Below are 121896 nucleotides of genomic sequence, written 5' to 3'. Positions count from 1 at the left end.
TTATAGGGGTGCCTGAAGAAGAGAGAGAGCAAGGTATTGAAAACCTATTTGAAGAAATAATGACAGAAAACTTCCCCTACCTGGTGAAAGAAATAGACTTACAAGTCCAGGAAGCGCATAGAACCCCAAACAAAAGGAATCCAAAGAGGACCACACCAAGACACATCATAATTAAAATGCCAAGAGCAAAAGACAAAGAGAGTATCCTAATAGCAGCAAGAGAAAGAAAGTCAGTTACCTACAATGGAGTACCCATACGACTGTCAGCTGATATCTCAACAGAAACTTTGCAGGCCAGAAGGGAGTGGCAAGAAATATTCAAAGTGATGAATACCAAGAACCTACAACCAAGACTACTTTATCCAGCAAAGCTATCATTCAGAATTGAAGGTCAGATAAAGAGCTTCACAGATAAGAAAAAGCTAAAGGAGTTCATCACCACCAAACCAGTATTATATGAAATGCTGAAAGGCATCCTTTAAGAAGAGGAAGAAGAAGAAAAAGGTAAAGATACAAATTATGAACAACAAATACACATCTATCAACAAGTGAATCTAAAAATCAAGTGAATAAATAATCTGATGAACAGTATGAACTAGTGATTATAATAGAATCAGGGGCATAGAAAGGGAATGGACTGACTATTCTTGGGGGGAAAGGGGTGTGGGGGTGCGGGAAGAGATTGGACAATAATCGTGCACCTATGGATGAGAACAGTGGGTGGGGAGTGAGGGCGGGGGGTGGGATGGGAACTGGGTGGAGGAGAGTTATGGTGGGAAAAAAGAGGAACCAACATAATAATCTGAACAATAATGATTTAATAAAAAAAATAACATCTCCTCATTGCCACAAATATTATAAATAAATCCATGAAATAAAAAATTTAAAAAAAAGAATTCTTAGGTAACTAAATGTCTTTGTGGAGCTGCCTCAGAAACACTTCCTTTAGGGTGTGAAGCAGCCCTAGAAGGATACTCACCGAATTGGCTCATCTGGATATATGGACATAGAGCTGGTTTTCCCTAGTTTTTTTCAGTCTCGACAGATCTCATAAATACCATGAGAAATTGTGCCTCTGAGGCCAATAAGCCTCATGACAGTCAGCCTTCCATTAGTACTAAGATGGCCAGATGAGGATCCTTTGATACTTCTAAATTAACCTTATGGTCCAGCTGGTATGGCTCTGTGGTTGAGCGTCGACCCATGTACCAAGAGGATGCTGGTTCAATTCCTGGTCAGCGCACTTGAACAGGTTGGGGGCTCGATCCCCAGCAGCGGGTATGCAGGAGGCAGCCTGTCAGTGTTTCTCTCTCATTGATGTTTTTATCTCTCTCTCTCCCTTCTCCCTCTTCCTTCCTCTCTCTCTAAAAATCAGTAACAATATTTTAAAACTGAATTAATCTTTTGCATGCATAGTTATAAAAGCTGTCTATAAATTAGGCAGAAAGAATGGAAAGCATATTAATTGGTCTCTCAAATCTTTAAAAAGAGGATTTAGATAAATGGAGCAACCTAATAATTTTTACTTGACTTATCAAGGATATATACAGATTGCAAATGCCTCCAAAACAAAATTTGGATCCAACTATTCTGTTTGTGTGTGTCTATGTATGCATGTATGATGTAAATGTTAGATAATTTTATGCCACTGGATGCTAGTATTAAAATCAATTTAAAGGCAAGTGCTTGCAAGGATTGAAAAAAATAAACTAACTCATGCTTTTCAAGTTCACATGATCTAAAGTTAATCCTTAGTAAATAAAACCTAGTTTAAGTTTGCTGGTTTAAGTAAAAGACATGTCTTTATTTTGTCTTTTATAAAAATAAGTCCATGTTAATAATTGGCTTTTATGTCTATGAAATATGTTTCTAGAGGTTGTAAAATGTCTTCATAGCTTAGCTGGTGTGGCTCAGTGGTTGAGTGTTGACTCAGGAACCAAGAGGTCACCAGTTTGATTCTTGGAGGGGACACTGCCTGGGTTGCTGGCTCGATCCCCAGTAGGGGGCGTGCAGGAGGCAGTTTATCAATGTTTCTCATAGATGTATCTATCTTTCTAACCTTCTCCCTTCCTCTCTTTCTAAAAATCAATAAAAATATATTTAAAAATAACTAAAACGTCTTCATAAAAGTTCTAAACTGAAGAATGCAAATTGCTTACTTCTCAGTTTTCATTAGAAATTGAGGTTTTAAGGGTTAAACATCTCATTATACGTAGGATCAACTTTGAGGTGCTTCTGAAGGGTGTTTTAACGGTTAAAAACATCTCTATATGTAGAGCCCCTGGAACACCTCAAAAGATTTGAAATTGCATAGGAAACATTGTAAAATAAGTGATAAGCCCTGGCCAGGTGGCTCAGTTGGTTGGAGCATCTTTCCATGCACCAAAAAGTTGCAGGTTCAATCCCCAGTCAAGGCACATACTTGGGTTTTGGGTCCCATGCCCAGTTGGGGTGAGAACAGGAGACACCAATTGATATTTCTCTTTCACATTGATGTCTCTCTCTCTCCCTAAAAATCAATGAACATGTCCTCAGGTGAGGATAAAAAAATAAGTAATAAAAAAAAAACTAAATTAAAGAGTAAGTCGGGGCTATGGAAAACCCAAGATGGCCTTTTGATTCTTCCTGGCTCCCTGACATCATCGCAGTGCATTTAAACTGGACTTTTATGAAGGAACTTATTAGCTGACATTATTGAAAAGAGGCATCTTACACTATTACCAAGGTTTGACAGAGTCACAACAAGAAAATGCCAAGTTGGTAACCACTTCCTTTCAGAGAGCTCCCAGAAGACAAAGACTTTAAAGATCATTTATGCTGCCCCCAAAGGGGACAGTGACACCATCTCTTCCCTGCCAACCTCTGTGAGGTTGTCTCAAGTAATTAGTATGGAGGGCTCAAAACTTAAACGTCCAGCACAAAACGAGAAAGAGAGAGAGAGAGAGAGAGAGAGAGAGAGAGAGAGAGAGAGAGAGAGAACAGACACAGGAGATCCTGGGAGGGCTGCCACCTGGAGATTTTATTTGTTGGAAAGGATATCAAATAAAAGACACTCTCCAACCTCATTAGGAGGGACCTTGTCAGGCTCATAACCTCAGATGGACATCTACCACTGTCCATGAACATCCAAGACTCCTTGAGGACAAGAAGCCTCAGATACCAGAGGTAGATAGCTATCCTAAGTCATCAACAAGGCCTGGGTACCGATGGATTGATACTGAACTCAGAATCCATTTTGTTTGCCTTTAAAGATATTAGTTGTAATAACAACTATACTTACTCTTTGGATTTTTCTATGATTACTGAACATGTATAAGATAACTATTAATATTCTTTTCATGGCTTATGTAAATGCTACACTAAATGCCAAATAGAGAAAAATGAGACAGAAGGCTAAACTTGGATCATGATAGTTGACAGGATAGAAATGATTCAATGTTTTTTGCAATGAAGGCCATAAGACCTGACTGCCTTTCATTTGCCTGCCTTTCCCTTTTGGGAAAAAGTCAGCCTTAACTCAGATTCCATGATTATAGTATTGCCCCATCCCCAATAGTCAACAACAGGATATCAACACTGACCTGTCCTAGGAATGAGCCTTCCTAGCTCTTTGAGAACACACTATCAGATCAAAATGTTGGTTCACCAAAGCATCCTTCAGATTGATTTATGAGCAAAATGGATAAATGTGGATGAAAATAATGGGTTCTATGGAAAGCAACCTCACAGGGTGATCTGATCATAAATTCCTAACAGGGAAAGTCATAGTAGGTAGTCATAACTTCTTTAGTGAAAGGGTTTAAGCCAGCCCTGTCTCTTGTTCTTGTGCATCTAGGTTAACACACCTTTGAAATACCAGAAGTAATACCTCTCAAAGGGGGTATTAACTCTCAAGAAAGCACATAATCTTGTTAATTATTCTGTAATCCAATCCCCAGCTCCAGGTACATTCCCTCCTTATTTTCAAAAGCATAAAACTGTTATTCTCTGGAGCATTTGAGATCTTACTCCCTGGCATATCATCAGTTTGGCTCAAATAAACTCTTATAAAAGTTTTTAAAATAAATAAATATAATACATATACCAACCACAACATAAAGGTTAGTTAGTGGAGCGGGGGTGGGGGGGGGGGGGAGGGAAATAGAGGAACCTATATGGTAGTAAGGTGTCTCTCTACATTTACTTGAAGTGATGTAATATTAACACTCAATACACTGTAAAAGTTTAGGTATGTATATTGTAAGCCATAGAGCAAATATAATTAAAAAAGAGAGAGAGCTAGCTATATCCAAAGGACAATATATACATTAAAATGTAATATTAAGAAATATTTAAACAATTCAAAAGAAGGAGGAAAGTAAGAATAGAAAAAAAGCAAGGGAAATGAGAAAACAAATAATAAAATAATAGGCCTAAATCCAACCATATCAATAATTACATTAAATGTAAATCATCTAAACACTGCAATTAAAAGAGATGATCAGATTGGATGTTTTTTTTAAAGCCCTAACTATGTGTTGCCCAGAAGTAAACCATTTTAAATACAACATAAAAAGATGAATAAAAAGGCAGGAAAAGATATATCACAGAAAAACTAATCAAAAAAAGCTGGAATGTCTATATTAATGTGAGACAAAATAGATTCAGAACAAAGACACCACAAGGGACAAGGAGAGATAGTACATAATGATAAAAGATCAATTCATCAAAAACATCATTCTAAATGTGTTCGTAACAGAGCTTCAAAACGTATAAAGTGAAAATACACAGACGTGAAAAAAGAGGCAAATCCACAATTATAATTGGAGCCTTCAATGCTCCTCTCCCAGAAACTATAGAATTAGTAGAGAAAACCAGTAAGAATATAGACCTAGCGATGTTATTAACCAACTTGACATAATTGACCAAAAATGCACATTAAATGTTTTTTGTTTTTTGTTTGAGTGTTTTGTTTTGTTTTAATTAGTGCACATACATTCTGGGGCAAAACAAATCTTAACAAACTGAAAAGAACTGAAACTTTAAAAGTATGTTTTCTGACCATAACTGAATTACAATGTGCTATAAAGTAGCTCACTCTGTTACCTTTTGGTATACTTTCACTGTTTAACTTGGCAACTTCATTCAGCCAGAGTATATTGCTACATAACCAAGCTGACTTTGTTTCCAAATTACTTCCGAGATTAGTAGTGACTTAAGTGCTATTAGAGAATGTTTTGGTGCACAATACACATTTGACTATCAGTCATCATTTTCAATGGAAATAAATCCGAAAGGCAAGAAACTGTTAACATATCTGCAATGTGTTAGAATGAAACAATAGTTTCATCTTGGACATTTAGAAAACTTAGGCGGCAATTCTTTAATTCTGAAGAATTCCATTTTTTTGCTTGATGTAAGATCTGAGAATTGCTATTTCAACTTTTCCTGTAAAACATTCTTCTTGTAGTCTTAGGACCTTGAGCAATGAGTTTTATCATAATAGTGCAAACACCTTTGAAAGCAAGATAAAGCACGTAATAAAGCAATGGTCAGCAAATAACCCAAATGCATCAACTGTGAATTGGGTAGTAAATGCTACTCCTGCACCAGTGACTAATCATATATTCAAGTAACAAGTATGGCATTGTCTGCTGACAAATGATTTCTTTTTTAATATATATTTTTATTGATTTCAGAGAGGAAGGGAGGAGAGATAGAAACATCAATGATGAGGGAGAATCACTGATCGGCTGCCTCCTACGTGCCTCCTACTGGGGATGGAGACACGACCCAATCCTGGCATACGCCCGATGGGATGTGAACTGGACCTCCTACTTCAAAAGTCCGATGGTCAACCACTGATCCACACCGGTGGGGCTAACAAGTGATTTCTTAAAGGCAGATTATCGTGTCCTAACATATGGTGACAGGAGAAGATTTGACTCTGGGTGGTGGGCACACGGTGGAATATACAGAAACCCACATAGAAACCTACCACTGAAGCCTGTATGTTCATGTTAACCAACGTCACCCCAATAAATTTAATAAAAACAATATTTAACAAAAAAGGCAGATTATCACATAAAAAATCATAATATAATTAGCATCTTCTTATTAAAAATTATATTTTAGGGAGAGGCTGAGGTCATCCTTGGATTTGAAATATTTAAAGTGGATATAAAACTGTTTCAGCAATGCAGACAATTAAGTGTGTTGTTGTGGGCGATGGTGCTGTTGGTAAAACATGTCTTCTGATATCCTAAAAAGCAAACACATTTCCATCTGAGTATGTACCCACTGTTTTTGACAACTATGCAGTCACAGTTATGATTGGTGGAGAGCCATATACTCGGACTTTTTGATACTGCAGGGCAAGAGGATTGTGACAGATTACGACCTCGGAGTTATCCACAAACAGATGTATTTCTAGTCTGTTTTTCAGTGGTCTCTCTATCCTCATTTGAAAATGTGAAAGAAAAGTGGGTGCCTGGGATAACTCACCATTGTCCAAGGACTCTTTTCTTTGCTTGTTGGGACCCAAATTGATCTCAGAGATGACCCCTCTCTGATTGAGAAACTTGCCAAGAACAAACAGAAACCTATCACTCCAGAGACTGCTGAAAAGCTGGCCCGTGACCTGAAGGCTGTCAAGTATGTGGCGTGTTCTGCACTCACACAAAAAGGCCTAAAGAATGTATTTGACGAAGCAGTATTGGCTGCCCTGGAGCCTCCAGAACCGAAGAAGAGCCGCAGGTGTGTGCTGCCACGAACATCTCTCCAGAGCCCTTTCTGCACAGCTGGTTTCGGCATCATACTAAAAGCAATGTTTAAATCAAACTAAAGATTAAAAATTAAAATTCGTTTTTGCAATAATGACAAATGCCCTGTACCTACCCACATGCACTCGTGTGAAACAAGGCCCATAGATATGGCCCCTTTCCCCCTCTCAATACTAGTTAATTTTGAGTAATTGTGTATTGTCAGAAAAGTGATCAGTACTAGTGTTTGTTTTGTTTTTTGTTTTGTTTAAAAGCAAGGCATGCTTGTGATGACCCTGTGACAGACTAATTGGGGTTGTTGAAGCTGTTCCCGGGTTCCACTCTGGAGAGTGAACTGAGACATCTAGTATTTTCTTTTCTTTCTTTTTTTTTTTTTTTGTGGTGGGAGGGGAGGAGTGTGTGTGTGGAGTTTGTTTTTATTTAGTCATTTTTTTAAAATTCATTAACCATTGGACAGCCCTTTAGTTAGGTGAGGAGGATGGAGTGATTCCACTTTCCACATTCCACTTCCTAAATCTAGTTTAGAAAACATGTTCCCCCCGGTGCTCTTAGGAAGGAGTATAGTCAATGCCTCATTTAGTAACATACCCCTTTTTGAAAGTTGCCTTTTCTCTCCACTCTTGAGTAGGTTCAGTATTTGATGAAACTCATGAAAGTGGGTGGCACCTGTCTTGCCCCTCCTCTTTTCTAGGATGCACTATATACGGTGACTGACTTTCAAGAAATTTGTTAGCTGTTTGCTGATTTTTTTTCTGAAGTTAATGTCTAACTTCCTTCACTGATAAATGAAGAAAAGTATTGCACCTTTTGAAATATACCAAATGGATTAAGTACATAATTTTTTAAAAAACCATTTTTTCCTTGTCAGTCATTGTCTTAAATGCTTAGCATAGATGTGCAGCTTAATAGTGTATGATATGGTGTTCCTAGAACACAGCCGAAGACCTGGTATATATGAGGGGTGCTAGAAGACAGGTGTCTGTGGGATGATTCACATCTTCTTCAAGTTATGAGGACGGAGACCTGCTTCATGAAGAAGCTAGGGGTGGGGTGGGGGTGGGGAGAACATTTAACAACATGGGGACCAGTCAGGGGAATCCCCTTCTTTCTGTTTTGCATAAGGAACCCTAGAACAGCCAGTTGAGGCTCTAGTTTAATAAAAACCATGGAGAGAGTCTTATGAAGACTCTTCGTAAGTGTTAATAGGGATTTGATCAGCTTATTTTGTTTGCAGTTTCCAACATTGTTAAACATGTTTAGGTAATATTCTCCATCCTCCCCAAATCCTAATTCTTGTAGTTTCAATGCTTTCTCATGTCTCAATTCTTTGTATATGCATTCTTTTTGGATGTATTAAATAAACAAAAAAACCTTCAAAAATTATATTTTAGATGGAAAAATATACCTAGAAGAATTTTCCCTCACCAAGGACTACCTAGTAATCTCTCATGAGACTCTGCTTGGAAACACAATTTGGGAAATGCTGCCTTAAGGTTTACTTGGACTAGGAATTCCATGTTATCTATATGAATGCTCTGGGGTAACATAGTGTTCTGAAACTGAGGAAAACACTGGTTCGAGAAAAATATTTAGAAATATAGACCCCTGGAATGTGAGATGAAAACCAGAGCTTAAGAAAACACGAGAAATACAGAAACACCGCCGAATGAAACTAGGACCACATAGAGGAATGGATCTCATTTACAACTGGGTTTGAATGTGTGGTGTCAGGGCGTAGCTCTGCTTGACAAGTTGGACCGTAACATTTCCGGGGTGGATCCCTCCCAAGTCCCCCTCTTAAAATTCAAGGGAGAGCCAACGTTTGAGGACTCGCAGCACTGCTCCTATGCCTTTTCAATACAATGAAAGACCGGTAGGGGGAGAAACTCGGAGAAAACTGGGCCCTAAGCGGTGGTGATCTCAAAAGGCAACAGATCCCATGACAGGGCTCTGGAGCAAAAAGAGGCTTGTGTGGTATGCAGCACCAAAGCACCACCCTGAATCTCTGATCTATTGCCAGGATGGCTTTCCTGATGTCTCCGCGGGCACGACGCGAAAAAACCGCACGCCTTCCGAATAGTCACAAGCACATCCTACAAGCTGACTCAAATTTGGAGGAAAAAAAAGGGGGGGGGGGGCACTGCAGAAAAAGGTCTCCCCTGAGTCAGTCTTGCGGAGAGCTGTGGCAGTGCATTCCTTCCGGGATGGGCTACAACTTAACCTTTCGTTGGCAGAAGGCAAGGCGTGCAGCAACGGTTTACAACAACAACAAAAAAAGGCTTTCTTTCTAAGATCGAGAGCCACTTCTGGTTAGCCGCCGACACGCGGCGGTTAGCCACCGCGCCCCCTTCTCTCGCCCCTGAAGGAGGAAACCTCACTTCCTCTACGGGCATAACGTGAATGAACTCACTCCCTGGCTCCCGGTACCCGCCTTTCTGTCTCCCTACCCCAGCCCGCCTGATGCTCGAGGAAAGCGATCTGCGACACGCGCGCCGGCCGAGGATGACACACCACCTCGCCCCTGCAAAAGGCGTCGCGCCCCACCCGCGCGCGCCAGCCAAGCAGCCCCAACGCCGCCCCAACTCCGGGCGGAAAAGCGCGGCGCAGCCGCACCCGCGCGCTGTCACCCGAGGTGCCCACTTCCCCCTCCCGGCCTCAGCACTTTCACTTCCTCCCCGCTGCGCATCTGCTTCCGGGGCACGGAGGCCCCGCCCCTCCTCGGCTCCAACCCTCCTCAGCCCGAGGAGGGGGGAGGCCAGGGGGTGGGGATGAGCTCGTTGTTTGTTTACACGATGTGAGCGGAAAAGGAGACCAATAAAGTTTATTCTGGAAACAAAAGGGGAAAAAAAACAGGGGTGACAGAGAAAGGAGACGGGGGCGGGGGCGTGTGGCGGGGGCTCGCCCGGAGAGGCAACGAGAAGGAGAAAGCGGCAGTTCCGGTGCCGCCGCCGCGGCCGCTGAGGTCTCGGGCTGCTGCCGCCGCGGCTGCTGGGGCTGGGGCGGCCGGCGAGGCAGGGCTCGGGCCCGGCCGGGCAGCTCCGGAGCGGCGGGGGAGAGGGGCCCGGAGGCGGGGGCCGCGCCGCCGGCTCTCCTCTCCCTCGGCGCCGCCGCCGCCGCCGCCGCCCGCGGGGCTGGGACCCGATGCGGCTGGAGCCGCGGAGGCTGGAGCAGCTCGGAGCGTGAGTAGAGCGCGGGCGCCGTGGGGATGGGGACCGGGTGGGAGCCGGGGACTCTCGGGCGCGCCCGCCGCGCTGGGCGGGGGCCGCCCCTGCTTGTCGGCCGCCGCGAGTTCGCCCGCGATCGCCGCTCCCCCTGCCTGGCCTGGCCTCACCCAGATGCAGACACCGGGGCTCCCTCTTCTCTCCCCGCCGCCGCTGCCTCGCTCCTTGTTTCCTTCCTCTCCCATTTTTGGTGATGGGGCGGCTGGGAGCTGAGGAAGTGCGCCCAGGGCCGCCGCCCCGGGCCCGGGAGCTCGGTCCCCCTCGCCCTTGCACGCCCACCCGGCCCGCGGGTGGCGGGGCTGCCGCGAGTCCCGGGGCGGGCGGGACCCCGGCGCGGAGCCGCGAGCTGGTCCGAAGGGGCTGTCAAACCTGCGGACTGACGGCCCCGCCAGCCCGCGACCCTGCGTTCGCCTAGTCCAGGTTTAAATCGCCCGGCTGGGGCTCGAGGGAAAACCGCACCCCCACCCCGCAGCTCCCCTCCCACCCTTCCTCCCGAGGTGGTTTCTTTCTTTCTTTTTTCCCCCCTTTTGACCGTGACAATCGAACGTGTGGATCTTTTCATTCATAGACCTGAGTGACACATTGTCTCGTGGTTGGTGTCTTCACCAAGTCTCTGCTGTGATGCTGGTTTCGTAACTCCGAAGTGGTTCGGGGCGACGGGGCAGCGCGGGTGACCGCGGCCCTGGAGGGTTCTTTTAGGGTTATTTTAGGATGCTGAAGGCACCGGGGTGGTGGCGGCTGGCTCCTAGACTTGGGAATCGAAAGCGACTTTCTTAGATGTCAATAACTGGAGAGCTGTTTACATAGCTCCCTGCAGGGAAAGGGGGCGCAATAAGGGGAAGCGTGTAGAAAACAGCCGGCACATTCTTTAATGAAATAGAGCTGTGATTTCGGGTTTTGGGGGGGGGGGGGGGGGAAGGGGTGAAGCTTCCTCATTTTAGCGCTGCGCCTTTGTGCACATGCAGAACATGGGCTGGTGTAATGTTTTGGGTCGTAGTTTGAGAAGCCTGGGAGAACCCCTAGAAAACTTGGGTAGGTGAACTCCTGGTAACTCAAGTCGGGTGTTTTCTCCGGCTGCATTGGAACCACTGCGGGCGGTACTGGTCGCCTGTTTCCCTGCTTAGAAAGTCGATTCTCTGGTTATCTGCTTACATGAGTGCACTGTACACAATTTATGGGCTGGGTTGCCTGTGAAGAAAAGACCTGGAAATACTTAGGATACCGTGTTGCCAACTGAATTTGGATGAATTAGAACACAAGCAACGATGGCATTAGAATCTGTTCATATGTCTGTGTGTTCAAGTTTTAAGTTTGTTGTTTTTGCTTTTTTTAACTGAACTATTGAATTCTGGTGGACAGCCTAGCTCTCTATCTGAACATCACATGTTCTGGAAAATTTTAAATATCAGATGAACTGTTCTGCAGTGTCATTTTTATCTGAAGATGATCCAGTGATGTGTGTGTGTATGTGTGTTGGGTTTTTTGTTTGTTTGTTTTTTCGTTTTCTCAGTTTGTGTTTTGAGATAAAATTAAATAAAATTTCATCAATAAGTTTTTTCTGAAGTTTATCATTGACTGAGTATACAGTTTGAAAGGCATTGCTATCAGTTTTAGTTGAAGAATTAAAAATGAACCACATGTACATGCAGAACAGTGTTTTTATATATCTAATTTTTTAAAATTACAAGTAAATTGGATATAGCATTAAAGAGATGTCGCTAAATATAAATACTGTACTTAAACTGAAAAATTACATGAAAGTGTATATTCTCGTGGGGCTAGGTATATGTAAAAAGGAGACTGTAAAAGAGCAGTGGCTTTGCCTGGTTCTGTATGTTGCACAGTCCTCTTGGAGGCAGAGCTTCCTTCCTGTCAGGATAAGATCCTCTCCATCCCAAATAAGTATCCCCTTTAAAAAAAAACAAAACACACACAAAAAACTTAAACTTATAAATAAAATACTTATATAATAATGTAGATCATAATAACTTTTTTCCTAAAACAGTTTACTTTGTGTGTGACTTTCCTTGTTAGTACCCTTTATTAAATAAAGATTTTTAAACATTCATAGTACCATTTAAAAAAGACTTTTGCTTTGTTGATTTGTTGATTTGAAGAGCTAACTTAATCCCATTTGATCTCTTTAGCAATTAGAGTAGCATTAAAGAATCAATTCTTTATTTTATTATTTAGCATCTTGATTGCCAACGTAAGGTTGCTTCTTTAAATGAAGCATCATAAATGATTTCATCTCTGGTGAAAATATTTATGATCTTAAAAATTGGGCAACTTTAGCAGCCTAAATCTAGTAATACCTTGGTTTATATTTTATTAGCACAGTTAACAAGCTGTTTTCTTAAGTATTATTTATCCTGAGCTATACAACAATCCCTTAAGTAAGGCAGTATTACTATCTCTGAGAAATGATATTTTAATCTAAGGCCAGACAGGTGTCAAAATGACAGACTCATTGATAAAAACCAATGTTTTCTGATTCCTTTTACTATATCATACCACTTCTAACCTGCTTTTTAATAGATAAAGAAACTAGGGACCCACAGAAGTTTAGGTGGTTAAGATACTCTTTTATTTGCAATATATTTCTAATTCCCTGTATAGCTTAAACAGGGGTTTTTAATCCTAGCTGGTTATTAGAATCATCTGGTTACCTTTTGAAAAATACCAGTGTCAGAGTCTCACTCCCAGAAATTCTGATTTAATTGGTTTAAGATGGAGCCCAGACATCTGTTTCGTTTGTTTGCTTTTAAAGTTCCCCAGATAATTCTAATAGACAGGATTGTAAAGTCCTTGCTTTCAGGGACCTGTATGATTTGGTCCTTCTCTCTCTAGGTACATTTCTTTTCCCTTCTACGGCTCCTCCTGAAGTATATGTACACTCCATACCCCATCCTTAACTAGCTGACTCCTACTCATCTTTCATTATCACCTCCTTTGAAAAGTCTAGTCTGGGTTAGGTGTCACTGCTTCCTGTTCCCATAGCATCTTGTACTCTCACCATCATAGCATTGACTCACTGCATTATAATTGCCTATTTGTCTGTACCCTCCACCAGGATGTGAATTCCATGAGGATAGGGATCCCTTTTATCTCACATACAGTTGTATTATTACTGCCATGCATAGTAGCCAGTATAAAATAGGCACGTTATTAACTGAATAAACAAGCGTATTGGCAGCTGACTTTACCATATGTAATAATTTATAAACACTAATTAAGTTTTTATTCTTGCCAAACACATTTAATAATTTCGGTCACTAAAAATGTACATCCTTGAACTTGTCACACATACAAATTTCATTTGGAGAAGCGATGTTATAAATTACATGCAAATTATATCAAGAATGACACTCACATTAGCTGATTTGACTCAGTGGATGATCTGGAGCATCAGCCTGCGGACTGACGGTCCCTGGTTCAATTCTGATCAAGGGCAAATGCCCGGGTTTCGGGCTCCATCCCCCGTAGGGGGTCCCGTGCAGGAGGCAGCCTATCATTGATTTTTTTCTCATCATTGATGTTTCTCTCTCTCTCTCCATTTCCCTTACTCTCCGAAATCAATAAAAATGTATATATGCTATATATATTTTTTGGGGGAGGGGAGAATCATACACACACACACACACACACACACACACACACATACACACTCGCACGCGCAGAAATAACGAGCAGTATCCACTAACCACGCTGGAAATCAGGATACTTGAATTCAAATCCTGGTTTCACCGTAAGTGTTATGTATTTAGGCAAGTCTCATGATCTTTGGACCTCAGTTTTCTCATCTGTAACACAAAAGAATTGTACTAATGTTTTATGTAGTACTAGTGTTTCAGCCTTAAAACCCTGTGAGTACTAAAAATATTGGCTTTGGAATCTGAAGCTCCTTGATTCAAAGTCTGGCTCTTACAGTTAGTGGCAGGATTACTTTGCACAGATGTCCTGTCTGCTTAATGGGAGTACTTGCTACTCGATAGAGCTGTTGTTTTTTGAATTAAATGAGATACATAGATCCAAGAGAGTTTTTATCCTGGATCAGGTGTTTAATAAAGGTTCATTTCCATTCCCCGTCAGAGGTATTAGAGCTAATGAATGAACTTAGCTGAGATAACATACTCGGTTTGTGTAATAAATCCTATTTTCCACTTTGCTGACTGCTAGTGTTACAGGTGTGACTAGGGAGAGGCCAAAAACCTCTCTGGCTTTTAGTTTCATTTTATTAGAATCCCATTCTGTTGTCAAACACCAAGGTGTTAGTCAACCTGCCTGGGAAATAATTATGCCTAGAAGTTACCTTACACACAATGCTGAAGTTTCTTGATATCTTGATAATTTTTGTATAAATTATATTGACTTGCCTCAGTTTGTTCTTAAGTTTATGTTTAAAGGACGTCTTTTTAACAATCCTTTTTTGGGAAAAATACTATAATAAAAATTAAAAACTGTGGGTAAGAGAAACTGAAGTATTAGGGTATAAATAAGAAATGTGAGGCAAAACTGCAGTCTGAGTATTCAACTTGAAGGCTTGAGAGTTCCATCATTCTAAAGATGACTCAAACTTAGATATACTGATATGTATCTTATTCACATTTAATCCTTTATTATATGAATCAACTGATCCTGATTGAGAAAGTTTTAGGTGTTCTTTCTCCTCTCCCTAATTATACAGTTTGGGGAGTTTAAAGTTAAAATGCTTCAGCCCTGGCCAGGTAGCTCAGTTGGTTAGAGAATCATTCCCATATGCTAAAGGTTGCAGGTTCAGTCCTTGCCAGGGCACATACAAGAAACAACCAATAAATGCATAAATAAGTGGAACAACAAATCGATGTTTCTCTCTCTCCCTTTCTCTCTCTCTCTCAAATCAGTCAATTAAGAAATTAAAATGCTTCAATAAAGATTTTGTAAGTTTGTAATAAAAGTAGTAGCTTAGAAGTTTTCCTTCAAGTTTAATATTTTTTAAAAATGAAGCTGTATAGAACTCTGATCTGGATGGCTGAGAAACTAAATTTCAATACCAAACTGCTACTTTGTATTTGTGTATGGGGGAGAGGAGGAAGATTGTATCACATCTTTGCCTCTTTTTCTGTATTGACACAATAGGAATTGTAATATGTTGTTTGTCAAGTAACTCATATAATTAATTAATGAGATAATCTAAATGATCCCAAAGTGCATAAAATTATTTAAGAAATAATATATATATGATCATCATTATTTTAAATTTATATCTAATATAAGAATAACATGTTTCGTATTTGGCCTGAAAATTACGTATTCATTTCTTCTGTATCATTTTAGTAGTTAGCTTGATAATTTATCTAAATTACACTCATTTATAAGAGGTTAAGTTTCAGGAACTTTTAGCATATAATTGCAATTGTTAACAAAGGAATCTGTATCAGGGGCAGCATTGCCATTTGAAATAAACGTGGGATTTAAAAAAGAGTAAGAATTCTTACAAACCAGGCTTACCTGGTACACTTATGAGTTTAAATATTTGTGTAATGGAAACCAAAGAAGTCAGTATTGCAATGTGAAAAAAGCTGCATTAGGACAAAATCATTCTCTGATCACTTCTCCCTTGCCTAACTCACCAGGAGTTAATGAGACTCAGTGGAGAGATATATCTTATGAGGCACTATAAAAATCTAAGGCAATATTATGAAGATAATTTTAAGCATAAATTTTTTTACAGGAGGAGGCCATGTTTGTATTCAATATTTTAAAATGTGTTTTTATTGATTTTAGAGGGAATAGAAGGAAGAGGGAGGAAGGGAGGGAGAGAAACATAAATCTGCTGCCTTCTGCATGGCCCTCCTGGGGATCAAGTCCAAAAACCAGGCATGTGCCCTAAGAATCAAACTAGCGACCTTTGGTGCATGGGACAACACTCAACCAACTGAGTCACACCAGCAGGGCTGTATTCATTCTTATTTCCCCAGCACCTAGCATGATGCCCAAAAGTAGGTGATCAGTAAGCATTGATGTTTTGGGAGTACAATCATAATTGAGTATCAAAATACGTTTCTATTATTTACTAGCTATACCTTTAAACTATCTGAAAAGCAGGTAAATTGCTATGTGCCAGCCTTAATTAATCATTTATTAAGTATAGATTTGAAGCCTATAAATACTTTTCTGAAAGTTGTTAACTAGTTATATCTTTTTATTGATATTTGGAGACATTTTTTACAAAGATTGATAGGCTTATGGTATGGTGAAAAGAACACTGGATCAGAAATCTGAAAATCTGGGTTCTGTATTGAACTATTAACTAGCTGTTTGGTCTTAGATCTTAACCTTTCAGCACTTGTTTCTTCACCTGCAAAATTTCTAAGGCTCTTTACAACTCCCAAACTCTATGAGATTATTAGTAGTATAAACTCTATTTCTAGCCCTGGCTGGGTAGCTCAGTTGGTTAGAGCTTCATCTGGATATGCCAAGGGTGCAGGTTCAATCCCCAATCAATCAGGGCACATACAAGAAGCAACCAATGAATGCATAAATAAATGAAACAACAAATCTCTCTCTCTTCCCTCTTTCTCTTTTCGCTCTGTCTCTCCCTCTCATCAATAAAAAATAAAATAAAAACATAAAGTCTATTTCTGATTTCATAGAAGATGAAAGCAAGCCACTTCTTAGAGGGAGGATAGTTTATCTCAGTTTGTGGTATTTTCAGAGGCTAAAATAGTTTTATCTGCTTGTTTACAAATTTGTATGCATTTAAAAAATGTTTTTATTGATTTTAGAGTGAGAGGAAGGGAGAGGGAGAGAAAGAAAGAAACATTAATGATGAGAGAGAATCATCAATTGGCTTTCTCCTGCACACCCTCCACTGGAGATCCAGCCCACAACCCAGGTACACAACCCAGGCATGTGCCCTGACTGGGAATTGAACCGTGACCTCCTGGTTCATGGGTCGACGCTCCACCGCTGAGCCACACCAGCTGGGCTAAATTTGCACATGTTTTAAAGGTCCTTATGTGAAATTCTGTGGTCAAGACAAGCTGCCATCAGAAAAAAATAGACTGGAATTTTTTTTTTTTTTTTCTGAAACCACCAGTGACTTTGGAGACTCAGATCTACTGCAGGTATGGCCATTTACTTACTAGCACTGAGAACAATTTTAATAACTGACAGGCATGGAGTGTAGGTCATCCATTGCACACCAGTTGCCAGGGTTGTAAAGGCCAGCAAACCTGTCACAGCACTCTTAATAGCCACTGGCCACTGTCCTTCTTAAAGACTTCTAGGAAACTATGTTCCATATTTTCCCTAGGTAACTCATCCCACTAGATGGTTATTAGAAAAAGTGTTGTAATGTTAGAAACGTAATTCCAGAAGCATAGTAAGCCTTTTTTTCTAGATGTATTCTCTGTTGTGCAAATACTTTCATAGTTGACAAAAATCATTGTCCTTGATTGGAAAACTAATGGTGTTTGTTATTGATTTGTTGTTTCTATAAATGTTCAAATTACTCACCTTCAACTTTTGAATAATTTTTAACCAGCAAAAAATTGTTGGGGTATATACTCACTTTCAACAAGCTAAGCATATTTCTGTGGCTTATTTTTACTTTCAGAGATTGTACTTTTCCAAGTAATTTTCTGATGGACTTACTGCAGGGGTAGAGCTGAAAGTAGTATTCCATCTTGAAGCAATTTACTGCCTTTACCTAAAAGCAGTGAATTATGTTTGTTTTTCCTTAGGAAGTTAATGTCTTTGCAAGTGCAAAAACCTTGGAGTTCTTTTTGCTAAATAGGTAACTATTCTGTGAATGTAGACTCTGGAGTGCATTATCAAATGTAAAGTCGCATTAATGGGAAAAATTGTAGGGAAAACGATTGAAATTAGGTACTGCTATAAAGCTCAAATCTGAAATCAAACCATACATGACAGCAGAGGAAGAAAAATTTATGTTTTCAAACTCATTTTTATAGTTATAAATATTAGCAGTAAAAATAATTTTATTTTATTTAAATCATTTTTTATTTTTCAGTTACAATTAACATACATTATTATATTAGTTTCAGGTGTACATCCCAGTGATCAGACATTATATAACTTACTAAGTGATAACTTCAATAAATCTCATACCTATCTGACACCATACATAGTTATTAGAATATTATTGACTCTGTTCCCTATGCTGTACTTTACATCCCCGTGATTTTCTGTAATAACCAATTTGTACTTCTCCATCTCTTTACCTTTTTCACCCATCCCCCAACAACCCTCCCATCTGGCAACCATCAAAATGTTCTCTGTATCTATGAGTCTGTTTTTATTCTGCTTGTTTGTTTATTTTGATTTTTAGATTCAATTGTTGATAGATATGTATTTATTTCTATTTTAATGTTTATACTTTTGATCTTTTTCCTTCTTCACTTTAAAGAAGACCCTCCAACATTTCTTGTAATATGGTTTGGTGGTGATGAACTCCTTTGGCTTTTTTTTCTGGGAGGCTCTTTATATGTTTTATGGTTGTTGTTTCTAAGTGATAGCTTTGCTGAGAAGAGTAATATTGGTTGTAGGTCCTTGCTTTTCATCACTTTGGATATTTCTTGCCACTCCTTTCTGATCTGCAAAGTTTCTGTTAAGAAATCAGCTGGGAGCTCCCTTGTATGTAACTAACTACTTTTCTCTTGCTGCTTTTAAGATTCTTTCTTTGTCTTTAACCTTTTTGCATTTTAATTATAATGCATCTTGGTGTGGGCCTCTTTGGGTTTATCTTGTTTGGGATTTTCTGTGTTTCCAAGACCTGTGGTCGGCAAACCGCGGCTCGCAAGCCACATGTGGCTCTTTGGCCCCTAGAGTGTGGCTCTTCCACAAAATACCACGTGCGGGTGCGCACGTACAGTGCGACTGAAACTTCGTGACCCATACACAGAAGTCGGTATTTTGTGGAAGAGCCAGTATTTTGTGGAAAAGTCACGCTCAAGGGGCCAAAGAGCCACATGTGGCTTGCGAGCCGCCGTTTGCCGAGCCGCAGTTTGCCGACCACTGTCCTAGACTTATATGTCTATTTCCTTCACCAGGTCAGGAACGTTTTCTGTCATTTTTTCAAATAGGTTTTCAATTTCTTGCTCACTCTTTTCTTCTTCCACCACCCCCATGATATGAATGTTGGTATGCTTGAAGTTGTCCCAGAGGCTCCTTACACTATCCCTTTTTTTTTTTTTTTTTTTGATTGTTTTCTCTTTTTGCTGTTCTGATTGGGTGTATTTGCTTTCTTATATTCCAAATCACTGATCGTTCTTGGCTTCATCTACTCTACTGTTGGTTCCCTATAAATTGTTCTTCATTTCAGTTGTATCATTCATCTCTGACTGGTTCTTTTTATGGTTTCCATGTCTCTTTCTATGCTATTGAAGTTCCTTGAGTATCCTTATTGCCATTGATTTGAACTCTGCATCTAGTAGATTGCTTGTCTCCATTTTTTTTTTTTTTTTTTTTAGTTCTTTCTTGAGTTTTGTTCTATTCTTTCATTTGAGACATGTTTCTTTGTCTCCTCATTTTGGCAGCCTCCCTGTGTTTGTTTCTGTGTGTTAGGTAGGGCTACTATGTCTCCCAGGCTTGGTACAGTGGCCTAATGTAGTAAGTGTTCTATAGGTTCCAAGCTGGGCACTCCAAGTGTTCCTCCCCCTTACCCAACATGTGAGCTGTTACACCCTTCTGTTGTAGTTGAGCCTTGATTGGTGTTGGCATGCCAATGGGAGGGATTTACCCCCAGGCCGATCAGCTCTAACCACTGACCACTGAGCGCTGTGGAGGAGGATCAGCTGTGCAAGGGCCCACTCCACAACGTAGGACTTACTTAAGCAGGGCTCTGGTGCCTGCTGAGTCTGCCCCTTGAGTGTGTCACTTGTGGAGGCAGTTGGGTGGTGCTTGGACATGGTCTGAAGCTGTCCACTGTGTGCACTGGCTCTGGGGCCTCCTGGGAAGTGTAGGCCTAGATCAGCCATTGCCTGTGCTCTGCTCAAGGCCACCTGCCATGGGCTACAAATGGCTGCTACTTGTGCTGTGCTTGGAAGTGCCAGGTGGAGGCCAAGGTGGGAACCAAGGCTGTCTGCTGTTAGTGCCAGGCCTGGGGCCACTTAGTGAGAGGAACAAGGCACACTGAGGCCAGATGCTGTTTATTTGAGAGATTTTAGGGAAGTCTGAAACATGAATGGAGACAGGCTATTCATATGGAAAAACCATAGGAATCAGCTTGGGTAGGCCAGCAAGTTGGGTGGGGTCTCAGGGAATCACCAGGGTGGGCAAACAGTGTGAGCCATGTAAATGAAGACTCCGATATGGCTCCCACCTGCCAGCTCTGTAGGAAGGTGGGGGAAAGGGTCTCAGAAAGGGGCCTCTGATAGCACTTCTGTATGGCAGAAAGCTGTGTGCGTGCCCCCACCACTGCCCCCCTCCACCTCCCACTCTCCACACACATACACAGCTCTTGCCCTCCTGCCAGACAATTCATTTCCTCATCATATGTCTCCCCAGTGCCTTTCAAGCTGCTGCCCCAGCTGGAGCTCAAGGGGAGTGAGTTTGAGTAAGTCTGTACACAAACCTTTTAAGAGGAGCTGCCTGGGACTCCAACAGACTCTGTCTTAGCCATAATCTCTATTGCTTTTTACAGAGCTAGAACTCTGAGCTGGGAGCCTGTTGTTCAGCGTGGACCCCTCCCTCAGCCCAGTGGAATCTCCCCAATTTCACAGATAGATAATCACAGAAGTGAAACTTTTAAATGCAATGATATAGTTTTACTTTTTCAGTTAGCAATAAGTTTTTTCTGATGGTGGTGTTGCTGGTGAATGTGCCATGAAATGTGCTTGCTCAGGTATTTCTATTGGCAGTCTAAATTGATTTAGTCCTTTTAAAAAGCAAGTCAGTAATTTTTGTGCCTTTAAAATTAACATATTTTAATCCCATACTTCCATTTGCAGCGTTATATATAACTAGAGGCCTGGTGCACGAAATTCGTGCATGGGTAGGTCCCTAGGCGTGGCCGGTGATCAGGGCCAATCAGGGCCTTCCTTCTCCTAGCTGCTGGCTGCTGGCCGGTGCCTTCCTTCATTCTGCGCTGCCCCCTGGTGGTCAGCGCACATCATAGCGAGCGGTTGAATTCCCAGTCTGTCAAACTCCTGAGGGGACAATTTGCTTATTAGCCTTTTATTATATAAGATAGTGGAAATTTTTAAACAGTTTAAATATTCAACAAGTAAGCTGCTGGTATCTCCCATAGCAATAGGTAGTCATACAAGACTATTGTTTATGAAGACTTTATAGTAATTAGAGGATATATTTTTGAAGTGAAAAGAGCAAAATAGAAAGTTATTATACTATTTGAGCACAACTATATAAGCCAATATGCATAGAAAAAAAGCTGTAAAAGAATACATTAAAAATGATAATAATGGTTACTTCAGGCATGTTTTTCACTAGTTTGTTTTCCTCATTATTCTGTGCACCACTGTATTTCGAGTAGGTACAGAGCACAGTCCTAGATATTAATAGACACTTCAGTCAGTATTTAAGTGAATGAATTTCTGTAAGCATGAATTACTTTTACATTGAAAGAAATCTGAATACAATCTACATCTAAATTAAGAAAAGTGTGGGAAGCACTCTAGAAAGAAACCTTAATACTATCTTACACTTAGATTTCTAGAATTCAAATTTTTTTCACAGTTCTATTTTGTATGATCCTTTTCTGTTAATAACATCACTTGCCTAAGTTAGAAATTTCTGTTGACCTTGACTCTGACCTATCAACTCCAACTGATCATCAAGTTTTGGGTTTTCCTTCTTAGAAATGTCTCCTGATGCCACCTCCATCCTTTCATAGTCACTGCCTTAGTTTCCTCCTTTCCATATCACTGCATATCCCAATCAATCCACTTTTCTCTTTTACTTTCCACACTGCTGCCAAAATTAGGAGATATGTAAGTAACTAGGATTTTGTGAATATGCTATAATAAATAGGTTCTGTAGAAGAGAGAGATTGACACTGCTTTTACACAGCTGCCAAAATATCACCCAAAAAATTAAAGCTCAGTAATTCCTTATCACCTGCATTGCTGCTTCTCAAGCCTTGGGTATATAAGAATCATCTGGGGGAACCTATCAAAATGTGAATTACCCAGCCTGGCCAATGTGGCTCAGTGGTTGGGTGGTTGACCCATGTACCAGGAGGTCAGAGCACATGCTGGGGTTCTAGGCTCGATCCCTAGCAGGGGATGTGCAGGAGGCAGCTGATCAATGATTCCCTCTCATCATTGATGTTTCCATCCCTCTCGCCCTCTCTCTGATGTCAATAAAAGCATGTTTAATAAAAAGCAATGAAATTGAAAAAAAAAAAGTGAGTTACTCAGACCCTACAAAATCTGATTCTGTGGATCCATGGGCCTGAGAATATGCATTTTAACAAGCCTTCCCATTCTTTTTTTTTTTAATATATTTTATTGATTTTTTTTACAGAGATGAAGGGAGAGGGATAGAGAGTAAGAAACATCGATGAGAGAGAAACACCGATCAGCTGCCTCCTGCACAATCCCCACTGGGGATATGCCCGCAACCAAGGTACATGCCCTTGACTGGAATCGAACCTGGGACCCTTGAGTCCGCAGGCCGACGCTCTATCCACTGAGCCAAACCAGTCAGGGCTAGCCTTCCCATTCTTGGTCCTCATGCATGTGATCTCAGGACAAGGATTTGAGGAACACTGACCTTGGAATAAAGTGCAAGCTCATCAGTTTACTGTAGTTCTCCTCATAGTTTGGTACTAGCCCATATTTCGGTATGCGATGTTTTTTTTAAATATATATTTTTTTTCTCCTCGCTGAACACCTTACAACCCAGCCATTTTGAACTGCCTCAGACTTACCTTGGCCTTTCTAGACTCGTGTGCTTGTTGTGCCCGTGTTCCTGCCACTCAGAACCCCTTTTATTATGACTGTTTCTACCCAATAACTGTGGACCTGGCACACTGTCTTCAGCTTCTAGTAATCTGTATAAAGTATTCCTGGACTCAGTTCTCCTAGCGGAGTGGATCTCTCCCTCCTCTGTATTTCCCTAGGTTCTATTTATTACAACAAACACGAAGTGTTGCTTACTTACATATGTGTCTTCCTCAATAGACTATTAGCCTCTTGAGGTCAGGGATGTATCTTGTCCATCTATCATAATCCTGGCACAGAATAATTGTGTAATGTTTGTCATGTGATTTAACAATCCAATAAAGAATGCAAGGAAGGAGTGATTAGTCTAATTTTTCAGTGAGAAAATAGGTCTCTTATTATTAAGCATTTGCCTATAATTACTCAGCTTGTAAGTATAGACTTGAGATTTATACCCAAGAAATCTGTCTTCCTTTCTGATTTTGAACTTTACAGGAAAGGTACAATATCACAGTAAAATTACACACACACACATATTCCTTTTTAAGCTTCACTCTCCCCCTCGTCCCCCCACTCACATATTAATTGATCTTTTATCAATTTGGGGAGAAATGATATTTTAATAAACTTTTTCATCAGTCCTATTTCATAAAATAATACCTATTCACCCAAAGCAGGAACTAATTACTGCATATTAAACTGTCTTTCAGTTTCATAACCACCTCCTCTACTCTGCTTTGTGATACTTATTTGTATCTCTTGCAGAAATTTGGGACCTAATGGGGTAGCCACAAATACTTTTTAAAAGTTAAACTCAACTGATATTTATGTAGGTAACATCTAATTCTGTAACAATTAAGACAAAAGTGTAAGTATTCAGTAGCTTTCCATCATATTTTTTAAAGCGTGATTTCCAAAGTTTAGACTTCAGTCTTTAGGTGTTGATGGAAATCAACCACCAGCTGCAAAGTTCAGATCCACTATGCCATAGAATACATGTAGCTATGGCTTAAGCCAAATGTTAGCAATGAAATATTTAGTAGCAACTGTTCTTTTAAAAGAAACATTTTAGATAATTAGAGTCATCTTATAATATCCTTATACCCAGCTGTCAGCTTTTTACTTTTTCTGCCAATATTTCTAGAACTGAAATCAAGAAAATAGAAATTAGGGTAGCATACTTTGAAATACACTCACACTTGAAAAACTAGACCACCAACTTACACCATACACAAAAATAAACTCAAAATGGATAAAGGACTTAAATGTAAGACGGGAAACCATAAAAGTACTAGAGGAATCCAAAGGCAACAAAATCTCAGACATATGCCAAAGCAATTTCTTCACTGATACAGCTCCTAGGACATTGGAAATTAAAGAGAAAATAAACAAATGGGACTACATCAAAATAAAAAGCTTCTGCATAGCAAAAGAAACCATCAACAAAACAACAAGAAAGCCCACTGCATGGGAGAACGTATTTGCCAATGTTATCACTGATAAGGGTTTAATCTCCAACATTTATAGGGAACTCATACAACTAAACAATCCAATCAAAAAATGGGCAAAGGACCTAAATAGACACTTTTCAAAAGAGGGCATTCAGAAAGCCAAGAGACATATGAAAACATGTTCAAAGTCACTAATCATCCAAGAGATGCAAATCAAAACAACAATGAGGTACCATCTCACACCTGTCAGAATGGCTATCATCAACAAATCAACAAACGACAAGTGCTGGAGAGGATGTGGAGAAAAGGGAACACTTGTGCACTGCTGGTGGGAATGCAGACTGGTGCAGCCACTATGGAAGACAGTATGGAGTTTCCTCAAAAAGTTAAAAATGGAACTCCCATTTGACCCTGTGATCCCACTTCTAGGAATATATCCCAAGAAAACAGAAACCCCAGTCAGAAAGGATACATGCACCCCTATGTTCATAGCAGCACAATTTAACATAGCTAAGACCTGGAAACAGCCTAAGTGCCCATCAGCATATGAATGGATTAGAAAACTGTGGTACATGTACACAATAGAATACTATGCTGCTATAAAAAAGAAGGAATTCTTACCATTTACAACAGCATGGGTGGAACTGGAGAACATTATGCTATGTGAAATAAGCCAGTCAATAACAAAAAAAACACCACATGATCTCACTCATCCTATCCTGTCTAATAATAGACAAACATGGTAATTAACCATACCTCCGCTATGCTTCCCATTGGCTAATCAGGGCGATATGCAAATTAACTGCCAACAAAGATGGCGCCAGCAGCCATGCAGCTGAAGCGAGCAGGAGGCTTGCTTGCTCCAGTGTTGGAGGAAGCCAAGGTTCCCCGCCTGCTGCGGCCCACCTCTGAGCTCCGGAAGCAACAAAGTTTCAATTATAGAAGCTAAACAAACCCCAGATACCTGCTTTCAGCCAGCCGGGGCTTCAGAGCTTAGAGCTCCAGTGATGGCAACAGAGTTTCAATTATAGAAGCTAAACAAACCCAGATACCTGCTTTCAGCCGGCAACGGCCTCAGAGCTGGAGCAGGCTCTCAGCTCCAATGAGAGCTATAGAGGGTAAATAAATCCCAGAATAAAAAAAAATAAATAAAAAAAAAAGAGCCTGGGAGCTTCAGTCGCCCACCAGCCTGAAAACGGCCCTCAGCCCCTCACCCAGACTGGCCAGGCACCCCAGTGGGGTCCCCCACCCTGAAGGGGTTGTGACCAACTGCAAACAGCCATCATCCCGTAATCCAGGCTGGCCAGGCACCCCAGTGGGGACCCCCACCCTGAAGGGGGTGTGACCAGCTGCAAACAGCCATCAGCCCCTCACCCAGGCTGGCCAGGCACCCAAGCGGGACTCCCACCCTGATCTGGGACACCCTTCAGAGCAAACCAGCTGGCCTCCTCCCGTGCATGCTCAATGCAGGAGCTGCCCTCTGGTGGTCAGTGTGCTCTCACAGGGGGGAGCTCTGCTTAGCCACAAGCCAGGCTGATGGCTGTCAGTACAGCAGTGGTGGTGGGAGCCTCTCCTGCCTCCTCAGCAGTGCTAAGGATGTCTGACTGCAGCTTAGGTCTGCTCCCCGCTGGCAAGTGGACATCCCCCGAGGGCTGCCGGGCTGCCAGAGGGATGTCTGATTGCCATCTTCGGCCCAATCCCCCAGGAAGAAGGCCAAAGCCATCAAGTGGTCACCCCCTGAGGGGTCCCAGACTGCGAGAGGGCACAGGCCGGGCTGAGGGACCTCCTACCCCCGAGTGCACAAATTTTTGTGTGCCAGGCCTCTAGTCTAATCTAATAAAAGAGAAACATGCAAATTGACTGCATCTCTGCTATGCCCCAAGCCATGCCCACCAGCCAGTCAGAGCGACTATATGCAAATGAACACAACCAAGATGGCGACTGGCAGCCACGGAGCTGGAGCAAACAGGTGGCTTGGTTGCCCCAGCAATGGAGGAAGCCAAGCTTCCCGTCTGCCCTGGCTGGCTGCAGCCTCCGCTCAAGGCAACAAAGTTTCAATTATAGAAGATAAATATATCCCAGATACCTGCTTCCAGCCAACCTCCACTGTGAGCTTGGGTGGCTGGGGGCCGTGGCCAGCCTGCAAACAGCCATCAGCCCCTCACCTAGGCTGGCCAGGCACCCCAGCGGGGACCCCCACCCTGAAGGGGCTGTGGCCAACCTGCAAACAGCCATCAGTCCCTCACCCAGGCTGGCCAGGCACCCCAGTGGGGACCCCCACCCTGAACAGGCTGTAGCCAGCCTGCAAACAGCCATCAGCCCCTCAACTAGGCTGGCCACATTCTCATGGGATGAGGGTCCCAGCTGGGGAGCTTAGCCAGCCTGCAAACAGCCATCAACCACTCACCCAGGCTGGCCAGGCACCCCAGCAGGACCCCACTCCCTGAAGGGGGTGTGGCCAGCCTGAAAACGGCCCTCAGCCCCTCAACCAGGCTGGCCAGGCACCCCAGCTGGACCCCCACCGTGATCCAGGACATCCTTCAGGCCAAACCAGCCGGCCCCCACCCATGCACCAGGCCTCTATCCTATATAATAACAGGGTAATATGCAAATTGACCCTAACAGTAGAATGACTGGGAATGACTGGTCACTAGACACACACTGACCACCAGGGGGCAGACGCTCAGTGCAGGAGCTGCCCCTGGTGGTCAGTGCACTCCCACAGGGGGAGCTCTGCTCAGCCACAAGCCAAGCTGACGGCTGCCAGCACAGTGGTGGTGGCGGGAGCCTCTCCCGCCTCCTCAGCAGCACTAAGGAGTGACTGCAGCTTAGACCTGCTCCCCGCTGGCAAGTGGACATCCCCCAAGGGCTCCCAGGCTGCCAGAGGGATGTCTGACTGCCTGCTTAGGCCCGATCCCCTGGGATTGGGCCTAAGCCAGCAGTTGGTCATCCCCCATGGGGTCCCAGATTGCGAGAGTGCACAGGCTGGGCTGAGGGAACCCCCCCACATCCCGAGTGCACAAATTTTTGTGCACCGGGCCTCTAGTTTATTGATAATTAAGACCATTATAAACTGATGAGCAAAAATACAGAGGCAGAGCAACATCGAACAGACTGTCAAAGTACAGTGGGAACGCCGGGGAGGGTTGGAGTGGGGGGTAAGAGATCAACTGAAAGACTTGTATGCATGTATATAAGCATAACCAATGAACACAAGACACTGGGGGGTAGGGGAGGCCAGGGGAAGGTCAAGGGGAGAAAAAAGAAGGAGACATATGTAATACTCTATGTAATACTTTAAGCAATAAAACAAAATTTTAAAAAATTTTTAAAAAAGAAAAATTGTTATATCTTATAAAGATTTCCAAATAGAGTTCCTCAATGTCTAAAAAAATTATAAAAAGCAAATAGCTATAATAACCCTCTCAAATATTAAGTTGAAATCTATACATTAGTAAGCAATAAGAGGATTTGAGGAATTGAAGAATTGCCTCTCTGATAGCCACTGGACTTGAAGATTATCAAAGTAAACTTGAGCATTTTAATTTCATTTTTGAAATTTCCTGCTACTGTTTCACTTTGCTACCATATTTTATCAGCATCTCACTATATCCTTCCATCCTCCCTTTCTTTAAAAATCTTTATTGTTGAAAGTATTGCATATGTCCTCCTTTTCCCCGCTTAAACCACCTCCAGCCCACCCTTGCCCCTGCTACCCCAGGCCTCACCACCTCACTGTCTGCATCCCTGGGTTAGGCATATATGCATACAAGGTCTTTGGTCAATTACTTCCAACCCACCCTTATCCTTCTTCCCTCCAAGATGCCTCACTCTGTTCCATGCTTCCATGTCTCTGGATCCACTCCATTCATCAGTTTATTTTGTTAATTAGATTCCCTATGTGTGTGAGATCATGTGATACTTGTCTTTCTCTAACTGATTCATTTCACTTAGCATGATACTCTCCAGTTCCCTCCATGCTGTCTCGAAGGGTGAGAGATTCTTCTTTTTTACTGCTTCCTAGTATTCCATGGTATAAATGTACCACAGCTTTTTTATCCACTCATCTACTGATGGGCACTTGGGCTGTTTCCAGATCTTAGCTATTGTAAATTGTGCTGCTATGAACATAGGGGTACATACATTCTTTCTGACTGGTGTTTCGGGTTTCTTAGGATATTTTTCTAGAAGTGGGATGACTGGGTCAAATGGCAGTTCCATATTTAATTTTTTGAGGAAACTCCATACTGTTCTCCAAAGTGGCTGCACCAGTCTGCATTCCCACCAGCAGTATACTAGGGTTCACTTTTCTCCACATCCTCACCAACCCTTGTCATTTGTTGATAGTAGCTATTCTGACAGGTGTGAGGTGATACCTCATTGTCATATTAATTTGCATCTCACTGATGATCAGTGACTTTGAGCATTTTTTCATGTCTCTTGGCCATCTGGAGCAGTGTCTATTTAGGTCCTTTGCCCATTTTTAATTGGATTGTTGTCTTCCTTTTGTTAAGTTGTATGAGTTCCTTATATATTTTGGATATTAACCTTTTGTCAGATGTATCATTGCCAAATATGTTCTCCCATACAGTGGGCTCCCTTTTCATTTTGTTGATGGTCTCTTTTGCTGTGAAGAAGCTTTCTATTTTGATTTAGTCCCATTTGTTTATTTTCTCCTTAGTTTACTTTGTCCTAGGAAATGTATCCATAAACATATTTCTACGAGAGATGTCTGAGATTTTGCTGCCTATGGTTTCTTCTAGGATTTTTATGGTTTCCCAACTTACATTTAAGTGTTTTATCTATTTTGAGTTTATTATTGTGTATGGTGTAAGTTGGTGGTCTAGTTTCAATTTTTTGCATGTATCGGTCCAATTCTCCCAACACCATTTGTTAAAGAGACTGTCTTGACTCCATTTGTCAAATATTAATTGAGCATAATAGCTTGGGTCCATTTCTAGGTTCTCTGTTCTGTTCCATTGATCTATATGACTGTTCTTGTGCCAATACCAGGCTGGTTTGATTATGTGGCTTTGTAGTATACCTTGATATATGGTATTGTGATTCCTCCAACTTAGTTCTTCTTTCTCAAAATTGCTTCAGGGTCTTTTTTGGTTTCATATAAGTTTTTGGAGTATTTGTTCTAGGTCTGTGAAATAGGCTGTTGGTATTTTAATAGGGATTGCAGTAAATCTGTAGATTGCCTTGGGTAGTATGGACATTTTAATGATGTTGATTCTACCAATCCATTAACACAGAATATTCTTCCACTGAGGAACATTGAGAAATAGACTTAGATAAGTGAAAATAGAGACTTTGATAGGAAGACTATCTTGTGAAAATGTCAGTTCTCCCTAAATTAGTATAGATCAAAGTTTCTCAATCAGAATGCCACCAAGTTTTGCTTTGATCTTTTTTTGAACTTAACAAAATTATTCTGAAGTTAATCTGGTATTATAAACCAAGTTTTAATGAGAAAGGAAGGCATTTGGGCTAAATGTAAAGGATAGGTATGGTGGAAATAGCAACAAATGGAAATAGATGTAAAAGAAAATCATAGACCCTATTTACAAATGCAAAAAAGAAGATTGATCCAATAAGGTTAGAGCTTGGAGGGGGTTAGGGTGTGGGGAGAGAGGAAGAGGAGAGCATAGTTGTGGCGAGGCTCTGAGTTTCAGACATACATAATCTGTAGATATTAAAGTCACCATATTTTAATTAGGTAGCAGTGTGATTAGGTATGTAATGACACTGTGGATAATGAATTGGGGAGTGGGAATCCTCTAATGACACTGGTTAATGAATTGGGGAAGGGAGAAAGTGAATAATGTGTGCTTCCAGGTCTTTTTGTCTTAGTGCATACTGCCCACTTTATCATTCTGCCCTTCTCCTCATTCTGTACCTGTCAGAAATCCTTTTCAATTATTAAGTGTGACTCCCTTAAACACACACACACACACACACACACACACACACACACTTTCTCCTGTAATTACTACATTCTTCCTTATAGGTTGGGTAATAATGTTTGGAACTCTGTCCTTTTCACATTCATTTCTGTACTGTATACGTATGAATGATATTTTTCCCTCTCTTTTTCATTACACATGCCTTCACTTTAATTGCCAATGTCTTATAGATAGCAATTGCTTAATGAATGCTTGTAGAATTAGAGACAGGTCAGTATTACACATGAGAACTATTTAGGGTTTATACATGATAGAGAAGATGGCTAAAAAGAAAAAAAAAATGTGATGAATTTGAGGGCGATTTAATGGGTGGAAATGACATCATGCAAGAGGAATTGATACCTCCAAAGAGTCTAACCTTGGAGATTGAGAGAGCAGTGATGTCATGAAAAATGCCCACATTTGAGTAATTAAAAGATTAAGAGATACCAACAAAAGAATAAAGGAGGCCAGAAAAATTATCATAGAAAGATTATTTTGACTTTTATTGAGGAGTTTGTGTATGGGGGAGGGGGAATTTAATTACATCATTTATAGTATCAATAGGCCCTTACCTTTGTAACTTTGACCTTTTAATAAGGAAAATGCTCTTTTATTTTTTAAAATATATTTTTGTTGATTTTAGGAGGGGAGAATGAGAGAGGGATAGAAACAATAATGATGAGAGAGAATCATTGATTGGCTGCTTCCTGCACGCCCCTTACTGGGGATCAAGCCTGCAACCCAAGCATGTGCCCTGACTGAGAATCAAACCATGACCTCCTGGTTCATACATTGACACTCAACCACCAAGCCACACTGGCCGGGCATTAAGGAAAATATTTTAAGATGAGATATAAAATATGAACCTGAAAACTTTTTAACATTTAATATTATGGAAATAAATATCCACTTTTAGAATATTTTCTATGTATATTGCAATGACTTTGTAATAGATGCTGAGCCAAATAGTAAGGGAGAAGTGAGAGAGTGTGTGTGTGTTGGGGGTAGGGGTGTGGGGGGAGGGCGGCACATATATTTTATCCTGAGAAAATGACATCCTGACAGGACAGAAAAGCTAAGGACCAGGACTGAAAATGGCTAGACTCAAGGTTTTTTTCTGTCACCACACACCAGATATAGAGAGTAGTAAAGCAGACAGATGGACAGTTATGCTAGTTTTGGAGTGTTCACATTGAGAAAAGAAACATTCTGTTCCTTTTATTCAGAAAAGGAATTTCTAGTCTAAATTATTGGTTTCAGTAACATTTCATATTCTGATCAAAGAAACATTATTTTTTTTACCCTGGAGATAATGACTCATGCTTTTCTCGGAATTTTGCTTTTGTGGAAACTAAAGTGCAGTCATAAATACAGCACTGTTATTTGTATCTTAGTGCTAGTGATACTGTTGTGAGTAGACTATTAATGGGTAAGAACACTAGTATTATAAAGCCAGTTTTAACAAAGAAACCAAGCATGAGTTTTAATTAGTCAATTTCTAGAGATGTGAAAATAGGCTTTTTAAACTAATAAGCAAATTATTAGGATTTTTGTCAATTATGCTATAAAAATAGAACCCATACTTTCATCTTAAAAAAAAAAACTTTATCATTTTGAGGGTCTTTGATAGAAGGTAAATTTCTGACTTCCAATAATGACAGTGGAAATATTATAAATAAAATTTCCTGTCTCTTCCTTTTGCCCCTCACAATTGGTACGAGAGTATCAAAGTATAATCACATTAGACCATAAATAATGATCAAATAGAGATTATTGGTATTGACTAGATGAAGTTAAAAGCTTATGTTCCAGTTTTAACCTAATCTTCCAATTGAAGAACTAGAGCTGTGGGTGTGCCTTTATGTACTATAATAGATGTTCTCACTCTGAGTTTTCATCACATCAAAATTCTCCATCATGTGTCCATCGCTGCAATAGCCATTATGGAGTGACACACACAAAAGTGTCTGTTGATGATCCCTACAGCTCTCTCCAACCCCTTACCTCTTTACTTCAACCTTTGCAGTCATGCCCCTTCCTGGGATACTACTCCCCAGGGAAGGTTTATATTTTTAAGCTTCCTTTTTCAAACTTTCTTAAAACTCCCTCTGTGCTTTTATTATAATTTCATCAAAATTAGCTAATGAATCATGTGTGAGGCAGTTGTTGGGATAATGATATGTTAACTAAGTTTTTATCAGTTGATACATTTTTAAGGAAGCACTTTAACTTACTGCATTATTATGAGGTAATTTATTATTTAACCGTATGCCTTAGGTGGTCAGCTGATGACATATTGAGCATCAATGAATGAACATGTTAATGTACTTACTGATCATTTATGTTGCTGTTTTTACACAGTTGCACCCATTTCAGTTTGTTATTCTCATTGCTCTCATTTTAAGATATAGTAACTATAATTTCCCAAGTGCTTGGTACATTGTACTACATCAAGTATAAGTGAACAATAAATATTTGAAAGGGCAAAGTAAAGACCGTCTTGTAACCTTCTCTCCCATTGTTAAGTACATTCTGAAATAACCTTGCCCATATTGTAATAGCTAAAAAATTTTGTATTTTTTTTTTCCGCTAAAAGTATTACAAAGGGTATTACATAAGTGTCCTTCCCCCCCCCCCCCCTTGACAAGCCCCTGCCCTCCCTTACTCCCCAGTGTCTTATGTCCATTAGTTATGGTTATATGGATGCATACAAGTCCTTCAGTTGATCTCTTACTCCCCTCCCTCCTGTCCCCCAACCCTCCCTGGCCTTCCCACTGTAGTCCGACAATCGGTTTGAGGCAGCTCTGCCACTGTATTTATTATTGTTCAAAAGTTTGTAATGGTCTTAATTATCCATGAAAGAGTGAGATCATGTGGTATTTTTCCTTCATTGACTGGCTTGTTTGACTTAGCATAATGCTCTCCAGTTCCATCCATGCTGTTGCAAATGGTAAGAGTTCCTTCTTTTTAACAGCAGCATAGTATTCCATCGTGTAGATGTACCACAGTTTTCTAATCCATTCATCTACTGATGGGCACTTAGGCTGTTTCCAGATCTTAGCTATGGTGAATTGTGCTGCTGTGAACATCTGGGTGCATATATCCTTTCTGATAGGTGTTTCTGGTTTCTTGGGATATATTCCTAGAAGTGGGATCACAGGGTCAAATGGGAGTTCCATTTCCAATTTTTTGAGGAACCTCCATACTGCCTTCCATAGTGGCTGCACCAGTCTGCATTCCCACCAGCAGTGCACAAGTGTTCCTTTTTCTCCACATCCTCTCCAGCACTTGTCGTTTGTTGATTTGTTGATGATGGCCATTCTGACAGGTGTGAGATGGTACCTCATTGTTGTTTTGATTTGCATCTCTTGGATGATTAGTGACTTTGAGCATGTTTTTATATGTCTCTTGGCTTTCTGAATGTCCTCTTTTGAAAGTGTCTATTTAGATCCTTTGCCCATTTTTTGATTGGATTGTTTATCTTCTTTTTGTTAAGTTGTATGAGTTCCCTATAAATTTTGGAGATTAAGCCCTTATCAGATATGACGTTGGCAAATATGTTTTCCCACGAGGTGGGTTTTCTTGTTGTTCTGTTGATGGTTTCTTTTGCTGTGCAGAAGCTTTTTATTTTGATGTAGTCCCATTTGTTCATTTTCTCTTTAGTTTCAACTGCCCTAGGAGCTGTATCAGTGAAGAAATTGTTTTGGCATATGTCTGAGATTTTGTTGCCTTTGTATTCTTCTAGAATTTTTATGGTTTCCTGTCGTACATTTAAGTCCTTTATCCATTTTGAGTTTATTCTTGTGTATGGTGTAAGTTGGTGGTCTAGTTTCATTTTCTTGCATATATCTGTCCAATTTTCCCAACACCATTTATTGAAGAGACTATCTTGGCTCCATTGTATGTTCATGCCTCCTTTGTCAAAAATTAATTGAGCATATTGGTGCGGGCTAATTTCTGGACTCTCTATTCTATTCCACTGATCTATATGTCTGTTCTTGTGCCAGTACCAGGCAGTCTTGAGAACAGTGGCTTTGTAATACAGCTTGATATCTGGCATTGAGATCCCACCTACTTTGTTCTTTCTCAGGATCGTTGCAGCTATTCGGGGTCTTTTTTTATTCCAGATGAATTTTTGGAGAGTTCGTTCTAGATCTTTGAAGAAGGCCATTGGTATTTTAATGGGAAGTGCGTTGAATGTATAGATTGCTTTGGGTAGTATGGACATTTTAATGATGTTGATTCTACCAATCCAAGAACATGGTATGTTCTTCCATCTGTTTATGTCTTCCTCTATCTCTTTTTTCAACGTCCTGTAGTTTTCTGAGTAGAGGTCTTTAACCTCTTTAGTTAAGTTTATTCCTAGGTATCTTAATTTTTTTGGTGCGATGGTAAATGGGATTGTTTTTCTAATCTCTCTTTCTGAAAGTTCACTATTGGTGTATAGAAATGCCTCAGATTTCTTGGGGTTAATTTTGTATCCTGCTACATTGCCAAATTCATGTATTAAGTCTAGTAGCTTTTTGATGGAGTCTCTAGGGTTTTGTATGTATAATATCATGTCATCTGCAAATAAGGACAGTTTTACTTCCTCTTTTCCAATTTGGATGCCTTTTATTTCTTCTTCTTGCCTAATTGCAATGGCTAATACTTCCAGTACTATGTTGAACAGGAGTGGTGAGAGTGGGCATCCCTGTCTTGTTCCTGTTCTTAGGGGAAATGGTGTTAGTTTTTGTCCATTGAGTATGATGTTGGCTATGGGCCTGTCATATATGGCTTTTATTATGTTGAGGTATGATCCTTCTATTCCCACCTTTCTGAGAGTTTTTATCAAAAATGGGTGTTGGATTTTGTTGAATGCTTTTTCTGCATCAATTGATATGACCATGTGGTTTTTTTCTTTCAATTTGTTTATGTGATGTATCACATTTATTGATTTACGGATGTTGTACCATCCTTGCATCTCTGGGATAAATCCTACTTGGTCATGGTGTATGATCCTTCTGATGTACTGCTGGATCCGATTTGCTAAGATTTTGTTGAGGATTTTGGCATCTATGTTCATGAGGGATATTGGCCTGTAATTCTCTTTCATTGTGATGTCTTTACCTGGTTTTGGTATTAGGGTGATGCTGGCTTCATAGAATGAACTTGGAAGTGTTCCTTCCTCTTGAATTTTTTGTAGTAGTCTGAGGAGGGTAGGTTTTAGTTCTTCCTTGAATGTTTGGTAAAACTCCCCTGTGAAGCCGTCTGGCCCTGGGCTTTTGTTTGCTGGAAGCTTTCTGATGACTGCTTCAATTTCTTCCATAGTTATTGGCCTATTGAGGTTTTTAGATTCTTCCTGATTGAGTTTTGGAATGTTGTATTTTTCTAGGAATTTGTCCATTTCCTCCAGGTTGTCTAGTTTGTTGGAGTAGAGTTGCCCGTAGTATTGTTTAACAATCATTTGTATTTCTGTGGGGTCTGTTGTTATTTCGCCTCTATCATTTCTGATTTGGTTTATTTGGGACCTCTCTCTTTGCTTCTTGGTGAGCCTGGCTAGGGGTTTGTCAATCTTGTTTATCCTTTCAAAGAACCAGCTCTTGGTTTCATTGATTTCCTGTATTGTTTTTTTGGTCTCTATTTCATTGATTTCTGCTCTAATCTTTATTATCTCCTTCCTTCTGCTCACTCTGGGGTTTTCTTGTTGCTCTCTTTCTAATTCTTTGAGTTGTAGAGTTAGATGATTGACTACCATTTTTTCTTGTTTTTTGAGATAGGCCTGTAGAGCTATAAACTTTCCTCTCAGGACTGCTTTCATTGTGTCCCAGAGGTTTTGGATTGTTGTGTTTTCATTGTCATTAGTGTCCAGGATGTTTTTAATTTCTTCTTTGATCTCATTGGTTACCCAATCAATATTTAATAACATGCTATTCAGCTTCCAAGTGTTTGAGTATTTTGGGTTGTTTTTATTGTAGTTTATTTCTCACATTATGCCATCGTGGTCTGCGAAGATGCTTTTTATGATTTCAATCTTCTTGAATTTGTGGAGACTTTGCTTGTGACCCAATATGTGGTCTATTTTTGAATATGTCCCATGAGCACCTGAGAGGAATGTATATTCCGCAGCTGTGGGGTGAAGTGCTCTGAAGATGTCAATTAAGTCCATCTGATCTAGTGAGTCATTTAGGATTGCTGTTTCTTAGCTGAGTTTTTGTCTAGCGGATTTATCCAGTGATGTCAGTGGTGTGTTAAAGTCCCCTACTATGATTGTATTGTTGTCGATCTCTCCCCTGATATCTTCCAGAAGTTTTCTTATGTATGTGGGTGCTCCTGCATTGGGTGCATATATGTTTACCAGGGTTATATCTTCTTGTTGTATTGATCCCTTTAGTATTATGAAGTGGCCTTCCTTATCTCTGGTTATGGCCTTCACTTTGAGATGTATTTTGTCAGATATAAGTATTGCTACCCCAGCTTTCTTTTCCTTTCCATTTGCGTGAAAGATATTTTTCCATCCCTTCACTTTCAGTCTGTGTGAGTCCCTTCTAATGAGGTGGGTCTCTTGTAGACAGCAGATGTATGGGTCATGTTTTTTTATCCATTCAGCCACTCGATGTCTTTTGGTTGGAGCATTTAGTCCATTTACATTTAAAGTTATTATTGAAAGGTACTTGTTTGTAGCCATTTCTTTTTTTGTGTGTGTGTGGCTGTTTTCTTTCTGAGCTTGATATTTCTTCTTTTTACACCAGTCCCTTTAGCATTTCTTGCATGGCTGGCTTGGTGGTGATAAACTCCCTTAGCCCTTTTTTGTCTGTGAAGCTTCTTATTTCCCCTTCAATTTTGAATGATAGCCTTGCTGGATAGAGTATTCTTGGATTCAGTCCTTTGCTTTGCATCACTTTGTAGATTTCCGTCCATTCTTTTCTGGCCTGATGTGTTTCTGTTGAGAAATCATTTGATAATCTAATGGGAGATCCCTTGTATGTTACTTTCCGTCTCTCTCTTGCAGCCTGTAAGATTCTCTCTTTATCCTGAACATTTGCCATGGTAATTATGATGTGTCTTGGTGTGGGTCTTTTCGGGTTCACCTTGTTTGGGACTCTCTGGGCTTGTGTGACTTTTTTCTTCCCCACCTCAGGGAAGTTTTCTGATATTATTTCTTCGAATAGGTTTTCTAATCCATGTTCATCTTTCTGTTGTTCTGGCACCCCTATTATTCGTATGTTGTTTCGTTTCATGTTGTCCCAAAGCTCCCTTAGGCTCTCCTCCTGTCTTTTAATTTTTTTCTCCATTTGCAGTACAGTTTGAGTGTGTTTTGCTTCCTTGTCTTCTAATTCACTAATTCGGTCCTCCGCTTCTCCCAGTCTACTGTTGATACTTTCAATGGTGTTTTTTATTGCAGCTATGTCGCTCTTCATTTCTTCTTGGGACTTACTTAAGTTGTTGATTTTTTCATCTGTTTCTTCTAGCTTCTTGCATAAGTAGTTGAGTTTTTCATCTGTTTCTTCTTGCTTCTTGAACATCTGGTGCATGTACTCTAGGAACCTTATTCTGAATTCTTTTTCCGTCATGTTGCATATCTCTGTCTCACTTAGCTGCTTTTCTGGCGAGTCCTCCTTTTCTTTCCTTTGGGGGTTTCTTTGTCTACCCATGTTTGATCTCACTGACATGACTAGTTGTTGAGTCGTTCAGTGGCTGGACCCTGGGTGGCAGTGGCTGCTCCCTGGGTGGCAGTGGCTCCTCTGGTTGTGGTTGCTCCTTGGGCGGTTGTGGTAGCAGCGGCTCCTCTGTTGATAGCAGGGCCTCTGGTGGGTGCTGTTCACAGCTGTGGTGGCTCTTCTGGCTGGTGGAGGGAGGCTTCACACACAGCAACTGTTCCCCAGGCAGAGCGTGTGGTGATCAGGAGGCCGCTGTTGCTTGAATCTGCTTTCCGTGGAGGGGTGCCGGTCTCCTCTGGGCTCTTACAGTCGCGTTGCTTGCGAGTCGTTGCCTCCGGGTTAGTAGCCGCCGGGTTAGTAGCCGATCTCTGGATGCCGGTACCAGCTACCTAAGATGGCGCGGTCTTGCCGCTGCGCTGGCGCCCAGGGGGAGGTTTCAGCCTCAATCTCTAACCATCCGCATTTTTTAGGAGTTCTCTGTCTTTCCTGGCTGCAGACTGTCTCTCAGCTGAACCTCCCCAGCTTGATCGGGCTGATTGTTACCCGTTTCAGCTGCTCGCCCCTATCTGCTCCGGGATAAAGCACCAACACGTCCGTCTAAGCCTCCGCCATTTTCTTCAAATTTTGTATTTTTTAAAATATCTGTGACTTGCCTAGCCGGTGTGGCTCAGTTGGTTGAGCATTGTCCCGTGCACCAAGAGGTCGCAGGTTCAATTTCCAGTCAAAGCATGTGGCCGGGTTGTCACCTCAATTCCCAGTGGAGGGATCAATGTTTCTATCTTTTCCTCTCCCTTCCTCTCTCTCTAAAATCAATAAAAAGTATATCTGTGGCTCCACATTGTTGTCAGTCATTCATAGGACTGCTTCTCACATCTTGGGTGGGTGACACTTGTACTGAAATTAAGCTACCCTCTATCTGATTGCTGCATTACTTCAAATTTTGCTTTAGTGAAGTAGCCCTTTTATCAGAGATCAAATACTGAAGGATGATAAATCACTATTGAAATTGGTCAATAATTGCTCACAATAGGGTTTTTCACTATTAGTGTAATATTAAAATATTCTGTTATTTCCAGAAAGGGAGCAAATGGCAAACAATTGCATCAAAATATAATGTTATTGTTTGGTCTTTTTCATTAAAAGAGCAAAGTTTTAAAATCAAGTTTCTACTATATTTCATCCAATGTTGTGGCATCCATCTGGAAATATATTGTTACCTATGGATATACTTGGGTAGTGTTCACTGAACAAATAATATAGTTTAATCTAAAGAAATGGAACATTTGCAACTAGCTCTTTATGTGTTCATCTGCTTAAGTTAAGTAAAACTGGGGAATACTTGCTTTAACCAATAAATTTGGCATGTGAAATGGGCAGATTAAGAATAGACATTAAGCCTGGCTGGTGTGGCTCAGTGGATGAGCGTCAGACTCCTATGAAACAGGAGATCACAGTTCAATTCCCAGTCAGGGCACATGCTGGGGTTGCAGGCTCAATTCCCAATGGGGATGTGCAGGAGGCAGCAGACCAGTGATTCTCTCTTATCATTGATGTTTTTATCTCCCTCTCCCTTCCTCTCTGAAATCAATTTAAAAAAATATATATATATATTTTAAAAAAATAAACATTGTGACCAGTTTGAGTAAGATTTCATGAAATAACATTTTAATGCCCTATACATTCTTTTCTTTGTGTCTATTTGTAAGAATGCCAATACTTTATCAATAGGTATGGTATAAGAGAAACACTACTTGAAGAGATTACAATAATGACTTCTAAGAAAAGAAATGAGGTCAAACACGAAGGTTGAGATTGTGATTTGGGGTCAAAAGGGATAATAGCATGGGTCGATAAATAACTCAGACAAAAATGTCAGGGACCTAAGTATTGGTATGATAACCAAGGATACTCAGTGCATCTCAAGATAGATTTTTGCAGTCTAATTAAATACCTTGTAAACTAAAATATGTTTTCATGACACTTATCCACTTGTGCATAATTATCTAATGTAGCCATTTGGGATTATGCCTTGGCATGAATGAAACTAAAAGCAAGGTCCTTCTGGTGTTTTTGGATAAGTTCATTGGATAATACCTGTTTCCACAGAATATACTACTAAAATTGGGATGACAACAGAAGACTAGCATGGCCCTGTGTAAGGTTGTTACACACATTCAAGAGATACTCCATATTTTTAAGCGAATGTTTTTATTTGCTTCACTTACTAGCAGACTGTTTTCCTGATTCAAAGCAAATTGATGGAGTCCATTTACATTTCCTCCTCAGCCTGCCAGTATTGGCAGAATCCCCACTGTAATCACTGCAGCACAGTCCAGATCTTGTCATTTTATTTTGAAAATGTTGCCCTTGCCACAGCCAGTGACAGCAATGATATGTGAATATCTTCTTTGTTCATTGTTTGTGCATGGTAGTCTGTAGTCATAGGCACAGACACATAGCTGCAGTTTTATGACACGTGGCCCCGAGAAATAGGAAAATCTATTGAAGACCAGAGACTGTGATGGAGCTTTATGATTGGTCTTTGATTCTCTCTCCCAAATCAATTTGGCCTTCTTGCACATAGCACAGATATGTTAAGTCTGGGATGTTGAGTTGGTCAAAAGTGAAAATAATACTCCAAAGCTAAGAGACCTATGAAATATATCTGGATACAATTAAGTGAATGTATTGTATCTACTAGTAGCCCCAAAGTTGCTAGCTCCATCTTTGTTGGACTAGTCCAGTGGTCGGCAAACTGCAGCCCCTTGAGTGTGGCTCTTCCACAAAATACCACGTGTGGGTGCGCACGTACAGTGCGATTGAAACTTCGTGGCCACACTCAAGGGGCCAAAGAGCTGCATGTGGCTCACGAGCTGCAGTTTGCCGACCACTGGACTAGACTGAAAACTTACTCTTTTGGCATTTTGGACTTTGTTTGTTCATTTGTTTGTTTCTCTGTGGACACAAACTGTTCTGTGCAAGGAAATAGAGTGACAGTTTCTACTGAGGAACCTGTAGCTGACCCAAGTTGTACTTTGCTTATAATGGTGGTATAGAGTTGGTATGCAAGACTTAACCTTTTGCCATTGTCAAAAAAGACTATAATGTTTATCTGTGGGGGGCAGACAAGTTTTAATGTATCTGGACCCTGGAGGGGTATCACCAGAAGGACTAGAATTTGACTAGAAGTCTCAATAATGACTAAATTGTTTTCATCCCATGACACAAGGAAATAAGGTAACTATTCATTTTTGATGAAGAGAGAAAAAGGCAAAGGGAACAGTGTGAAGCAGCTGTTTTCCAAAAGTTCATGCACCCTCACCCATACAGGAAGACTTGAAAGAAGGTTATTGAAGTATTCAAAACCATGGAAAGGCTTATGAAGGCATTATTCTATACCAGAAAGAAACACAAGAGGAAAGGCCACTTGATAAACTTCAGGGAGAGATGTTCTCTTTCCTGATGGCTTATGGAAACATCTTGCCTTTTGCTTGCTTATTACAGGTCTTTAAAAGAATCAAGTCAAGTAAGCTGGAAGATACGTTGCTGGTATTACCTTTTTTTAGATGTTCTTAATCTCATTAAAATGTTGAATTTCTATATTCTTAAACTCTTCATGAATTTATCTAGCCAGACCCTCAATGATGTACTCTTTTGTCTCTTCTTTCTCTTTAAATAACAGCATCTGGGAAATAACTATTTTATAAATAAGTCAAGTCCAGGATGGTGTTAGCTTCATTAGGGCAAGAAAGAGTGAAGTTATTTTTGGCGAAGCTTCCAGACTTTTGAAAGAAAAAGAGAGGAGAGTTAGTTCTAATACTGACTTTAAGCTGAAAAGTAGAGCCCTTTCATACTTTTTTCTTAAGTGAATCCATCAATCAAGAAAGGAACAATGTGTGGTTGGCATCATTTGTGTAATTCCAAGTAATAAATGGATTTTATTCCTGAAGTATGTGGGACATGGGTCTCATTTGTAAAGGGGAATTACATAGGACTTTGTGCCCCAATTTTTGGTTATCATCAGTAATAAGTTTGGTTCTAAACTTTTACTTGTAAAGGGTTGAGCTTTCATTTCTCTTTATCTTCCTTTGGAGCTAACATTTTTGCTTAGCAGGAAATTGGAGTAGTATTTCCAGACCCTCTTCATATTTTCCATTTCCTTTATAGTAGGCTATTTTGCTTGCTGGGCTGGTATTTTCATTGATCTCATTGGTTAAATTTTCATGGAGGCAATCAGGTGCATAAATAGGCTTCTGTTTTCATTGTCTTGTTTCTCTGTTTATATAAAAGATACCACTTTGTAATTATTTTATAAGGAAAGTATCTTTTTTCTCATTAAAATTCATAGTGTATCTAATAGCTAATATTATTTATTAATCTGCACCTTCTTACTGGGTCTTATGTTTGTTTACCACTTTTGATTCTGCTACTCATACTGGATTCTTTTAACCCACCTTAATAAAGTCCTATTCACATTTATTGATAATTAAAAGTCTGCATTGGTATGGACATTACTGGCTTAGACCTTAATTGTTTGTCATTATTTTTAAAAATCCATTAGCACAGACTCTTTCTAAACCCATCCATGGACCTGATATTAGGGGACCCTTGTCTTAACTAATTCATTAAATCTCTGAAATGTATTTTCATAACATCTTTCATTGCACTATGAATTTAATAGTGAGAATGAATTGCATCTCCTACTAAAGGATTTGAATTTTCTACATATTGGTCATGAAAACTATTTTCTACCCTGAGGTTTTTAAGGTCTCTCTTAATTACTAAAAAGGATGAGTTAAAGCTGTTTTCTCATGGTTAGCTTGTAAAGGTCAATGAAGGACAGCACTTTAAAAGAAATAGATAATACTCATCCTTCAGAGCTAGTGTATATTACAGCTGTCCCTTTGGACTCATTCCAACAACAGCTCAGTGACTCTTGGAGGAAGAGAATTTTTAGAGGCTTTAACTGGGGCTCAGGAAAATTATACTGAAAGACACTTGCTTCCATGCATATCTACTGTAGTGAAAAAAATCATGCTTCTTATCCCTCAGATGCAGTTATTCTCTCAATGCTTTTGATTATCTTTTACAAGGTATCTTCATCCACTCTTTCTTGCTATTACTATTGCTTCTTTGTTCAGACCCTTGCTACCTTTTCCCTGAGATAATTTCAACAATTTAGTTTTCCTACTTATTCCCCTATACTCCAGGACTACGATGACTGACCCAGAACAAGACCTATCTTGGAAAAGTTCACAGTCTAGCAGGAAGTCAAATATGGATGTAGATAATTTTAATAAGAATGTATTAAGATATAATTATATAAATACATGTAAGAGTCTGGGTAACGTTTTTTAAAGGGAGTACTTAACTCTGGAAATATTTAAAGTAACTTTTAAGGAAAGTAGCCAGATCATAGAATTACCAATCCAGATTTTAATCATTTTATTTCTGTAGCAAGTGTGGAGGCAAGTTTTGTTTTCTTATTCTAAATCAAACTAAACTAAGGTTTTATTTGGTAATTAAAACAAAACAAAACAGGAAATCTTATTTTCTAGTTAATGAACAAATAAAGAGATACAACTGAGTTAGCCACAAAACTACATGTTAATATTTTCCTGTTGACCTGTCTGAGATTGAGGGTGGACATATCTTGTCAACATATATCTAAATATACATATTTATAAATGTATCTGTTAAATCAGATGTAAGTATTTGTAAATCTTTGGTCATTCAATAAACATTTATGCAGCTTCTATATTTATAGACCATAGCTATCCAGAAAATACAAGCTGCTTATTTTAGCAAATTGTGGCTGTTTGAGATGATTAAGCTGCCAATGGAGTCAGTATAGATATCCCCTAAATTTGCAAGTGTACACTTCAATATAGCTTTCTTATATTTAGTGATTTTTATGATGAACATATAATATTGATATTTAAATACAAATAACTATTTGAAACATACTGCACTTCTGAAATTAAAACCAGAGTTTAAAATATCTGAAATATACGTTATGTTTTAATTACATTTTGGGGGGTAACATTAATTAATAAGATTATATAAGTTTCAAGTGTGCAGTTCTATATATTGTACATATATTCTATATATTATGTATACTGGTATACTAGAGGCCGTGCACTGGTGGGGTCCCTCAGCCTGGCCTGTGCCCTCTTGTAATTCAGGACCCTTCAGAGGATGTCGGAGAGCCAGTTTCGGCCTGATCCCCACAGGCCAGGCCGAGGGACCCCACCAATGCACAAATCCGTGCATTGGGCCTCTAGTATGCATATAAGATCTTTGGTTAATCTCTTCCTGCCCTCCCTCCTTCCCTCTGAGATTCATCAGTCTGTTCCATGGTTCCATGCCTGTGGTTTCCACTCCTGTGTTGAGCGTCTGCCCCCTGGTGGTCACTACACATCATAGCAATGGTCAGACAGTCGCTTAGGCTTTAATATATATAGATTACACTGTGTGCTCACCACCCAAAGTCTAGTCTCCTTGTGTCACCATATATTTGACCACCTTTACCCTCTTCAATCACTTTAGGTATAATTTAAAGTAATCGGGTCAGTCCAGCCAGTGTGGCTCAGCGATTGAGCATTGACCCATGAACCAGAAGGTCATAGTTCGATTCTCAGTCAGGGTTCATGCCCAGGTTGCAGGCTTGTTCCCCAGAAAGGGGCATGCAGGAGACAGCCATTCAGTGATTTCTTCTCATCATTGATGTTTCTATCTCTCTCTCCCCCCTCCCTTCCTCTCTGAAAAAGTAAGGAAAAGTCTCTGCAGTGTAAGGCTGCATTTATAGAAACAATAGTGACCCGGTGCATGCATTCGTGCACATTGAAAGGAAATTAATTAGAAGAAATATTTTAATATCGCTATTCGCCCTTTCTCTATAATAGAAGCGTCAACCAAATTCACGATCAACAATGACAGATCAAAACACAAGCGTACAATTGGCGCCAGCGAGAACTTTGTATGTATCATGCATGTGTGAGTCAACATCCTTTTATCGTATACAAGAGGCCCGGTGCACAAAATTTGTGCATGGGGGGTGGGGGGTGTCCCTCAGCCCGGCCTGCACTCTCTCCAATCTGGGACCCCTCTGGGGATGTCCGACTGCCAGTTTAGGCAGTCAGACATTCCTCTCACAATCCGGGACTGCTGGCTCCTAACTGCTCACCTGCCTGCCTGCCTGATTGCCCCTAACCGCTTCTGCCTGTCAGCCTGATCACTCCCTAACTGCTCCCCTGCCGGCCTGATTGATGCCTAACTGCTCCCCTGCTGGCCTGATCGCCCCCAACTGCCCTCCCCTGCCAACCTGATCGCCCCCAATTACCCTCCCCTGCTGCGAACCGCCTCCTTCACTGGGACCCGCCTCCTCCGCGGGAGACGGCAGAGATGCCGGGACAGGCCTCCTCCATGTGGCGCAGAGCCGCGGGATCCCCAGGCCTCACTGCGCAGAGCGGCCACCAGGCCCCACCTCCGCTGTGCGCAACTGCCCTCCCCCACAGAGGGCAGTTGAGGGGGGGCTGGGATCACACAAGGACGTGACGCCACCTAGGGTTTTATTATATGGGATAATAAAAGCCTAGTATGCTAAGTGTCCAACTGTTTGTTCGAGCAGTCTGACCACCAGGGGACAGACTCCAACTAGTAGATTACCTTGCTACTGGGGTCTGGCCAATTGGGACTGGGCAAGACAGGCCGGACATGCCCTGGAGCCCTCCCGAGGTTCCTCCCCGGTTGGCCAACCTCCCGTGGTCCCTCCCTGGCGGGCCGGCCCCAAACAGGACTAGACGAGATGGCCCCAATCAGCCCTAATCAGGACTGGGTAAGATAGGCCGGACATACCCTGGAGCCCTTCCGCGGTTCCTCCCCGGCCCTGATCGTGCACAAGTAGGCTCCCTCAGCCTGGCCTGAGCTCTCTTGCAATCCAGGACCCCTCAGGAGATGTTGGAGAGCCGGTTTTGGCCCAATCCCCACAGACCAGGCCGAAGGACCCCACTGTTGCATGAATCTGTGCACCAGGCCAGTAGTCCTATCTAATAAAGAGGTAATATGCAAATGGACCATCACTCCAACACATAAGATGGCCGCCCCCATGTGGACACAAGATGGCCAGCAGGGGAGGGCAGTTGTGGGTGATCAGGCCAGCAGGAGAGGGCAGTTGGGGACGACCAGACCGACAGGGGAGGGCAGTTAGGGGCAATCAGGCCAGCAGGGGAGGGCAGTTAAGGGCAACCAGGCTGGCAAGGGAGGGAAGTTAAGGGTGACTGGGCCAGCAGGGGAGGGCAGTTGGGGGCAACCAGGCCTGCAGGGGAGGGCAGTTGCGGGGGACCAGGCCTGCAGGGGAGGGCAGTTAGGGGCATTTGGGCTGGCAGGGGAGCAGTTAGGTGTCGATCAGGCTGGCAGGGGAATGGTTAGGGGGTGATCAGGCTGGCAGGCAGAAGTGGTTAGGGCAATCAGGCAAGCAGGCAGGCCAGGCGAGCAGTTGGGAGCCAGCAGTCCTGGATTGTGAGAGGAATGTTCAAATGCCCGTTTAGGCTTGATTCCACCAGGATTGGGCCTAAATGGGCAGTCGGATATTCCTCAAGGGGTCCCAGATTGGAGAGGGTGCAGGCTTGGCTGAGGGGAACCCCCCACCCTGCACGAATTTGGTGCACTGGGCCTCTAGTATATATAGAATAAACTTGCTTAATTAGGCCTGTTTTCTGATGTAGCTAAACTTTTTCCAGCCCAGTGAAGCACCCCAACTTCTCTTTCAGGTAATTGTCAGCAACACAGCAGTAAATACCAACACAAAGCAAATTATTATTGTAGATCACACAGGGAGAACAAAGGGTAAAATATTTAACTGTAGCAGTGTTTGTCTGTATTCTGTGCAGTGAGAAAACCTGAAGTCATTTTCAAGGTCCACCATTCTTTTCAGTCGGGTCAAGTTTCTAAACTTCCTAAATCTCCGTTTTCTGGCTAATGAAAAGAAAATAGGATTCCACCAAGTCTCCTATCTACCTACTCCAGGACTTCTGTGAGGATCAAATGAGATGAGACATAGGAAAATGCTTCACAGACATTTGGTTGAAGTGTGAAATGTTTGCACCTGGCTATAAAGCAAGTCATGTTCCTGGGCTGAAGAAACTGTAAGGAGGCTAGTCGCTAGGGAGAGGAAGCCTGGCGTTGCTACATGACGTCATTACCCGGTGCCCACAGCTACCATTTCCGGGCTGGGCTGGGCTGTGGGCCACAGTTTGCACCATGGGATCTCAGCAGTGTCAGCTGCTATTTGGTGGGCTGTCGCTCCGGGGTGGTGGCAGGGCCTGTGTCCCACTCGAGGGAAGCTGAGTGTTGCTTTGTGGGCACCAGGTCTGAGGTGACAGTGTGTGTCATGGCAGGTCCTGCGTTGAACATCTTCCCCTGGTGGTCAGTGCGCATCATAGCAACCAGTCGGACACTTAGCACATTAGCCTTTTATATATATAGATAATCTACAGTCAAGTAATAGTTTTTTGTACTCTTTGCCTTGTTGACATTGACTCTAGAGCAGCCGTGGGCAAACTATGGCCCACGGGCCGGATGCGGCCCGTTTGAAATGAATAAAACTAAAAAAAAAAAGACCGTACCCTTTTATGTAATGATGTTTACTTTGAATTTATATTAGTTCACACAAACACTCCATCCATGCTTTTGTTCCGGCCCTCCGGTCCAGTTTAAGAACCCATTGTGGCCCTCGAGTCAAAAAGTTTGCCCACCCCTGCTCTAGAGTATTGTATTAGATTTTTGTTGCTGCATTTTGAGATGAATTTAAGCAAAAGAACACATCTAATGAAGACAAAGAAGATGGTGATAAAGTATCTCACTTTCATTATAGCGAAGGGAATTGGGGGTAAAGAGACCTAGGGAAAATTCTTACCGCTGTCAAGTATGTGAAAAGATAGAGAAGGCAGACAGAACTGATTAAATGAAGTTTAGGAATAGCAATCTTTAGGAATAACTTTAGGAAAAATGTTGAGCTCCCAACAGTGGAAAATATCCAATTAAGTGTCTTCTGAGAAACTTTCTAATTTCATTGGCTAAAATTAATGTTTTGTTGGTTTGTTTTCCCCCTAAAAGACTTAGGTTGCAAGTGTAGGCTTGCAAAGGTAAGGTTGGGGATAACTTATTAGCTGTTGTGCATTTGGAAATTCTCCCATTTATATCAGGTAATTCTAATATAATAAAATTTGTCAGAGGTCAGCAGACTTTTTTTTATAATGGGCTGTAGTAAATATTGTAGACTTTGCAGGCTGCATGGGCTCTATAGCACCTGCTGAACTCTGTTGTTATAGTGCGAAAGCATCATTGACAATATATGACACAGTTTATTGGCTGTGTCCCAATTACATTTTATTTTCAAAAGCAGGTAATAAGCTGGATTTGCACTGTGGGCCATAGTTTGATAGCCCTTGCTTTAAATGAAATCTGGAAATACCATTCTAAGTTAAGAAAGACAGAGTTAATAAGACAAATTGTCAAAATGTCTTTGTCTTACTGGACTAAAAGAGTGCACATCAAATGTTAAAATGTAAATTGCCCAGACATTACAAGTCACATGACAGTGGAGAGTCTGAGACAGTTTCTGCTGTTCGTTTCTGCTCTTTTTTGGACTTAACGGTATCTTTACTCTTGCTGAGCAAAACCTTCTACTCCACTTGGACTGCTAATGCACACCCAGCCCAAGAAATAAATGCAGCTTCAGGCCTCATAAGAACCAAGAGACTTTCAGTGCCTCCTGCCCAAACAGTAATTTTAATGTCAGAACAAGGAAGTAAACAAAAATATCTGATCAGCAAAGTATCCGTTACACATTTTGTGCTCCTAAGCTCGTGCTGGAGCGGTTCTCATATCATCATGTGGTCTGCGGCCTTTTGTTTATAGACTGTTACAAAATGGTGGTCAAGTGTTGATGCTGTCTAGAAATGAATAATAGAAAAGAAGGCTACATCATCAGGCCGGCTAGCCACAGCTGAGGACGACCATGGGACAACCATTAGCTGCTATAAAACAAAGGATAGGAGCAATTTAAAAAATACCATCTCCCACCTGGGTTTGTTGGTTTTAGGGCCCAAAATACCCTCAGACCTTTTGATAATACTGAAGAACTTTGCTATATTGTCTTTTAGTATAGCACAGTAATTAGTTTTATAATGAGGACTCTTCAAGAAAAGGGTAAATGGTGACTTGTATATACTCTTTTAAGAAAATAGGATTAGTCCTGGCCAGTTTGCCCAGTGGTTATAGCATCAGACCAAAGGGTTGCAGCTTCAATCCCCACCCCGGTCAGAATGTGTGCAGGAAGCAACCAATATCTCTCTCTCTCTCTCTCTCTCTCTCTCTCTCTCTCTCTTTCTTCCCCTCTTTCCTTCCTCTCCACCCCCCCCCCCCGCCCATCCCCCTTCCCTTCCACTCTCTCTAAAAAAATCAATGGAAAAAATATCCTCAAGTAGGGATATAAAAAAAGAAAATAGAATTGCCCCACTGAAATAACTTATCAATAGATGTATAAAAATTTAGGATAGGCAAAACCAATTTATTTCCTAAGAGTTCTGAATAATTGTGATTTGTCAGCATATGAACATTTAGCCCTGGCATTCTGAACTCAAAAGCCCCATAGAGTGTTTTTATTTTTAGCAGATACATTTTTGTGACCTCAAACCTCCAAAATGCAAATTTGTATATTAAATTTAATTTTCAAATAAGTTATTTTTCTTTGTAAATAGATTATGCGCTCGAGTTTGGATAATTCAACTTTTTCTATTAACATTTAATTTTCTATAATGTAAAGGCCCTTTTACTGAAGATATTATATGCTCTGACTTATTAACTTTAAGGATTTTGCTCCAAATTCAGAGAATTGAGAAGATATTTTTATACCTTGGCTTAATTTATTTGATTATATTCTATAGTTGAAAAGCAAAGTTTTAAAGAAATCTGAATTTTAAAATCATGAATGTTTCATGTCATATTTTTGTTCAGAATTTTTTTCAGGGACTCGCTTTTACTTAGGGTGAACTATGTAATATTCAAACTTCTTAAGGTGGACTCTTGTGTCCCCTGCCTACCTCTCACCCCACCTTCCTTGTCACATACCTTCCCTATTACCATGCACTCAGAATCAAGCAATAAAAAACATCTTGTATTGCTGGTTACAGGCTGCGTCCTTTCATGATCTGTGACTTTGCACACATACTCATGTGGCAATCTAAAACACCCTCCTCTAGATCTCCCATGCTCCAGCCACCCCTTCTCTGCAAACTCTCTACTAATCTACAATATTCTTCTTCTTTTTTAAAAAATATATTTTATTGATTTTTTTTACAGAGAGGAAGGGAGAGGGATAGAGAGGTAGAATCATCGATGAGAGAGAAACACCTATCAGCCGCCTCCCGCACACCCCCCACCGGGGATGTGCCCGCAACCAAGGCACATGCCCTTGACCGGAATCGAACCTGGGACCCTTCAGTCCGCAGGCCGACGCTCTATCCACTGAGCCAAACAGGTCAGGGCTACAATATTCTTCTTAAATTTTACCTCTGATGCCTTCCCTAACCTCCTCAGGCAATTGGAGATTTCTTGTGACTTTTTCCAAGTTCATGTTCTGTCTTGTAACAATTTCCCGTTGTTAAAGTTGTTCTGTGTTTTGTCTTCCTCAATAAACTGTGAGTCCTTCAACAACCGAAGGGAAAGCATTTTATCTACCTTTGTTTTCATAGCATATTTAGCCAGGAGCCTAGCATAAGCAGATATTTCTCTAAAAACATGGGGTTGGCGGGGATGGAAAGCAAGGGATTCCTCACACCTAAGCTGTAGATAGCGGTACCATTTAAATAGGAATATTAGGAGTCCGGGGAACTAGAAGCAGCTGCAAAGTACCACCATCTGAGCCACTCACTACTATTCCAAACTTGTCTGTGAGCCTTGCATTGCCAGTGCTCTTCAAGTTTCAGCTTTTGAAGTTGGCACAGCTTTATGACGCTCCTTATTTATTTGCCTCCCTCAGTAAAAGAACCCAGACCCCTTTTCCCCATCCCTATCTGATATCAGTCCTGGATAATTCACAATAGCTTAAAAAGATAATATAGGAATGCTTTACAGGTTTGTTAATAGTAATATTTAACACATTTATGGGGTGCTTACTGGGCAGATATCTTTGCTTACATGTTTTTCATATATCACCATGTCTAATACAACAATCTGAAGTATACACCATATTTTCCATGTATAAGATGCCCCCATGTATAAGACGCCCCCCACTTTTCCAACCCAAAATTAAGAAATCAATATTTTAAACATAAAACAGAACACACTTTTATTTAGTCATTACCACATGTAATGCTTACCTACCAGTACTGTGATATTGTGCAGCATATCACTTTATTCAGCCTCTGTTGCATCACTACTCTCTTCTTCATCACTATTAGTTCCAGTCATATCAAGTTTTTCAACTTCTATTGTATAACTGCTGTCTTCTGAGTCACTGTCTATATATGTGAGATCATTCTCATAAACTGATGGCATTTTCTGAGCTAACTTTGTTCATGTTCTCATGGCCAAACCCTTCTCTTCTCATGAAAGTGAAGCACCATTTTGTCTTTCCTGTAAAATCAACAGTGTTCATTTCGTTGCAAACATTCTTGCCTGACATTGAATAAGCTTGGTTGACACATATAAGCCACTCTGGCACTGCTCCATAACCCAAGTCTTAAGCCTCTGCTCCAAGTTTGCCCATTTTGCTGGTTTTCCCCTCAAGGCCTTCTTCTTTTTTAGCAGCTTAAGGAATTGTTCTTCCTGTTTTCTCCACTGTCTGTTCATATACTCAGTGGGAGGAGGTCCATATTGTCTCTCTGCAGCTCTGTGTCCATGCTCTTTTGAATAGCTGATTACATTCAGTTTGAATTTTGTAGAGTAAGACAATCGATTACTGGTATTTATCTTTTATTTTTTGACATCTTTATGGGCTCAGAACGCTCTGGTCCCTGTTGCATCTGCACACTCTCCACCTCCACCTCCAATTACTGCATCAGCTGACGTCAATAACAATAAGGCTTGCGATTGGAGGAAGCCTGTTTGACAAAGTATGGGCAGTTACACACCTTCACAGCTCCCTCCTCTGCTGACTTCCGTGTATAAGACGCTCCTCAATTTTCAGTCTAACAATTTTAGAAAAATATGGTACCATCATCCCAATTTAACAAATCGGGGGGGGGCGGGGCAGAATGAAGTTCAGCGAGATGAATTAAACTTTCTCAAGGCCACACAACTAATTAAGGCAGCCAGAATTTGAATCCAGTGTAACTTTAGAGCCCATTCTCTTACTCACCACCAATGAGTATTACCTTGCCATAACTGAAGCCCAAATAACAGCATGTACTTTGAAATCGCCTAGACATAAGTTCAAAAATCCATATCTGGTGGTGAATAACTTCACTTCTCTGATCTTTGGTTTCCCTATATGTAAAAATAGCAATACATATCTTAAAAAGGGTTATTGCCTTCCTAAATGCATTATATTTCTACACTTCTGTTCATGTGAGCTCTGAGATAATGGTTTGTACAGAATAAGGCTTGGCATGAGAAGACAGATAAGCATCCTCTCTCTTCTGTATAGTATAACCATAATATCAACCAGTGCCTGCCCTCCAGGATCTCCAAGTGTTTTATGGCTATGATCGTATTTATTCTCTTACGAAAAGAGTGTATTTTGAATATTTCATAGTTGTTAATTGCTCATAAATATACTATATTATAATAAAGATTAGAACCAACGATCTGTCTACTATACTAGACTTCTCTTTTGCTAATTCTTAAGTAACAATAGCTGATGGCATTTTCTGAGCATTGCCTGACATTGAATAAGCTTGGTTGACACATATAAGCCACTCTGGAGATTGTTATTTATTCTATAAAATAATTGCCCCCAGGATTTCATAACATAGACCTGTTAGTGCCATTCAACAAAGAAAACTATAAACACAGCTGCTGTTTTGGTGTCGTTCATGGTTTAGTTTTGTTTTTATTTGAACTTTTTGTGCAGGCAGGTCATCATTTAAAAGTAGTCATTTGGCATTATCCCTTGCATTCTTTAAATTTCTTGTATGTTTTAAAAATCTTAGCCTAAGTCACTTCTAAAATTATACACACAGCTCCATCTGGTTTTTTACTAGTCAATGAATTTTCTTTGAAAAATGTAAAAAACAGGAGAACTATATTTTAAATCCTATAACTTTAGTGGGTCTCTTAAATTTGAAGAAAAATATGTTAAATATTAAAAAATAATTGTATATTATTGATTGTCTTCCAATTTTTATATTTCCAGAGGCAGGGTAAGGCTTGAAATTTCTTCTATTTCTACTTCTCACCTCTTTCATATGTTAAAACTTTGACACATACCATAAACACTTGTTTGTAACTGAGAACTGGTACAGTAGAAATGGCTGCCCAAAGTAGGCCTGTTGCTCTCTCTAGCCACACTGAGGTGAAAGATGCATTGTCGGGAGCAAACCTAGATGCATGGAGACCACTTAGGCCTTTGCAGTGTTCCAGACAAGAAATAGTAGTGGCCTGACCCAAGGTACTGAAAGTGATAGGGAAGGAGTGTAGACAGATCAGGAGATAGAATTAACGGAATTTGTTGATGGCTTAGATGTTGATAGGTATGACATAGAGGAGTCAGAGATAGATTTCTGGATTAGGTGCAACATGTTCCTCACCTCTTACTGTGTTTGCTTAATACCTGCGAATCCTTAAAAAATTCAGTTTATCTGTTACCTCCTGTGAAAGCCTCCCTACCCCAATTTCCATTGAGTCAAGTGACAACTGTGAGCTTTTATAGCATCTGGCATTCTCCATGAGAGCATGTTTTTCTGTTTCATATCTGTGAATTTAATTACCCCACACCCAACATACACATAATCTTCCCACTCTTGACTTTGTGAGGGGAAGGGTCATGTGTCTTGCTCATCGTCACATTCCCAGCACCTAACATGGTTCTGGGGACAGCACCAATACATATTTAGTGAATAAACCAAGGGTCATTTATAGCTATTGTCCCTGTGCCTGTAGTAATCGAATATAGTACATTATCTGGACCTTTGATTCATTTCTCCAGCTTTTATTTCTTTTTTATTTTCCTAATGTCTCTCACTTTGCCTTTTTTTATACCTTCACAGTTTAGCTCGCTGAGTAAAATTAAAAAATAAACACAAACAGCAAGAAATAAACTTGTGCTTTCTGGTTTTGACAGTATCTTCCAAAAGATCCCCTCAAGATTATTGACATCTAAAAAATTAGGGCTTCAAATCATAATGATAATTAATATTTTTTAAAATATTACAAGTGTTTGCCCTAGCTGGTTTGGCTCTGTGGATAGTGTCAGCCTGCGGTTCAATTCCAGTCAAGGGCACATGCCTGGATTGCAGGCTCGATTCCCAGTGTGAGGGGTGGAGGAGGCAGCCAATCAATGATTCTCTCTCATGGTTGATGTTTCTATCTTTCCCTCTCCTTTCCTCTCTGAAATCAATATAAATAAATAAATAAATAAATAAATAAATAGATAAATAAATAATAAATAAATAAATATTACAAGTGCTTAACAAGATTAGAACATTGTACTGACAAAGAGTGTCAATGGATCTCCTTTATGTGTAGATCATTTCAATCAGAGGTATTAGGACTAGGTTATTTGATAAAGTGGATGGATCATTGTCAGTTGGTCACATCTCAAGGAAAATGCATTGATGGCATTTAGCATCAATAGGAAAAAATATATACCTAACATGAGTATATACCTAACATGCTTTAGAAACATAATGGTCCAAGATATCACTTAGAAAATAATCAGTACATAAGAGGGAATTACAAAGATTGATTTAAGAAAGAAGAAAAGCCCTAACGAGTTTGGCTCAGTGGCTAAGTGTTGGCCTGCGTACTCAAGGGTCCCAGGTTCAATTCCAGTCAAGGGCATGTACCTTGGCTGCGGGCACATTCCCAGTAGGGGGTGTGCAGGTGGCAGCTGATCGATGTTTCTCGCTCATTGATGTTTCTAACTCTCTATCCCTCTCCCTTCCTCTCTGTTAAAAATCAACAAAATATATATTTTTTAAAAATGCCAAAGATTCTTAAGAAAGAAGAAAAGATTAAGCTATATAATTTCTCATTACCACAGGGTGGAGGTTGGGGAGAAAAAGTAAAAGGTTTTACTTCTCTAAGCCTTTGCTTTACTCATCTTTAGAATGAGAGCAGTTGGCCCATGATAAAGGATCCTTTTTAGCCCAGATTCTGCTTAATAAAATAGAAGAGAATGGTAGCGGTGATAGGTGATGGAAATTTTGGGTTCAATTACAACTTAATTCATTCTTCCCATAGTCTCATTTCTGTCTTGATAAGACCTGATTGTTAAAAACTCATTCATATAAAATGTTTTTTATTAAATGAATTTACTAAATAAAATGAAATACAAGTGATTTTTTTCTAATTTCTGCTTTGCAGTCGATTCAGCCTAATTTGGAGCAACAGTCTCCATCAAAATATTTAAGATGAATTATTATTACTTATCCTAATTAATTCAAACTGTGGAAAATGAGTTTTTACACATAATAATGCCATAAATCTATTCTTCCATAGTTGTTTCTCTTTTAACATGTTTTCCTTCTTTGGTTTAGATTTCTGCTTTGGGACAGCCACACATCTACTTCCTTAAAGTAGTTTTATATGTAAAACTTATAAAGGATCAGAACAATGCCTCCAAGACCATCATCAGGTGAACTGTGGGGCATCCACTTGATGCCCCCAAGAATCCTAGTAGAATGTTTACTACCAAATGGAATGATAGTGACTTTAGAATGCCTCCGTGAGGCTACATTAGTAACTATAAAGCATGAACTATTTAAAGAAGCAAGAAAGTACCCTCTCCATCAACTTCTTCAAGATGAATCTTCTTACATTTTCGTAAGTGTTACCCAAGAAGCAGAAAGGGAAGAATTTTTTGATGAAACAAGACGGCTTTGTGATCTTCGGCTCTTTCAACCCTTTTTAAAAGTAATTGAGCCAGTAGGCAACCGTGAAGAAAAGATCCTCAATCGAGAAATTGGTATGAGAAAATTTTTGACTAAATGTCATTGTCATCCTATTCTAAATGCAAATAACTGTGCAACTTTATTTTTTCCTCACTGAAATATCTCTGTTTGAACCAGTTAATTACCTTTGTAATCTTAAATAGATTTTTAAATAAGAATCATTCCAAATATAAACTATTTTTTTTCTATTGGATTAAGAAACTGTTTTTAATACCTTGGTATTTTTTATAAAGTTTTCTTTAAGAAGTATGATTTGTATGGTTGACTTAGATTTGTTATAGCCCAGTTTTGTTTATTATTCTCTAAAAAATAATTGATATGGATAATGTTTGCTGCCTTTGCTCCAAGTTGCTAAATATAATGTTTATTAAGAATATTTGAGTCCTTGTCAACTCTTACTGTATGTGTTCATCAAAAACTTTTTAAACCCAGAGAAACTTCTTTATTCTATTGTGATCTTCCAAATCTATCAAGTTTTCTATTTATAAGAAACATGTTTATACTGTGTATTTAATAGAATATTATCTTCTTTCTATAATTTTTTAAGGCTTTGCTATCGGCATGCCAGTGTGTGAATTTGACATGGTTAAAGATCCAGAAGTACAGGACTTCCGAAGAAATATTCTGAATGTTTGTAAAGAAGCTGTGGATCTTAGGGATCTTAATTCACCTCACAGTAGAGCAATGTATGTTTATCCTCCAAATGTAGAATCTTCACCAGAATTGCCAAAACACATATATAATAAATTAGATAAAGGTAAGAAAATTTGCTGTCTACCATAATTGGTTACTATAGTGAGAACTTCTATCATGTCTCTATTTTTAAAGTATTTTTTTATCTCAATTAGATGATAAGCTTCTTGAAGTCAGATACTGCTTATACTGACAAGATATAGTTGAGTGCCAAGTATACAACTTGTGTACAAATAAATACTTATTAATTGAATGAATTGTGTGCATATGGTGCTGAGCCCTTGGTGAATTGTTTTTTCAGAATAAAACTAAAGAACTTTGAGTTTGACATTCCTTGCTGTAGAATTACAGCTGATTATCATTTCACATGTAAAAACAAGTATAAATAGACACACATTTTATGAAATTTTAGGAAAACTACATCGTCTTGATATATATCATATATTCAAAAAAATTCTTAATCTTAATGTTAGATATACTAAATCTGATCATAATGAGATTGACTTTTGACATTTTAATATATTGGTTTCTAGATTTAAATAAACAAGGAAAAATATAAACTATATATTTTTTTGAAATGAAAATATATCAGATAAATATCTGTATTTTTCAAGATAACAAAGTGAAATTTGTTTGTTTATTTTTGTTTTTAATCCTCACCTGTGAAACAAGCTTATTGATTTTGGAGAGGGGAGGGGGATTGGGGGGGGAACATCTGACAGCTGCCTCCGGTACACGCCCTGACCTGGGATGGAACCTGCAATCTCGGTATGTGCCCTGACCGGGAATTGAACCCCAACCTTTTGGTGCATGGGACAGTGTTCCAACCAACTGAGTCACACTGGCCAGGCCAAAGTGAAGTTTTTAATTTGAAGTTATAGAATAGGTTAACTCGCACACACTAATAAATATAAAGTTCTGTTAGTAAAATAAGTTAAATCTTATTACTATTCTACCCATATTATTCAAAGTAGTTTAATGAAACATAACATAACATTTTATTTATTTGAAATTCTTTTCTACTGTAGCATACTTTTTAAAATGGTACAAACACTCTTTTATTTTTACCCAATCTTTATGAAAAATTTCCAACATATAAGATAGTTAGAAAAATTGTACTGTGAATACCCAGCCCATTCTGACAGTTTTTTTTTAATATTACAGAAAAGTTTATTTGTGTTTCAATAAAAAGACTATTGTTTTAGAACAGGCAGCTAGCAGCAACTGTGCAGTTAATGGTTCTTCGTGGATAAATTTTAAAAGAAGCTACTGCCTGTCCTGAAATTCCTTTTCCTTTTTATAAAAAAAGAACTATTAAAAATGATTGACAAATTTTGAGTTAAAAAACTGTTAAAACATTATATTTAATTTCAACTTTATAATAGATTACAGGAAGATGCTCATGAAACAAATACAACATTTGTTTCAGTACATGTCTTTAAATGATAGACTTATAAGTATGTAAACAGCTATATAATAAAAAGTTCCCAAACGCTGCCTGTAAGAAATCAGGCAAATTTTACCATAAGCAAAAAACCATCCCAAGCCTTCCAGAGTTTTCACAGCTGCACCAGCACGGCAGTAAACTACCAAACCAAACACAAATGAACAACTTTGAATGTTCGCTGCACCATAGACAAAAAAAAAAAAGAAAGAAAGAAAGGAAAAGTATATGGAATCACACAGTCAACATAATTTAAGGGGAAGTACGTCATAATAGGCTTTGTGGTGCTCAGTATTGAAAAGCAGCTCTGCCATTGGCTTGGTTCTGCGGACGCCCCAGACCTTCACAAATGGGAACCCGGCCTAGAGCTTCACACGCCGCCATGGGGTGGCACCATTCACAACGCGCTGCAAATAAGTGGCCTTCGGGGTGGCCTCTACAGGAGGACGGCATTTTCGTTGATGTAGATGGAGCACAACTTCTTCAGCAAACTCAGCAAGAATTGTTAAGGGGCAAAAAGGAACTCTGAATTTTAAAAAAAAGAGAAAAATGAAAACACAAAATCCTACCAAGTAAAAGCCCTGCGCCAGCGACTAGAATCCACACACCGCAGCCCGTCTAAGACCCTGCAGAAGAAAGCCCTCGCTTGCTTATCAGAGGTGCGCGTCAAATGCAATAGCTTACCAATATCTTCTTGGGAGGAAGCCAAAAAGAAACAGGAAAGCCCACATTAAGAAAAGTTTCTCTTTCCTAAACATGTTTTCCTGAAGCTGAACTTGAGGGGAGCGGGGCCTCTGAGCAAACACTTCAATCTTCCTCGTCGTTTTCGTACTCCTCGTCCTCGTCGTCATCCTCCCCGACGTAGGACACGGGAGTCTCCGCCCTGGACCCGCTGTACTGAGACCCACTGGAACTCGTGGCCAGCATCCCATCCGCACTGTTGGTCAAGTCACTGGCAGAAAGCCTTGTGCCGTTAGAGGTCGAAACCGCTGACATGAGGAATACGCTGCCGAGTGATCCCTGAGCCATTTCTGTCACATAGGGTTCCAGTGCTTTCGGCACCAAGCTTCTTGCCATTTTCAGGTCTTCAGCAGAGCAGCTTCCGGACTCCAGTCCATAGGCCATCCCCATGCGCTTCAGCACTTCTATGTCGTCATGGATTTCAAACGTGTTGTCAAAATTGAATAGATACTCGAATTTGTCATTAGAAATGCTGCAGTCGATGGCGGTCTTCTTGCTGGTGTTCACAATGATGAAAGGCAGGTGGATGACAGAGTTGGGCGGAGGTGGCCGGTTGGCCTGCTGCTCTGCCTGGCGGTTTCTCTGCATCAGATTCTTGAAGGCAATTTGCTGTAGAACCAAGTTCTTGAAGTTGAGACTGTTTCTGTTTTATTCTTTCAAGTCTTCTTTGTCTCTCTACCTCTAAATTCTGACATTTCCTGAGCTGAGTTGGTGGGCAGACCAATCCATTTGATTTCCTTCTTCTCCTTGGAGATGATGTTCATGGCCATCAGCACATTGAAGGGATCATAGACTCGCCGTCTTAAGTTCTTCTGATCATAAGCGGATTCGTTTGGTAAGATGTAGTTATCGGCGGCACTGAACTCTGCGACCAGCTCGTCGGCCAGCTCATTAGAGGACGTGGTTCCCTTCCTCTGCAACCTTCTCACAGACCTTCATGGAGAAGTGCCTCAGGCCCTTACCGTTCTTCTCGCCCTTCCTGTTGCGTTTCCACTTGCTGTGTAATGTTGACATTGGATGACTGTCCGAACGTTTTTGGCAAGAGCTGCTTCCCAAGCGTGTTTATTGTGGAGGGGTGAACAGCTACTAAGGACACAACACCTTTTCCAGGACTAAGGTTCTGGTCTATGAAGACCTTTAGTTCCCCGTTGGCTTCAATTTTAAACCGGCATCTTTTGCCATGTTATCAGATCCGTGAAATCAATGCTATAAATGTCCACCCTCCAGAGAAGAAAAATGATTTTTCTGGCTGACGGTCGGCGCGCGGACACGCGGGGACAGACATGAGGGCGTGGAAACGGACACGCGGGCGCGGACACGCAGACACGGACACGCGGGCGGTCCCGGCGCGCACTCCAGCCCGGGGTCCTGCCCTGCAAGGCGCCGGGCGCGGGGCTCACCCTGCCAAGCGGGCGTCGGGCGGCCTCTGACAGTTTTAATCTTTCTAGTTTATCATCTTTTTTTTTAATCCCCTGACTTAATTGATCTTAAAAGAAAACAAATTAAGAAAATGCATCTTATTTTCCCTCCTCCCCCATCTTTTCTCTCATTCCGATTTATCATCTTTCTTTAAGTCTCCATGATTCTTTCCCATAGTTACCAAAAACTCTTCCACTTCTGAACCTTTTGTATACCATCATGAATCACTCTTCACAGAGGTTGTATCCATGAAGTATGCCATGCAGTTTAAAATGGAATTATGTTTGTCTCAGGTACTTGTGACCCACCAGTCAGTTTTGCATGCTTGCCATAAAACATGAGATTTGGACATAGCCTGGCAGCTCTATTAGATCTGAAGATTTACCTGCATTTAATTAGTTAGATTATAAGTCATTAATGATTATGGTTAAAAGAATGGTAGTGCATACTTTTTGAAATTTGTCTCTTGAAAAATGAAGTATATATGGTGATTACATCTAATAATGTCTTCCTCTTATAGGGCAAATAATAGTGGTGATTTGGGTAATAGTTTCTCCAAATAATGACAAGCAGAAGTATACTCTGAAAATCAACCATGATTATGTGCCAGAACAAGTAATTGCTGAAGCAATCAGGAAAAAAACTCGAAGTATGTTGCTATCATCTGAACAACTAAAACTTTGTGTTCTAGAATATCAGGGCAAATATATTTTAAAAGTGTGTGGATGTGATGAATACTTCCTAGAAAAATATCCTCTGAGTCAATATAAGGTGAGTAACAAGTTTCAAAAATATTAATTTTAATTTAAAAAGTAATCACATTGGGGACTATTGTCTGCATTTTTAGAACATACATTTTGAGAAATTAATATTATTAAGTAATATTCACAAGTTTATTTTTATGCAATAATTATTTAATTAGAGAGATTGATGATGAATTTAATTTGAAAAAACATGCTATTTCTTTAAATTTTATGTAATAATATTTGGGGATCTGACTATGTGGGTAAGCTGATTAATGGTTTTGCAATTGTAACAATAGTTATACCATTATTCAGATACAAACATTTGATTTGGTGACTGTTTAATTGTGCTATAAGGTAAGTACAATGTTTCAGGTATTCTGCATACAAAAAAATGCATCATATGCTTTTCTAGACAGCTCCAGTTCTATAGTGGAAATACTTTTATTAGCCAATAAGAATTTTAAATACCACGAAACTTGCACAGAAGGCTTTTCATGTGCCTTTTTTAAAAATACATATTTTATTGATTTTTTACAGAGAGGGATAGAGAGTTAGAAACATCAATGAGAGAGAAACATCGATCAGCTGCCTCCTGCACACCCCCTACTGGGGATGTGCCTTCAACCAAGGTACATGCCCTTGACTGGAATCGAACCTGGGATCCTTGAGTCCGCAGGCCAGCGCTCTATCCACTGAGCCAAACCAGTTAGGGCTGCCTTTTTTTTTTTTAAGGGGTTTATTGTATTCATTTGAATATGCAAGAAAGCAATTACATAAGTGTCCCCTTGTCAAAAAAAGACAATCATAAAAACATTTTCAGTTACACTAACCCCAAAATATGGCGTATTTTATCTCCTTCCAAGCAATGGCACTAGCAGTAATTAAACATTTCAAAAAAATCTATGACTTACTGTTAAGATATACTATTAATATTACCCTACTCTCTATTCTGTTCATTTAATAAATACATATAAGAAGCAACTATACTTGTACCAAGTGTATGCTAAGTACTGATTTACAATACCAAGCAAGACATGGTTCTGGCCTTCAGGTTGCTTACAGTCTAGTGGATTTATGGGTAAGAAAATAGGCTATTGTAATATGTACATAGTAGCACTTTTTTTTTTTAGCAAATTGGAAGTATCATGTCTTTTTTTTAAATATATTTTTTATTGATTTCAAAGAGGAAGGGAGAGAGAGATAGAAACATCAATGATGAGAGAGAATCACTGATTGGCTACCTCCTGCATGCCCCCTACTGGGGATCGAGCCCGCAACCCAGGCATGTGCCCTTGACTGGAATCGAACCTAGGACCCTTTGGTCCGCAGGCTGACGCTGTATCCACTGAGCCAAACCAGCTAGGGCAGTAACATTTCTATTTGAAATTTCTATCCTAACTACCACTTCATAGATCAAACAATGTGTTTTAATATATTTTTAAATACATCCTATATTTTTATCAGTCTCCTCTTATTTTTGTTTTGTTTTACTTTTTAGCAAAACCAATGTTTCTCAAGAAATATTGCAACAAAAGAGCAAGGGGGCAGTAACCCTTGGATTGGGCATCAATATGACAATATATAGAATGATAGAAATTTACTAAACAATGTTGCTATTCCTTTAACAAGTGCAGTGTTTTCATAATGAGTATCCTCTGATCCTTGTTTATAATTTTTTTTCTTACAGTTAAGGGTAGAACTAAAGTGTCAAAAACTGACCTCTTTTTTTTTCTTTTATACAGTTTTTATTCCAATAGGTGCTTGGTTGATCTTGTGCTATAACCTAACTCCCAGATATGTATTTTAAATGTTAAGTGTAGCAACTGCTAAGAAATGTGGTCTATAATGTTTGATTTCATTATCACCTTTGCAGATTAGTATGTAAATTCTCTCATAATACTCTTACATGGTGCTTTTAAAATGAAAAACCTTTTTTAAAAATGGCTTCTCCCCATCTCCCTTAATCTTTTACAGTATATAAGAAGCTGTATAATGCTTGGGAGGATGCCCAATTTGATGCTGATGGCTAAGGAAAGCCTTTACTCGCAGCTGCCAATGGACTGTTTTACAATGCCATCTTATTCCAGACGCATCTCCACAGCTACACCATATATGAATGGAGAAACCTCTACAAAATCCCTTTGGGGTATAAATAGTGCACTCAGAATAAAAATTCTTTGTGCAACCTATGTAAATGTAAATATTCGAGACATTGACAAGGTAAAGTCGTGTTGTTGCTTATTTTATATAAATTACTAGAGACCCGGTGCACAAAATTTGCGCATGGGTGTGTTTGTGTGTGTGTGTGTGTGTGTGTGTGTGTGTGTGTGTCCCTCAGCTAGCCTTCACCCTCTCCAATCTGGGACAACCCTCTCACAATCCGGGACTGCTGGCTCCCAACTGATTGCCTGCCTGCCTGCCTGCCTGCCTGCCTGATTGCCCCTAACCGCTTCTGTCTGCCAGCCTGATCACCCCCTAACCATTCCCCTGCCAGCCTGATCAACACCTAACTGCTCCCCTGCAGGCCCGATTGCCCCTAACTGCCCTCCTCTGCTGGCCTGGGTCCCCCCAACTTCCCTCCCCTGCAGGCCTGGTCCCTCCCAACTGCCCTCCCCTTCAGGCCTTGTCCCTCCCAACTGCTCTCCCCTGCTTCCCTGATAGCCCCAACTGCCCTCCCCTATAGGCCTGGTCCCCCCCAACTGCCCTCCCCTGCCAGCCTGATCGCCCCCAACTGCCTTGCCTTGCAGGCCTGGTCCCTCCCAACTGCCCTCCCCTGCTGGCCATCTTGTGGTGGCCATCTTTGACCACATGGGGGTGGCCATCTTGTGTGTTGGAGTGATGGACAATTTGCATATTACCTCTTTATTATATAGGACTTTATATAAACTTTTTTATTGAACTAATGATCTATTGAGCTGCAATATGTTTTCAGGTGGCTAGCAAACCACCCATCTACCTCTGCTATTACACAGCTTGTGGTCCTTTGTCATTCTAATATCCCTAATTCTAATATCCTAATGGTTCTAATGTTCACAATTCTAAGCTCTTAAAACCAAAAATTTTACAGAATATATTTGGCATCAAAACCTGGCCCAACTTGAAGCAAGGTTTTTTTGTATCTTTATTTATCCCACTACTATAAATATTCATGTGTTTTGTTGCAGAAATATTAATATATTTATGGATGTTCTAACTTCAAATAGTATTGAATAATGTTTAGTATATGTACCAATTTATCTTTCTAAAATATGAAGAACTCTGAATTCCATACCTGTCCTAAAGGTGGGCCTATATTGATTTTTATTAGTCTGATGTTCCCCTGAAACAGCAACAAATTTTAGTGAAGAGCCTGCATTAATATTAATTTCTTATATATGTGAGAAAAGGAGAACTGAAAAGCTACATCTGAACAGAAACTTCTAAAGGAACCCATAACCTTGGCATATCGGGGCAACACTCTGCTAACTGAGCTACCTGGCCAGGGGGAAACAGTTATTCTTGTGTTATTATTTACTAATTATTGTAGTATTTTCCATAAAAACAAATGTAAACCTACTTTTGTCCCCTTATGTGTACATGTGTGTTTGTATTATATATGTATGTTTGTATATATTTGTATACACATACATTTTTATTTTTATTTTAGATCTATGTTCGAACAGGTATCTACCATGGAGGAGAACCCTTATGTGATAATGTGAACACTCAAAGAGTACCTTGTTCCAATCCTAGGTAAGGAAGTATATGGGTTTCTATCTTCATAAGTCATATTAGTGTTTAGCAATGTAATAAATAAAAGTAATACAATTTCCATCATTGGCTTTATACAAGTCAAGGAAATTGCCACACATTTACATATAGAACATAAGGACTTTCAAATCACAGGATCACTTTATTGATTTTCTGTAAAATTTTATCTGTAGGGTTTTTCTGATTCTCTCTTTGCATTGTATCAAGGAGAGAACAAAATATGGTTACAGTTTGGTGCTGATGATTCATAAACCTAGCATTTTATTCTTTTCTTATCTCCATTATCATTTACACTTGATTCTAGGAGAATCAAGAAAAAATTTTGATCTTGTAATTAAGTTGCTAGAGGTGACCACCATTCTAGAGTTTGGATCAAGTTCAAAGAGATGGTAATTTTTTCTGCCTAGAGAAAGGGAAATAGTTCCTCACCCTACCGGAACCATTAGGTCAGAAAGTACGTCATTCATGTTAGAACTTATGCTGTGACAACAAACAACCCCAAGATCTTTTACAATTTTTATTAGAACAACAAAATTTATTTCCCAGTCATACTACATAACTGTCAGAGGTTGAGTGATTTGGTTGTGAAAGGAACAGCAAAACAATATTTGAGTAAAGAATGGCCAAGAATTTTCCAAATTTGATAAAAACTGTAAAACCAACAATCTGAGGAGTTCAACAAGCCACAAGCAAAAACCCCAAAATAATATTGGGTGCATTTATTCTAGTTGTTTCAAAACCAAAAAATAAACTAGCTTTATAAAAGTAAAAGGTAAATGTATTTAACAATCTAAGATTATAATGTCAAAATTTTAGTGAACTAAAGAAGTTATTTGAAAAATACTTATATTTGGTTATCTTTTCTTTAAGAATTCTCTAGTCTAAAAGATAAACTCCCAATGGTAGTAGTATGAATATTTTGGTAAATTTGTAAACTTTTTTGTATTTACAAAAAAAATTAGAGATAAAAAAAATGAAGTTACTAGAATGAAAAGTAGATATTAAAAATTTCTTCTGAGATTGATTGTTCCAAATACTGTACTTCCCATATACTAGATAAATTACCATATGATTTCTTCATAAATGTTACGTTCTCTCCCCAAATCAGAATCAATTTGGACTATATATATATGAAACTATTGCCTAATAATAAAGAACTTAATTGTTCTCTGTGTGTGGACTTGAGAAGAAACATGCTTTATTTGCATAGTATTATAAACAACAACATTCATAGGATATAGCTTTCTTAGAAAGTATATAGACTATTTCCCATTAACTCTGAGCAAGTCTAGAGATTGAGAAGTAATAAATAAAAAACCCCGGGTACATTTACTGTGAACTTATCAAATTCCACAATATTTCTTCTCTCCATAAACATTGTTTCTTTGTCCTTTAGAATTCCTTCTTCTTAAGTTTCCCCATTTTAAACATACCTACTCTATATAAGTGGATCATATTTTTTTAATCTTCATCCATAATCAAGCAAAGAATACACAGAACTTATTTTACTAATAAAGTTTTATATCTTAGTTTGGCTAATTAAAAATTTTATACCATTTTGTTGTTAATTAAGTCTTGTTTTATTTGTGACCAAAAACAGAATAGAATTTTGAAGAAGCCATTTAAAAAGTTTTCAAAAACATTATCTAGCACTTGAGCTTTTACCTTGGACCAATTACTCTTCTAATTTATTTACTTTTGTTATCTCATTTAATCTTCACAACAACTTTATGAGAGTAGACACTATTATTAGTCACATTTCCATGACAAGAAAACAAAGTGAGGGTTGCACATGTAATAAAATAGTAAAAACAAGATTCTACTCTAGGTAGTGTGACTTCTGAGTTCATACTCTTAACCATTACTATAATCTTTTTTAAAGAAATAACAACTATGTATTTTGCCTGGCTCTTTACCGATATGTCCACCAAATAAAATATAGACATTATTTCACATGTAACATCCAATAAATTGAAGGGAATTTATTATTAAAATTTGAGAAAAAAATTATCACTTTTTATAGTAACTTTTTATTCTTACTATGAATGTCAAGTTTTATTTGCGAAATAGTTCTAAAATTCAAATACTTTCTGTTAACATATCCTTCATTTTATTAATACTGACTTATTTAAATGAATAAAACTGCATCATCTATAAAAGTAATTAAATATCATTGTAATCATACTAGGAAATTTCATTTTACTTAGTTTCCCTTTTCTATTTGCCTCTTTATAAGCTAATTTGGGGGTGTGTGTGAAAGTATATTGCATAAATGGACAAAAGTATACATTGCAGAGTTTAGTGAGTTATCACAAAATGAATATTTATATAAGCATTACACTGGTCAAGAAATAGAACATTTAACAGTATTCTAAAAGTCCCTCCCTCCTCATCTCCGCTCCCAGACCATTAGTCTTCTCTCCTCTCTAAAGGTAGCTACTATCCTTCTAAAATTATTGTTTAGTTTGGGCTTTTTGAATTTTATGTAAATGGACTCAAGGAGTAGATATTCTTTTGTGTCTTTTTTCACTTAATATTATGTGTTTTTAAGATTTCATCCATGATGTAAATAGCTGGTGTTCATTTCCATTACTGTGTACTCCATTATATGAATATACTGCAATTTATCTAATCTATTAGACATTAAGATTGTTTGCAGTTTGGGAATATTGTAAATAATTCTGTTAACATTCTAGGCACAAGTGCACTCATTTCTTTGATTTTATACCTTGAGGTGGAGATGTCATAGGTCAGTTTTAGTACATTATGCTTTCCAAATTGGTTGTATAAATTACACCTCCACTAGCAGAATATGAGATTTCCTGAAACTACACATTTTTTTAACCACTCCTTGGTATCATTAATCCTTATAGTTTTAGCTAATCTCTTGTATAGTGATAGTTCCATGACATTTTATTTTGCATTTTTTGGATGACAAGTGATATGGCCTACTTTTTCATGTTTATTGGCCATTTGGATAAATGTCTGTTCCATTCGATCTCTGGCCTGTTTTCCACTTTATTTTTTTCTTTATGATTTGTAGGAGTCATTCATATGCTCTGGATAAACGCTTTTTGGGGGGAATAAATTGTGTTTTTTTTTTTAATTTTACATAGGTGGAATGAATGGCTGAATTATGACATATACATTCCTGATCTTCCTCGTGCTGCTCGGCTTTGCCTTTCCATTTGTTCTGTTAAAGGTCGAAAAGGTGCTAAAGAGGTAAATTATATTCACCTTTAGAAACTCCAAATATTACAGCATATTGAATTTTTATCAAGAAATGGATATTATTTTTCTTTATCTAAAATAAATAATTTAAAATTTTTAAATTAATAAATGTATCATAGAAAAATATCTTGTGAAAGTTTTTAGAATTTATTTATAAATAGTGAGTTTGTCCTGGTCATACCGATACAATTTTCGAATATGCCAAGTGACTACACACAAATAGCTGTTAAGTGACTACATGCAAATATCTGTCTTGCTTGCTTTGGTTTATATTTCCTAAGGATAATAATAATTAGAGAAAATACATGTTATTTCAAATGGGAAAAAGGAAAGCGAGATATTTATACTTTGTAAAAATTAATATAGTTTGTTGTAGACATTGTTATGGAGATAGTTGTTGAATTCTCCTTTCTGGGGAAGAAAAGTGTTTTGAAACAGGTTTAATAATTTAACCCAAAGAGTAGTGAATATTTTTCGGTTTGTTTGTTTGTGTGTTTTAAGGAACACTGTCCATTGGCGTGGGGAAATATAAACTTGTTTGATTACACAGATACTCTAGTATCTGGAAAAATGGCTTTGAATCTTTGGCCAGTACCTCATGGATTAGAAGATTTGCTGAATCCTATTGGTGTTACTGGGTCAAATCCAAATAAAGTAAGCTTTTTCTTATTATAAATTAGAATTTTTTTTTTATGACAGTCAAACACAATATATATGTAATAACTTTTATTCTATTTCTTAGGAAACCCCATGCTTAGAGATGGAGTTTGACTGGTTCAGCAGCAGTGTGGTAAAGTTTCCAGATATGTCAGTGATTGAAGAGCATGCCAACTGGTCTGTGTCCCGAGAAGCAGGATTTAGTTATTCCCATGCAGGACTGGTAAGACATATCACTAAGTTTTCTTAAGTATCAGCCATAATCAGTGGATTTGGGTACATACTCTTTATACAGAAGGGGTTTCATATGTTTTAGTTACACTGGCATAGCTACTGTAGGTGCTTGGACAGTATTGCAATATAATAAAATTCTCTATATGCTAATATTTTTACTGCAGCCCTACCTCTCCTTACTTTTCAGAGCTCTAGCCTGCCTTCATTTAACAAATACTTATTGAATGCCATTAATGTATGACATGTACCAGGCAATAACATTGTAACCTAAAGAGACCTCTACTGAGTATGTAGTCTAATGATGAAAATAGATATTAAGCAGGTAAAAGCAAAAATATAAGATTATAGATTATGATAAGTGCCAAGAAGGAAAAAGCAATAGTGTGCCAAGAATGACTAACAGAGGGATAGAAGACAAAGGCTAATATTGGGTTCAGAGAAGACTTTTTTGAAATAGTAACCTTGAAGTTGAGCCAACGTATAAATATATTGTGAGGTGAGCATGGAAGCAGAGGACATTGCTTCACCACCATAGCTCAATCCCCTAGAAAAGCATATATATAAAATAGGATTTAAATATTGATCTAGTTGTCTGATCTTGGCCATAAATTTGGAACTACAAAATAATGGTGTAGGAACCATTAACTCTAACTCTTCCTTATTTCTCAAGGACAAAGGTGTCAGTGCTAAGAGAAGATGTTTTTGTTCTTTGTTAACTTTTTTTTCTAATTTTCAAATTTATTACTTTTGTTTTGACCTAGTTATAGGTCATAGATAGACCAACCAATCGAATATGGACCAAGAGGTCCTGAAATATGCCTATCATATTTTACATATTCCTGGTACAATAACAGCAGCACCCAGGGGCAGCCAGCAATCCCACATTTAGGAACTTTCAATAGGGAGTTTACCAATCCCTTTTGTAAACTGAAGAAGAAGAAGAAGAATAAACTTTACCCTTCCTGCCTATGCACTTTCAAAAATATAGAAAGGCTATTTTAAGTACAAATAAATTTAAAATCATTACTGAATTTTGTCAGATACTAAAAGTACAATTAAAATTAACTTTTTTGACATTAAAAAGAGATTCTCTTTCTTGAAATATGTAGCCTCTATTCTATAAGTTTAATTCCTTTATGATAACTGTCCTGACCAGGTAGCTCAGTTAGTTAAAGCATCGTCCTGACAAGCCAAATTTGCAGGTTCGATTCCCAGTCAGGGCACCTGCAAGAAGCAATCAATGAATGCTTAAATAAGTGGAACAACAAATCGCTGTTTCTTTCTTTCTCTTGCTCTCTCTCTCCCCCCTCCCACCCCATCTGTCTTCCTCTTTTCCTTCCTCTCATTAAATCAATAAATTAGAAAAATAATTCCTTGATGATAATTGTTAATATTTATCGAGTGCTTACTGTGTACCCAATGCCATACCAATCACTTTTCACATATTATCTCATTTCATCTTAAGAGCAATCTCTGTGAAGTAGGTACTATAATAACCCTTATTTCACCAGTAAAGAAACAGGCATAAGGAGTCTAAATAACTTATCTAATGATCGCCCCGATTGGGGCTGGTGGGCCAGACCCCACCTGTGCACAAATTCCTGCATCGGGCCTCTAGTTCTGTCATAAATGAGGAGGAATTCCTTAAATTTTAAGTTAGGGTTGAAATACTGATAAGCATTCTCATGACATGTCCATATCCCTATCCAATTAGTTATATCTGTAACTGGAAAGAAAAAGGTGATGTAGAAATTTAAAAATTCCTTGGATCCATTATTCTGATTGGTATCTGTAAGTGTAAAAATAGAAATGTTTTACAAATATGAAGCAAAGAAGATGGCCATTCTCTCTAACAAAATTATGAGGCATCGCCAAAACCGGTTTGGCTCAGTGGATAGAGCGTCGGCCTGCGGACTGAAAGGTCCCAGGTTCGATTCCGGTCAAGGGCATGTACCTGAGTTGCGGGCACATCCCCAGTGGGAGATGTGCAGGAGGCAGCTGATCGATGTTTCTCTCTCATCGATGTTCCTAACTCTCTATCTCTCTCCCTTCCTCTCTGTAAAAAATCAATAAAATATATTTAAAAAAAAAAAAAAAAATTATGAGGCATCAAGGTTTTCAAAAATGCTGCATTTTGACATGTGAGTACGAGAAGAACCAGTAGTAATGATAAGCTAGAACTTACTAGATATGTATTTAAAATCTGGACTTAGTATTTATAAGATGAATATGTCCAGCCTCATGCATGACAGTTGATAAGCAAGCAGTTAGTTGCATTCAAAGGATGTTGCTTATTTTGGATAATAACCTTGGTTTTATTATATTTAAAAAATATAATTGTTGTCATATAATTGTTTTTCACCATCACTTATTCTTCTCTGTTATCCTATATTAAAACTATAAACATAAAAATAAGTAAATAATGCAAAAGAATTAAAAGTCCATGGACCCAGATGGTAAGTGGTAATGACTACTTTTCCTGGTGAATTGAAGGTGAAGCATTTTTTATCTCTTACCCAAGCTATTATTCCAGTAGCCTCCTGACTGGTCTCCCTCCCCCTGCAGAGGACCCAGAATGATCTTTATTAAACATAAATCAAATCATGATATTCATTGGTTAACTAACTTCCACTGAAAATAAAATCCAAACCTTTTACCCTGACCTGCAAATTTCTCACTCCTCTCCCTCACCTACTGGGCTGCAGGTTCACTGGCCTTCTTCCTGTGCCTCCTTCACACCAAGCTCATTCTTCCCCTGAGGCACTTGTCTTGTTCCTCCATCTGCAGTAGTCTTTTCCTGATCTTGGTGTGGATGGTTCTTTCTTGTCACTTGGATTACAATTAAACATTACCTTTTCATGCCTCCTCAGAGGCAATTTCTGAGCACCCAGTCTAAAGTAGTTACTCATTCTCTGTTACATCACCCAGAGTATTTAAATCAACTTTCCAATATTTTTCTTATTTGTTCATTTAATTTTCCACTGTAGCAATGGCCCTGTTAATAATACAGGTTCTTTTATAATTTTATGACCCCAAACAGTAAGAACAAGACAAGGCACACATTCCATGCTTTAATAAATATTTGTTAAGTAAATATGTGCTAGTAATATTTGTTGATACTGTTAGATAAATTAACAATGTTTAAATGTATAAAAACCTAGTAGCATGGATGTTTACTTTCATTTTTAGCCATTAGGAATATATGTAACCCTTTCTAAAGGATATATAATTGTTTTTTTATAATACATTAATGTGAATTCATAATTATTTATTACATAGTTAATATATCTACATTTAAAGAAAAAAATACATTATTTGGAATTGTACCAAAAGTTGTGGTGTTTTTGGTTTCCAAACATGCAATGTGCATGGTTTTAATGGGGATATTGCTTCTACTTTTTTTCCCTTATTTTTACTTTTTAAATTTGAAAGCTTAAAAGTGACTATTAGGATGTATCCAAGCAACCATTATGAAAGAATTTACATTTTAATTTTATTATATTACTATTTCATATTCTCTTATTCCAGAAACATTATAATTTATTCACAACTAACGCCTAGTATCCAGTTTCTTACCCCTGACTAACTTTAGCAGTTACTGTTCTGTGGTTGGTGGTAATGTTAACCAAATAAGTTACTGGAAGAAGAAAAAAAAGTTACTGGATTTGTTCCACAAATACTGTCTTGAGCTGATTCTTCCCTATTCCTGAAAATAAAGTCTTGTCATGGCAATAGTAAACTGTTTCACAGCAGTTAATAAGCAATATAAAGTGTACTGACAGTTTTCTTTCTTTTTTTATGTGGATCACTCATGAAAAATACAGCAGAGAAAATCATATAAGATATTACTTTATTTTACAGAGTAACAGACTAGCTAGAGACAACGAATTAAGGGAAAATGATAAAGAACAGCTCCGAGCAATTTGTACCCGAGATCCTCTCTCTGAAATCACTGAGCAGGAGAAAGATTTTCTTTGGAGCCACAGGTAAGTGTTAAGATGAAGAGTCTCCGTTTCTTATGTTACAGAAGAAAATAAAGAATTGGCTTTGGCTGATCTTGCCTTTTTTTCTACCATACCTATTAAAGTAAATAAAGCATAATACACATGACTTTTTACACAAACATCCTTTTTAAAGTTGTAGATATAGAGCAATATTTCTAGAGAGATCATGCTGCATTGGTATTAACTTTGGACATTGATTGCTTTTTTAAAAATTCTAAGTTGATAACACCTTTTTTAGGATTTGGTTTTTATTTTTGCTTTTTAATAAAATTCAAGATCCCAAAAAAATATCCTGTTGTTTTAGATCAATTTAGTTGGTCTAATAGTGGTCGGCAAACTGCGGCTCACAAGCCACATGCAGCTCTTTGGTCCCTTGAGTGTGGCTCTTCCACAAAATACCACGTGCAGGCGCGCATGTACAGTGCGATTGAAACTTCGTAGCCCATGCACAGAAGTCGGTATTTTGTGGAAGAGCCACACTCAAGGGGCCAAAGAACCGCATGTGGCTCTCGAGCCGCAGTTTGCCGACCATTGGATATTTCCATTTTTAGGAGTTCCCTTCATTTTCCTTTTTTTCTTACACTTCCTCAAAGTAATAGTGTAATGCCTTATTTTTACTTATGAAGAAGTTATCGTACTACTTGGAGACACTGTTTTATTTAAATAAAGCAATTGCAGTGCATTTCTGCAGAAGTTCCTTAAAATATAAATTGTTTTCCGTGACCACAGTAGAAGTGGTGACTCTTCTCATGGTCCAAGTTGCTTAAGTAGGTGAATAAAAGGAGCTACATAAAGAGTGTTATAAAATAAATTCACAATTTTTCCTAAGTACCTGCCTTCCATTTGGATTTTTCTTTTGCCTCCCTTGCCATTATAACTGTATCTAAGTATCTATGTACATATATATATGCAACAAAATGTTAAAACACTGATTTCTTTTGATTTTAAGGAAGGCTAGTAATGATAAAATGTTAAGTGTTTGGAACTTCTTAAAGATTGTATAGTTGGAAATTTAGATATCTAGGCCTTATGAATAACATGCAAGAATGTTTTTTATTTTGTTTTATCTTTTCCACACAGACACTATTGTGTAACTATCCCTGAAATTCTACCCAAATTGCTTCTGTCTGTTAAATGGAATTCTAGAGATGAAGTAGCTCAGGTAAATGCATGTTTGAGATTCCTGAATAACTGTTGCTCGGATTGTTTTCTCTCACAAAGTCTGCATAACTATGAGGTGAAATAGACTGTTTTAAGTTAATTGATAATGGTAATATAGTAGAGAAAAATACCATTCAGATTGCTTCCATTGATATAATTAATTAATTAGGACTGAACATTTTAAGCACTGAATTTATAAGGGGACTTTTATCTAAACTAATTTTAAAATGAAGGGTTCATTCACAACTGTCTTTGCTTTAAAAATATGATTTGTGGTCTTTCTCATGCACAGATGTACTGCTTGGTAAAAGACTGGCCTCCAATCAAACCCGAACAAGCTATGGAGCTTCTGGACTGCAACTACCCAGACCCTATGGTTCGAAGTTTTGCTGTTCGATGCTTAGAAAAATATTTAACAGATGACAAACTTTCTCAGTATCTAATTCAGCTAGTACAGGTAAAATAATGTAAAAAAGAAAAATTGTTTTATTCTAAATCCATGCAACTTCCAAAACCTCTACTGTATTAACTGATTTTATGCTTTTTTTAAAAATTAGTTTTGTCACCAGTAGTATCTACTTTCTTTCTAAAAAATTACCTTTAATTCCAACCATGCAAAATTTGACTCTGGTTGATGTAAAGTTGTTTTATGTTTGTTTGTTTTTAAACACATAGGTCCTAAAATATGAACAGTATTTGGATAACCTGCTTGTGAGATTTTTACTCAAAAAAGCATTGACTAATCAAAGGATTGGGCACTTTTTCTTTTGGCATTTAAAGTAAGTCAAATTATTTTCCTATTAAATTATCTACAGACATATTACTTTCTTTATGTATAAATATGCATACTTATATACTACTAGAGGCCCGGTGCACAAAAATTTGTGCACTGGGGGGCAAGGGGTCCCTCACCCCGGCCTGTGCCCTCTTGCAGTCTGGGACCCCTTGGGGGATGACCACCTGCTGGCTTAGGCCTTCTCCCCAGGGGGGTTGGGCCTAAGATGGCAATCAGACATCCCTCTGGCAGCCCGGCAGCCCCCGGGGGATGTCCACTTGCCAGCGGGGAACTGACCTAAGCTGCAGTCAGACATCCTTAGCGCTGCTGAGGAGGCAGGAGAGGCTCCCACCACTACCACTGTACTGGCAGCCATCAACCTGGCTTGTGGCTGAGCAGAGCTCCCCCATGTGGGAGCGCACTGACCACCAGAGGGCAGCTCCTGCATTGAGTGTCTGCCCCCTGGTGGTCAGTGTGTGTCATAGTGACCTGTCATTCCCAGTCTTTCTGCTGTTAGGGTCAGTTTGCATATTACCCTTTTACTAGAGGCCTGGTGCACGGGTGGGGGCCGGCTGGTTTGCCTTGAAGGGTGTCCCAGGTCAGGGTGGGGGTCCCGCTTGGGTGCCTGGCCAGCCTGGTTGAGGGGCTGATGGCTGTTTGCATCTGGTCACACCCCCTTCAGGGTGAGGGTCCCCAATGGGGTGCCTGGCCAGTCTGGGTGAGGGGCTGAGGGCTGTTTTCAGGCTGGCCAGCAACTGAAGCTCCCAGCCTCTCCTTTTTTTCTTTTTCTTTTTAATTCTGGGATTTATTTACCTTCTATAATCGAAACTTTGTTGCCGTCCTTGCTCGCTGCAGCTCTGAGGCCAACGCCTGCTGAAAGCAGGTATCTGGGGTTTGTTTAGCTTCTATAATTGAAACTTAGTTGCCATCACTGGAGCTAAGAGCCAACTCCAGCTCCGTGGCCACGGCCAGCTGAAAGCAGTATCTGGGGTTTGTTTAGCTTCTATAATTGAAACATTGTTGCTTTTGGGCTCAGAGCCGGGCCGCAGCAGGCAGGGAACCTTGGCTTCCTCCATCACTGGAGCAAGCAAGCCTCCTGCTCGCTTCAGCTGCGTGGCTGCCGGCTGCTATCTTTGTTAGCAGTTAATTTGCCCTGATTAGCCAATGGTAAGCGTAGTGGAGGTATGGTTAATTACCCTTTTTATCTTTTATCAGATAGGATAGCTTTTGTTTGTCTGGAAGAATTTTCCATATTGAAAATATGTGGTACCATTGATAAGTTTCCCCTTAACCTTTTCTCTTTAGAATTAAATAAACAGTGAAATTCAAAACTGAATTTTCTACAGGAATGAGAGCTGAAATATTTTAAAGACTTTGATTCTACTTTAAGTAAAGTTAAATTTGCTAGGTTAATGTTGATTAATGGTATATTTGGTTTCACTGTGTGTGTGGATTAAAATATCCCAAAATAAAGAAAAAAATCTTACCTTGGAATTGGAATTCAGAAGAATAATAACAAAAATCTCAAATTTCTCATTAGAAAAGAAGCTAATTAAGAATAGAAAAAATTATGTAGAATCAGATATACCTAATACTCAAAGTTAGGGGTCATAAACCAAACACTTTTTTCTAAATTTAGAAACAGATTTGTAGTTAACATGGTTTTTTAAATGTTAAAATTTAAAATGAAACCTAGAAGCTGGAATAAATTTATTTTGGGATTTTCTCTTTAAGTTCCTTTTGGCTGGGTTAGTTGAGCTTCTGGGATTTCTAGATTTATAGTTTTTATCATATTTGGAAAATTATTATGTATTTAGCAATGTTGCTTAATAAAATTTCATTTCATTCCCCCCCCCGCCAAAAAAATAACTTAAATTCTGAGACAGTGTAGAAAAGGAACATGTATGCCAGCAGAGTCAAACAGTATTCATTGAACTCTTAACTCCCTCCCTATTCATTATATTTTTGTTCCTACTTTCCCTTTGTTCATGTTTATATATCTTGTACTGAGAGATTAGTTAATAAAAATTAGTTGAAATAAACCTAAAAGCTAGTACATTGACATTTGAAGAACTATCAAACTCTCGATTGCTTTGCTTCTGAATGATAAGTTTTAAATTATTTTATTTTTAGTATGATATAACATTTATTGAATTTAGAAAAAAAATTTTTAAATATATATATACTCATTTGAGAATATATGTGGGGGGGGGGTGTGTATTGTCCTTTTTGTTTTAATCTTGCTCTGTTCCTCTAGATCTGAGATGCACAATAAAACAGTTAGTCAGAGGTTTGGCCTGCTTTTGGAATCCTACTGCCGTGCATGTGGGATGTATTTGAAGCACCTGAACAGGCAAGTCGAGGCTATGGAAAAGCTCATCAACTTAACTGACATTCTCAAACAAGAGAAAAAGGATGAGACTCAAAAGGTATATGACTGTTTAGTTTGTTTTTAAAACTCTTTATTGCAGTGTGGCAGGGTTTTTTGAAAGCCCAGTGTACAGGAGTGTGCAAAAGTAGGTCTATAATTGTGAGTACACAAATAATTAATATTTATTTATAATTGTATTGTTTATTTGTATTATTTCCATATGAACAAGTGTAAACCTACTTTTGCCCACCTCTGCATATGCAGATAATGGGTCTTAGAATCAAGCATATTAGGATTTGTATCCATTTCCACTGGCTCTTGGCTGTGTAATGTTGGACACATTATTTAGTCTTTGAGATTCATCTTCCTTATCTATAAAATGGGAATAATTCTTTCTTCATAATGTTGTGATAATTAAATTATATGAGATATGCAAAGCTCCTGTCACAGTCCCTAGAACATGGGAAGTGCCCGGTAAATGTTAGTTCTCTCTCTCTCTCTTCCTTTCTTTTTTATATAATCCTTTTAAAAATAATTTTTCCAATACTTTCAACAATAAAGAATTATTAAAAAATAAATAAAAATAATTTTCCCTATTCTGTGTCACTTACTCTTTTAGTAATGACCTTGAAAATGAGTGGAAGAAAATTAGTGTTTACATTTCAGAGTTTAAAATGGACTTAGTTACTCAGTGAATATGTCACGCTTTAGTCAAGTGCAGTCAAGCTTAGAGTTTCTGAGGAATATGAAATATGAAGATATTTCATGAGCTTTTCCTATTCTTTATCCTTTATTCCACCATATTTTATAGTTAAAAGTGAAATCATACTTCATCTCTAATGAAATGAAAAAAAAATCCCAGCTTATTAGTGAGTCCCCAAAGTACACAGAATGTAAATTAATTTTTCTAATATCTTCATCAATATTGCTTGAAAAAATATTACTTTCTGTAAAAAAAAAAAGTTACTGTTTTAATCTAAATGCCACAGAATTGATTTTATTAAAGTTGTGGTATATATATAAGTTTAAATGTAGATTCTTAGAAAATAATTATACTGTTTCTGATGATGGAATTGTGAGCAAGAGGGGACTAGACTGCTTTGAAAGAATAACGCTTATTAGATTTATATTGTAACTGAGATAAGAAAAAAAAAACTAGATATTAGTTAAATTAGTAAATATAGGCATTTTTTCTAAACTAGAATTTTATATAACAGATTGGCCATGATACAGTGGGTTAATTAGGAACATGAAATTCACTACTCAGATTACTATTGGCTTAAATGGAGTTGTGATAGGGAACTAAAAACGCAGTCATAGGATTTGTGGAATCTAAAAAAAACAACAACAACTGAGCAAGCAGAACGGAAACAGACTAATAGATGCAGAGAACTTTTTAATGGTTGTCAGATGGAAGGGAGTTGGGGATGATTGAAAAAAGTGAACAGATTAAAAAATACAAATTGGAAGTTACTGAATGGTCACAGGGATGTAAAGTACTGCCCCAGTCATAGGACTAAAGGCAGTTACTTTGTGTGGTTTGTATTTTATCATAACAATGATAAAGTGCAGGAAACAGTGTGCTAACATTAGGGCTGATAGCGACAGAGAAAGAAATGCCTTTACATGATCAGTGATGACTACATTTTCTAGCTATTCACTTATACATAGTGAGGAAGAGGGGGCGGGGATTTGTTACTAAAATCCAGCATGAATATAAATTTATTATGAAATCCTAAACTCTTTTTTTTGTTCCCCACTCATATTTTACATTTTCAATAGATAGAGGTTTTCTAAAATAAAATGGCAATTATTGCATGATAGCTCAGCAGTCTGGGCTCTGCTTTGAACTGATTTAAAAAGCATGTTCCTTTCTAACTCTATGCTAGAGCATGAGTATAGTGTGAGACTGAGTGTAACAAATGTTTTTATAAGTCCTTTTCCCAGCAGTTCCTTTTAGCCTCCCTTGACCTTTTCTACCCAACAGAAAGAGAGTGAACATGATGTCTCCATAGCTTTCCCTCCACAACAGTGGGTCAGCAAACTTTTTCTTACAAGGCCAGATAATAAATAGATTTTCAGGCCATGTGGACTCTGTTGTAATTACTTAACTCTGCTGTTTGAGTGAGAAAACAGCCAAAGTCTAAATGAATGGGCATGGCTATATTCAATTCAATATGATTTACAAAATCTGGCCACTGACCTGCTGTAGTTGACCACGCCCTGTTCTAGAGCCAAAGCATTGCCTCTGTCATCAGGCAGAGTTCTGCTCACAGGGAGGTGCACAGTGCTGTCACTCTCACCTCTGCCTGGGTTTGTCTGCTCTGTGTTACAGAAACACATCTAACTAGAATGCTGCCAATCCAAGCTATCAATTCAAAGGCTGAGGTTCCAGTGTATAAAAGAAATTAGCAGTTAGTTTTATCTTTTATGAGCTCATCTCTAATCACGATTACACTAATTTATCAGGTACAGATGAAATTTTTAGTTGAGCAGATGCGGCGACCAGATTTCATGGATGCTCTACAGGGCTTTCTATCTCCTCTAAATCCTGCTCATCAATTAGGAAATCTCAGGTAAGGTACCTTATTGGAAGTTTTATTTATATATTTAAATAGTACCCTCTTTGGAGAAAATCTTGAGAAAAGTCAAAATGTCCATTATAATTAGCCCTAGCTGGTTTAGTTCAGTGGGTTGATGTCGGCCTGTGGACTGGGGGGATCCCAGGTTCGATTCCGGTTAAGAGCACATGCCCAGGTTGTGGGCTTGATCCCCAGTTTGGGGGTGCAGGAGGCAGCCAATCAATAATTCTCTCTCATCATTGATGTTTCTCTCCCTTTTCCTTCCTCTCTGAAATCAATAAAAATATATATATTTTAAAAAGTCCATTATAATTAGAATATTCCATTATACAGGGTGAGGCAAATGTAGGTTTACAGTTGTGAATACATGAAGCACAGTTTATTCGTGTATTATTTATTAATTGTTGTATTATTTCCTATACAAACAACTGTAAACCTACTTTTTCTCCACCTTGTACATGCTTCCTTCTCCCATTCTCCTACCCTACAAAGTAAGAGTTACAAAATTTTCTTAAGTTCAGAATGAGTTTTACTACTTTAATAATGGAGTTTAAAACACTCTAGAGCCAGAATTTCTTGTATCATAGGATAAGAAATGGAATGTAATATCTGTAAAACTAACGATGTGGCCCTGGCTGACGTTATTCAGTGGTTAGAGCATCAGCCTGCGCACCAAAGGGTCCCGAGTTCAATTCCAGTCAAAGGCACATATCTGGGTTGCAGGTTCAGTCCCCAGCCCAGGTTGGGGCACGTGTGAGAGGCAACCAATTGATGTTTCTCTCACATTGATGTTTTTCTTTTTTTCTTCCTCTCCCTCCTCCTCTCCACTTTCTCTGAAAATCAATGGAAAAAACATCCTTGGGTGAGGATTGAAAAAAAGAATGTGAATAGGAAAAAAAAAAACTAATAATGTGTCCCTATGTTTGTTGAAAATTCATAAGTTATTATGTAGTTAATTTTTAAGCTTAATATTTTTTACTTTTTTAAATTATTTATCGATTTGAGAGAGCGAGGAAGGGAGGGAGGGAAGGGGGGGGGGGGACATCAATTTGCTGTTCCAATTAATCTACTCATTCATTGGTCGCTTATATATGCCCTGACCAGGGATTGAACCTTCAACCTTGGTGTATCAGGACAACCCTCTAAACAACTGAACTTTTCTCTTTATAATCCCTTAGAAATGAATTCATTAATAAAATCAAGTAGAAACTTTAGAAAGCTATGCTATTTTAAAATTAATTTGAGGGTAAAAGAATAATAAAGCTAAAGTGCCTATTAAAGTGTTTAACTATTTTAAAGGCTTGAAGAGTGTCGAATTATGTCCTCTGCAAAAAGGCCACTGTGGTTGAATTGGGAGAACCCAGACATCATGTCAGAGTTACTCTTTCAGAACAATGAGATCATCTTTAAAAATGGGGATGGTAAGGAAGAGTATTAATGAACCTATGATGCATGAATTTAGCTATCCTTTTATAGACAGGATATTTATGAACCATGAAGACTATTGAAAGCTATTTAAGGAATATGCATGTGGTAAAATGTGTAATATTAAGCAGATGTCTTGGCCTTTAGAATATGTATGTATAATTATTGAAAAGAAGTACTGGTTTAGAATCAGAAAGCTTGAATCTGTTTCTAACTATCATTTGTTTAGCTATGAGAGTGTCCATTTATTCCATAAACATTTGATGTGCTGGACAGTGGGGTTGTAAGAATAAACAAAACAGAATCCCTGCCCTCTTAAAGGTCACATTCTAGCAGAGAAGAGAGGGATGTAAGACAAATAATTATAAAAATAAAATTACAGCCATGGTACAAAGGAAAAGTGTAGTTTGCTAAGAAATCATGTGAAAGGAGACCCTAATTTACTTGGAGAACAGGCTGTGGGGGAGCAGTGTGAGGGTCACTGATGGGTTTCCATTGGGGAAATGACATTTCAGCGTTGAATTCAGTTAATCGAATGTTTAAGTATAAACATGTTCACATTTAAGAATTCAGAAAAATAAATGTTTTAATTTAAAATGTTTGGAAAATAGTTTATCCTACATTGTTATATAGATGAGTTTATGTAGATACTTTAGAAATGGGTTAAAGAGTCAAAATATTGCTTCCTTATAGATTATTTTGAAGAGTAAACATAGCTTTATTTATTTATCATTTGAAAACAATGTGATGACATGATACCCAAATGTGTACTTATGGCATTAAGTGGTAGTACATATTATTTGAATTTCAGATTTGCGGCAAGATATGCTAACACTTCAAATTATTCGCATTATGGAAAATATCTGGCAAAATCAAGGTCTTGATCTTCGGTAGGTAACCAATAAGGCATCATGTTTGTTGAAAATTACCCTAAAAAAGTAAGCTATTCGTAAATATTAATTTTAAAGCATGTAGAGGCATACATCTGTAAAGAAAAGTATAGGGCAGTAATTAACACTAGTTCCTTTCCTTTGTCCTCCTCCTCTTTGGCTTACACTACCTACTGAGATTCAGCTAAGTAAGAAGAGCTCTCTCTTATAAGCTGGTAGATTGTAACTGTGAGTGTGTTTAGGAACAGGACATAGGAGACAAAAGGCCCCTGTTGTCTTTCAGAAGTTGAGTTTAGAAGAAAGTTTCTTTCATAACTTTAAATTTTCTAATTTTAAAACTTTCTAAATTCTCTAGTCTTGAGTCAATTTTGCAGAAAAATTTATGAAAGCAACTAATCTTAAAGCTTTTACCATTCTGTTGATTTCTGGCCAGCCTTCCACAATCACCAGTATTATCTCCAAGTTTTCTCTCATGCGTCATCTTCTAGTGACCTTTGCTTCTAATGGTTTTTCCTTCTCTTACTTTGCAAATCTAGGATCTTTCAGGCAAAGGCCACACTCTCCAGAAGTATTTTGTCTATAAGTGGGCATAAGAGATAGGAATCAACACTAGCTAGATTAGGGTTTATTTGTATGCTTCTTCTAGATTAAGAATAGCTTGTATATAAAAGTGTATCGGTGACAAATAATAGAACCCTTTTATGGCAAAGAAGAAAAATGGACATCTCAAGTAACCTGCCAAATTACAAATTTTAGTTATCAACTTTAATTCTTAATTTCTTTTATTCTTTGCCTAATCCCTGCTGCCTTCCAAAAACAATTCCTGTTATATGAATCAGGTTTCCTTTTTTGGTATAATTTCCTGTTGTGAGAGATCCACATGCCACTGCTACCAGCACTCCCAGGGAAGTAGAGTACAAAAGAGAATGCAGAACTAGACAGTAGAGGAAAGATTTAACTATATAACTCTGGTAATTAAAGATATTTAATTGTAAATTAGTGACTGTGCAAAAAAAGCATCTAAAGTTGAGCTTGGTCATTGGAAAGTAAATTGGATCTTTAGAAAGTTTTTAAGTCATAATATTTTCTAAATATTATTCTTTAAATTTAATTAAATTCAGGTTAAAATTTTTGTTTAAAGTTTAATTTTAAATAAAATGATAACATTTTTATTTATTCTTGGCAAAACTTAGATTCAGGATTATGGTGATTCTGTTTGGTGGTGTTTTGTTTTTCTTCCTAACTAGCCTTATAGGGACTATGTGACTCTTTAAACTATGAGCACGTTCAGTAGCAATAAAATATAAATAAGAGAATGAGCAGGAGTACAGCCTTAAGAAATTCCTGTATTTACCAGAGCAGATAGAAGAAAAGATTCCATAAGAAAAATGTTCAAAAGAGTAGGAGGACAAGAGTAAGTGATTCACAGAACCCCAAAGAGGGAGAGATTCACAAACAATTTAGTGTCATGTGCTTCAGGGTATTTCTTAAGCCCTTGGATCTGATTATTCATGATTAGCTTTAAGAAGAGCTGACTAAGTAAAGAGGTAGGCGGACTCAAACTCTAAGCTTCCTTCCATTAAAATACTGCATTAGATTGAATATAGAAGCATACATGAGAATTCAGCTCATACTGTTAAGCTAGACATTCAAGAAATTTGAAATAATGAAAAACAGTGCTACTCTTCTCACTAAGTTTTTTAATAGTCTTTTATATCATAATAGATGTTATTTATATTACCTTATAATAGCTTGTTGTTATTTTATAATTATTTTATGAATTCATTAATATTTTATTTTTTCCATTTTAATTTCTAATATCAATAGATATAGCCCATATAAATAAAAACTCTTGGGACTCCACAGTAATTTTTAAGAATATTAACAAGTCCTGAGACCAAAAATTTGAAACTGTTGCCTTAAAGTATTATTTAGATGTCAATGAAACATCTTTAAATTCATATTTTTAAGCTACAAATGTTTATAAAATTTTAATTGCCATAATAATTTTCTTAATGCTTTTCTGATATACAAGTAAATGTTTTCTCAATTCAAGGTTATAATAAATGCTGGCAGATCGTCTTGAGGATTTTTCTAGGAATGTCATCTATATATATAAAAGCCTAAGTAATGGAATGACTGAGCGACCGGTCAATCGGTAGCTGTGACTCGTACTGACCACCAGGTGGGCAGATGCTCAATGCAGGAGCTGCCCCCTGGTGGTCAGTGCGCTTCCACAACCGGAGCACTGCTCAGCCGGAAGCCGGGCTCACAGCTGGCAAGCACAGCTGTGGTGGTGCGAGCCTCTCCCACCTCCGCAGCAGCGCTACCAGGCAGCGGCAGGCACAATGGGGCCGGGATGAGTAGGAGCGAGCGGCGTGGCGTCCAGCCCGGGCTCCTACCTGGCCGCCTGCCGCTTCATGCACTACTACATCCCTCGGGAGATGGTTTTGGGCTGAAACCGGCAGTCTGACATCTCCCGAGGGGTCCAAGATTGCAAGAGGGCACAGGCCAGTCTGAGGGACCCCACCGGTGCACGAATTTGTGCACCAGGCCTCTAGTACTATAATAAAAAAATAAAATAAGATTAAGGGAGTAACATGACAGATTTGCAAATACAAATTTTCATGTACTAGCCTGTTAAAATCTTTGCTATTTTAAAATTCTGTCCTTTAACTGCAAATGTTTCGATCCTTTTCCAGAATGTTGCCTTATGGCTGCCTGTCCATTGGGGACTGTGTGGGGCTCATTGAGGTGGTGAGAAACTCTCACACCATCATGCAGATCCAGTGCAAAGGGGGCCTGAAAGGGGCCCTGCAGTTCAACAGCCACACGCTGCACCAGTGGCTCAAGGACAAGAACAAAGGGGAAATGTGAGTGTGTCATTCTTAGCTTCCTGTGTAATCCACGTTGTTGTCAGACACGTCTTTTAACGGTTGAATATACTTCTGAGTTAGACCAGAGAAAGCCGCTTACTTACTTTGGAAAAAAGTATGTTCAACCTTTGACATACATGAGATTGTGTTTAAATCATCAGAATTGCTTATTACTTAGTGAAATCCTATACATTCAACATAGCTATCTAAAAGGTGTTTTTCTTATTGCTTATTCTTTTTTAGAAAAATGAACATTGCAAATTAAAATTTTTACTTCTAGGTTATTGTTATAGCAATTAGAAAAAATATTTTTAATGACATAATAAGTATTTTTTCACTATAATAAGAATTGGTCTGAGAGTATCTGGAAATTCCTTAGAAACCTTTGAAAATTTTAGAATCTCAAAACTTCTCACTTCTTTGGACATAATTACTCTTCCCCCTAATGTCAGTGATTGTTTTCATTGCTTTAATACAGACTTTGACCATCTTTTCCCAGTTTGGACTGGATCACTCTGTATTTCCACAGAACTCATAAAGAGTTTATTTCTTCTTTGTAGATATGATGCAGCCATTGATCTGTTTACACGTTCATGTGCTGGATATTGTGTCGCTACCTTCATTTTGGGAATTGGAGATCGTCACAATAGCAACATCATGGTTAAAGATGATGGACAAGTAATAGCTTTCTCTTTTCAACCTTTTTGGTGTTCTTAAACTTGTTAATTCAGGATATTATATTTCTGCATTTATCAAACTATAACATAATTTTTTCTGTTTGAAAGCTGTTCCATATAGATTTTGGACACTTTTTGGATCACAAGAAGAAAAAATTTGGTTATAAACGAGAACGTGTGCCATTTGTTTTGACACAAGATTTCTTAATAGTGATTAGTAAAGGAGCCCAGGAATGCACCAAGACAAGAGAATTTGAGAGGTAAGCTCAAGAAATCAAAAGCACAAAATGAAGAATTCTTGCTGCTATATTAAACCAATTGATATTTTTCAATCAATATAAATAAAAGATGTTATATTAACATTGGAGTATAAACTGAATATTTTAATTTATTGTATAATGCAGTGAAGAAAAAGAAAACTAGTTAGTCAAAGTCTAAAAGGAAAGTGATCTTTAAACTTCTTAATACATTAAGCTTTTACTTACTGCTGTTAAAATACTTGGACTCCACCTTCTCTATATTGACAAATAATGTATAGTGCTTAAGACATTTTTTAGTCATGCAATTTGAGGAATTCAGTCAACTATAAGTAGTTTATCTTAAACCTTAAAGTACTTTTAAAACCTTTTATAAAATTTTGTTTTATCTATAACTTAGTCCTGGCCCTAGCCTGAATCCTAAATGGATTGATTCATACATTTAATAAATCCTTATTAAACTCCTAATGTGCCAGACCTTCTTGTAGGTACTGAAGATAAAGCAGTAAACAAAGTCTTTTTGGGTGCGTGAAGTTTACGTTCTAGTGTAGGATAAAGGGATTGAGGAGAGGAATGCTATTTTTTAAATATATTTTATTGATTTTTTTACAGAGGAAGGGAGAGGGATAGAGAGTTAGAAACATTGATGAGAGAAACATCGATCAGCTGCCTCCACACTCCCCACTGGGTATATGCCCACAACCAAGGTACATGCCCTTGACCAGAATCGAATCTGGGACCCTTGAGTCCGCAGGCTGACGCTCTATCCACTGAGCCAAACCGGTTAGGGCAGGAATGTTATTTTTTATAGGTTTGTCCAAGGAAGCCTCTCTAATGAGGTGACATTTGAGCAGAGACCCAAAGCTATTAATGCCATTTGCTTCATACTAACCAACTTGTTCTTATTACTTGTAGGTTTCAGGAGATGTGTTACAAAGCTTATCTAGCTATCCGGCAGCATGCTAATCTCTTCATAAATCTTTTCTCAATGATGCTTGGCTCTGGGATGCCAGAACTACAATCTTTTGATGATATTGCATACATTCGAAAGACCCTAGCTTTAGATAAAACTGAGCAAGAGGCTTTGGAATATTTCATGAAACAAATGAATGATGCACATCATGGTGGCTGGACAACAAAAATGGATTGGATCTTCCACACAATTAAGCAGCATGCTTTGAACTGAATGATCACTAAGAAATTGAAAGCTCGATATTGGATTCTAGTCTGCACTGTTAATAACTGTCAACAGGCAAAGACTGATTGCATAGGAATTGCACAATCCAAGAACAGCATTAGAATTTACAGCAAGAACAGAAATAAAATACTATATAATTTAAATAATGCAAATGCAAACAGGGTTTGATAGCACTAAACTAGTTCATTTCAAAATTAAGCTTTAGAATAATGCGCAATTTAATGTTATGCCTTAAGTCCAAAAAGGTAAACTTTGAAGATTGTTTGTATCTTTTTTTAAAAAACAAAACAAACAAAAAAAACCCAAAATATATAGAAATGATGGAGAAGGAAAAAGAATGATGCTCTTTTTTGTCTTGCAAATGTTCTATGTTATGAAATGTGGACACGCAAAGTCTACTATTGCATTAGGTCCAGATAAACTGGAGTTTGATGTTAAATTACATTAAGATGGGAAATAATGAAATTTCTTATTTTTTTCATTGCTGTTCAACTTATAGTTTGAAGTGGGTTTTTGACTCCTTGTTTAATGAAGAAAAATGCTTGGAGTGGAAGGGACTCTTGAGATTTCACCAGAGACTTTTCTTTCTTAATCAAACCTTTTGATGATTTGGGGTCTTATCTGCAAAGTTTTGGAAGCAGTCACAAATGAGACCTGTTATAGGGTGGCTTTTGGGTTTTTTCTGAACAGTATTTGCAAGAATCTGATTCTTATTTCCCAGGGAAATTCTGGGGGCCCATAAAGTAAAATAATCATAGAGAAAGAATGAGCAGGAATGGTTCCTGCTTCAGAATTGTACAGTATTCACCTTAAGTTGATTTTTTTCCTCCTTTTGCAATTGATGAATTGAATACATTTTTCATGCATGTTTTCCAGAAAAATAGAAGTGAGTATTAATGTTATTAAAAAGATTATTTTTTTTATTAAAGGCTATTTATATTATAGAAACTATCATTAATATATATTCTTTATTTCATGATCTGTCCCATAGTCATGCATTGTTTTGCACCCCAAATTTTTTATTGTTCATATCAGCAATGGTCAGCTCTTCTCTTGGTCTTTGGAGAAGGCTCAGGCACTATCCCATTTATACCAATACTAGTGAATAACTACTAAAAGAAAACAGATGAAAGTTTATCCTTTTTTTTTCTTTCTCTTTTTACATGAATCCCCCATCTTCCATCCTCTTTTATAGTTCAGAATGCCTCAATGGTATGAAATTAGTTACCAAAATTAATACAATTTAGAGTATCTTCCTGATTGCTTAAACCCTCTACAGAGGTATGCTCATGAATAATACTTTATAATATGGGGAAATAGAAACCATGAACTTTTTACCATTGTAGGCTATTTATCCAGTATCTCAATAATAAAAGCAGGATTATGTCCCATTTCCAAGTGGTCGGGGCTCACTCTCCAGAGAACTTCATTAAATTGCAGTTGAGCACAGGATACATTCTTAAACATTTTGAAAAACATTAACCCAAGATGTAGGGGCTAAGGCTAGTCATCACTCCAGAATCTGATATTTTACTCAGTATTTGAAATGAATGATTAATTCCCTAGGAAATAGTTTTAGCAAATGTTCAGGTGCCACACCAGAGAAAGTGCAATAATTTACTGACAGTTTTCTAGATTAGGCATATGATTGGAATACAACTTCATAAAGAGCACACATTGTATACTCTAGTTAAACAGCATCACTGAAAAACCTTCACTTAGGAAATCAGTTACCTATAGTCTTGAATAGCGAACAAGGACTCTAATACAAATACTCTTAATATTTGGCTATTTTAGAACCCTTAAAGGGTGTAATTATTGAAGATTTAGGTACTTCACTAAGGCATGTATATAATATTGCCAACAGGAAAAATAAATTTGAAGATTAGGGGAATTTATTTCTCTAAACTGTTTTGGAATAGTTCAGAAGAATTTAAACTCTATTAAGCAGGAAAACAGTCTATTCTTTTGCAGAAGATTTCATAACTTATTAAAACTTCATCATTCATATTTTGTGTCTTAGATCTATTCAGTTATAATACATACTACCATCCCAGTCTTTTCTGTATCAGGAATTGATTACAGGAAAACTCACTGAAATGATACAAGTCTGAGACTCTGTTGGTGGAAAGTGAAGTTTTAACAGAGAACCAACCGTGTTTTACCTGAGTGCCAAAAAAGCTTTGAGCTTCCTTGCACAGAATTTATACAATTTTTTGCTCTTTCCACATTAATTCAGTTAGTCCACTTTCCCTGGGACCTCTCCACCATTAAAACACATGCCACATACCATATTTCATCATTGGCATTTATTTTCAAGAGTTATTACAACCAAATTAAGTCTGTTTGAGAGGTTTAAACACATTTTATAAAGAATAGAGATTAAGTGATCTAGCTAAAAGCAAAGTAAATATTAAACAAATCCAAGCAGAGTTTAGGCAAACAGCATTAAAAATAAGAAAAAAGGGACAGGTGGTTCTCAGAAGACAAAGAACCAAAAACTGAATTAAATGCTATATGGGAGACTAGGCTGTTTTAAATTATGACAACATAGTTGCTTCCAGGTACTTTAGGATCAGAAATCAATTCCAATTGATCACTCCCTATGGCCAGCCATACGTCATTGAATGTGGTATAACTAACTATTGGCTCTACAGTTTCATTTGGTCACATGAGCAATATTTCCTTCAATGACTATTTTGGAGGGGGGAGGAGCAGGTTTAAAGAAAGTAAGACCTAATTTTAAACACATTCTAGCAAGAAATAACCCACTGTTCGAAAATCATGCTTTAACTTTTTGTTACATTCTCAGCTATACAAAATTGTGTATTTTAAAATTTTTTACACTGCTGTTAATTTGAAATCTGTTAATCATATTGTGGAATTTGGTGTGTTTTTTTAAAAGATGTTTCTAATTGGATTTTTTAATCAAGAATGGAATTTGGTCTCTATTTTCTGATAGAACCTAAGCTTTTTGTGGTTCTTAGTGTCCTGTGTAAAACTTAGTGTCAAAGTAATCAACTTTGAGGTTTTCCCTTCTACTCTGCTTTATATTACAAGCCCTTTAGGAAATGGAACCTGGTGAATATACAATGAATTGTAAAATATTTTAATGTGTAACTTTTTCAACTGTGAAACTATAACTATTGGTTTTTTGATGAAAACAACTGCTGATAAAGTATTTTGTGTAAAGCGTAGTTCTTATTAGTCAGGAAAATAATCAATGACTTGATTAGAATGTATATACCCTCTTGGATTTTATTTTAAGTGGATTGGTAATTTTCACATAGGTAAAACACAGTCCAACTGTATTTTTTCCATCAAAAACTGCATGATTTGGCATTCTTAAAAAATTATAAGCAGCCCATCTATTCTAAAGGCACCATGGAAATTTCATAGCATATAAACCTGAATTTGTTTCTTAATGATTTTGTAAATCCATTTAATTCATATTCTGGCTATTGCCTATGCTGGCCAGCTCTTTGGAGAAATTTAATTCCTAGCATTAGTTTAAAGCCAGCAGGTTAACTCTTTGTGAATGTTATAAAGTTCCTTTTGTTTCATTGCCTGCACCAACAGCAGACCTGGGCTGGACCCACACACTCAGAATCCACCTTAAAAAATGAATTTTGATGTCCAGGACATCACTGTAGTATTTCAATTGAAAGGCCATATATGGTGTTAATGGATTGTGGTGCTTCTACTATTTAAAAACAACTTTCATACTTCAGATGTGTTTGAGAAGAGGGGAATCGGGGGTGAGGGGGGTACAAAACAGGGAGGAGTTGTTTGAATGAATTACATTCTTCATATCCTGCTCAGATGTGGCATGAAAGAAGGCTGAAAGTTGTGAGAATATATTGTGCATACCACAAGGGAATTAACCCTTCATCAAGGATGGGATTGTGAAGGCTGAACTATAAGATTCAGCATTGACAAGATACTCAGATAATCATTCTTGGTGACAGAATAATACAGCTGGGCTGTTTTTTTTAAATATAGACACAAACCATTTTTATTTTTTAATTATTACATTAAAAATTGTAAATGAATCTTATGTGCCATGGCCTGGAAAGCCTTTTTTCTTTTCTGTTAAACGTTATGTTCACTTTTTGAAAAGACTAGGGCTTAGCTCAAGATAACTGTGGTCCTGATAAAATTAGATTGGTAACTCTACCTCAGAAGGTTAATAAGGAAATAAAATAGATGAGTCACAATCCAATACTTTAGGCTCTGATATTACCGAAATTTGCAGAGCACTGTATTTGAGATTTATAGCCAGAGTTGGCATGCCTTGTTTTTAATGGCATTGGAGACATGAAGAAAAAAAAATTGGTTAAAAATTTAATCATTGCTCCAGCCATTTGGCAAAGGCATAGTGCTAGGAGGTTCATGGTACTAGGTTCTTGAATTTGATATTTAAAATTAGTTGTGTTCTCTTTTCTTAATTATTAGTGAAATTAGTGTGTGTATATGTGCACACATTTCTATTTGTATACACGCTGCTTGCTAGTTCTAGTCAAGAGGCATCTTTTATAAAAGATGTAAACATCCAGGTTCTAAAATTCAGAAGAGTTTAGAATTTATTAGGAGTTTCCCAAGTTGGGATGGTAGTTTTTAAATAAGCTTATTTCATTCAAGTATTCCACTTGATTAAAGTTTTGCACTTCTTTTTTATCAATGCAGCGCCATTCCTTTTGCTTAGATATGTTAATATTACAGCCATGCTGGCTAGCATATAGTGACAGTTATGAGCCATCAGGAAATTTTCTGACTTAATTTTTACACAATTACATATAAGTTTCAACAGGGAGGGAAAAAAAACAATAAAAGCAGTCCCTTTTACATTTAGTATAGTTGGGTAACTGATTTTCACTACTAACCATAGACTCCATTCCACAAGTTGGTAAGTATGGAAAGGGGCTTTTTAAACGTACTTTGTAAGCTATTCAGGTCTATCAATCTATCTGAAATCATATTTAATTTGTCACTACAATAATTTTGTGGTTATGCTAAGAGACATGTACATTTTTTAAGTGAAAAATTTTTGTTAATACTTCTAAGTTAGGAAGGAGGCAGAAAACCAACTTGGATATTTTCTCAAAATATCTTTAATAAGACTGAACTCCTTAATTCTAGTGTAAATTTCCAAATGTGGTCATTATCTATTGATTTCATAAGAAACGGCCCCTTACCAGATTTAATTTATGTTCCTATGAGTGGTCAGTGAAGTTGGCCTTCCTCTGATTTCAAATGCAATCAATGGTTTTAATATGATTTTGTCCTTGTACTTAAGTTGAATAAAACCTAAAAGAATGTGTCCTTTTGGAACATAACACTTTAACAGCTTGGGGAATGTGGCACTACCAAAAGACTACTAACGCATCAAATGTTGACTTTGGGAATTTTAAAAATAGCTCCTACCACCCTTTTAGCCCCACTTATTGTAGCAAATCGATCTCACTCTATTTTGTCATTCAATGAATTGAAGTCCTGTGGTATATATACTACATTCGTTAGGAGAAAAATGTTTTTAAATGTTCTTTTAATGATGGCCCAAAAAGTATTTGACACAGCAAGGTGCATGTGTTATTGTACTGAGAATATAGAATAATAGTGTCACTAAATTTAAGACCTCTTCCCAGTCTTGCTGTTCCTAGCAAGAAGCTTGGCCTGTGACTGCACTTATGTTTGTGCTCATCAGAAACTGTCAATGTCTGCTTTTCTTTAACTTCATAGTCTGTAACATCACACTGTTTATTAAAAAAAGAAAATTACTTTGACTTGTGTCCAAATAATCCTTAGTGTTTCATATATTTTATATTTTAAACAAAAAACTGTGATAAGTATATTTTGCCATGTTTTGAATACTTAAAAGCAAACCAGTATGCTAATAACCAAATTTTAGCTGAATTTGAGTTCTTATCAATAATGACTGAGAAACATTGAATGAAAACCTGAAACTATTATGCCTTCAAAGTCAGTTTTTCTGCCCCAATAAAGTGATGAATATTAGAGAAATATCTGCTTAAATATTAACTTCCTTTAAGCATAAAGAATTATATGCTTGTATTTTAAGCAGAAATATATGTATACACATACATGAATGTATAAATGTGTTTGTATGTGTAAACAGACTTTTTTCAAGTCACTTGAAGAACAGAACCTAGAAAGTAGGTTAGAAGCAAACTGGTTTTGCTTTTAGTTAATATAAGCCTTCCAAAAGGTAAGTGTGAACTTTTTTTGGACCCATAATGCACATGGGCATTGACACTTAGTACTTCTAAACAATTAACAGCAAATAATTGCTTACATTTTGTTTATTTGCCAAGTGATTTGAATGACTTTGAATTAATATTGTTCTAAATTGACTTTGTTCTCCAAGCATAATATGTCTTTCCTATGATGAACCAAGTAACCACTATACAAATGGAAAATGGTAGGAATTCAAACACTTGTGGTTTCAACACTTTCACAAACTCTAGGTTTCAAATTAGTGGTTTTGAATTTGTTAGGAGAAAAATCCCAAGAATTGCATATTGTTAGATGGGTGTCAAACTTACTAAGAAATAGAATAGAACCCGGCCAGTGTAGCTCAGTGGTTGAGCATCGACCTATGAACCAGGAGTCCACGGTTTGATTCCCAGGCAGGGCAGAGCCCAGGTAGTGGGCTTGATCCCCAGTGTAGGGGCATGCAGGAGGCAGCTAGTCAATGATTCTCATCATTAATGTTTCTATCTCTCTCCCTCTCCCTTTCTCTCTGAAATCAATAAAAATATATATTTTTAAATAGAATAGAGATATGCCCTTAATTTAAGAAAACTACAGAAACTCAATTTGAAGAAAGATTTAAATGTGTATACATATGTATATTTCATTACGGGGAAGTCTTTGGTATACAAAAGCCTTTTAAACAGCACATTCTGGACCTTCCTTACTTGCATATTTTTAGCTAAGATGGTGGGGAGGATCCTCTCCCATAGCTTCCTGCCCTCACCCCATACCAGCTGTCCAATGAAAGGTACTGAGGCTGATTGAATTCCTTTTATTTTTAATAAGAATTGTATACATTTAAGGTCTACAATATGATGATTTGATATACAGAGTGAAATGATTACTACAGTCAAGCTAATTAATGTATCACCTCACAGTTACTGTGAGACGAGAGTGCCTGAAATCTCAAATTTCCAGTACTCAATACACTATTAACTATAGCCATCATGTGTATACTAACTCTCTAGATTTATTGTTCATCTTATAACTGAAAATGTGTATCCTTTAACCAACATCTCCCCATTTCCCCCACCTCCCTACTCCTAATAACCATCATATTACTCTGTTTCTATGTATTTGACTTTTTTAGAGTCCACACAAATGCAGTGGAATGCAGTTTTTTTCCTTTCTGTGCCTGGCTTATTTTACTTAATATAATGCCTGCCAGGTTTATCTGTGTTGTTGAAAATAGCAGGATCTCATTTTTTTTTTTTTAATCCTCACCCGAGGATATGTTCATTGATTTTTTTTAGAGAGAGAGAGAGAGAACATCAAATAGGTTGCCTCCCACACATGCCCAACCGGGGACCAAACCTGCAACCTTGTGATGCGTGAGACGACATTCCAACCAACTGAGCCACCTGGCTGGGGCAAGATCTCCTTTCTGGAGGCTGAATAATATTCCATTGTATGTACTTAAACACATTATATATCTATCACCAAGTCTTTAGTCTGTTGATGGGCACATGGGCTGTCTCCATATCTTGATTATTGTGAACAATGGGAGTGCAGGTATCCCTTGGAGGTGCTGATTTTATTTCCTGTGGGTATGTGGCCAGAAGAGGAATAAGGCTGGCTGAACATTGAAACTTAGCAAAAGATTGTTTTCTACTAAGATTTTTAAGCACCTCTACTAGGGGCCAGAAACTAAGCTAGGTGTTTCATATACTCTATATCTTGTGTATTCCCTACAATAGCCCCATAAAAGAAGAGATGGATCCCATTCTAAAGATTGGAAGAGAGAGGCTCTAACAATTCTGCTGAATTGCCCAAAAACAAATACTTGAAAAGTTGTAATTATGATCTACAACTCAAATTACACACTGAGACACATTCTCTCCACTATTCCACACTAAAAAGAGGAGAAAATGCCAAAACTGTGCAAGTCGATATTGCCTAATTTTATTATTCAGTTTAGTAACATGACAAAATTACTAAAAGGCATTAAATTGGCTTGGGTCAAAGTTTCTTGTTTGGTTACATCTACATAAAAAAAGGTTGCTTCAAAAGTCTCATTCTATTGCCCACCAATTAAGATTTTTTAGTAACATTTTAAGGCACACTGGTTTTCAGAACAAACTGTTTTCAACTCATATTCAGCTTGATCTGGAAAGCACCTGTTGGGAGGGTTTGTGACATTCATTATTTAATAACCATGGTTGACTCATCATTTAATATAAGGGCCATTGTTGAGTATCCACATGGGACTTTTCTGTGACGGGGATTATCTGAGATGAATGCTAAATTCCATCCAGTACAACTTATCCCTACTTCACGACAAATTTCTAGCCATATCTTTCCCTCTCACCAGAATGTACACAAAGAATAAAGTGAGCTTAAGGAAAGCATAATTAACTAAAAACTGTACCTGAAAGAAAAGTTACATGGTACATGGTAAGGTTAAGTATAAATAACTCCAAACTTACTGAATTTTCCAGGCAGTGGCTTCCCTCCTTTATCACGAATGGTGAACTGAAATGGTAGGGCCACACTTTTGGGGATCACCAGATTACTATCTTCCTATAGTGAATGAACTGTTCTTCACCAAGAATTTTTTTGAGAAATGTTTTCATGTGAATTGTATGGCATAGAACAAGGCTAGTTGTCCAGTGCTCAATAGATTAAATAGCCTCATTATTTATTTCCACATTGACAAGTTCTAGGTAGAGCTGAAATTAAGGACAGCTACCTTGTGCTCATTTTGCCATGTGGGAACAAAAAGTGATTCCTTGGCTCACGTGCAGAGATTTGGAGTAGAGAAGATGGTGAATTCGTGTGTATTTACAGAATAAATAGAATACATGTGAGATTCTTCAAAGTTTTTCTTGCCTGGCTGGCATGGCTCAGTGGTTGAGCGTCGACCTATGAACCAGGAGGTGACGGTTTGATTCTGGGTCAGGGCACATGCCCCAGGTAGGGGCTCAATCCCCAGTAGGGGGTGTGCAGGAGGCAGCCGATCAGTGATTCTCATCATTGATGTTTCTATCTCCCTCCCTCTTTTTCTCTGAAATCAATAAAAATATATATTTAAAAAAAGTTTTTCTTTCCCATATCATACTTTACTGCCACTTCACGGTTAATTCATAAGCAGGCATAATCAAGTCTTCACGTGCAGAAACTGCAGGTATCTGAAGGCCAGGACTTCAGTTTGGCCACCATCCTAAGATTGCTCGGTTCCTTCGATGCTGTTCTATATAAGGTACTTTGCCACCTGCCTCATCTCTGAATGCAGTTCTGTACTTCTCACATAGGAGGGACAGGTACTGTGTTAACCGCACCATACCAACAATCAGGGCGCCACCCAGCAGAGTCAGTGAAGGCCAAAGTAAACAGTGGAAAATAACCATTTGGTCGTACTTTTTTATGAGAATGACATCTTCAGATTGGCTGTCCGGACTGTAGAAACATGAAAAGGGAGTCCCGTTTATGTGATCGAAGAATTCCTTTATGTCCAGAGCCCTGTTGAGCAAGTCATTCCTGTCTCGGTGGCACTTAGGTGTGTAAAAGCACTAGGAATGTGGAGGAGGAAGAAAGATGAGGACACTCTTACCAATATCAAGCACTTAACAGTATTAATGCTGAAATAGCTTCAAAATGAAGCTATTAGGGAGTTTCCATCTCAAGGTGATGAAACCTACTACATAGCTCAGGGGGAAGGGTTGGCAGATGGGCACCAAATGAAATGGCCATTTCCAGGCATTAAGCAGGGCTGTGGGGAAGTATTCTTAGAGTCAAGACACTGCAGAAAAAAAGAGAAACTAAGATGGCGGCATAGGTAAACACCGGAAATTGCTGCCTCTCACAACCACTTCAAAAATACAACTAAAAGACAAAACGGACATCATCCAGAACCACAGGAAGGCTGGCTGAGTGGAAATTCTACAACTAGAAGGAAAGTGAAAAGCACACTGAGACTCAGAGGAGGTGCGGAAGTATAGTGCAGAGGTACGGAGGCACACGTGGAAAGGGCTGGCAACTGAGGACACGGTTGTCTTTTTCAATCGGGAGAGAGTCTCAAGCTCCTGACTGCTCTGAACTCCAGTTCCAGGCAAGTCTCTGGGGACCCAGACGCATACGGGGAGAAACTGGACTGTCTGGCATTGGTCGGAACTCCAGGGCGGCTTTCTCTCAGAGGTGCTTGCAGTGATTACCGGGACACTGAGACGCGGGGCCTCTTAGGGTAGGGCTGAGGAGCAGCCATAGCTGTTTGCTCCACCCTGTTGATTCCCTGAGACCCCGCCCCACCCAAGCTGTGCGCAGAGGCTTTTGCATATGAAAGGCCTGGCCCTTTGCAATCTGAAAATTACCTAACAAACTGCAGCTGGGTCAGAGAGACCCAGAACTTCCAAAAGAAGGCCCAAGACCCCACAGCAGCTTGCATTGCTTCATAGCTGGGCCTCATCTGGGCACCTCCAAACCCCAAACAAAGATGAGGAATCTGCAGATCTCTCCATAGCTCCTGCTGGGTAGCCTCAGGCAGAGGCTAAATTAGCACCTCCTTAGAGATCCAAGAGCCAGTATACCCAGTGGTCAGAGTGAGACCATCCAGATTACAACTCCTCAGATCCATAAGGGACACACTCACAGGGCAGACTCAGTGAGCACCAAAGACCCACTGAAGCAAGTCTTGCCCCAGAAGGGTGTCTCCAGCACAGAAGTTCTTCTACTGCAGACACAGCTGATTCTCACAGCCAATTGGCCTGGAGGTCAATTCCTCCCAGTGATACCTACAACAATCAAGGCTTAACTACAACAAGACTGTGCACAAAGCCCACAAAGGGGTGCACCAAGAGTGTCCACCTCAGGTAATTGGGGAGGCTGAGCCACTGGGCCCTATAGGACACCTCAGAAAGCCACTCTATCAACACAGGGAAGCAGCCAAAATGCGGAGACAAAGAAACAGGTCACAAATGACAGAAATGGAGGACAGCAAACTACAGGATATAGAATTCAAAACCACACTTATAAGGTATTTCAAAAATTTTCTAGAAACTGCCAATAAATTTAGGAAGACCCTCAAGGATATGAAAAAGGACCAACTAGAAATTAAGCATACACTGACTGAAATAAAGAATATTATACAGAGTTCCAACAGCAGACTAGAGGATTGCAAGAATCAAGTCAAAGATTTGAAATACGAAGAAGCAAAAAACACCCAACTGGAAAAACAAAAAGAACAAAGAATCCAAAAATATGAAGATAGTGTAAGGAGCCTCTGGGACAACTTCAAGCATGCCAACATCCGAATTATGGGGGTGCCAGAAGAAGAGAGAGAGCAAGATATTGAAAACCTATTTGAAGAAATAATGACAGAAAACTTCCCCTACCTGGTGAAAGAAATAGACTTACAAGTCCAGGAAGCACAGAGAACCCCAAACAAAAGGAATCCAAAGAGGACCACACCAAGACACATCACAATTAAAATGCCAAGAGCAAAAGACAAAGAGAGAATCTTAAAAGCAGCAAGAGAAAAACAGTTAGTTACCTACAAGGGAGTACCCATACAACTGTCAGCTGATTTCTCAACAGAAACTTTGCAGGCTAGAAGGGAGTGGCAAGAAATATTCAAAGTGATGAATAGCAAGAACCTACAACCAAGATTACTTTACCCAGCAAAGCTATCATTCAGAATTGAAGGTCAGATAAAGAGCTTCACAGATAAGAAAAAGCTAAAGGAGTTCATAACCACCAAACCAGTATTATATGAAATGCTGAAAGTTATCCTTTAAGAAGAGGAAGAAGAAGAAAAAGGTAAAGATACAAATTATGAACAACAAATACACATCTATCAACAAGTGAATCTAAAAATCAAGTGAATAAATAATCTGATTAACAGAATAAACTGGTGAATATAATAGAATCAGGGACATAGAAAGGGAATGGACTGACTATTCTCGGGGGGAAAGGGGTGTGGGGGGTGCGGGAAGAGACTGGACAAAAATCGTGCACCTATGGATGAGGACAGTGCGGGGGGGTGCGGGGGGGATAGGCAGAGGGTGGGGTGGGAACTGGGTGGAGGGGAGCTATGGGGGGAAAAAAGAGGAACAACTGTAATAATCTGAACAATAAAGATTTAATTAAAAAAGAAAAAAGACACTGCAGAAGAGACCATGGCCAACTTCATAAGGACCACGCTCCTGACATGCAGGTCCTCAGCCTCTTCCTGGACAGTAAGTCAATCCATTTGTCAATTCAACAAATATTTATTGATCTCTATGTGCTTTCAACACCTACTGATCCCTCTATTGTCTTTGTCTTGATGTCCTGTAGTAAAATCTCTCCCTAACGGATTAGCGTATTGAGGCTTTTGTCCTGGGCCCACACAGCGGGCCCCCACCTGGGCTCTGTTTCCTGGGAGGCAGAGCCAGTGGATAAGGGACCTCTCTATTAGCTGATTTAAAAAAAAAAAAAAAAAAACTTGGGGTTTATTACCACACCCACTTGGCACTCCGAGCACTGTGCCAATGGCCTTTAAAAATGTTTGAGGCCTTAAAAATTATTACATCCGAAATAGAAAACAGACCATCAGATTAAAATTAGTGATTAAGTGAAGACAACGAAATGTAAGGTGTCAACTAATCTAGCTCAACTTTGTTAGGTGTAAAGGTATACTTTAAATCATCTGAACCAATTGAACAACTTATTAAATCAAAATTGCCCTGGCCAGTACTTCTCAATGGTTAGAGCATCGGCCCATGCACCAAAGGGTAAAAGGTTTGATTTCCAATCAAGGGCACATGCCTGGGTTGCAATTTTGATCCTCAGCCCTAATCAGGACATGTGCTGGAGGCAACCAATCCATGTGTTTCTCATCAATGTTTTTCTCCCTCTCTGTTTCTCTTCACCCCTCCCTTACACTCTCTAAAAACCAATGGAAAAAAATATCTCCAGGTGAGGATTAACAAAAATAAATAAAATCAAAATTATAATAATCCTTTAAATTTCTCTGATAAGAAAAATTACTTGCACCTAGCCAGCATAGCTCAGTGGTTGAGTGTTGACCCATGAACCAGGAGGTCACGGTTCGATTCCCAGTCAGGGCACATGCCTGGGTTGCAGGCTCGATCCCCAGTGGGGGGTGTGCAGGAGGCAGCCGATCAATGATTCTCTCTCATTATTGATGTTTCTATCTCTCTCTCCTTCTTCCTTCCTCAGTCTTAAATGAATAAAACATATTTTCTTCAAAGAAAAATTACTTGCTTGATTTAAGGTGGACTGTGATATGATAGGGAGTGGGACCTCCAAAAGTAAGACTGCCCAGAAATGACTCTGGTCATTAGCTCAGCCTATAAATTCTAGACACCAATTTATGAAATTGAAATCTCTCCCCTTTCTATTTACCCCATTTTCCCTCCAAGAATGCTTTTTGCTTCATTTATCCTGATTTGACCACTACAAAACATTCACTGGAAGGAAACAGATGTATCCCTAGAGGTGGCCCAGGGTACTGCACCGTGCTGGTGACAGTCTGGCATGGAAGGATTGCTGTATTTAGAACTTTTTCATTAGAACATCACCTTGGAATTTATCTGGACAGCCTCTTCATTATAATGTAGGAGAGCTCTCTGGCCCGAATGGGTGAGGTTCACCAACACCTGAAGACAGGGGTACTTGCCCTGACCTTGGCAGTCCACACCACAGGCAAAAGCGCAGTCCATCCCATCATCCGTGATACGTGTGTGGATAACAGTGCAGTTCGCTTCTTCTCTCTGAGTGCTCCAATTTGGAAAAAAATAAAATCATGATCTTCACCCTCTAGAAAACTTAGTTTTATATTTCTAATGTGCTAATCTGAGGCATTTGTCTATTTCGGGTAATGTAGGACCATCATAGAAGGCACACAATGAGGACACAGAGATAGGGAATAAATAGCAGCAAATTTCCAAGTCCCTTCTCAATTAGGACCCTCCTGGCATATTTATCACTACACCAACCCTTAGATCAATGGTTTTCAAACTTCAGAATCACCTGAGTGAATTTTCAGAATGAAGAGCTTGTTAAAATGTGGATTCCAGCCTGGCCGGCATGGCTCAATGGTTGAGCATCAATCAACCTATGAACCAGGACATCATGGTTCGATTCCCTGTCAGGGCACTTGTCTGGGTTGAGAGTTCAGTCCCCAGTGTGGGGTGTGCAGGAGGCAGCCAATCGATGATTCTCTCTCATCATTGATGTTTCTATCTCTCCCTCTCCCTTCCTCTCTGAAATAAAAGTATATATATTTTTTTTAAATGTGGGTTCTATGCTTCAGTCCCAGAGATTCAGGTTCAGTTTATCTGAGTTGAAGCCCAGGAATCTATTTAACAGTTTTAAGATACATGTATTGGGAGAACCACACTTTGATCAGTATTACCCTAAGTACTGCAACCAACAAGATCCACATTCAGAAATTGTATTGTCTGCCCAACTGGTGTGGCTCAGTCAGTGGTTGCGCGTCGACCTCTGAACCAGGAGGTCATGGTTCGACTCCCGGTCAGGGCATATGTCCGGGTTGCGGGCTCAATCCCCAGTGTGGTCCTGCAGGAGGCAGCTGATCAATGATTCTAATCACTGACGTTTCTATATCTCTCTCCCTCTCCCTTCCTCCCTGAAGTCAATAAAAATATATTCAAAGAAATCATATCATAACGCCTCATCATCCTAAAATGCACCCTTTGGAAGAAGTCCAACCATAGGGCTCTGAGTCAACACAGCCTCCAAAAGTTCTGGTGACAAAGCACAATTCCATTTACCTGCTCTGCTTCCAAAGAGGCGATGGAAATCGTGCAAGCAACCTCTCATTGGAAACTCACTGTGTTTTTGCTGTCGGTAATTCCTTGCGGTCAGGACCTACATGCTATTCATCTTTATGTTCCTCAAAGCCTAAAGCACAATGCCCCCCACACAGTGAAGGCTCAGTAAGTGTTGTGCTGAATTAAATTTTATTTGGAAAACATTCCTTGAGAATTTGGGTATGTGTGACAAACACAGAATGTCATGGGTGCAATGAGAAGTGGCAGATAAAATCCCTGTGAAGACTGAGGTGAGGTTGAAGAGAATGGACATATATGTATGAACTAAGTAGAGAACAAGTGAGGGTAAGAGCATATGTTTTTAATGTATAGGAGCAGCTCGTCATGCATCCTCACACTCACCTCCAGGTGGGTCCCTGTGTTTATTTCCTTGTGCCTTAATAACAAGGAGTTAGAGTAGCAAACCCTAAGTCAGACTATCTGAAAGGCATTGTTTAACTAGCTGTACCAGTGCACTCCCATTATGATCTTTGACCATCAGTCATCATTTCGCATTATTAATATAACAAACCTGAGACCCATGATGCAATTTAACATGATCTTAAGGCCCAGGGAATTTTTTAAAAATTACTGAATGTGGCCTACAACAGTAAAATATTGGGCAAGTGAAAATACAAAAATGGAAAGGTTCTCTTGCAGGTTTAGCATTGGCCTGCTTTTACACAAAATTAATTTCTATACTTATTTAGATGAGGCATCTTTAACTGTTTATAGTTATACTAGAGGCCCAATGCACGAAATTCGTGCAAGGGGCTCGACCGCCGCCTTGGTGGCTGCCTCTGCCTCAGTCCCCGCCCGCCATGGCGGCTGCCTCTGCCTTGGCCCCCACCACTGTGGCTTTGTCCAGAAAGTCATCCGGTCTAATTAGCATATTACACTTTTATTATTATAGATGCTTATCTGAGTTAGTTAGAACTTAAGCTCTAAATGCTCACTATGTGACAGATGAAGTATAATTTGAACCTTCCTCAAAGATTTCAAGAAGCTCCAATATAGAAAGCGGGATATTCTTTCCTATGCATGAGCCCAGGTGGAACCAGGGGTGTATTTAGGACTAAAAAAAATTAGCCTGTTCTTTCAACAGCATTGTGTGTCTATTTGTCTACAAATAAGCACAATCCATCATTTGAGGAATGTGAGTATAAGGGAGTGGGCATAGGTGTAACTATCACCCATTAGGGTGTGAAACTTATCTCTGTTGGCACAAGATTTCAAGGCAAGGGAGAGAGAAGCACTCCCTAAATTCCTTTAAACAATTTCCAGAAATGCTTAGAAAAGTAAATTTTCAATATGAGCAACAGCTTGGTGCCAATTTGCAGGTGGTATCCTCAAACCATCTCCCATATATATCACATTTTTTAAAAATATTCTGACCTGCAATGCACACAAACACACACACACGTGCACACACATATTTATTCCATTTACATAGATATTACATAGTTTACATATGTAATGCAGATTAGGTAGAAATTAGATACATAGGTAGATATAAAGTGGAGTAACAGGAAAAGGAAAGTAGAAAGCTAGAATGAAGTCAAGAGTGAGCTGCAAACACGTGACCCACAGATCCTAAGATCCCTTATAATTATGGGAAATGGACAAATTTGACTTTGAGCTTCTTAGCAGCAAAAGCAACACAACCAGATATAGGATGCCTGGTGTCCGTTGAGTTAAAACAAGTAGGTTGACCAAGAGCAGAACAGATTCTCTGGTGCTCACACCAGGTAGAAAATCCCCCTGGGAGCCTTCTAACAGTGGACTGTGCACTCTGGTGGATGGTCACCTCCACATTATTGCCAGAATAATGTTAATACCGGAATGGCGGGAGATGAATCTTAAAAATTCCTTTTCTGTGACCACTTTTCACTGAAATTCTAGACCTGCCTTTTCATTCCCCATGGCGCTTGCATTCCCAGGGCGGCCCGCCCCCAAAGCACTTCATGTTATGTGAGCCATTCTCCAAATTTAAACAGCTCCTGTCCTGCCCTAATCAAAACGCCCACCCCCCCACCCCCACCCCCGTCCCCTCATTGCAGCAAGCTTAAGTCTTAGGAGGTCAGAAGTCTTTATGTCAGAATGACAAGCAGATTCTTTCCTGGTTTTGTGGCCTTGGACAAGTTACTTGGCTTTTCTGAGCCTCAGCTTTTTCATTTATAAAATTAAAATAATGCTTCCTTCCATCATGGGTTTGCTCTAGCTTTAAATAGAATAAAACAGTACATTTGTCATATCTATATATAAAAGCCTAATATGCAAATTATCCCCTTGGGAGTTCAACCAGAAGTTCAATCACTCGCTATGATGTGTGCTGACCACCGGGGAGCAGCGAGGAATGAAGGAAGACCCTGGCCAGCAGGTGGAAGGCCCCAATCGGCCCAGCCCAGATCACCGGCCAGGCCTAGGGACCCAACCCGGTGCAAGAATTTCGTGCCCCAGGCCTATAGTATTATATATTTAATAATGGCAACTATTATTACATGTATCTAATAAGGAAACTAATTAAAAGAAAAGAAAGGGAACTCATATTTACTGAGCAACTACTATGTGCCAGGTAGACATTATCTAACTCAAAAAACTCAGATTCAAAAACTTCTATTGTGCTCATGTAGAAGGCTTAAATGAAGCCTTCCCTAGGATATCTGCACATTAAGGGAAGGATTTATTACCTACATGACTATCTAATTTGTGGATTCATTGTCTGAAGTATTTTTGAGATTGGAGTTGGGGAGCAGACAAGAAATGTCTTTCACTTTCTTACCACCTCTTGCTCCACACCCAGCTGCTTCCCAGCACGGAGAGAGGAGCAAGTGAGTCTGTCATCCCTGTCCTAGACCACGGTCAGAAGGGCTGCAGGCACCAAAGCCAGCCCCCGCCTCCCCACCACTGCGCCTGTATCTGATCTGAACTGGAAATTCTGGGTCTATCTTTCTCCGTTTCTTACCTGAGCATGAAAGGCTTTAGGATGGTTATTCCGAACAAGAAGAACATTAGAACTGAGAAGCCCATCATTGTGAACCCTAGCAGCATGGCTCGGTCCTCTCCAGCACTGGACGGCAGCTTCCTGTGCTCATCTGGCGGGTCTCCACCATTGTGGTCTGTATTTCTCTTCCTCCCTGAGGTAGAAATGGCTGTCCTTTGGAGGAAGTGGGGAAGAGACAGTTCTAAAGAAGTTGGAACATTTACCAACCCTTGGGGGGTGGAGGGATGATCCCATCTGCTCCTCCCTAAGGGTTGTGAGCAGGTCCCATGCAATACAATGAGATCCCATGTTCAGAACTTGGTGAAAAGTCTATCTAAACATGCTAAAATGGTGTGTTATAAATTTTTTTCTTGAATGTAACAAACAAAACTAAGGAATGCTACCTGGTAGAAGTCTTTGGAGACCTGTTTAATCAATGGGTAGAAAAGAATTACCTGTAAAAGTAGCTTTTGTTTTATGTAAATAAATGTTATGAACTTGCTTATCTTTCAGGATTATTGCACATTCCTCCTGAAAATATTTTCTGCATCACAAGGTCCACATTCCTGCCTATGAACAGCCAGCCACGCCGAGCAGAGGCTGTGGACAGGAGCGTGTTCTCCCGTTTGCCTTAGTCCCACCACTTCCTGTGATCAGTTTCCCTGATCAGCTGTTCCCTCTCACAAGGCAGTTGAGTCCCAGAGGTAATTCCATTTTAAGAGGCTTAAAATATTAAGCTAAACAAACGCAGCTATAATGGTAGAGATTCAGGCTCCATGGAATATATATTCTTCTCAAACATATATGGAACAGTTACGAGACCTAACCACCAACTGAGCCATAAAGAAAGCCTCAACAAATGTCAAAGAATTTATGAAAGTAATGTTCGTTTTATAAAATTTGAAAAAATAGAAAATGAAAATCACCCACAATTCTACTGTTCACTTAGTGGACCATTCCCCTCCTCTATATTATTTTAAACACTGGAAAAAAAATTTTTAATCTTGTTTTTTTCACTTAACATAATAATATGTCAGCAGCAATGCTTTGTAACTCTTCTATTGGCTACATAATAATATTCCAACAATAGGATATGCCATAATTTTGTTGTTGTTGTTAATCCTCACCCAAGGATATTTTTTTCCATCGATTTTTAGATAGAGTGAAAGGAAGAGAGGGGGAGAGAGAAAGATTGACGTGAGAGAGACACATCAACTCATGCCCTGACCATGGCCAAGGAGTGAACCCACAACCAGGCATATGCCCTTGTCCTGGAATCGAACCGGCAATACTTCGGTTCTCGGGCCAACGCTCTAACCACTTAGCAACACCAGCCAGGACCCCATAATTTCCTCAATCATTTCCTTATTGTTGAATAAGTTTTCTGGGATCATAAACAGCCCTGTAATTACTGTTGTGGTATTTATAAGCACCTTTCATCCAAGGACTTCAAAGCACTTAAGAATGATCTAATTTTGCTCTCTAGCCAGAGATGAGTAAACAGAACTTTTACTCCTTTTTTGCCAGCAATACACATCCACTTGTAACCAGTGTGTTACCAGGAGGTGTTTTATTCAGTCAAGGCAGTACTCACCCCTTTCTGCTGTCTCCCCTGCAGACAGAACTGACTCTCACACTCCTGATACTACAGGTACCTTCTGGCTTAGCCTGAAGCAAACTCAGTCTCAAAGCCCTTGAACATGCTCATCTGGCTGTGATCCCTGCAGATGCCAGCAGCCTCTCCCTCCAACATTATAACGTGCGCAAAACGTGTTCCTTAGAAAGAAGCTGTGGCTCATCAAAGCTTGATAATTCATCTGACACTAGTTTCACATGTGTATGGAATTTCTAAGCATTGTGTTATGTTAAAGTAATATTTCCCTGTAATTTGTTTATGTTGCAGAAAAGATTGGGGTAATTGTTGCTACCCTTCTATTTTTGTAATTATTTAATAACTTCTTTTGAAACAGGAAACGAGGTTTTAAGTCAACTTGTTTCATCGAGTTTGGTAAGAGGAGAGAGCAATAATCCAATTGTGCATTTCAGAAATGAATATAGGATACTGTATTGCTTCCGGGAGGACACAACTGCTCTTCTGTCTGGTTAATTATGTGAAGTACTTGTTCCATTGCAAGTTTGCCGTTTGATTGTCTGCCATACAGTGATTCACTTTAATTGTCTTTTCACAAAAGCACTAGTTCATTTCTAAGAGACAAGTGTTTTTGCCTCTATCTCTTTCCTCTTTGGTCTGTCTTCCTTCCTCCCCCAACCTCCCACATCCGTCAAACCCCGATATCTCACTCTCTTGCATTCTCTCTCTCAAATACCCTTGAGTGTAATTAGAGGGTGACGGATGTGGGTAATGTGATGACCGTGGTGATGTTTACTGTTTCCACTTCCTCAGCTCCCAACTCCACTTCAACCACTAACAAATCACCCAGGTTTTTGGCTAGAGTGAACTGTACCCCTCCCAGGAGTAGGCTGGAAAGCTTTTAATCTCCCATTCCTCAACCACTCTTCTGCATTGCTCTTCTCTAAACTTTGGTGCCCACTTCTGATTTCCTCTGCCCCAAACCCAGGGACAGGCAGGGGGAGTGAAGCTTAAGACTCACAGCCCCTCTGCTTTGCATTCCCCTGGGGAGAAAAGAGGTCCTCAGGACACCTTAAATATCTCACTTTCTCCCTTTAAGAAGTGCCTTGGCGCCGAAACCGGTTTGGCTCAGTGGATAGAGCATCGGCCTGCGGACTGAAGGGTCCCGGGTTCGATTCCGGTCAAGGGCATGTACCTGGGTTGCGGGCACATCCCCAGTAGGGGATGTGCAGGAGGCAGCTGATCGATGTTTCTCTCTCATCGAAGTTTCTAACTCTCTATCTCTCTCCCTTCCTCTCTGTAAAAAATCAATAAAATATATTTAAAAAAAAAAAAAAAAAGAAGAAGTGCCTTGGCTCTGGCTGGGTTTTCTCAGTGCTTAGAGCATTGGCCCATGAACCCAAGGGTCTCTGGTTCGATTCCCAGGCACATACCTTGGTTGCCCTGATGGGGGCACGTTTGGGGGATATTTCTCTCTCTCTTCCTCCTCTCTCCCTTCCACTCTCTCTAGAAATCAGTGGAAAAAAATACCCTTGGGTGAAGGTCTAAGAAAAAAAAAAAGAAGAGTTCTGGCCAGTGTGGCTCAGTGGGTTGGGAGTCTTCCTGCTTACTGAAAGGTTGCTAGTTCAGTTCCCGGTCAGGGGACATATCCAGGTTGCAGGCTTGATTCCCTGGTCGGAGGCATGCAGAAGGCAGCCAAGCAATGTTTCACTCTCACATTGCTGTTTCTTTCTCTCTCTCTCTCTCTCTCTTTCTCTCCCTCCCTCCCTCCCTCAGCCTTTCTCTCTCTCTAAAAAATCAATTTAAAAATCTTTAAAGAAGTACATTATCTCACTTCCCCCCTTAAGGTGGTTAATAACAATGGCTAAAAGTATAGACAGTGTGATGGCATCATGTAGAGAGCATGCTAAGGCATGCAGCAATGATTACTATCCCCTATTACTACTCCCACTTCATCCACAGGGCGTGAGGCAGAGAGAAATTAAGTGACTTGCCCACAGACATCACAATCGTCCAGCTGGTTAAGGGGTGGAGCTGGTGGGGTTTGGGATTTGAACCCAGGCCTGTGACTCCAAGGCCGAAGCCGGTAGTAATTTCCTCATTTCTCACTCCACCCAGCACCACCTCTGTGCTGGGCCATGATCTAGAGCTGGGGAGCCAGAGATGAGTCTGAAAGGGCACTGGCCTCCAAGAACTTGCAACCCGGAGGAGGAAGCCAAGGAGAAAGGATGCAGCCCACACTAGTCAGCGCTGCTGGGGACGCCTCCGGCGTCCCCTGGGAAGCACAACAAGTGGGCACCCTCGGAGGACGTAACCAGACTAGCCACTTGTGCGGCGAGGTTCTCCTTACAGTGCGGGGGGTCCTGGTGGTGACTTACCTCCCCTGGCGCCGCCGGCCGCCCTGGAGTGTGATTTGAACCGGGATGCTGAAGGGCTGCATGAGACCACAGGGCTGGGCAGCATGGGCTCCCTTCACCTGAGTCATGGTCTCTGAGGGCGCAAGAGGGCGATACTTAAGCATCAGCGGAAGTGGGGTCCCAGAGGGAGCCCGCAGTCCCCGCCTGGACAGCCATGGAAAGCACCCCGCCTCCAAAGCTGCCACCTGGTGGACAGGTGGGAAGTGAGGGCAGGCCTGCCCGGGGCTCAGACCAGGCTGGGCAGTCAGTTCCAGAAGCTCAGGAAGACCCTGCGAGGTTTTCTGCAGCCAGACCTTCCCCCCCCCCCCCGCCCGCGAATCCCCGGCCTGCCTCCTCCTTGTCACCTGTGTTCCGGTTCGGCGGCCAGGTGCATCGCCATAGAGACCTAATGGCTGGCGGAAAGTTCTGAGACCCGAGGGACCCTATGTAATTGGTGAGGGACAAACTCAGTTCAAGGTTTATAAAAAGAGGAAATGTTTTGCCCTGGCCACGCTTCCTCTTTCACAAAGTGCCTGTTAGCGTGCAATATCAGAGAATGGGCTTTTCTGGTCCATGCATGTTCTGATTAAGAGGATGCTTCTGTACCGTACGTGATTGCCCAAATTTTCAAGACCCAAAGGACCATAAAGTGACTCACCATTAAAACTATTTCATGCCCTAGCCGGTTTGGCTCAGTGGATAGAGCATCAGCCTGCGGACTGAAGGGTCCTGGATTTGATTCCGGTCAAGGGCACTTGCTCCGGTTTCAGGCTTGATCCCCAGCAGGGGGCATGCAGGAGGCAGCCCATCAATGATTGTCCCTCATCATTAATGTTTCTATCTCTCTCTCCCTCTCCTTTCCTGTCTGAAATCAATAAAAATATATTTTTAAAAAACTATTTCAAAGGTTAAAAACTATCAAATATCATTGTATCTTTCTTTGATTACCTAAAAGGCATTTGGGGATCTTTTAATAACCCCCAAATTATAAACATCAATTATTATATTGTAGCTTACTGACATGTGGATGATAGAATGCTAGCTGGACTCCTTTTGCTGTATGGTTTTTGTTGCATGTTTTTTAATAAAAATATTATCTTAACATTTTCCAAAATATTTGTGGGAGCAAGAATGTAAGTATAATCTCATCTATAAACATCCATGTAAGCATCCCATATTAACTGTTTCTTGCAGTTATTTTAATATTATTTAATGAAAAGTTATAATTTATATACTTCTGGTTTGTATTATTTTCCTGTTAGAGTTAGGGACGAGGTCCTTGGTAAACTACTTGTTTTTAGTGAACTTTAGAATAAGAACTGCATCTTGGAATAAAAACTGATAGCAATCAGAATTTTTTTGCCTCTGCCTCCTGCTTGTAACTTAGCATTGTGAATATAATAACTGGTTTTCAGATTTAGATGTGCTAAAACATTCCTCTGCAATTTGGTATGTAACTCTGTCTGAAGAAATTAATGATTTGCTGCTATTTTTATATATTTGATTTAACCTCAGAAATATAATAATTTTTGAGCCTGTGAGACCGTATTTGACAACGAGAATTTGCACCTGCCTATACTGGGGCTTCCGGTCATTCCCCTCTTTTTGTTTGTTTGTTTGTTTTGTTTTGTTTTGTTTTGTTTTGTTAATCCACACCTAAGGATATTTTTGCCATTGCTTTTTCAGAGAGAGTGGAAGGGAGGGAAGGGGAGAGAGAAAGCGAGAAACATCGATGTGAGAGAGAGAGACACCAACTGGTTGCCTCCTGCACACACCCTGACTGAGGGTGGAGAGCAAACCCACAGCAAAGGTATGTGCCCTTGACCAGGAATCAAACCTGCGACCCTTCCGAGTACAGACTGATCAGGGCTCATTCCCCTCTTTTAATTCTAATTCCATGTATGTAAAAATACTCATGCACCATCTTTAAAAATTCACCTTATGAAAGTATGGAGAGAGGCCCTAACCGGTTTGGCTCAGTGGATAGAGCATCAGCCTGTGGACTGAGGGGTCCCGGGTTCAATTCCAGTCAAGGGCATGTACCTTGGTTGCGGGCACATCCCCAGTAGGAGGTGTGCAGGAGGCAGCTGATCGATGTTTCTAACTCTCTATCCCTCTCTCTTCCTCTCTGTAAAAAATCAATAAAATATATTTTTTAAAAACACACGTTTCCTTTAAAAAAAAAAAAGAAAGAAAGAAAGAAAGAAAGAAAGTATGGAGAGAGAGAAAGTGAGTTACTTTAAATTACTTTTAGTCTCAATTCAAAAGTTCTGATAGGCCCAGATAGATTTATTTTGGGTCCCGGACAAGTCTGTCCCTGGGTATGTCTCAGGTGTAGCCGTTCCAGTGAGCCATCTGAAACTGATCTCAGACCTAGCCTGTGCTTTGTTTTCTCCTTCTTTTTAACGAGCGCCCAGATGGCAAGTGAGAAAAAATAATATAACCTGTTGCCCTTTGGTTTTTTTCCCTGGTGCTCCTTCACTTGGTAACTGCCCAGCCTCTCTGTCCACCAATACCAGACCACTCCCTTTGTGCCCCGACAGCAATGTCCCATTCACACATAGACTCCTCTCAAGCCTTCCTCTCAAGAAGAACCTAGAGTGATTGGTATACATTGCAATCCCATGTGTCCATTCAGGAGCATGGCAACTAAGACAGTCATGTGGTGGTAAGAGACACCAGGTACTTGTACTGTCATTGTACGTCAGGATCTCTGGTCCCCGCTCTTGGTCCCCTAGTCAGTGGTCGGCAAACTGCGGCTCTCGAGCCACATGCGGCTCTGTGGCCCTTGAGTGTGGCTCTTCCACAAAATACCGACTTCTGCGCATGGGCCACGAAGTTTCATTCGCACTCTACATGCGCGCCCGCACGTGGTATTTTGTGGAAGAGCCACACTCAAGGGGTAACAGAGCCGCATGTGGCTCGCAGGCCACAGTTTGCCGACCACTGCCCTAGGCCCTCCCTGAACTCCTAGCGTATTCCTTCCTCTCAGAGTTGCTAGAGAACACTTCTTGCTCCACAGAACATCAGCCAGAAGTCAACTGCCAGCCACCATGTGGGTCTCCTCCCTCTCTGGGCTAGAGTCTTTGGGTGCTGGGTTCAAATCCCAGCTTTGTAACTTCAAGTAATTCTGTAAAGATTCTCTGCCCTAGTTTTCCTCAGTAAAAGGGAAGTAAATAAAACTCAGTGTGAGTTGGATGAGTATGGTGAAACTTAATTAGTGCCCATACACTGCTGTGAGATTTATAGATGAAAGAGGATATTATTGCAAGATGCTGGCATCATGAATTCCCAACTCCAGGGTCCAGAGCATTTTTTTTTTTTTTTACAGATGCTTTACTCAAGAGAAAAAAGAACCATTTCTCCCTCTAATCATGCTGGAGAAATTACTTTTTTTTTCTCATTCTCTCAATTACATGCTCCTATTACAGCTAAGAATAGCTAAAATTCCTTTGTTGCTAAAATTCTCCATGTTCATGAGAGCTATATTTCTCTTTCCAAGTTCAGAGATGCACAAGTCATTTACAATAACCAAAAAAGTCTGTAACAGCCTATGTCCTTTGAGTGTCTATGTATTTGTGTGTTGGAGAATAAATAAACCCCTAACTCAGGGGTCCTCAAACTTTTTAAACAGGGGGCCAGTTCACTGTCCCTCAGACCGTTGGAGGGCCGGACTATAGTTTTAAAAAAAACTATGAATAAATTCCTATGCACACTGCACATATCTTATTTTGAAGTAAAAAAACAAAATGGGAACAAATACAATATTTGTATTTGCATGTGGCCTGCGGGCTGTAGTTTGAGGACCCCTGCTAACTGAACCATCATCTCAGCTGGAGTAGTTTTTATTGATGTAAGCAAAAATTACAAATGAAAAAAGTGAAGTCATATCTGATCTTACATTCTCTTTGAGGGGGAAAAACAGCAAGGGAGTCTGATCTGTGCCACCCACTTGTGGAGTCTTAGATGGGATCTTCCGTGTGTGTGTGTGTGTGTGTGTTCATCTTAATGACTATCTCCAGCCACCTTTGCTAATCAAATCGGCACTGGCATGTGTGAGAGAACCCAGCATCACCTTCCTGCAGGTGTTCTTTCTGCTCTGATGAGTAAAAATACCAGTGACTAACATTTATTCAGCCAGCCATGAGTCTAAGGCTTTACATCTTTTTTCTCTGTATAGCAGTGATTTTCAGCAGCAGGCCCACTGGTGTGCCGCAAAAATATTTTTAACCTGCAAGACCTGACTATTGAGTGAGGGGCACTGACCTCTTTTCCCTTAGATTGTCACATAAAAAATGACAACCACCAACATAACAATAACCGTCAGGTGTGAATGAATAAAAATTATAAATTTTAGCTATTTTTTTTGTCAGATCGGCAAAATATCCTATATAAAGGACTAATATGCAAATTTTCCCCTAGACTGGGAGTTCAGCCAGGAGTTTGACCAGGGGGCGGGGCCAGCCAGCCAACCACCCACAGTTCCTCCCCCTGGCCAGCCTGGCCCAATCGCCCCAATCAGGGTGGGCTGGCCAGACCCCACCCATGCACAAATTTGTGCACCGGGCCTCTAGTATAATGCATTTTTGGTGTGTCGCAGAATTTTAGTAACTAGTTTATGTGTGCCATGAGATGAAAAATGTTGAAAATCTCTGGCATATAGTATTAAAGGCAGCCACTACCAAGCACCTGGGGTAAGCTTGAAAGATGGAAACATCTGGCTTTCCCGGTCTAGATCTTCCTTTATATCCACAGCCTCTCCAACGTGTGGAATAAAGTTCAAAATGATAGTTGTAAGGATCTGCAAGATTCTTACTCATTCTATTCAACAGGCATTTAGTGAGCTTCTCCTAACCTACACTTCAATTACCGTCACAGCCCACTGCAGTGGTTCTCAGAGGGGACAGTGCCACCCCCTGGGGGGCATTTTGGAAGCCTGTGAGGTTCTTCTTGGTTGTCACCATGAGTGGAGTGGATGGCCAAATGTGGCAGGTGTCCTGCAGTGCACAGGGAAGTCCCACGCAACGAAGAATTTCCCTGAGTGCCACGGACCTTTCTATGTCCCACTGGACATTCATGGAGAGGAAAGATTGTTTATAATGATCGGAGCTAAAAACCTAACTCCATTTTCCATATAAACACAAAATATCTTGTGTTTGAGAGTCTTTGCATTTTTCTCAATATACACTGAATTTTCAAAAAAAAAAAAAAGCATGTACTATGTAAGTGGAGAAAAATATGCACTTGTTTTGTTCAGAAATCAAAAGTCCTTCACGTTTTGGAAAATCACCATCAGCAAAGCTGTTCATGGTATTTGAGTTGCCAATATAATAAAACAGACAAAAGGGTTTTCAGTTGTCACATCCACGGTGATTGTGCATGCAGATGTCAGCATCTGTGTACTTCATTGTACTACTGATGTAGACATGCGAAAGTATTCACATGGAAAATTACATATTTAATGATAACTTACTTTACTTTATCCTATATAAAGTAGTTGGAGCATTACATTATTTTTAATGTATGTAGATAGGTTATTTCATCTATGAATCTCATTTCAGGAGAGTAAAGTATTTACTATGAAGGAGACAATTATAATGCAGAAACTTTTTTTAAGCTTGACTCAGTATATTCCTTTTTAAAAATATATATTTTTATTGATTCCAGAGAGGAATGGAGGAGAGAGCAATAGAAACATCATGATGAGAGAGAATCATTGATTGGCTGCCTCCTGCATGATTTCTACTGGGGATCGAGCCCAGGCATATGCTCTGACTGAGAATTGAACCATGATCTCCTGGTTCATAGGTCAACCCTCAAACACTGAGCCATGCTGGCCGGGCTCAACATATCCTTTTCCAGACTTCCTGATAAAGTTTGCCAGCATCTTTCTTAGATCAAATAGAACATGTCTACTCAAATGAACTTACAGTCCTTTCTCAATGGGCTCATTTAGGAAATATTCCCATCACCCTCCAAGGCAACTAATATTATTCCTTTGTTACCATGAGAAATCTGGGGAACAGACAAATGTTCCCAAGTCCCACAGTTAGTCAGTTCGTGAGTAGAGGTCATGGTTCTGACAGCCCACCCTGCAGCTGCCCACCAGGGAACAGCTGATCGTGTTTGGCCTCAGCTCTCCGCCCCCATTTTCCTTGTCTCCTTAACCCCTCATGCTCTGTCTTTCCTACCCCATCATTGAAAAGTTGCTTTCTTTAAGGTTAATAACCTTCGAATGATCAAATCTATTCTAGCACATTTTACTTGTAATAAACATTTTAATTACTTGTTTCACATTATTTTGTTAATTCACTAATTAATTCTACCAATGGTTCTCAATCCTGAATGCATCTGGATTTCCCCTAGAGAGCTTTCACATTTACACATTTGTTTGTAATAGGTAATATGTAACCATGTCTCACAACTTGACAGTAAGGGTCTGTTCCTGTCCCCAGAGGCAACTAATGTGACCAGCTTCCTACATATCCAGGAGCTTTGAAAAAATACAGACTGTTCTCAGATTTAACAGGTCGGTATTTTGTTACTTTTCAAATATGTCTTTATGCTTTTTTTACAGAGAGGAAGGGAGAGGGAGAGAGAAACATCAATTATGAGAATAATTGATCAGCTGCCTCCTGCACACCTCATACTGGACATGCACCCTGACCAGGAATTGAACTGGTGACCTCCTGGTTCATGGGTCGACACTCAACCACTGAGCCACACTGGTCAGGCAATAGGTCAGTATTTTTTAAAGTAAAGGTAATTTTTACTCACTGGCAAGGTTGAGGACACCTAAACTCTTTCTAAAGTTTCTGGTCTTTTTTGAGTCACTGGGATTACAAAGTAAATGTTTTCTACCATTTGGAAAATGAAATCTGACTATATATCTCTTCCCAGATGAGAACGCTTCAATGGCTCCCCATGCCAAAACACTGCCATCGAATTGAATGGGTATTCCATGGGGGGGGGAGACAGACCTGTAGTCAAATCCACTTGGAAAATGCCCTATTATCATGTCCAACACTAGGAAATGCAAAAATCACATTAGTATATTGCCTGAAATCAGCTTTGTTTAAATGTCATAATGACTGTGAAGCCCTTAGCCCAATGTCTGGCTCATGGCATGGACTAAACAAATGTTAATTCTTCTTATTAACCACTCTATCCTGTATCCTCCAACACAGTCACCTTTCTGGGACTTTTCTCACTTGTAAATACTTAATAAGTCATTGTTAGCCATTTGTTTCATTCCTACTTTCCTCATTGGCCTGCAAGCCCCATAAGTATGGGACCATATGTATTGTTTCCTGCTGCATAGCTTCCCCCTCCCCACAGCTATCGCAGGATGATGCACAGTTTTTTAAATGACTGTTTTTTAAATCAGTGTTTCCCAAATTTGGTTATCCATGAAACCCTTCTACCATGTAAGAGTACTATCACACAGAGTAAGTATGATTTAAAGTACATTTTGGACAACGCTGGTCTATAGGTTAAAATTCAGGTACCTTACATGGCCCAGAGAATCTTCTGATTTGTCTTGTGCTACTCCCTGTCCATGCTTTCCTGCCTTATTCTTGCTGCCTCCCACCCTTTGTCTGTCCAGCCTGCATTCATGCCCCAAGATTTCACCTTATCATGGCCCTCACCAGATCGACTGAATTAATTTACCCTCTTGTCTGGCATTGCCATTAGGACTATCAGCTCCTTGGAGACTTGGTCTTATTCATCCTGTCCTCAACTCCTTGCACGATGCCTGTGATATACTACACATTTTATAAATGGCTGGTGAATAAACAACTCATTTTCTTTTACAATTAAAATTTCCTCTCAGAATGGCATTACCAAATGAATCATGTTTTTGGATCCCAATCTGTAATAACACAATGGGTCAAGGGATGCACAGAATAAAATCATCGATGAATTGTAAGTGAATAGAATGAGCCTGAGCTAACCTTCGTGTTGTGCGTCATTAAATCCACACGTGGGCAGGATGAGGCAGGTGCCCTGCCAGCACAGACTTTTATGACTAATGAGGCTGGCCACAGGACTCACGACTATAATTCAGGTTAAATGGAAATGGACTTGTTCATGAGCTGAGAATGTCAGAATCATGACTCTGGAGTTGTCCCGAGTGGGTCAGGACATATCACTCACTCTCTGTACTTCTATCCTAGGCTTGTGCATAAGAGCATGTGACTAGGAGGATGGCTTGGATAAACTTAACTTGACACAGTAACAATGACGTGAGCTCTTCTGCAGATGAATGGCCAGAGTTTCAAAGGTTTTTTTTCTTCAGTGTCATCATTTTTGGATAACTGGTTATTAAATCGGTTGGTCTTATTATTGCACCACTATGCCTGGCTTATCTCTTGCATAACAAATTCATACATCCAGTTTACTAATGCACTCGCCAACTTGCACATTCCCACACAAATAATTGTGGAATTGAATTGTGACTATGTGTTAGACTTCAAGGCCCCAACGACGAGCTCCACAGAATTCCTGCTGGCATAAAGCTCCCATTCTAACTGGGGGGAAAGGTAGGTGAGCAACTATACAAATACTGGAAAGAAGTGCTACCAGGGCAAGGAAGAATGGGTGCCTATTACTGCTTTGGGGGTCAAGGCAAGGGAAGGTTTTTGAAAGGACAATTCTAAGCTGAATCCAGGAATCTGCTTGGCTGACCAGGTGAACAGCTCCAGCAGAAGGAGCTGGACAAGTCCAAGTGGACAACCGTCCAATTCAGCCTGCACAAATCCATCACATCTTCTCCCCCTGGCATAAACCAGACATGATGTGGTCTCAGCAATCAAGAATCGTTCATGTCTTGCTATATATTGTTTATTGAGCATCTACTGTGTAGCATACACTGTTCTAGGCCTTCCAATATAACACTGAGCTTAAGAGGGGAGGTCTCTGACTTCCGGGAGCTTTCATTCTAGTGAGAAAACAGATAAGAAACAAGAACCCAAATAAAAGAATTCCAAATATATCCATGTGATGAGGAAAGAAATATGAGGTGATGATTCATAAAGAGGTGGGAAGAGGGCAGCAACACAGAATAGGAACATGGCATTTAAGCTGGGACATGAATGGCAAGAAAAAGCCTACCAGGCCAGGACACAGAGCATTGCAGACAGGGCAACAGCCAGTGCAAAGGTTTTAAGGTGGGAAAAGTTTGGTCAGCAAGGTGAATAAGAGTAGACCTGATGCCTATATCAGGGACACCAAGAGAGAGAAGCAGAAATTACGTGCGTTGGAAGAGGCAAGCCCAATGGCCCCCAGCCATTCAGACAGTCAAGCAGAGCAATGTGCTGGGTCATCCAAGCTGGTCTTCAGGAGTCAGGGTGGTAGCTCATCACTGAACAGCACCAGAATGTTAGGACTAAGGAGGGGAAATTGGGTCAGCTTTCTGTGTGCTGAATGCAGGCCACCCAAAGCACCAGGACTCACTCCCAGGACCATCAAACCCTGAGTCCAAATTGACAACAAAAGAACCCAAGTCCTAGAGGAAATCGAAGAAGAGTCATGAAGGTTAGACCACTAGACAACCATGAAACTAGATCCATGAGTTCTAAACTATGTTTTTGGATCCCAATCTGTAATAATACAATGGGTCAAGGAATGCAGAGAATAAAATCATCAATGAATTGAAAGTGAATGGAATGAGCCTGAGCTAACCCTCATGTTGTGCGTCATTAAATCCACACGTGAGCAGGATGAGGTAGGACCACTGGATCCCAAGGCCAGAGGAAGGACCCGACCAGATAGCAGAAGGCAGAGGGAAAGGGGGTGGTCCTGTATGGGTCTCATCAGGAGTGGCTCAGGAACTAAATGGGAGGAAGGGAATATACCTGAGAGGCTGCGAATTATCTCTGCCTATGAGCTCGGTCTTAATGGCAGCAGCATCCACCCCATTCGTCACCCGGCTGGAAGACTGAATCATCTCCTCTCCTTCACCACCACCCCCACCTCCTCCCACTGTCAGTGAGTCACTGCAGGCTGTTGCTAAGCCCTCTGAACTATCTCCTGAATCTGCACCCTGCTCCTGTTCACATTGCAACTGCTTTTGTTGAGCCTTCTCTTTTGCATGGCAGAGAGGAAAACACAAGGACGGTAGAGTCAGATGGCCTGGCTTTGAGTGCTAGCTCCCCTGGTTACTAGCTGTGTAGTGGGGTTAGCCATTTAACCTCTCTGTCCCTCTGTGTCCTCACCTGTAGAATGAGAATAGTCATAAACTTCATGGGGCTGTTAGAAGGGTTGGTAGAAGAACTTTGTAAAATCAAAAACTCTCTACAGACATAAGTATTTGTAACCAGGGGAAACTTACATTTCCTGAGGTCTTCATATAGTGTCACATAAAAACAAGGAAACAGCCCTAGCCGGTTTGGCTCAGGGGATAGAGCATCAGCCTGCGGACTGAAGGGTCTCGGGTTTGATTCCGGTCAAGGGCACATGCCCAGGTTATAGGCTCGATTCCCAGTGTGAGGTGTGCAGGAGGCAGTTGATCAATGAGTCTCTTTCATCATTGATGTTTCTATCTCTCTCTTTCCCTCTCTGAAATAAGTAAAAATATTTTAAAAAGAAAGAAAAAAAACAAATCAAACCTCAAAAAGTTTAAACAAGACATGCCAGCTTTGCCCTGGCCAGTGTGGTTCTGTTGGTTGGGTGTTGACTCATGCACTGAAGGGCTGCTGGTTCCATTCCCAGTCAGGGCACATGCTTGGGTTGTCAGTTCAATCCCCAGTAGGGGTGTGCTGGAGGCAGCCAATCAATGATTTGGTGATTTGCTCTCACATTGATGTTTCTCTCTCTCCCTCTCCTTCCTGACTCTCTAAAAATCAATTAAAATAAATAAATAATCTTTTAAAAGTAAATGCCAGCTTTTATGAAAATCTCTTGAATATTTTTGTTTTAGATAGCCAGCTTTTACTAGCACTTCTGCCAGTGCCCCAGCTTTCTGTCCCCACCCCCACCCCACCCCCCAGTTCTTGTCCTATGTCTCTGTCTCCAGAGGCATGACCAATCAGATATTCACAATCCCTTGGTCAGGTGTGTGATTCAGGGGTGGGCATGTGACTGAATTAGCGCCAATTAGACATAAAGGAACTTCTTCTGGGGTTAGTACCTGCCATTTCCACCACAGGGATGAGCACTTGGCCCAAACTGTCCAGTTCACATGTACTATGCCTTCACCCCCCCGCCCCGGCCCCCTCCCCCCCCCCCCCCCACACACACACACACTTCCAGTCACAGGGACTAGTTCAAAGATGAACACATGGCCCAAGCAGAGCCAGTGAGAGTTTTCTCTGAGGACAATGCCAGGACAATGGAAGAGAAGCCTTCTATGTTCACTCAGGGTTGCTAAACTAGAGAATATGGGCCTAGGGCTATTCTCTCCCAAATTACCTACCACATGAAGGAGCCCTGCCTCAAGGAGAGGTAGAAAGGTTCAGAGAGGAAAGTTGCCTGGGTGATAATGTTTGAACCCCAAGATCCAGCTGTGCCTGAAGCTAATCCACTCCTGATTGCACTTCCTTATCATATGAATCAATAAATTCACTTTTCTCTAATGTTAACTCAGAGTTGAGTTTTTGTCATTTGTCTCTGAAAAAGAGTTCATTTCTGAGCCATTTAGGTGAAAGAAAGGAGTTTCACCAAAATATTAAAAGTAAATATTTCTATTTTCTGCTTTCCTTTACAGAAAACTTGACCCAGTCATAAAGGTGATCAAGAGACCCAGGTGGTGTGGCTCAGTGGTTGAGCGTCACCCTATGAAACCAGGAGGTCACGGTTCAATTCCTGGTCAGGGCTCATGCCCAGTTTGTGGGCTTGATCCCCAGTGTGGAGCGTGCAGGAGGCAGCCTATCAATGATTCTCTCTCATCATTGTTATTTCTATCCCTCTCTCCCTCTCCCTTCCTCTCTGAAATCAATAAAATATATATATATTTAAAAGATGATGAAGAGAACAGAATCCATCTTTAAAGGCCTAGAGATCTATAAAATCAATACCCTAGAAAATCAAATTTGTTCTTTGTGCCAATTATTAATAATTAATTGAAACCAGTAACCACCTACTGATATTGGCAAATTTAAATTATGAGACTCACATTAAATTTGGCAGCAAGGAAACAGGCCTTCCTTTAAGGACATGTTACACCAATATTATTCCCGGAACACATCATTAGGTGCCTGGCTTTGCAGCCACATGGGCAAAAACAATCAGCAACTTCATGGTTTACCCCATCTGGCTCATCCAAGCTGGACTATCTGAGCCATATTTTCCTCGAGCTGAAAAGCAAACCCCACAAGTCATAATCCTGGGCTAGATCCTAAGCACTGGATCCTATTTACCCTTTTCCAAGTGGCGTTTTATAGCATGGCCTGTCAATTCTTACTATCCTTTCATTAAAAAGCACAATTTATTTCCATTAACTCCTCAGGAGGAGAACTAGAGAAGCTTGATTTCACAAACCTGGTACGTGCCCTGCTTTGCTTCTGTTTTGCGTGAGGTAACTGAGGGGTTACGTGTAAGACGACAGCACAAACTATTTGGGAAATTGAAGGAAAACCACTCTCATGTCCTAACACATGGTGCTGGGTCTCTTTTCATTTTCTTCATGAAACGTTTTCTGTCCTCTGGGAAGCTGGGGACTTGTTGAGCCTCGTTGCCTGGACATGAATTCTGTTAGTACAGG

At 39.5% G+C, this 121896-nt stretch overlaps 2 protein-coding genes and 3 pseudogenes across 2 annotated transcripts; 3 read left to right on the top strand and 2 right to left on the bottom strand.

The window, feature by feature from the left end:
- Nucleotides 1-6120: 6120 nt before the first annotated feature.
- Nucleotides 6121-6862, top strand: LOC139002247 (cell division control protein 42 homolog pseudogene; annotated as a pseudogene).
- A 2627-nt stretch (nucleotides 6863-9489) lies between these two features.
- PIK3CA (phosphatidylinositol-4,5-bisphosphate 3-kinase catalytic subunit alpha) lies at nucleotides 9490-92957 on the top strand. Its single transcript, XM_070406765.1, has 21 exons — nucleotides 9490-9940; nucleotides 55635-56062; nucleotides 56596-56805; nucleotides 60866-61116; nucleotides 63066-63311; nucleotides 64738-64823; nucleotides 67958-68063; nucleotides 68574-68726; nucleotides 68815-68952; nucleotides 72825-72949; nucleotides 74048-74129; nucleotides 74421-74585; nucleotides 74804-74907; nucleotides 77161-77332; nucleotides 79744-79850; nucleotides 81156-81277; nucleotides 82093-82171; nucleotides 84874-85044; nucleotides 85608-85725; nucleotides 85833-85984; nucleotides 86897-92957. Exons 2-21 carry the CDS (start codon nucleotides 55711-55713, stop codon nucleotides 87165-87167), a joined length of 3210 nt encoding a protein of 1069 aa, XP_070262866.1. The 5' UTR covers nucleotides 9490-9940; nucleotides 55635-55710; the 3' UTR covers nucleotides 87168-92957.
- Nucleotides 40028-40128, top strand: LOC139004610 (U6 spliceosomal RNA; annotated as a pseudogene).
- On the bottom strand, nucleotides 58636-60136 carry LOC139004082 (transcription factor Dp-1 pseudogene; annotated as a pseudogene).
- Nucleotides 92958-95295: 2338 nt separating the features above from the next.
- On the bottom strand, nucleotides 95296-109263 carry KCNMB3 (potassium calcium-activated channel subfamily M regulatory beta subunit 3). Its single transcript, XM_070406766.1, has 4 exons — nucleotides 109176-109263; nucleotides 105189-105380; nucleotides 100970-101168; nucleotides 95296-96961 (listed from the first exon to the last, which is right to left on the bottom strand). Exons 1-4 carry the CDS (start codon nucleotides 109235-109237, stop codon nucleotides 96596-96598), a joined length of 819 nt encoding a protein of 272 aa, XP_070262867.1. The 5' UTR covers nucleotides 109238-109263; the 3' UTR covers nucleotides 95296-96595.
- Between the last annotated feature and the right edge of the window lie 12633 nt (nucleotides 109264-121896).

This window comes from Myotis yumanensis, unplaced genomic scaffold (assembly GCF_028538775.1).
Source record: "Myotis yumanensis isolate MYYU_CA2020_CCGP unplaced genomic scaffold, mMyoYum1.0.hap1 SCAF_2, whole genome shotgun sequence".
Taxonomy (NCBI): Eukaryota; Metazoa; Chordata; class Mammalia; order Chiroptera; family Vespertilionidae; genus Myotis; species Myotis yumanensis.
Note: the sequence above shows the minus strand (reverse complement) of the source record. Positions and strands in the feature narration are given on the sequence as shown.

Bases quoted from the DNA above. Each gene is read 5' to 3' on its own strand.
- PIK3CA (XM_070406765.1), top strand. From the start codon at position 55,711: ATGCCTCCAAGACCATCATCAGGTGAACTGTGGGGCATCCACTTGATG. The intron at 68,727-68,814 runs GTAAGCTTTTTC...TCTATTTCTTAG, and splicing joins CTGGGTCAAATCCAAATAAA to GAAACCCCATGCTTAGAGAT. The intron at 74,586-74,803 runs GTAAAATAATGT...TTAAACACATAG, and splicing joins ATCTAATTCAGCTAGTACAG to GTCCTAAAATATGAACAGTA.
- KCNMB3 (XM_070406766.1), bottom strand. From the start codon at position 109,237: ATGCAGCCCTTCAGCATCCCGGTTCAAATCACACTCCAGGGCGGCCGG. The intron at 105,381-109,175 runs GTAAGTCACCAC...CTTCCTCCAAAG, and splicing joins GGCCGGCGGCGCCAGGGGAG to GACAGCCATTTCTACCTCAG. The intron at 101,169-105,188 runs GTAAGAAACGGA...TCCAAATTGGAG, and splicing joins CTAAAGCCTTTCATGCTCAG to CACTCAGAGAGAAGAAGCGA.